This window comes from Micromys minutus (assembly GCF_963924665.1).
Source record: "Micromys minutus genome assembly, chromosome: 24".
Taxonomy (NCBI): domain Eukaryota; kingdom Metazoa; phylum Chordata; class Mammalia; order Rodentia; family Muridae; genus Micromys; species Micromys minutus.
The window spans coordinates 19,393,731-19,506,724 of NC_137959.1; the positions used below are offsets into that span (position 1 = coordinate 19,393,731).

Sequence of the window (112,994 nt, forward strand, 5' to 3'; positions counted from 1 at the left end):
CATGGCTGATGATCTGAGACAGGAGTCTAGGAAGGGAAGGGAAAGGCAGACGGAAAACGGAAGGCAAGTTGCCTTGCTGTTGAGTACTGGGGGTTAAGGAAGATTCATGCCACTGGTGCATCTTGGGAGATTACTTGTATCCAGCACTGTTTTGTTCACTGAGACTCCAGAATGTTTTGTTTTGTTTTTTTTAAAGTCTGTCTTCACACTAGGGATGATGGATCATGCTTTTAATCCCAGTGCTTGGTGGGGATAGACAGGCAGATCCTGAGTCTAGGCTACCCTGGTCTACAGAACAGGACAGCCAGGACTACATAGAGAAAACCCTTTCTCAAAAACAAAACAAAACAAACAAACAAACAAACAAACAACAACAACAAATTAAATTAAATTAAATTAACATGTTGCCTTCATGAAGGTTATGTTCCGGGAGAAAGATCAATAAATGTCCACAAACCAGCAGAGTGCGGATGTGTGACTGAGGGTGTGGGAACAGGGCAAGGAAGGAGGTGTGTGTATGTGTGCGCTTCTCATGGTGATGCCAGAAAACACTGGAGGAAAGGCCTGAAGGAGACTGAGGAGTGTGGAGAATTGAATGACGTCCCAGAGCAAAAAGGACCCAATCCCTCCTGCCCCAGCATTATTTGGCAAAGGGCTTTGAAAGCTATGGGATCTCAATTGAGAACACCCTGAGTTGTCCAAGTTGTCCCAGACCCAAATGGCAAATGTCTTCATGACAAACACCAGACTGATGAGACACCTGGTCTTCACTGGCCTTTCTGGTCTCCTGCCAGATGTAAAGAGAGTGCGGATACATAGACTCCACATTTCACTGTGGTTAAGGAAAAGAGAAACGTATTCCATTGTTCGGAGGGGAGTGTGAAGCAGGTGTGGGTCCAACGTTGCTAACAGGTTGATCAGTGCATTGTTCAGAGAAGAGTCTGTGTGCAGTATGTATGGGGAAGGCTTTCAGGCTGCCAAGTGCTTTAGCATTAGGAAGGTGTATGGCCCCAAACAAGCACGTCTTAGGTTACCAAACCATTCTTTATGCTTGCCTGCCTCAGAGTGCTGTGGAGAAAGCAGAACTTGTCAGCAATGAACTTGTCACTGAGAACAGTTCCCAGCGCAGTGTTAACTGCCTGGCCTGCTCCTCCTCACAGCTTAATTTATCTGTATCGTTCTTGGAGACTGCCCCCAGCTCCCGAATAAGGACATGGAGATTCAACTGTATTTGTTATAAGCTTTGGACACTATAGCTAGGCAGATTCTTAACTACTTTGACCCAACAATGCTGTCCCGGTCTACATCCTGCCACATGGCCTGTCAGCTGTCCATCCTAGTCTTGTCCTGGCCTTTGTCAACTCCTGTACCTCCCATTCCCACCAAGACCCTCTCTTTCAGCCTGGAAGTCCTGCCTTGACTCTCCAATCTAGCTATTAGCCATTCAGCTTTTTTTTTTTTTTTTGACCAGAGATGTTGGAGAATAATGTTTACAAAATATTAAGACAGGATATGCTTCATAATACTGGCGATACCAACATCTGGCCTGTAATCAGATCTCTGCCAGTACAGGAATCAGCATTCGAATAATACAAGGGTAATCTTTACACAGTGCACAAAAAACATCACTCCAACAGCTTAGAGTGAACCGTGAGATGGAAAATGTAAACCGAGGAAGGGTCGAGTGGACTGGGGAAAGGCCTTGGCATGTCTGTTTTATGGGCTGAACTTCTGAACCTGTAAGTTAGCTCCAATTAAATGTTGTCTTTATAAGAGTTTCTTTGGTCATGTTGTCTGTTCACAGCAGTAAAACCCTAACTACGACATACCCATATCTTTGTACTAGTTGGTTTTGTGTGTCAACTTGACACAAGCTGGAGTTATCAGAGAAAGGAGCCTCAGCTGAGAAAATGCCTCCATGAGATTCAGCTGTAAGGCATTTTCTCAACTAGTGATCAAGGGGGGAGGGCCCAGCCCATTGTGGGTGGTGCCATCCCTGGGCTGGTAGACCTGGGTTCTATAAGAAAGCAGGCTGAGCAAGCCAGGGGAAGCAAGCCAGTAAGTGACATCCCTCCATGGCCTCTGCATCAGCTCCTGCCTCCTGACCTGCTTGAGTTCCAGTCCTGACTTCCTTTGGTGATAAACAGCAATGTGGAAGTGTAAGCTGAATAAACTCTTTCCTCCCCAACTTGCTTCTTGGTCATAACGTTTTCTGCATGAATACAAACCCCTGACTAAGACACCCTCAAAATAAATAAGTAAATATCATTTTTTTTAAATTCCAAAATAGTACTCAGCAGTTGAAAGTGCTTACTGGCTTTTCAGGGGATCAGAGCTCAGCCCTCAGCATGCATGTTCATCGGCTTATAAGCACCTATAACTTCAGCTCCAGGAAATCCAGTACTGTCCTCTGGCCTCTGTAGGCAACTGCACTCATGTATACACACACACACACACACACACACACACACACACAGAGAGAGAGAGAGAGAGAGAGAGAGAGAGGAATACACACATATACACACCACAAATAAACAATATGTTTTTAATATCCTAAAATAATACCACAAGCTGGGGACCCAGTGCCTCTGGGGACATTCTGTATCCAAGTCTTAACAGTTAGTAGTCCTCTCATCCCATAATATTTTGAAAGCTTGAAACACATCCTTCAGATTTCTGGGTTGATATGTGGAGAGGAATTTGCCTCCGGATTCCAGATTCTCACCTATGCCTCCAGTAGATAATGAGATTTAAGCCTTTTCTGAGAGAATAACTTTTTCTTTGGTTGGTTGGTTTTGGTTTTGTGGCCTGGAACAAGTGATGATCCCCCGGCCTCAGTCTCCCAAGTGCTGGATTTACAGGCATGCATCATCTCGCCTAGTTGTGAGAAAAATATCTTTAAGTGAAAAATTTGGATTTGGTTCAATTTGGAGGTGATGGTGCACGGGATGAATGCATTTCCTGTGTGGATTTTGAAGAACCAGGAAGTGGACGTTAGTGACTTGAATAATGGCCCTTTTGCATCTGCCCCCGGAACTTGTGAATGAGGTCATAGACTGGGAGATATTCTTATAGATGCCATTTAGCATCTGAGATGGGCTCATCCTTGATTATCCAGGGGGATCCCAAATACAGCTTTTGTCCTTATGAGAATAGCATAAACCTAGTGGTGGTGGCAGCACATGCCTTTAATCCCAGCACTTGGGAGGCAAAGGCAGGCAGATCTCTGAGTTCAAGGGTAGCGTGGTCTACAGGGCAAGTTCCAGGACAGCCAGGGCTACACAGTGAAACCTCATTTTGAAAAACCAAACCAAGCAAGCAAGCAAACAAACGAAAGGACAGCCTACAGGAGAGCTGGGGATGTGTCTCAGGGGCAGGTAGAGGATGTGCCTAACACATTCAAAGGGAGGGATGCAAGAGAAAGGGATGGAGACGGGGACAGAAAAGGGAAAAAGTTAGTGAAGACAGAGGCAGCCATGAGGAGGGAAATAACACACAGAGCCTCCAGACTGTGGGAAATGCTGCTGTTTTCTCTCAGAGCCTTTGGAAGGAAAACCAAATGAAGTCTGGGGAAGCAAGCCCCAGAAAGGGAGACTCTAAAAGAGAAAGGCTTGGGTGTGGAAACAGTGGAAGCAGGCTAGACCGGAAGAGAAGCACAGAGTGTGAGCCTCGGAGGCACTGTGACTGACACTCAGAGGACTGGACGGTTCCATCACAGCCACCAGTCACATCAGCTGTCACTCGTGGTCTTATAGTCTTCTGCCTCCCTCCTGAACCAGCAACTTCTAGTGTCCTCTCCTCTCCCCTCCCCTCCTCTCTCTCCTCTCCCTCTTCCCCGCCCCCTCCCCCTCTTCCTCCTCTCCCTCCCCCTCCCTGTCCCTCTCCTTGTCTGTCTCTCTGTGTCTCTCTTCCTCTGTCTGTCTCTCCCTGTCTGTCTGTCTGTCTGTGTCATAGCATCTGACTTCGATAATCAAAAGAGCTTCTACAAAACCAACAGGAAAAAGAAACAAATTAGGTAAGCCAAAAAAGCGCAAGCATTAACAGATATGAGGAGAGGCTAGCTTCATTCTCAGGAAGACTTGTGCAGAAGTTATTCATAACAAAGCCATAGGCGGCCTGGGTGCTTGTCAACAAGCTCTGGGCTAATAGTCAACAATGAAAACTGGCAGACTAACCAGGAGGTGGTGGCTCTCCCTTTAATCCCAGCACTCAGAGGTAGAGGCAGGTAGATTTCTGAATTGAAATCAACCTGGAACCTGATCTACAGAACAAGCTTCAGAACAGCCAGGGTTACACAGTGGTCCTGTCTTGAAAAACCAAATAAAAAAAAAGAAAACCAGCAGACTATGAAACAACATGGGCAAACGGCACAGATACCGCTGCGAACAAACGGGCCGGATGCAAACACGACCCACTACATGATCCCACGTGTCATGTAGTGATGTTCACACAGCGTGCCATAAGTAGGAGCATTTGTATAATTGATCAAGAGATACAGACCACATTTACCATATGCAAAATTTACTCAGAAAGGGACAAAAAGGAACCAGAAAGAAGTGCTGAACTCAAGTTCTTGCTGTGCCGTGTTTAGAGGTGACACTTGCTTTGAAAAGAATACAAACGAAGTAACAGATGCTTGTTAAAGGGAGTCTCCGGGAACCTTTTGGCCGGTGTTTACACCCTTTCTTTCTACATTACTTGGTGCTGTAAGAAGACTCAATACGGGTGTAGCAAAGACAGTGAGATTCTCTCTGGCATGGAATTGCCAGAAGTTCTGGGGCTGCCCGGTGTACCCGGAAGGGGCACTGTCCTGTAGGGGACAGGGTCTTGATGACATCAGCCTTTCCTTCCAACCCTCTTCTCAGTCTCATCCTTTACATTTGACAGATACAGTTCTGTATCCTGTTTTCCCAACAGCCTTCTATCCACGCTCCTCCACCCATTTAAAAGTTCATGCTAAAGATATTAAACATCTCTACTGTAGGATGTGGTGCTCAGTGCTGTTTGTTTTATTTATTTATTTTTATGACTACAAAGATCACTGTAGAAAAACATAGAAACGCAGAGAAGTCCCTAGCAGCCCTGATGTCCTGATGTTTTGTGGGCCATCTGACTTTATCTATGCTTCCAGTTCGCACTGGCACACACACACACACGTTCGTGGGCATTTTTAGATTTATTTAATGTGTGTGTGCACTAAGTGAACATGTGGGTATGCACGAACACACACACAGACACACAGAGACACACACACACACACACACCACAGCATGCATATGGAAGCCAGTGGACAATTTGTGAGAGTTGGTTCTCTCCTTTCTCTGTGTGGTTCCTGAGACCCGAACTCGGAGCGTTGGATTCCACAGTAGACATCTATATCCACTGAGCCATCTTGCCTGCCCTTGTGTGCGATGCTGAGGTTGTAGAGGACACTGAATTGTGTTGTCATCTTATGATTTTTCTGGAACATTCATTTTCAGAGTTCCCAATTCTCTAATGAGGGCCACATCCTGTGTTCACTGTCATGGAGCAGGTATAGCCTGCACTTCCTGCATCCTTTGGGTAGCCTGGGATGAGAACACTGAAGGTGTAGGAGGTAGTGTGGCTAGAGGGCCTGGCAGAAGTACCCAGGGATCATAGAGAGCCACCCTGTTCCCTGGCCAGGGGCTGGCTGCCCCATCACCTCCTGTTATGGCCTGTTGCCAGAGCTCAGCTGGGAGGTGCCCGATGTCCCCTTGATGTCCCAACTCCTCATGGACTGTCCTGAACTACCCCCGGGGTGAGATGGAGTCTTGAATGTCCCTGAAGGCCGTGCTAAGAGCAGTGTCTGTGGCCAGCAATTGGGGAGTCTTACTTCAGGGAGAGAGGCACTTGGCCCCAGTTGCATCCTCAAGCCAGTCCTGGGCCTAAAGGAAGCCCCTGTGCACTGGGCCTCATTGTGTTTCAGGATTTCCCGTTTCCTGACCGCCTAACCTATTTATGGGCCACAATAGTTCCTTCCCTGGGGAGCTCTACTGTACTGAGCCTAACTGAGGGAGCCTCTGAATGGGTCCAGCGGGCCCAAGGAGGAGACAATAAGTGGGTTTTACTTATTTTACACATCACATTATAGAGCCAGCCAGGGTATGTGGAGTGTGATGGCTCTGTGACTCTGATTAGTGCATTTCACACCACGTGTGAAAGACAGACTCATGGATTCCCAACCCTTAGCTCAAGGCATCTTGACACAGGCATTCTACTTTGGCAACAGCTTCCTTCCTCTTCTCATCTGCTATCTACCTCCCTTACTCAACCCTTCCCCCTAGCTGTAGGTCCACTCACTTCCTCAGACATACCTGTCTTTTCCTGGCCCAGGACCTTTGCTTTTGACTTTCTAAGGACATGCCTAGGGGACATGGGAAACACCGCTGTTCCAAGAGGCAGAAATCACAGGAAGTGTGGCTTGTGCTCAAGGCAATAATCAAACAAACAAACAAACGTGACAGAACCAAGATTCCAATGTATTTATCCCAGAGCTGAAAAAAAAAATGAGTAAACAACTATCAACAGATGCAGGCCCTTGTTCCCGCAACACCTTCATCCCTCAAGATGCATTCTAAATGGGTGGATGATGGGGTGATGAGTGGATGGATGGTAGAAGGGTAGATAGGGAGACTCCCATATGGAGAACAGAAATCTGGAGAAAGAGTGTGGAGTGATATGGGCTGGGAAAGGTGACCTTGAAGAAGGTGCCCAGTTCTTGCTGCTCAGTGGCCTCTGTTGGTGGCCCTAGTGTAGTCTTCAGCTTAAGCAACAAAGGCCTAGGTCATTCAGACACCAGGCGAGTGCTATATAGGGGAGTAAGATGAAAGAGATGGAGACAGGCTGTGGACCACATCCCTTTGACCAAGCTTTGATGAGGGTGTTCATGTCTAAAGATGGGCTAGGGCGAAGAGAAATGTTCAGAAGTTTCAGTGTCTCCACAGAGAGGAGCCTTTCTGAGGAAGGCTGGAACTCACAGTGGTGACTTTTAAGGCTGGTAAGAAAGAGAGGAAGAAAAGGTGCCTGGCTAACAGTGCATATTGCCTGGACAAGGCAAGAAGGTGGAATTCCAGCTTTATCTATACGGATTTTGCAACTTTAAGCCATGTGCTGGGACCTCAGACTCCCTACACAAATGACAAAGGTCTGGCCATATGTCTATGGGGATGCTCTCACAGGTTCAGAGGAGCTACTCTCCAAGGGCCAGGAGCTGAGGGCTCAGAGTCCTAGAGGGAAGGGATTTGTGCTGTGTCTGTTTTCTCTTTGTGTGGTCTTGAACTGGAGAAGATACCCACAGCTTTGTCATACATCAATTAGACCTGGGGTCTAACCTCAGGATGGCCATGGACAGATGTGGGGCAGTGATGTTCTAGAGCCTCAGTCTCCTCCTCGGGGATAATAACAGCCTCTGCCTAGAGTAGAACACATCTCCAGGGACCCTGGGGCACTGCTAACCTTCCCTGACTTGCTTGGACATGAACACCAGCCTTTAAGAGACAGGCAAGTTCTGTCCTCATAGCACAGATGAGAAACCCAGCTCCGAGTTTGTGTGCATACTTACCAAGTCCCAGCCATTCAGGAGACCCAGCCATCTCTTTCTTCCAAGGGTGGCTGAGGCTGGGGAGTTGAAAAGCCCCCTGATCAATCTTACACGACCCTTCTCAAAAAAACTCACAGCTCTAAAGAATAACCTTTTCTGGCCCCAGATAACAAACACAGAGCCTCAGAAAGTGAGCTCAGTCCTCTTTTCTCCCCCAAACCTGCTTCTGTCTCAACCACAGCATTGATGGTCATGAGCAGGCTGGTTCCATTGCTCACGACCACCTGGGATCTGTCAGCTGCTTTCCATTGCTCACGACCACCTGGGATCTGTCAGCTGCAGAAGCACAAGTCTGTGTGCACATGAGGATATGTGCTCACAAGGATACTGATAGCAGCATTCACACACACACACACACACACACACACACACACACACACACACAGGGGTCTCATGATCACATCTCTATCTCGTTTGCACACATTGTATGACACATCGTATACATACATGTTTATGCACACATGGTCTTACACTCACATATGCTCAATCCTTCTGCACACTCCTGAGCATACTTGCATGCCTGCTCCAAACTGCTGACACCCAGGGCCCAGTGCTCAGGGTGGAGTGGTTGCTACAGGGAGACCGGGGTTTGTCCCCATGCTAACAGGAGAGAGAAGAAGAAATCAGAGTAGAGGTGAGGTACTGAGGAGTGTCTGGGTGGGCAGGAAGGGGCAGCAACTGTCTGTTGCCTAAAAACAATCAGATTTTCCCTGGAAATACCCAGGCAGCTCCTGCCCTCCACCCCTCTTCTCCTGTGGCTTTTTCCTGATTTTCCTGGAACAAAGGAAGTGGTAAGGACCCACCTGGGCACAGACACACACTGACCTCACCATTCAGATCAGTAGAAGAGCCCCTCCCCCTGCCTTGCTCACTAGCACAGCTCTGCCTGGAACCCACGGAAGCATGAAGGGTCAGAGTGGATAGTCCCCTGCCTGGAGGAGAGATGGGCTCCTTCTTTGGGAGGAGGGGACATTCCCTGCAGACCTTCTCTTGGAAAGAAGCTCCAACTTGTACCTAACTTTTGTGTGGCTCCTACCCCTGTCCTCCAAAGAGCCTAGCTTGTGTCTTCTCTGGCCCGAAGGGCAGGGTGGGTCAGGACAGGCTGGCTGGAAAATTCGGCCCCTGCCCAGACCCCACTGTGACTCCTGCTCAGACTTCCTGCCCCCACCCCCACCTCAGTTCCTCATTTCCTCCCTCTCCTCTCCATTTTCCCCCTTCTCCTCCCCCATCCCCTATCACCACGCCCTACCCCCACCCCCAAGTCTCTTGGGCTTTCTCCTTCCTTTCCTGTTTCTCTTGCTTTCTGGCTCTTTCCTTTCTTGTCCTCCCTCCCCAGTTCTCAGACCTTCCCAGCCACTCTTCTCCCCCAGGCTATATCCCAAGTCCCACCCCATTGCTCCCACTGCCCCTCCTGGCTCAGTTACCTCCTTCTACTTGTGGATGGCTATGGAGTCCTGATGTGGACAGACTTGCAACCCTTTCCACTTGCCTTTGCATGGCTCCATCTCTGCTACAGGTCCCTTCCTCCACTCCACCAGGACCCTGGCCTTTGCAGATATCCCACGCTTCTACCTAGGAGACTTTCAATTGGCCCCACCCAATGTATATGCTTCATAAAAGTGATGTTATCACATCCCTTCTGATTCATTGTTATTATTGTTATTGGACAGTTCCATATATCGATGTAATGAATTTTGGTCATTTTATCCATTCCCTGTCTCACCTCTGCCCTCTTCTACTGAGCCCCTTTTTCATAAGTCTCTTCTACTTTGATGTCTGTTTGTGCGTTCTGAGTGAGAGCCACTGAGTTTAATTAGGGTTGCCTGCATGAGCACTGACAGCGGTTATTTACTGGAGAATAGGTGTCTTATCAGTGGCTACATTACTAAAGCAAATGTCACCCCCCCCCCCCCGTCACCATTAACTGCCAATGGTTCCTCAGGAAGGGGTGGAGGGTCTCTCGAGCCCCTCCCTCATCCTTGATGAAATGTTTCCAGCTAGCAGGAAGAGATTCTCAGATTCAGCTATCACGGGACCTTTTCCCAAAGGGGGTTTTTATTATCACTTCACGACCAGATTGCCCAAGCCACTGGGCAGACCCCTCTCTTCCTATTTCCTGCTAAAAGGAGGTCTAAGCATCCCAGAATGCAGCAGCTGCAGTGAGGAACTTGACCGGGGTTGGGGTGAGAAATCTAGGCCGACCATTCAGAAAGGACAGCTTGCACTCTCAAAGAGGCCAGCCCTAGTGCTCTCCAGACAGCAAACTGAGGCCTTTAGACACTCTACACCTGACCCCTTTTCTCCAATACTGAGGTGCACTAGACAGGCACCCCACACCCTGATGCGAGGCTCTTTGCCTCTGGGATTCCCTGCAGTAGAAGGCTGTTGCTGATTGCTACCACCCCAGCAGCCACCCAACACCACAGGCCATAAATCACTGCTGTTGTCTGGTTTGGCTCGTCTGCACAGACTTTGAAAGAGAAGGACAGACTCTTGCTGCCCCCAAGCTGCTGCCCCCGCCAGTCCAGAAACTGATGCAGTCGAAGAGAAAGGGGGTCTTTATGCCCACAGGCAAGAGGGCACCATGCCCTCTGTCAGTCCCCAAACAATGACCTCTGGTGAAAGGGCCTTTTGTGTTGCTCCTGAGTTGACCAGGACAGACTTAGCACCCTCCCCACTTAGGAGGTGGTGGTCACCAGATCAGGGGCCCCACCCTGGGTTGGGGAGGGGGTGGAGTGGAGCAGTCACAAGCCACAGTTGGGGAAAAACCTTGGATCTAAGAACTCTAGAAAGAGGCCATCTGAGGCTGGAAATACGTAAGGACACAAATGGTAGCTGGAGGGGGTGGCTATGGAGTTCCTGCGTCCTGTCCCCGTGTCCACACAGCCTTTGCTTCCGCAGCTGCTTGAGACACTCTCTAATGGAACTGTCTGGAGGAGGCTAAGCCCGTTTCCTGAGTGATGGCTAGACTACCTTGCCTTCTCTCTACACCCTCTCCCACCCAGCACATACCACCTCAAAGATGCACAGAGCTGTCCCCTCCTCCCAGGATGCTGGTCTCTGAGACACCTGGCTACATGTCACCCCTGTGAAGAAGGAAGGGGTCTACAGGAACATCTTCTTCATGCCCTACTATGGTGACTGTCTATACATGCTTGCTACTACTGGTCTTCCAAGCCGGGATAGACGTTCAGCAAGGGAGTTTGCATTTCACTTGCTTCCTGGCACATTACATGGCTGACACACAGTAGGTTCATGTGACTATCAGTGAAAACAGAGAGCTGGTCATTTGTTTAGTCTCTTCCCCCTCTTCCCCAATAGGAGTCACAGTGAGGCTCCTTCATAGACGCAGGTTCTAGGAACCAGGGGATGTTTCCCTGGCTGTGTGGAGGATTGTTTGGAGACTCATTGCCCTCTCTGCATGCTCCCTGCTGTGGCCACCACCCCTACCCCCATCCCCACACATCCTGCCTGACTGGCCCTTTGGACATGCGTTTGAGTGTGGCTCTCATGCCTGGCTCTGAAGCTTAGTTTGACTGATGTGTCCCTTGCATCTGGATGAGAACCCCATGCCAAGTCTCCATGCCCCATGTTGGATAGGCATCCCTTGCCGAGTCCCTCCGGTCCTGCCACCCCAAAACCTCTCCTCTATAAGGCTTACTCCATAGAGCACTGTGCGTCAGGCAAGCTTCTTAATACTTCTAACCTCAGCACCCCACTAGTAACGAAGGGGAGTCACCTCTGCCCAGCAGCTGTATCTGAGGCTGGGACCTGAACCACAAACCATAGGTATAAACCAGACCCTCAGATCTCTGAAAAAGGACAGAAGGACCACAGAGTCTGTCTGCGTCCTCCAGTCTCCTGAGATGGAGTAAAGACGGAGAAGTAGATTGCCAGACAGGGCCCCAGAACTAGGCAGAGGGCAGGAAGTGGGAGGCAGGTCCTTCTTCTTAGGAGAAGGGTCTCTTCAGAGAAAGCAACCATCCAGGCAGAAAACAAGTAGAATTCATCTTTTATGAGCCTAAAAGAAGGATTTGTGTGTCAGTGCAGCTTCTGTATGGACAGCGCTGAGAATGGAAAAGACAGTTCCTTGTAAAAGCCAAACGCCATCTTCCTCAGCCCTGATGCAGCCATCAGATTCCTTATCTTGCCCATCCATCCCTCCACCCTTACCCCCTGGTGACAAGTTCCTCTAGAGCAGCAAGCTGGCCCCTCTCTGTGCAGACTGGCCACTTATCCTCAGAGCCAGGGGTGGGGTGGAGACCATGGCTTTGCTCCGCCTGAGGCCTTCACCTGCCCTGGAGACAGATGCTTAGGTGCAGCTGCTCTCTCGGAGCCGGCTGGAGCCTCAGGCTGGAGTGAGCTGAGTCTGGGGCCCCACACCAGGTGTCCCTCTAACCCCTTCTCCCACCACCCCCCACTCTCTAGGTGCCTTTACGAAGAGACGCTGTCCAGCCTCAGGCCTTGTGAAATGTTTCTTTCACCTAGAGCCCCTCTCCTCTCCCAGGTCAATGTTTTTTCTTCCTCATCTCTCAGTGAGGACAGCGCACATCCCACCCCCAAAGAGAACTTCCTTTTCCTGTCCACCCACTGGCCTCCTCTCCGGACTCTTTGTTATGGAGGCCACTCTGGAGAGCCATGGCTTGGCCTGCTCAGTGGCATGGCTGGTACACCAAGGCTCTCTGGCCACGCAGGGAGAGGTTTGTGGTGACGGTGAGCTCTTCACAGGCCCTGGGGGAACACCGCCTTCCTCCTCAGGCAGCTGAAGAGTGGACCTTTGGCCTCCAGTTTTCTGGGTCTGTTTCACAAGGTCCTGTGCCCTGTTTTTCTCTACTACCTTGTTCAGACTCCAGAGAGGGACCAGATGGCAGCATCCTGCTCACTACTCAGTCGAGAACTTCACCAGGGCCAGTCACATTCTGGGGAGCCACCATTTGTTCATTCATTCATTCACTTATTTACTCATTCATTCATTCATTCACTTATTTACTCATTCATTCATTTATTTACTCACTCATTCATTCACTCACTTATTCATTCATCCATCCATTCACTTATTCATTCACTCATCCTTCCATCCACTAATTTATTTATTTACTCATTCATTCATTCACTCACTCACTTATTCATTCATTTACTCATTCCTCCATCCATCCACTCACTTACTTATTTATTTATTCACTCATTTATTCATTTACTCACTCACTCACTTATCATTCATTCATCCACCCATCCATTCACTTATTTATTTACTCACTCATGCACTCATTTACTCACTCACTCATTCATTCACTCACTCACTCACTGATTCATTCACTCACTCACTCACTCACTCACTCATTCACTAATTTCCTCATCCCACTAGTTCATTGGCTCCCTCAGTACCAAGCAGTTCAGGAGCTGGCTCTGTCCCTTTCAGGGCACAGGGTACAATGTGTTCTTTTTGGTCCCTAATGCCTTTCTTGAGTCTACAGTCTTCCTCCTGGTAAGAATATCAGCATCCTTACGACAAAGTCCCTCCAGGTATTTCTATGAAAAATAGTCAAGGCTCACGAGCCATGCCAACCACCACATCCCAGTGCCAGTTGTGGTTACCATGACAACACACCATGAATGGCTCTAAGCTCTCCCACTCCCAGGAGGTGCATGTTGTACTCATGACTCCCATTTCTACAAGGGAAGGCTAAGTGAGGCAGCCTATGAGTTTTGAGGGAACGAAGTTGTAAGTTGGGATCCAAGTCCAAGATGGCCTGTGCTAAGCAAGTTTGTCTTCTGGCCCTGCTTCTTCCCTGACCCAACTCTTTCCTCCCCAGCCTGGGCCACCCTCTGCTGAACCGGCTCCGGTCCTGTTTGCCTGCCCCACTGCCAGCCCTTGACTTAGTCATTCGTGTTTCCTGGTGACAAGCCAGTGGCCCACTCAAAATAACTATTAGTCCCTTTCCCTGGGTCAGAGAACAGCTGCAAGGGATTAGGGGAAGGACCGGAACAAGAGAACCCCCACCCACAGCCCCACACCCACCGAGCTGCAGCAGGTGGCCGGGGCCTGTGGTAAGAAGGCTGCCATTTCCCTGAGTCCAGAACAGCCTTGTTTCCCAAATGAGACCTTCTCCCATTGATTGAGAGAAGAGAGAAGGCAGGAGACTCTGACTGTGATGGGTAGCCTCCCACCCCCAGCACCCAAGTCCGCCCACCTGTGGCTCCAACTAAGCCACTTCATGCCTGGTGTCGGCAGCTCAGACATCCAATGTCAAGGGATAGACTTTTCTACCAAACAAAAAGTTGTCTCCACACTCCTGACCTCTCCATACTCTTGCTGTTCCGTCTACCATTCTCAACAGCCTGGGTTGGCACCACCTAAGTCCTCAAAAGCCTTCTTCACAGAGCCTTTTTCCTTCCTGTAACCTTTGACCCAGCACACGTCATTGCAAGCCATGGTTTGTGAGGAATCAGATGACAGGTCTCTTTTTTCCAGGGCCAGCACCATCACTGCCTTCTCCCTCTGAGCCACAAGAACTCACAGACACCCTGAGCAGATACAAAGAAAGCGGTGGGGGCTGTGCAGACGTGCGTACAGCCGGGGGACCTAGCCCTCCTGCCTTGCTTTGGCCTTTCACTCTTATTTTCAGCTCTGAGGATAGGTTGGCATGAACTGGAAATGTATGGGAAATGCAGGATCTAGTTTTGAGCCCCTGATCTGTCCAATCAACTCACATTGTAACAGAATCCTTAGGTGTTTTATGTATATATGCATGGTGAATCTCACACCCGATCAGCTTACTAAAGACATGATTATGCAGTGGTGGACATTTTTCCGGTGGTGATAAAGCTCAATTTTGTTCAGTGTAAGCATGCCCAGTGGAAGGAATAGTATGGTCACTATAAGCCAGCGACTGGGCAGGCCACTCAGCATGCTGACAGCCATGCACTGCAACTAAGGGTTTTGCAAAAGTGCATGTATTCATTGATTCCCGTGTGCAAGAGCTGTCTGGACCCCACTCCTCAGGACAGCTGCTCCCTGGAAAATGTGACTGGAGCTTACAAGGCAGTTGAAGGTCTGCCCATGCAAAAGCAAACATTCCCAGCCCAAATGGTCAGTTGTATTGGCTGTTTCTCTACGATTAGTGATTTTATTCTATTTTTAAATGTAATTTATTGTATGTGTGTGTATGTATGTATTATGTATGTATGTATGTATGTGTGTATGTATTGAGACTGGGTCCCATTGTGTACTGGCCCTGAACTCGGAGATCCACCTGCCTTAGCCTCCTGAGTGCTGGGATTACTGTGCACCACCACATTCAGCTTATTTTGAAAAAAAAAAATTAAAGTTTCTCACATAACACAGGTTGACCTCAAATTTGCTGTGAAGATGACTTAGAATTCCTGGTCCTCTTGCCTCCACCTTCCCAATGTTGGCTGAAAATATAGGGGTGTGCCACTGTGGTGGCTGGTTGTCTATTTGACACAAGCTAGAGTCTTCAGAGAGGAGGGAAACCCCCCACCTCAGATTTTCAAGACAGAGTTTCTCTGTGTAGCTCTGGCTGTTCTGGAACTCACTCTGTAGACCAGTCTGACCTCAAACTCAGAGATCTGCCTGCCTCTGCCTCCCAAGTGTTGGGATTAAAGGCCCGTGCCACCACCGGCCAGGGCATTTTCTTAATTAGTGATTAATGGGGGAGGACCCAGCCTATTGTGAGTGGTGCCTTCCCGGAGCTGGTGATCCTGAGTTCTATTCAAAAGCAATCCACCCAAACCAAGGAAGCCAGCCAGTAAGCAGCACTCCTCCATGGCCTCTGCAACAGCTCCTGCCTCCAGGTTCCTGCCCTGTGTGAGTTCCTGACTCCCTTCACCAGTGAACAGTGACACGGAGGTGTGAATCGGGTAACCCTTTCCTCTCCAAGTTGCTTGTTCTTGTGGTGTTTCATCACAGCAATGGTAACCTTGACTAAGGTAACCACCATGTCTGCCTCAAGACCAGGGATTCTGAACTCAACTCAAAGCAGTACCTGAGAGCAGGTGAAACGGGTTAGTTCGCTTAGATATTAGTTATCCCCTAGCTTCAGGAGCCCTTGAAATTTCAATGATGTGATAGAACTGAAGATCTAATTTTTTAAGACCAACACAATTGTAATTTCAGTTACCATATAGAGTTCCTGGACTTGAGCTAGCCTTTGTCTTCTAGTGTAGTCTAGATGGTTGTCACCAGCCTGGCCCTTTGTCCCCAGGAGGGTCCACAAAGCCCCTGGTATCCTTGTTATGTATGATTTCACAAGAGGGGAGGGTGTCGGCATGGGGTCCCCTGGGGTAAGCTTCAGCTCCTGAGGAATATCTGGTGTCCCAGTACCTGGGCTTCAATAGTGGGTGCAGGGGGCACAGTCAGGTAAGTAAGGCACAGCTGGTACCACTTGGCCAGCCCATCCAGGGCTCAGCCGTCACACAAAGAACACTCCTGAGCACTTGGGAGGCAGGAGGATCTCTGTGAGTTAAAGTCTAGCCTGGACTACATAGAGAGTTCTAGGACAGCCAGAACTGCATAAAGAGAAACAGCCCCCCCCCCCACACACACCAATAATCCTTGGCCCTGGCTTATTAAAATATAGATTTATGGGACCCAGTTTGTTCGAATGAAGATTACCTGTCCTTATCTCAAGCAATACATATTTATACTCTCTCTTTACTTTCTGTCCCTCCTTCCCAGTTCCCTGAGTCTGTCCCCCTCCCCATCCCTCCCTCCTTCCCTCTCTCCTTTCCAGTTCCCCCAGTCTCTGTTCCTTCCTCTCTCCCCACGCTGGTCCAGCCTAGAGGGAGTGGGATGCTATGCTGCTTGTAGATGCAGAGAAAGAAGCAAAGTCTGCTCAGGAAGCAAAGGAGTGTAAAGATGCCACCCCTCCCCCAATTCCCTTCACATCCACTCCTAGATTACGTCCCTATGTTTTTTTTCAATGAGCTGGAGGCACAGGGCCTTGGGAATCAGCCAGCTCATGCCTCTCAGCTGTGATGGAGGCTCAAAATTATAAATCCATGAGGCACAGCACATCTGGATGGAGCATGAGCCTCGGAAAAAATCATGCCTGTTGGTATCCATGGTGTCTGAAGCTAAGCAAAACAGTGCAAGGGGTGGGATGTGGAACAGACCAACAGAATCCCTCATAAAATGTCCTACTGTTTCACTGTAAGACAGTTAAGCGTATGAGCAAAAGCCTCCATAGGTTCGCCATCACCGGAGTTTCCCCCATTCTTGCTTTCACACAGAGAAGCTGTGAGCATTCCTGACATCGGGGCAGAATAGCCACGGTAGGATCAGCAGTCACGGTAGTCACCCCAAAGAGTGTGAGCCCAGTGATCAGGAAGCTGCGGCAGGAGGATTGTGAGTTGAAGACCATTGTGCACTACATAGCAAGACTCCATCGCAAAAGACAGAAGGCTCAGTTCATAAATACAATAGCCTTCAGTTTCCAAGGCTCACTCCTTAGCCTCCTCTTGTTTTCTAAGTATTCACTTGAACCCAAAGCATCCTTTGAGCCAGGCTCATTTCTATTTGCCATTAGAAATTTTCCTGACCCTCAGGCCCTGAGCAGGGGAGAGTTGAAGTCCTTCCCTGAAAACTGATAGGCACCACGCTACACTGGGAGCAAAGCTGAGAGACCTCAGTAGACATTCCCTGGTAGGTGTGCAGAACAGCTCTGTCACCAAAGCCCCTGGCAAGTCCCCTTGGCTTCTTCTTGGGGGTGATTCTGTGGCAGTTCTGGGCTGTCAGTGCCCAGTATTCAAGGGAGAAAGCAGGTTCATGGAAATCTGATGGGGTAGCCTGCAGGTCCTACAGCCCAGGACATCCCAAACTGGTTAGGCTCACCACCTAGTCCTTTCTTAGCTGGACTGTGTGGCTGCCTCTGTATCTACCACCAACAAAGACTTGGGAAGCTCTAAGATTCAGGAAGCTCAGAAAGTAACAAAGTTCACAAGGTTCCTCCCATGCAAGAATAGAATGTTAACCTAGGCTCCAGCCCTAGCCCTTTCTACAGCCACATGTGCCCAGTGGAGAGGATACAGTGTCAGCCCAGAGCCTGTTAGAGATGTGATAGGGGAAACCGGTGACTCTCCCTTGGCCCAGGGCCAGGCTGGACAGTGCAAATTGACCCTGGAAAGCCCATGGGGGACAATGAAGAATGACAGTGGCCCCCACACCCAGTTAAGTTGCTGGATGGATTGTGGAGAATGACTGGATTCTAATGGACCAGTGACCCCCAGCTATGTTTCTATAACCAACATTGTTCTGACAAAACCATCACGCAATGGGATCTTTTCCTGCCAAATTGTATCCGGCTGATATCTTTATTGTTTATTTATCTTTGAGACAGTCTCACTGTGCAGTGCTGGCTGGTCTGGAACTCACTATGAAGACCAGACTACCCTTGAATTTGCAGAGATCCGCCTGCTTCTGGTGGCACACACTTGTAATCCCAGCACTGGAGAGACGGAGATAGGTAAATCCCTAGGACTCTCTGGCTGGCCAGTCTAACAAGTCCCGGGCTAGTGAGAGATGATGCCTTCTTTTAAAAAGGCAGGCGGTGCTTAAGGAACAACATGCGTGTACATATACATACATGTGTACACACATATGAACATGCATACATACAGGCATCCAAAGAAAGTACCCTGCATATGTGGAAAGAAGTACCACTGAAAACCATGAGATTGTGAGAATAAGCGTGGGGTTGAGTCAAAGTTCCTCCACTATTGGCTAGCTGTCATGGCCCTGGAAATGCTCTTCAGGATGTTAGAGATGGATTCTTCATTCCACATTACCAACCTGATAGGCAAGATGTAACTCTGGTACAACATCGGCACAACTGTTGGGTGCGCAAACATCGGCTGCTGAGTGAATCTTAAGGCCTGCTGCCCAGGAGGGAACTCACATCTGGTACTGTCAGTCTGGGCAAAAGCTGGGGAGAGCATAGGCCCCCCAGGAAGAAGCAACTACTGTTTTGTTAAATGGGTGGGACACACCCATCAAACTGCCTTGAGAATGTCTGTGTCTACTTCCACAAAGTTGGTGCTCTTGGCCTCTATCCTGGAAGGAAACTTTTTTTTTTTAGGAAAGAATGATTCTTGCTATGGGATAGTCATAAATAAATAAACAAATAAACATCTGCATCATCCTCTCCAAGGCCCAGGAAGCACTGTGTCAGATGCAGTAGAAAGAACCTAAGAGTCAGAGACGGGGAGTCGTGTGGCTACTTCTGTTGTGTGGAAGCACACGTCTCAAAGGAGGGAGGCTCGTAAGACTTAAGCTAACAAAATTTAGGGGGTGCAGGAAGCCCACCAAAGTCACAAGGTTGGAGAGAGCATTCGCCAGGGTTTTATGAGCAGTAATCAATTACTGAAGAGAAGAGACCTTCTGGAGTAGTCTGTACATAATGAAAGCCAGCTCCTGCAGGGCACCTTCTGGGAGGTGTCACCATGCCAGGTGGACCTTGCAATGCTACAGGCTGCCTGAGTCACCTGTGCTCCCACAACCTCTCACCCACACACCCATAAGTAACCCCAGTAAACCCAGTGGTTCAACAAGCTAAACCTCAGGGAATCATTTCTTCAAGCTGTTGTCAGTCTCCCATAGGATTAATAGATGTTCACATCTCCCTAGAGCAATTCCTACCACACAGCAATATGCCCTACTAAGTGGCCAGGGCTGGGTACAGCAACAGGCCCTGAAATATGGCTGACGGAAAGACATGGTACTTCATACTGTGGCTCCCTTCTGTCTATTCTAGATGCTGTGTAAGCAGGTAGGTATCTGAAGTGGATTTATGGTTCTGTTTGATCTTCTAGCAGGTGGCCTGGCCAGGACAGCTACATAGCCTTCATGAGCCTTTGGCGTCTGTATAGGTCTGTGGATTGGGGTAGCTCCAATTTTTGCCCTTCCAGAAGTACTCCTGGATACTTCATGGCTATGAATGCCATGTTGCAATGGGGGCTGGAGAGATGGCTCAGCAGTTAAGAGCACTGGCTGCTCTTCCAGAGGACCCAGGTTTGATTCCTAGCACTCATATGGTGGTCCACACCATCTGTAACTGCACTTCCAGGGGGATCTGATGCTCTAGATATCCACACAGGCAAGACACCTAAACAGAAAGCAAATACATTTAACATAGTATGCAGTGGCGGAAGACTGTGTTCAATATGCTACTTTGGGGTTCAGGGTTTGTCCCATTCTAGGTGAGCCTCAGAGCTGAGTGTGACCTTGGGCTTCCAACTCCAGAGGGCTGGGAGTATTAGGATTCACCATATGGCTTGATTTTTATGTGGTGCTGTGGATCAAATTCAAGGCTTTGTGCAAACTAGCCAGACTCTACCAAGTGAGCTGTTTATCCCTAGCCCCTGTTCACCATCTTAATGCCCCAGTTCTAAGCCTCCCAAACCCCAGGGAACAGGGATGGCAGCGGGGATCTGAGCAGGCTGCTGATACTGTCAGGTCAGGTGCAGAGTGGGCATCTGTCTTATGCGTCTGAACACAGGATGGGGACCAAGTCTGCACCATATTTCATTTGAATTCGCCATGGGATATACTCCCTCTATGATCATCTGTGAAACACAAACTTCTACACCTCAGCTTTCTACCCTCAGCCTTGGAGTTCAGGTAACATGGTAAAAGCTATCACCACTAAGACCAAATCAAGTCCTTGAGGCAGGGGGATGCCAACACAGGGCCAGGAGTACCACAGGATTTCCATTAGGTAACCTGGGTCCTCACACCTCTGCCATTATTAGAGTGGCTTCAATGTCTTCATAAGTAGGAGTACAGGTTATTTATTCTGTGACTCCTAAAGGTTTTGGCTAAATCCACTACAGTTCAGAACTAGTGCCAAGCCAGCTTTTAGACAAATGAAGCAGTCATTGAGCTAATGAAGGCCATGAGAGATCTGATGTCCAGAATGAGCCACTGGGGCAGCTGTGTGCCAATAGCAAACTGTCATTTATAAGGCAGCTTCTATTAAAACATGACTTCCTAAGGTGCTTCGGTGCAGTGCTGCCCTGCCTGCCCGAGTGACCCCAGACCAGACCTCTACCCCCAAGGTCTCCCCTTCCCCTAGCTTCTCAATTAGTAATCGCCTGTCATCTTCCTTCTGAATTGAACCAAAGTCAAGGGCCATGCTGTGGTTGAAGCTGCTGTTCCGCTGGCCTGGCTCCAAACTAGATAATATCCGTTTTCCTCAGCACCCCCCACTTCCTCTCAGATGGGTATGCAGAGTATCAGGGAAGTCAGCAGCTGCTGTCTGCCACCCTTCAGAGGCTAGTGAGGTAATCCCCAGTGCTGGCTGACAAGGGCCTCAGGGTGAAAGGGGCTCTGTGTGGAGGAGAGAGTCTCACTGTTTCTCTGTCTCCAGGAGCACTTCACTTGTATCCTGGCACCAAGAGCAGAAGAAAGCCAACCCCAGACTTCTTTGCTTCCACAAAAGCATCTTTCACTCCAACGCTGACTGAGACTGCAGCAAAGATTTCAGCACAGTGGCAGGCAGGAAGCCCTGTTGAGGTCACTGACCACCCCACTCCCACCTTATTTCAGGGATTTCTTCTGTAAAGAGAACAGGCACATGGCATCTTAAAAAAGAGAGAGCGATCGAGACTAAGAATGCTGGCTAGCTGAAATGTCACCTGTGATAAACACCCGAGGGTCACTGAAGTGATGAACTACCAGGGATTCTCGAGACAGAGTAATGGCTCTAGCTGGCTTGGTAGACCAAAAAGGAAGGTCATAGAATTAACAGGTGTGCCTGGACCTTTCAACTCTGGGTAGAAAAGGGACATAGTGACAGTCACATAAGATAGAAATGGAGTATCCCTCCCTCCCTGACCTCAGAGATACTTACTCAGAACATCTTGGAGGCTGAATATATTGGCAAAGGGTGTTCCTGACTTTTACATTTTTTGGAAAGTAGAAACTATAATGAGATTATTTTAGAATCTGCTCTCACCTCCAACCAAAATCAAAATGGCTCAGGGAATGACACCCAATCCAGAGGAATGGAGAACAGTGTCTGGCACTGTTCCTTTTAATGATTTGGACATTATATTATAGAAATATTACCTTCAAAATGGGTTAGCTTTAAAAAGTAGACAAATTGCCAGAAGCTAGCCTGCCCCCAAGGCAAGCAGCTGTTCCCATCCTCCAGAAAGCACGTCCACACTCTGATGTACAGAGTGCTCTGGTCTGAGACAGTGAGCTAGCTCAGCAGGTGACCAGGGAGAGCTCAGCCCAGCCTGACCAACTGAGTTCCACCCACTGAGCTCATGGTGGAAAAACCAACTCCCAAAAAAACAGTCCTGTAAGGGCCACATGAATGTTAAGTCATGCACACTTATGTGCAATATAATTAATGGAGGTGGGAGTCCATGTTCAAGACAAGGTTTCTTCTTACAGTTCTGGCACGCAATCTGTAGACCATGCTGGCCTTGAACTCAGAGACCTGGCTGTAACTTTAAAAAACATGGCACTTGCTGCCAAGCCTGACTACTTAAATCCCAGGACTCACAGTGAGGAAGAACTGACTCCTGAAAGTTGTCTTCTGACTTCCACCGTCCCATAAATAATAAACGCAATTTTTAAAAAATGTATTTTGTCAGGCCGGAGAGATGGCTCAGCGGTTAAGAGCACCAATTGCTCTTCCCAAAGTCCTGAGTTCAAATCCCAGCAACCACATGGTGGCTCACGACCATCTGTAATGAGATCTGGTGCCTTCTGGTGTGTCTGAAGACAGCTACAGTGTACTTATATATAATAAATAAATAAATCTTTTAAAAAATGTATTTTGTCAGGGTTGGTGGCCCATACCTTTAATCCCAGCACTGGGATGGCAGAGGCAAGCTAATCTGTGAGTCCCAGGCTAATCTGATCTATTGAGTTCCTGGCAGTCAGGGCTATGTAGGGAGACCTTTTCTCAAACAAACAAAGCCATCATCTCAGGGCCGTTCCACAGGGATCTGACAAGTCCTTAATCTGAGGACTAGCTCCAGAGGGAGAATCCAACTGAGAACCGCGGAGAGGGCTATAAGGACGCCTTCAAAGGTGTGTAAGAATAATTTAGGTTAAATGTTACTGTGTCAAACTGAACTTACAACCCACCCTCCTAGTAAGGCGACTCTCCCAGTGACATCCTGGCTACTTTCTATTAGCTCATCTGAAGGTGTTCTGTTCAGTGCACAGGCCTGTCCTGCGCTGACGGTTGTGCTGTCATAGCAAAAGGAACAAGCAACATAGTCATATAAAACAGTAGAGATAAATTTACAAACCAAGAATATAGCATTTTATTCATTTTCAGATGATGTGTATTACACAACATATACATATATTTAAATATATAAAAGAAAGAATATACGAAGAAATATTGGTCTGAATCTGCCTTGTAGGACGTCTTTAATTCTTCCATTTGTTGAGCGTGTCTCTCACATGCCAGGGCAGGCAGCACAGGAAACCCCAGCACGTGTGTGTCACTCAAGGCTCTGCTTTTCTCCACTGAACGTAGAATGCAAGGAACACAACTATGGCATGGTCACTGGTGTCCACGACAAGGACACAGTAGTCAGTGAGAGCCATAGCACAGTGGATTATTTAAATGTTTTTGCATGGTCTCCATGTAGTTTCCTTTTTAAACTAAGACTCACGTCCAGAGTCTGTCTCCCTTAGTTGCTGTCCGATTATTGCTGAAGGAGAAAAGTAGAAATGAACAATCAGTTGCAGCTATTAGATAACTGAAGGTCAGTCCCACCAGTCCTCTGCTTCTGATGACACCCGAGCGGACCCTGGACCATGGGGACACAAGCGTGGCTGGAGCAAGCACACACACAGCACGTCCACAGTTGCACGCTGCTTGCTCACTAGCCTTTAAGGCCGACAAAGGATCATACGGAGAGCATTCCTCCAAAAAGAACTGTGAACAAGAAACAGAAAGCCACTGAGGTGGCATCAGGAATGGAACAGTCCACAGCTCACCCCTGACTTGGCGCTGCCATGATGGAAGGACTAAGGCAATGGTGAACCTCCAGTGCCAACCAAGCCAGGCCAGCTTCTGGTCAGGATGTCATAGGCCATAGCTCCCCATGTCCACCCCTGACTTCCTTAAAGAAGAGGGTCTTACTTTGGCCTTGTTCTGAACTGGTAGATACAGTTTGAACTCTGCTGGCAGCTCATCTTCTGAGTAGAGTCTGTCTGAGAAGTAAACCCTTCGGATACGACAGTTTGCATGGATCTGTGGAGACAAGACTCACTTTGACAGGCTAAATATAACTGTTTCCTCTTCTGCTGATTCTCTCACAAGCCCTGGCATGGTACTCAAAAAACTTCATTTCTATCAGCAAACTGGCATTGCCATGGAGTGGATTCAAACAGTAGTGGGATTGAGGGGACGGGGAGATGGCTCATTGGTTAAGGTAACTTGCTCTTGCAGAGAGAAGACTCAATTTCAGTTCCCAGAATATACACAATGGCTTACAATTATCTGCCACTTCAGTTCTAGGGGATCTGACACCTATTCTGACTTCTTCAAGTACCAGGCACACATGTGGTATACATACATACATGCAAAATATTCATATACAAAATATTCTGTCATTCCCCCCCCCAAGGGCTGGAGAGTTGATTCAGTGCTCAGAGCACTTATTGGTCTTGTTAAGGATCCAGATTCAGTTCCAAGGATCCTCACAGTAGGTGAAAACCATCCCTAACTCCTGTAGATAGTTTCTCGGTATCCAATAGCCTTTTCTGGCTTTCTAGAGCACCAGACATGAATATGGTGCAAAGATGTACTTGTAGGCAGAACACTCACATATACAAATCTAAAAAAAAAAAATTTGAGGGAAAAAAAAAAGGATTTTGCTTGTAGACTTTACCTTATATTTGAGTAGACTCTGATTATTTTCTGGACCTTTCTTTTGAGACCAAAACTTCCTAAACAATACCTTGGGAACTTCGCCTAGAAGCCCCCACATTGTTCTGCTACATGGGCCATGAGCCAGCCAAAGTGTCCTAAAGCCCCCAGTACAGGACTCTGTGGAAGGTGCACTACCTGCACTCTCAGGGTCTCGATGTAGTTTGTGCCGTATGCCCGCCGGGTGAAATCAGACAAGTTGAACTGAATCTGGTTCCAGCCATCATCCAGCCGCATGGGCATGGTGCAGATGAAGGGCTTGACTCGAGTGGTACTCTGGTAGTTACTTGCTCGAAACCTCCGACGAACGTTTTTGTCATCTAGTACCTGCAACACCCAGAGGAGGGCCACGCTAGTTCCATGTTCTCAGGCTCAGAAAAGCTGTTAAGACAAGAACCTGAGCCTCCACAGCCTGATTCCCAATGCCAAACCCTAGGGAGAATAAACAGGCCAGAGACAGGTCACAACTGGTGACAGATGGCCCGGAAGCAGCAAGTTTATATTATTTGTTGTCAAGACAACAGCAGCTGCTATGACATATGACACAGCTTGCAGGCTCTCAGACTATAGAATGATTTCATATTTCTTTCCACCAAAAGCTCAAACATAATAAAACAGAAATAATCATTCAATATTAAATATTTCCTCCCCAGATTGACCTTTTAATATTTAAGCTTTGAACTTCCATAGCTATTGGCTTGATTTTCTGGATTCTATTTCTTTAAAAACCCCCACAATAAAACCTTGGTTTGGAACACTCTAACAAGAGCGGCGCTGAACTTTAGCAGAGGCAGCAAAGGGCACACACCAAAGGGGAACATGCAGCCTGAGGTCACGGTCTACACTCACCTGTACTTCAAAGGTAAAATACTTCTTCAAGTTTTTGATGATCATGACAAGGAAAGGCAGTTTAATCCCCAGTGTCTTCTTAGGGTCCGCAGGACACGTGATGTATGTGGTGCTGTCAGCAGAAACACCAGGGAATGGATTATTTGTCTTTTTTCCTTTGTGGTGTGTACAATACCAGAGTTTAATCCCTAGGACCCACATGGTAGGAGAAAACTCTGACCTCCAAACACAGATCATGGCTTGAGTACCATTCTGTGTTCCCCATATTCATATTCAAAATAAGTAAACTAGTTAAAATGTCAAGTGTGGTGATGTGCAGGACTGCTAGAGGCCAGGAGATCAAGGGCACCTTGGGCAATATATCTAAAAAAACAAAAACAAAAAACCTAAACTAGCTGGGTGTGGTAGCTCACATCTTTAATCCCCAACTTGGGAGGCAGAGGCAGGCAGATCTCTGGGAGACCACCGTGGTCTACAGGACTACATGGTGAGTTCAAGGACAGCTGGAGGTATATAGTGAGACCTATCTTGAGAAAAACCAAAACCAAAGAAACAAGCAAACAAAAAACCCAAACCCACTTAAACAACAGCTTGAGACCAATACTAAAGTATCTGAAAAACAAAGCTTGGGATGCTCTTCCAATAAGGAAGACTTGGGTTCTTGTCTACGGTAAATATAAAAGGATAGATCTGGTTCTTGCTCTCTCTTGCCCTCCTCTCTCTTGCTCTCCCCCACTTGCCTCTCTTCCCTTTCCCTTCCCCCTCTCTTTCCACATGCTCATGGCTGGCCCTTACTCCTCTCTCTCTCTCTCTGCCTCTACTACCCTCTTAACTCCCCCATGACCTGAATGAACTCTATTCTGTTATATATTTAAAAAAAGACAGATTAGAAAAAAACAAACAAGGAAGCAAACAAACAAACAAAACTGCAGTATTGAAAACCACAGTGGCCACAACTGGGTGATCAGAGCAAGCACTCCATACTCTGGCTCAATAGTAATGCTCAGCTAACTGTTTTCTATGCTGGGCATGGACCCAAGTGCTGTATTTACTCTGCACTAACCCTGCAGGAAAACATGCCCATTTTGCAGACAAGGAAACTAAAGCTGGAGATCAAGTAAGTTGCCTGGGGTGAGCTGTAAGTAGCATAGGGGATCCACAGACAGCCTGACTCTGCAGTCTGTTAATACTGAAGGGAACTGCCCTCCTGGTGGAGAATGTCTAACAGAGATGATAACCTACCTGACATTTGTCCCTTCAATCTCTAGCACCAGGGACTGGATGTCATTGTCAGTGATTCTTTTAATGTGGCCATTCCGTACCTAAAAGGTGAAAATCCATCAGTGTTGCAGACTTTCTGAAGGTTCAATGAATCCATACAATTGACACACAAGTTGGCAACATGTCAAAGCCTGTGTACCTGCCATTTGAAATAAATTCCTTCCTGATTCAGATTCAGCTAAATCTACTCTCATATTTCAGAAATATGCCACATCATTCTGTGTTTCTCAAAGAAACCAAAACTCCAAAGTTACTACACCATAGCTTCTTTGTCCATAAAGATTAATATACTACTGTCAGCTGGGCAAGATGGTGCTTGCCTTTGATCCCAGCACTCCAGACGCAGAGACAGGTGGATCACTGTGAGGTCGAGGCTGGTCTTGTCTATACAGTTGAGTTAACACACTAAGGCTATGTAGAAAGACCCTGTCTCAAACAAGGAAAGTAGCAAAGGAAGGAGAGTAGTATTCCCAAGCCTCATCTGCTGGTGTACACTTCAACTCTAACTACTAGTAAGCTAAAGTAGAAGACTGCTATGAGTTACAGGGTAGCCTGGGCTACACAGAGACCTTGTCTCAAAGAAAGTGTGTGTGTTCCTTGAGTTTACTCCTAGTTTATCCTTACTTTCTTTTATATAGTTTTATACTTTTCTCAAGTATAAGTTCATGTCTTTCCCATATCATGTATAGTCATTTTCAGCCAAGTGACTTCTCCATTTTTTGATTTACTTTCTTGATTTATATTCTCTAGACAGCACAATTTAGCACTTTCTACATATACAGATATACATAATACATAGAATATGAGGATCCCTCATTAAATATAAATTCCTTTTCTCAAACAAACATTTCTGAGCACTAAATCCAAAGCTGCTAATATGCACAAGAGACATAGGGCTGAATGTTTTAATATGGAAAAGATCAGTCAGGTATGGGAGAGGCTATAGGAGAAAGAAAACATGCCTTCTGGGTACTAAAAAACAAACAATGGCAGTGCTGAGCCAGGCACTGGTACTGCACACCTTTATTCCTAGCTCTCGGGAGGCAGAAGCAGGCAAACTTTGTGAGTTCGAGGCCAGTCTGATCTACAGAGAGAGTTCCAGGACAGCCAGGGCTACACAGAGAAACCCTTTCTCAAAAAAAAAAAAAAAAAAAAAAAAAAAGAGGGGAAAGGGGAGTAGAGTTGGCCACATAATCAATGACTCAACCTAGCAGACTAAAGCTCCTTGTTCTTGTCCATTAATCAGCCTAGTGATTACAATTTTATTTTCTATTAGATTTGCATATAGGGAGAGGGCGCTGTGGGTCTGACAATACTTTTTCAACAAAGACTATAAAAATACTGCCCTGTGCTTTACCATCAGTCTCTGTATGATTTATCAGTGAGTGCAATCTAAATCTACCCCCACTGTGTGTGGTGCTCCCAGGTGACATCTGTGAGGCTCGGCCAAGAATAGACTAAATGCCACCCATCCTTCAAATCCTCTCCAGCACTTAGTTGTGTGTAAGGCATAAGCTAAGTGTTCAAATATGTGCTGACTCTGGAATCTGTCACCCTAAGAGCTGGCACATCTCAATAGGTTCAAGGAGAGTTTTGAACATTCCTGGATAACATATCGACTGTAGACTATTATAGGAAGCAGGAGATCATGGGAGCGTCAGAAAGCACATGAAACTAGTGGCATGAAGAATGCTTCTTACAAAACACCCTTTGGTGCCATTTTCAGGCACAGAATGCTGGGTTAGATGGGCCTCTCATCTCTGCCAATGGGGAGCAGTTCTTGGGTTGTCAAGACACAAATGTCACATTGAAATGCTTCTCAAACAAAGCTGGCCATATTCAATGCCCTTCTGCTCTGAATTCTGGGCTACTTTCCAACAGAGATTAAGAGCACAAAGGCTCAAGTCTGTGTCGAACATGCCAGCACTGCCCACCTCCTTCCCCAATACTTCCAAGCAAAGTAGCAAGATTTCTTCTGTATTTCCTGTGGAAAATCAGGAAGAATCTGTCAAGAAGTTATTTCCAAATAGTGTGGTATAGCACACTGATAAGAGCTGGGAGTATTCCAACAAAGTACTATATTAATTTATAACATACACTAAAGTTATGCCCAACAACACACACATTCCTTCTAAAAATAGCAGCTACAAGGGCAGCGGGATCCAATGGACTAAGAAGGAATTAGGCTCTCAAATCTACTATTGCTAAAAAGCAACATGTTGCTATTTATCCAACATTGTTTCAAATCATGGCCTCAGTCCTAACACTTCCGAAAATCTCTGCATCCAGAGTCAACAAACTGTCTTCCCAGCTCAGAAAGCGCAGCCAAATCTCATTGGGAGAAGTGGCCTTCTGCCCCCTTTCTGAGTTTACAGCTTGCAAATCTTACCCACAAAGTCCTTACAAAGGGAACAATGGCTTCCAAAGCATGTAGAAGCCAACAGAGGGAGCTAGAACGCACTCTAGGCCCCTCCTCATCCAGAGACAAGCTAGCCTGATTTGTTAGTGAATTACCATTTCCCCCTTATAAGGCCCCTTTCAAAGGGCTGGAAATACAAATTCGCAGGAAAAATAGAGTGGGGTTCAGATAGTGATTGGGGATGTGAGCATTCAAGGACAGGAGACTTCCCAAAGCCTCTTCTCAAGGCTCTGAAAGAAAGGAGTGGATCTTGGGGCAGGGTTTCCACCCCATCCCCTCTAGAAATGACTACATTAAATCACACAGACTGAGCCCAGCTGTGATAGCACATGGGTGTAAACACGTTTTGAGGCTGTCGTGGTATATATAGCAAATACCAGGTTAGCCAGTGCTATATAGTAATCCTGTCTCCAACAAAAACAAAACAAAACAAATGCAGGCTGTCACTGGCTTTCAGGAAGTAACCCCATCCTCTGGGAAGCTTCTCAAAAACACATGTGGTAAGATGTATGTCCCCAGAAAATATCAACTTCCTTTCCTCAGCTCAGAGTTCATTAGGCAGGCCTGCCTTTGGATGAAGAAAAAATGCATTCTCTGGCATTTAGTGCTCAAGGTAAAAACCGGTTTCACTTTACTTCTTCCTCTAATTAGCTTATGACTTATCTATTATTATTTAATTAGTTCATGATCTATGCTAGCAGAGTATGGCTTATGAACTTTTTTTGCTTTACTATCCTTTCACTAATAATTAAAATTGTAGGCTGAAGAGATGGCTTAGCGATTAAGAGAACTTGCTGCTTTGGCAGAGGACCCAGGTCTCTACCACTCATTTGGGGCTCCTAATCATGTTACTACAGTTCTGGGGAGCTGATGTGCTCTTCCAACCTCTGTAGGAACCAACTCTTACTTGGTAAGCATAAATATAACCAGATGTACGCACAGGACTAAACTCCTCTCTCTCTCTCTCTCTCTCTCTCTCTCTCTCTCTCTCTCTCTCACACACACACACACACACACACACCCTTCAGTCTTTAGAGTCAGTGTGCTGGAGATGCACCTCTGGATGTCCACTATGTGCTTCCAGAGAAGTTTCATGAGAAAAGACCCACCCTAAATCTAGGTGGTATCAAACCATTTTCTGTTCTGACTCCATTATTCAATAAAAAGGAGAAAAGATGGGGGCTGGAGAGATGGCTCAGTGATTAAAAGCACTGGCCCAGCACCCACATGTCAGTTCACAACTGTGTGCAACTCTAGTTTCAGGGGATCTGACACCCTCACACAGATATACATGCAGGCAAAACACCAAATGGACATAACCAATGGACAATAGCACATAAAGAGACCAATGGACATAAAATAAAGATAAATAAAACGTTTTAAAAGTAAAAAAGTAAGGTACAATTAGTGTCAAAATTCTCCGCTGATCCTGGTCTCCACAGGTGTGGAGTCCCAGATGCCTGTCCCTGCTACAATGACCTTGGCCACACCTTTCTCCCTACTTCTACTCTCTCCTCCTCAGACTAAGCCAAAAACAATCTTTCTTACCTTAAGTTGTTCTGCCACAGCAATAAAAATAACAAAATTAATATCAGCATGCAAAGTAACAGGTTTAGCAGGCACAGTGGCTGGCTGCACTTAGGAGACAGTTTGGGGCTACCTTAGGCTTTCTAACTCCAGATCAGCCTGGGCCACATTGTTAAGATCGAAGTTTGGGTCCTCAGCACCCACATAAAAGGTGGGCAAGGCAATGTACTGCCTATAACCCCAGCACTGTGAGGTGGGGATGGTCAGACAGGCAGATCTGGGTTCAATAGCTAGCCAGCTTACGTCTCCCTCCAGCCTCCACAAGCAAGCACGTCAGCACATACACTCCACAGACATGCACTAACACACACTACTATCCTTAAGCACTCAAAAAAGGAAAAAATGAATGGAATTCATAGTGACATATGTAAATGACATTGTAATCTTATTCATCCCTGTGAACCCGTCATCCTAACATGAAGTATGTGGGGGTTTTTGAACCCGCTTTAGAGATGAGAATGACCCTCAGTATTACAGACACCAGAGGAGTAAACCTTAAGCTCATCTCACAGTCATTCTCCCAGGGTTTTCTTGGTTGCTGGGCAACTAATAAAGAACACTGATTTTTTCCCCCCTTCTCAGTGTAAGCCCCAGGGAGGAGGGTCAAGATGAGGGAAAAATAATACTACAGGGATAGGGAGGAAGCTGGCCAATCTCCACAATTCTACAGAGTGATTCAAAAATAACACATTAGCTGTACCATTCCCATTCTGCCTTCCTCCCCCCACTTTCGTTTTCTGGCTCCACTCACTCATTCTGCAGCTGAACCTTCAGCCATCTGGCATGTCCTCTTAATGACACATGTCCCAATTTACATTAAGCCGCTAAAGTTGTCCACTGCAGCAGGAAAGTATCTGCCTAGGGCCAGGGGCCTGGCTCCAAGTCAGCAAACAGGGAGAGGGAGCCCTCTGTGGGAAACTGTGGTCAAAGCTCAGGCTCAAGGGACCTTGGACTGCTCTCCATTTGCAGAACTCTTTAGAACTACTTACACAGACAACTCCAGACATATGCACATGATGCCTTTAGTTAACCTGGGTACCATAGTGTGTCTTTCTTTCTCTTCCTTCCTTTCTCTCTTGCACTTTCTCCCTCTTTTCTTTTGAGACCTGGTTCCTCTGTGTAACCCTGGTTGTCCTAGAACTCGCTCTGTAGACCACGATGGCTTCAAACTCACAGAGGTCCCTCTGCCTGCTGGGATTAAAGGCATGTACTAGCAGCACTTTGCTCCGTGTTGCTTGCAAGGGCACAAGTAAATGGAACTCATTGTTTTCATCCTGTTACAGTAAAACTTATTACTCATAAAATAAGACTGAATCTGGGAAAGTGAAAATTATTTTACTTTTTTTATCCAAATTTACTCAGTTCCATTCATGGAGGCCAGGTAGATTTAGCACACATCAACAAGGCTTATCAATTAAAAGTCGGGGTCTAGGGCCTGCAAAGTAGATAAACCTATTGCAGCCAAGTCTGATGTCCTGAGTTCAATGCTTGGACCCACATGGTAAAAGGAAAGAATTGACTCCTACAGCTTGTCCTTTGACTTCCATTGGCACAGCCAAGAACATGTGCACACACTTGCACGGACACTAAACAAAAATGAAGTGACTTTTTTTTTTTTAAACTCTGGAGAGAGACTTTATTCTTCCTTAAAATCAGAAACGGGGACCCAGTCATCTTGACTACTTAACGAAAACAAAAGACTGTGATAGTCACATTCCATATAGAAACATCAGCAGCTGGGAAGAATGAGAGGACAGGATTCACAAATCAGTCTGATGGGCTCCTAGTAACAACACAAGCCAGTTTCATGGACTCCAGTGCAGTAGCAGAGGACTGAAGCCCATGCAGTACGCAGGATGAGGAACAGTACCTCACTAAGTCACCCAGGTTAGTCACCCTAGGACTTGCTATATTCACCAGGCCAGACTCAAACTCACAGGGACTCTCTGCCCTTGTCTTCTGAGTGTTGGGATTAAAGCTATACCCACCCAGCCCTAAGATTCTTACTTACGATAGTCAGATCTGTTGGTTGCGCAAGTTAAGAAACATTAAAGAGCCTGTTGATTTTTTTCTAAGCTTTTGGTCTGAAAACCAAAGATCTGTCTCGGATCTTAACTAAGTCCCAGTGTGACAAGGAGGATGCAGAGGCTGGGAGCTGATAAACTGAGCCTGCAGGGTCAAGGCAAGCATCAGAGGTACTGCTTTCTCTGTACTGTGAGCCAAAGACCAAGGAAGATGTGGGTGGACTTGGGGTGAAGGCCAGGACCAACAAGTGGAGGTTTTAAGTTGCAGAGAGCTTCATAGCCGCCTTCAGGTAGCAGGAGTCTGTTTCTAAGGAGGGACCAGTGAGTGAGTCTGGACAACTAGTTAGGCAGATGCCAGCCATCTGCCAGGGCCTCAGCGCCTCAGTGCCACAATAGAGGTTTGGGAGAGAATCATCTTAATTTCAGAAGCCTAAGCAGATGCTATACCTCATCTTTCAAGATTGCTTTTCATAGAAACCAAAGAGGCACTGTCTCTACGCACAAATACTTAAGTCAGAATAGTAAATATATGTTATCAAAATAAACAGTCCTCACAGTCAGTGTGCAGTACCTATTGGCAAAGGGCCAGGCCACATGTAGGTAATACAGGCAGCCCCAACAACCTCTACCCTACGGCCAGACTCTGATCTTGTTACAGCTCTGCCTTATTTCCCAGGAAAAGGGCATTTCCCCCCTCGATTCTGTATCTTTATACAATGGATGTCACTCAGGTATTGCTCAATAAATCATTGATAAACATGACTAAACTATATTCCCACTTACGGAGAACTTTGTAACTTAGCTGAGGAAAGGTCTGAACATAGCAGAGCTGATGAGGATTAGACCCAAACTTCCCCTCTTGCCTCAACTGGAGAAAACCTCTCCTTAAACACTAGTCTGTCAAATCCAAACAAGAGTTGGAAACACGTAATTAATTTCTTTCTTTGCCAAAATGTCTGTTTAATTTGCTCCATGTAACTCTGTTCTAACAATGTTTCTTATGTGTTTATGTCATCAGGGTACCATTGGACCTTTAGAGGCGTTGTTAAGGGACACGGCGCACCATGGTTACTCTGCTTTCATATGCCATGTGTAAACATGTTGACTAGTCAAAAAGTCGGGCTTGAAAAAAAAAACACACCACAGATCAAAACCAGGGGGTAAATGACGGAAGCTTTGACATTTCTCTCCCATCTCAAAACAGCATGTTCTCCAGACCTGTTCTGACTTCAGACAGCTCAGTTCCCGAGTTCAAGTAGCACACATGCCTGCTCTCTGTGCCCTCTGGCTGTTCTCAATAGCAAGGCTGGTGAGCATCCTCCTCCTTACAGTGTCAAGTGGACTTACTCCGGGTCCTCTTTGCAGAGGTCTAACTTGAGAGCCCCTGAACAAACACTCAGGAGAATAGGGGGAAAGCTAAGGGTCGGCTTCCTATGTGGCACTCCTGACGTAACTCTAGCTATGGATCTGAAAGAGTTGGTCAGACTGCTCACGGACCAAAGGCCAGATCTTGTTGAGCTCTCAATTGTCTTGGCCAAATGACACATTACTTCCAACAGGCTTTTCTCAAAGCTGTCCTCAGAAAACACGACTGCCTAGCAGTGACAAGCAGAAGACAACCCAGGTACTCTGTCAACCACCGTGTGCCTCAAAGCCCTCCTCTGAATTAGGAAAGACACTACTGTTGTAGTTCTGCTACCAATAAACGTGACTTATTCCACCCATTCTATGTACATCTCTATTATTACCACCTCTCTCCATCTTCCCTGCCAAGGGAAGAACTAAAGATATTTATTCCCTAAACTAAATCACCTGGCTTCCTCAACAGAGTGCCTACTTTATATTTAAAAAAAAAAAAAAAAAGATCCAGCTGACTACCCCGAGAATCTTCATGAGAAGGGAAACGCCAAGGCATTTCAGCTAGCTCTTAACATCTCCAAAAGCGGACAGGGAAGGCCACCATCTCATGTGGCAAACGAAAATACCATCCTTTCTAGAGGACGGCTGGATAAAAAAATACGGAGGCTTGACACTGGGTCTGCATTTACGGCTCTCTAGAAGCCTCTAACAATCACCTTTTTGCAGTTTTCCCAACGGAGAAACGAGGAACAGTGCGGACTCTAAGTTACAGAGAGTTCGCAGCAAGTTCCAAAGGTTAGGCTGTCGGCGGTCAGTGAAATGGACGGAGCTAATGAATGAGACCAGAACATGTCTGGCTTGGCCGGTGCTCAGGATGCTGGGAGTGGGGGGAAAAGGCCCTCCGTCTAGAGGGCAGCACAATGCCTGGTATCAGCGAACACATGCATATCTTTCATCAAAGTACTATGCGTTTCAAGCCAGGCTGTGGGTACTCTGCACCCATTCTACTGACCGGGAACCGGAGGCTCAGTAGCCACACCAGTAAGTGGGAGGAGAGGCTGGTGAATTGGCCCCGCCCCACCGCTCACCTTTTTGTCCCAGATCTGCAGGGGCTTGCTGCCGATGCTGTAGAGGATGGAGAGGAAGCCGCTCTGGAACGTGTTCTTGAACATCTCGCCAGCCACGGCCCCACAGCTGCCCTAGGCCCGGGACTGGAAATCGGCACCGAGCGGCGAAAGAGAACGGGTGCCGCCGGTCCGAAGGAAGGACGCTGAGCCACTGACGGCGGGAAGCGGCGGCGCGACGCGGATCCGCAAGCCTCGGTAAACACCGAGCCAACCCAGCACCGAAACCACAGCAACTGCCGCCCGCGCTGCGAAGCCTGAGAGGAGGCGGAGCGCCGCCGCGGCCCGCCACGGATCCCTCCGCACGATTAGGCCCGCCTCCCGGAGGCGCTTCGCCCAGTCCTACCGCAGAAAGAGCGGCTTCCGGTTCCTTCTGCCCTTAGGCCCGCCTCTTCCTGCCCCTTCGGGAGCGGAACTCGGTTGCCAAGGGACTATTCCCGCCCCTCCCCACTGCAGCCCGGACATGGTTCAGAACAGCGGAAGGAGACTTTAAGTTTACCACACGTGTTTACAGTGCCTGCGTGGTGTCATGGGAACCGGGAGGCGTGTGGAGGGGTGGGGTCACGCCAGACACCTCCCCGAAGGGCGGGACGAGTGACGAAGGTGGCTTTGTGTCTACGACAGATAAACATTATCCCCGGTGTGTTGAGACTGACTTCAGTCCTAGCACCGGATTTAATCCCAGCAGACGCAGAAAGATCTCTGAATTTGAGGCCAGCCTGAACAGCCAGAACTCAGACACCCTGTCTCAAAAAACAAATGTGGGTTGGCTCAGGAGAACAGGAGACAAGAACGTGTAAACTAATGAACCAGTATTGAATGCACTATTTACATCAACACCTTTATTTATCAAGTCACGGTGAGTGAGATGCTGTGAAAGCAATACTCTGGAGGAAATTTATCTCTTTAAATGCATTGATTCGAAAGCAAAAAAAGCCTGAATATTAAGATATAAGCAAAAATTAATAAAAATGAAACACAATTGGACTAATCGAGTTGAACCAATAGCTTTTTTTTTTAAGTGTCAATACCTGGAATATTGTAGGAAAGGCATAGCTATATATGTCAAGTAGAAGGAAATGCCAAATGTGGAAGACTTCCGCCAGTTGCCTAGCATCTTCTTAAATGGTGTTCCATCTAGGCTTGTGTTCTGGCACATGAAAAGAGTTTGAAGCAAAGGCGATCGATGGTGATTTCAACACTGCATATACTCACCACTTGGCATCTTAGAGAAAGTAAATTATATCTAGAAATAATTCACCAGTACAAAGTCTGGAAATAGGAAACAGAATGACTAAAAGAAAATTAAGGTAATAACTGAGCCCCTTAGAAGGTCTGAGCCCTGTGTTTTTTTCTGATTAATGTAACATAGATTATCGAGGAGACTATAAAAAAATAACACTTCAATCATTCATAATATCACTGTTCAGAAATAATTGTATGCCTCTGTATATTGTCCCCATCCCTACCCGCTCTGTCCTTATCTGCCCTCATACCGTTACATACTAATGTGTGCAGATAGCCTCAGAAGCTGTATTTGTCCTAAAACAGACAAGGACTGAGCACAGTATCCAACACTGTGGTTACATAGATCCATCCTTTGGACCAGTGTGTGTGGAATCCATCACTGTCCTTCTAGCTGGGCATCTACATTTATTCCTCCCCTCCTCCAGGAATGACCATCTTTATACATCTTCCCCTTAAAAACCCGGATGAGTATGTTTGGCTTGCATGTCTGCTCCAGAGTTACTAGATCTGAATATATATGTTCTATTGGACCGAATGGCTTTTGCAAATCATGTAGCCATTTACATTCCCACAGACAGTGTGTATGTATAGTGACCATTCCTATTAGTCTACTTTCTAAAAACTACAGGTCTGAAATATGTACGTGTTGGTTTGGTTTATTTTTTTGTTTTCTGACTACTAATATGCTGGCTTATCTTTTTATAGGCCCTTAAAATTAATTTAAAGTCACTTAGTTCTATGTTTTTATATACTTGTATGGGTGCTTTTCCTGCATGGATTTCTGTGCACCTCCCATGTGTCTGGTGCCTGTAGAGGACAGAAGAGGGCCAGCTTCGAGTTAGAGTTGTGAGCTGCCTTTTGGGAGCTAGGAATCGAATCCTGGTTTTACTGGAAGAGCAGCCAGTGCTCGTAACCAGTGAGCCATTTCTCCCTCCCCTCTTCACAGGTATTTAAATTGCTTTTATTTTGGTCTGGCAAGAGGGTTTCCTTGGTAAAGACACCTGTCACAAAGGTCTGACTCACATGACAGGTGAGTAACTGCTGAAGTTGTTCTCTGAGCTTCCTGCACGTGCCTCTCTGTCTCTCTTACACACACACACACACACACACACACACACACACACACACACAGAGAGAGAGAGAGAGAGAGAGAGAGAGAGAGAGAGAGAGAGAGAGAGAGAGAAACTATTTTTTAATCGCTTGTTTGTGTTTTTATCCAAGTCTCCACTGAGGCTCTCTATCCTTTATAGATCTTTGAGACCTAGCATTCGCTGCAGAAGCATCTGTCACTGATGTGACATCGACTGCCTTGCTTTCCTCTTTAGGCTTCTGTCAGTGGCACATATGAAATCTCCTTTTCAAGACCACTTCTGTGTCTAATAAAGTTTCCATATATACATGTGTCTCTCTCTTTCTGAGCTCTTTCTTCTAATCTCCTGTTTAAAGTGCTTATACAAAATGCCCGATGCATGCCATTAATCCCAGCACTCTGGAGGCAGAGGCAGACAAGAGTTCTGAGTTTGAGGCCAGCTTGTTCGACGCAGTGAGTTCCAGGACAGCCAGGGCTACACTGAGAAACCCAAAGGGAAAGAGAAAGCAGTTTTTCTACCAATACAGCCCACATTCATATTAGTGTTGTGATGTGCCCTAATATGAAACATGGCAAACATTTTCAATTTTTCCAAATTCATGGATTCTTCTTTTTCCCACCCTTTATTCCCCCCGTCCCTGGTTTCACCCCCTATCACTAGATAGGAGATAAAGGATTGGGGGCAGAGAGGGGAGTGTTCCTGAATCTAATTTTTTTGTTTTTTCTTTAAGTACAGCTACTAGCAAGCCACACCAATCCCTGATTGATCACCAACCACCAACCCTGCTTCTTGGGGCCCTAGCGTTTGTATACCCTCTGAGAATCTCTGCAGCTAGCAAACCATGCCTCTGCTAGAGCAAGAGGAAATCATAGTCCGCTGCTGTGGTCAGTCTACTAAAGCAGCCCCACATCCCCACACCTGAGATTAAAAAGAAAGCACATTCTTGTAATACTCTGTTTTTTAAAGATACCAAAATTCCAGAATTGTCAATACACTAGTTTGTCTAATATTCATGGGGTTTTATTTTTCTGTCCAGATTTTACAATGAATTTATTGCTCAGTTTTGATTATGATTAGATTGTTATAATTTTAACAAAAGTATCTTGCTGAGCTTGAGGGTGCAGACCTTTTACATCAGCACTCTGGAGGCAGAGGTAGGCAGATCTCTGAGTTTGAGGCCAGCCTAGTCCTACGGAGTAAGTTCCAGGACAACCAGGACTACACAGACCCGTCTCCAAAGGGAAAAATAATAAAATAAAGTTTAAAACAGACAAAAAAATCCACTTACTCTCATACTTTCTATGGCTGCCATGACAAATGACACTGTCTTAGGATTTAACTGCTGTGAACAGACACCATAACCAAGGCAACTCTTTTTTTTTTTTTTTTTTTTTTAAGAATTACTTCTTTCATGCATGTGAGTGCACTGCTGCTGTCTTCAGACACACCAGAAGGCACTGGATCTCATTACAGATAGTTGTGAGCCACCATGTGGTTGCTGGGAATTGAACTCAGGACCTCTGGAAGAGCAGACAGTGCTCTTAACTGCTGAGCCATCTCTCCAGCTCAACAATAGATGTTTAACACTTCCAATTTATGAGTTTAAAGTTCGGTTTGTTGGTATTTGAGTGGTTTGGGGGACTTTGGTCAGGTTTTTCATTAGCTGCTGTGCTTGTGAAGTAAAACAGATTACATAGACTACGTCTGAAACGTCTAAGGTGATGTGATTAAGCATGTAAGCAATGTTTACAGCATTTAGTAGTTGTAGGGAGAAGAGAAAGCCCAGGATGAATGAAGTCCTGTGTGGACGTGCGCTGTTGACATAGACACCACCAAGTCAAGAACCCCAGAGCTTCAAACCCACGGAGGAATGGCAAAGCCGCCCTCTGGTCCAAGTGTAGATATCAACAGTGTGTGCAAAAACTGTCCATCATAGCTTTCTTCCCTAGATATTTACAGCCTGAACACTGCTCCTCCACAGAGACCATTTCTACCAACATTAGCTAACCCTGTGTCTTTGATTCAGCTGTATACCATAAGGCCACTTCCTTGTTTGTCTGCAATGACTCCAAGCACATCCCTTCTCAACTGTGTGTAATATGCATGCTGAGCTTCGAGGTGCTGTGGTTTCTCCTGCAGAGAGCCCGTCCATCCAATCCCAGCTCTCTGTCTCTGTCATTTCTTCATTTCCTCAACACCCCAGTCAGGTCCAAGTCCCTGGAGCCATGCGTGGCCATGGCAACCGATGAACTAATTAAAGGTTTATTTGCTGTCTGTTTCTCAGAACAGGATCTAACTATGTACCTGAGGCTGGCCTCAAACCCTAAATCTTGCATCAGCTAACTTCATTTGAGAACAATAGCTGTGTACCACCTTGCCCTATATCACCCATTAAGTTTTTGTTGTTGGTTTTTTGTTTGGTCTTTTTGTTGTTGTTTTTAAGACAGGGTTTCTCTACATAGAACAGACTGGCCTCAAATTCATAGAATTCCACCCGCCTCTGTCTCCTTAGTGCTGGGATTAAAGATATGTGCCACCACATCCGACACCCATAATGTTTTAAATTTATTGACCCATGAAAGCTTAAACAAAGGTGTTAGTGTCACCTGGTTTGTAGCTATAAGACAATTATAATTGATCATAATGGCAGTTATAATAGAGGGCTGAGGACATGACCCAGTTGGTAGAGTGCTTTCCACCCATGGATAAGGACTTGAGTTTGATCCCTAAAATTCACATTAAAAAAAAAAGTTGGGTTTTAGTGGGACACACATGTAATTCTAGTGGGGTGATGGAGATGGGAGGTTTACAGGCCTTGGGTTTGCAGGCCAGCCAGTTTAGCCAAATAAGGAAGCTGTAGGTTCAGTGAGAAAACCTGTGACAAAATTAAGGTGGAAATGGCTCAGTGGTTAAGAGCACTGACTGCTCTTCCAGAGGTCCTGAGTTCAATTCCCAGCACATGGTGGCTCACAACCATGTGTAATGGGATCTGATGCCCTCTTCTGGTGTTTCTGAAGACAGCTACAGTATACTCATATCCATAAAATAAATAAATCTTAAAAAAAAAAGGTGGAGAGTTCCCGAGGAAGACCCTGTACAGTGACCTCCACACTACACAGATGTGTACATACATGTGTGTGCATACCTATACACACAAACTGGGTTGGGTTTTAAATGTACAGATTTAATAACAAAGGCATAACTTAAAGCACCAATGACTTTAAGGTCTTGGTTATCAGCTAATGGCCAGGGAACAGGAGGTATTTAGGTCAACCCAGGCTTGGGAGCCACCAGGAGGTACTACACACTATCCTGCAGAGTGTAACCCCCCAACCTGACCGGCCCCCTTTCTCTGGCACAGCAGTGAGATGAACAGCCAGAACAAAACTATGGGAGTGTCCTGAACATTGAAAGCGTTCTGCTGGAGGTGAAGGACAGGGACCTGGGCCACAGCAGAGGCTCCTAGAGTGAAGGTCAAGCGGAACTCTGCTTGGTCTCTGCATGTGATGCTTTTTAAAAATACTTCTAAGTTTACTATCGGGAAGATGAACTTTTGATAACTTCACATTTATGCTACACTGCCCCCAAAAGGATGTCATAACACCTTAGAGTTATACTTTACTCAGACAACTGTGATCTGCTTTGCACTCTCCCTAAACAACATCATTCAGGATGCAGTCTTTTGAGTCTGGCTTCTTAGAAAAATGTATGCGAGATACATCTTTTGTTAACAGCCCTGGAAACTGCATTCTGGGAAGAGTGGTCTGTCCTCTCCACCTTCTGGCCCTCTGACCATGTCTGCCCCCAATCCCGACCCAAGTCCATCATGCATGCACAAGCTGAACTATACCCCTTTAAAAAGTAATTTTTATCCTACATACACCCCAGCTACAAATCTGGAGCAAATGGACTCATTTAGCAATTCTGAAAAACTAGAAACAGCCTAGAGTCTCTGAAGGAATTGCTTTAACTGTGTATGACACAGTAGACAGTGGGACACTGTGCAGCCATGGAAACAGATGAGGTAGATGTATACATGCTGACTCAGAGAAGTTTACTGTCAACTGGACACATTGTAGAAAGAGAATACCGTTTTTTTACACTTGCATCCATGAAAGTCATTGTAAAATTTAGATGATAATAAGGGTTTATAGAAACAAATGAAAAAAAAAAAAAAAAAAAACCAGATCAAACTGATGGCTTGGAGGGGCTTTAACTATTAACTCTTGATAACATTTGAACTTTTTTTTACTACAAGCAGTCAGAAAAGACATTCAGGACTTATGGAGATGCAAGGGTTCTCTGACAACCTGTGTGTGTTGTGGATGGGCTATGCCACTGGTTCTTGGGTTAGCAGGCTCCAGGTGCTCTTCTCAATACCAAAGTGAAAACTCCCCCTTCTCTTCCCTCCTCACCCTCCCCTACCCTTCCCTCTTCTTCCCTTCCCTTCTCCCTTCCCTCTTTTCCTTTCCTGCCACCCACAAAACCCAAGAGTATCTGGATAGGCCTGGGATCTCTGAAAGTAAGACTTCCACACTGTATGGAAGGAGAGCTAGGGCTAAAAAGCAGAAAAAGCCCAAGGACTAAGCAAGCCTTCCTAGTTCTGTATGAGCACTGCTGGATCGCCACACTTGTCTGTCCCGCAGACACCTCCCACTTCTGCACAGGGCCCTAACTGTACACAGTGTGTGGAGATAGCACATGAGCTACTGAAGCTGAACTTTCTAGAGCCTTGAACTGGAAAGGCTCCCTGGAGACAACTTGAGAACAGTAAGCCAGCCAGTGGTAGGGTTAGAAACCAAGGCAAGGTGCTTGTAGCCCATTGGCTTTTTGGTCTATGGTCATTGGTCTAGAGGGTACTTGCTGGTGTCCACTGTGGTAGGGTGTGTTAAGTTCTCACACCTGGTGAGCTGACTGGATCTGGTAGGGGCCCTATTTCCTTCCCACATAATCACTTTAATACTGTGAGTGTTCACACTCTGATTCACATGGCATTCAGAACAAGTGGCAGATGAGTACAGGGCAAGTGGACCTTGTGAGGAACAAGCTGACAGTTCAACCTTTTTGCTGTAAATTGGCTGTTTCCTGTTAACAGCTTCCACTGCAGACTCTGTATGTATGTATGTATGTATGACTGCTCTCCTCTATCTTTCCTGGGAGTACTAGGGCAGGATGAGAAGTGTCTTTGGACTTGATCCCCTCCCTCCCATTGGTTAGCAGATTCAACCTGCCCCCAGGACTGAGGCTTTCTTCAGAAGGGAGTAGGCTTAACTGAACAATACAAAACGTTGAGGTATGAGCAGAGAAACTGCAAAGGGTGGCTTATAGCATCCCCCTGAAGTCACTATGGGGGCATTTATCCCCCTCCAATACTGAGCTACTTCTCCTTTGCTGAGGGTGGACACACAATGGGGATTGCAGTCATAACACGGCCCAGCTTTCCCAGCCTATGCAGCAAGCCGATGTTCACTCCATGCCTGACAACATGCCATCCTGGTCCTGCTTCCCTCCAGTGAGAACTTGGCACCAATGCACTGGTGACTCAGTCCTCTCTGTCCACAGGTCTTGGTCAATGGCCCCTTCCACACTGAATACGCTCCATCCACTTCTTTTAAAACGTTTTATTCAATAATATATATACTTTTAAAATAATATGTAACTGCCCATCATGCCACACACTGTCCCCATTCCATCTGTGGAGTCTGTGGTCAGCTAGTCCTTGGGGTTTGCTGAAATAACAGGCTGCCATGGGATGGGTCAAGGGCACGGGGAGCAACAGTAACCAACAACCATTTTTGCATACCCTTCACATTTCCCATGCTTTCTGGGTCAGGAGGAAGTCAACAGGAAGCCAAAGGCATGTGAACCTTTTACATTCGGAAGTGAGGTCTGATTTACGGTGGTGGGCTGCCCTTCGGGTGGTCTAGTTCCTGTTCGCCAAGCCTGCCACCATTTTGTGTCTGCTCTCGGGACGTGATCTCGCTACACGCGTTAAGACGTTTTGATTTGGTTCTTGTTCTGCTTATGGAAAAGTGGGAGGAACCGCAACAGACCTGGGGAGAGGGGAAAGAGGGCATTAATCAATCTGAGCCAGTGAGGCAGGCCACCTGGGACAGGGTGCAAGCTTGTCTTCTCCACAGCACGAGCATGAGCCCAGGCCTTGAAGTATCCTCTTCCTGCTCTTTGGCCCCAACAGAGGCAGCCATCGGCCTGGCCTTCTGAAACTCTGGCCACATGTCACAAATCTATTCTGCCCTGTCCTTCAAGTGTAGGTGTTTAGGCAGATGCCTTGTGGCCATCCTGCAAGCCAGACAATAGTTCCAGCCCCACAGTTCCTCAGAATTTAGTTTAGGAATCAGATGACTTGGTATTTACTCAGGGAAAAGGACCACAACCATTGTAGGGCAGCAAGTGGGTTCAAATTTTCAACCCTGCTCTGCAAACAACTAATCTGTCTGGCATGACCTCCTTCCATACCTATCATGTTAAAGCAGGTGGTTGAGAGGCCAGTGACTAGAGTTTGACCACAATGTAGAAAGCACTTGGCATCTAGTAAGCTGTCTCAGTCACTTAGGGAAAGGGTTCTTTCTACTGCTTAAAGGCAACAAAGGGTTGCCCATGTCTATTAGGAAATTACATTGCCTCCAAGCTCTTTAGCTGTTGTCCAAGGGTCCAATCAAGGAGGATCAGTTAGAGAAAAACAAAAACAAAAACAAAAAAAACCCATACATACATGTAAGACTTGTACCAACAGCCAAGTGACAGCAGGCCCACGTTCACATGTGTGTTCCAAGTAGTGGTGGAGAGGGACTTTTACAAATGGCTGAGTCTTGGGCCCAAGGATAAAGGAACAAGCCAGCTCTAAGAAGCAGGGGTCTAGAAATCACACCTCAGCTACCACAGGTCTTCAAAGCTCCAAGTTTATGCCCCCCTCTTCCCCCATTAAATACAAGCTAAGATCCAAATCAACTGTGTATCTCCTAGTTGTGAAAGCCAGGAATTGCCAACATACATTTTATTTAGGAAAACATGATTTGACAAGGCACCACATCAGTCGTCCAGGGCTACGCCGAGGAACTGAGTTTGTAGTGTTCCTTTGGAAAAAGACCACAGGCAGTTTTGTTCCCCCCTGCAAACAGAAGGCTCCTTGGTTCTTGAAGATTATCCAAACTTGTCACTGGATATCAAGAGTCTGTCCCCAATTCATGATTTACAGCAAGAAGAGCCACCAAGTGGAAAAACTGTTAATTTATTGATTCAAAGTTTGTTTTTGTCTTTTTAAAAATCCCCAATACATGCAGTTCAGGGTCAAGTGTCACATTTGTAGTACATTGTTGGTTGACACAAAAGTTTGAGTCTGCTGTATAATCCAACCTTGCCAGGCTCTACAACCAAGACCACCCACACTGCAAAAGCAAACACTCTTTTCCACACGATGGGGCTTATTTTTTAAACACTTCAGTTTTAATTTATTGACCTTCTTGACAAACTCAGGCTCTTGTGTGCTCAAGAGACCTGCTTGCTTTTGCTTTCTGCAACCACCTCTCCCCAGCTCTTATCTAGTAACCTTGCAGGCAGGAGAGATTGCCCTTCCCTGTGGGTGTCTGGGAATCTGACCTGGTGTTAACAGAAACAGTTAACTGGGCTCCTATATTTATCTCGATGCGCATACAAACTTTATCCTTCCTGTCCCCCAAGTAGCTCTGCTAACATGCTCCTGGAGAACCTAGGTTGTTTCCCCCAGGACCTTGGCAACCTCTCAAGAGCCACTGGACCAAAGCAGGGGCAGTGTCCTCTCCAGGGCTTTGCAGCAGGAACTTAAGTGTCCCCTAGTTTTATCCTTAGAAGAATGAGCTCTTCAAGGCCCACCTTACAACATTTTTCTTACTGGATCTTTTCTTTCACCTGTCCCCAACAGCCACCTTCTCTAAGCTTTAGGAACCCCCAGCTCCTTTCTCTCAGTAGCTGGACTGAGAGTATCATCCTTTCCATCAGGGAACTCATGTGCTCCAAGCACAGACATGTTAGGGTAGGGTCCACGAGGCTTGGCTGGGCACTCTGCTCTTCCAGATCAAGCCACAGTAAGACATGCCCTCATTCCACAGGCAGTGGCTTCTACCCAGCCACCTACAAGAACAGGAGCAGGTCAGCTGACTGGAGTCTGAAAAGAACAAACTGTCACCAACATACTTATCATTCTCAGCATGGCTTTTAGTCCAGGCAACCTTGTGGCCACTCTCTGTGGGTGCCAAGGAGAGACTGATTTGAACTCAGCCCTGGAGCTGCTTGTTAGCACACCAGAGATGACAGTGCAACACTACCCTGTTCCCCATCAGTTTTCGTGATTTTTTTTGTTTTTTGCTTTTCATTAGGAAAATTAATTGTAAGTCCTTGTTATAGGCACTTTTAATCTGGAATAAAGTAATGAAACAAACAAGAATTACTGAGTTTAAAAAGAATATATTCACTGAAAAGAATACTGGGTGGGCAAATTTACTAGCGTAGTTTGAATATAAGACTAGACTCACACCCCTACTCACACACACTCTTTTAAAACCCAGGTTAAATCTCCAGGGGGAGGTGGACCAAGGTATCTGGCATATATACCAAGGTAGATTTTGAGGCAGGTAAAAGGGGAAGGCCAGCCTAAGCATCAAGTACAAGCCCAGAGGGAGCAAGCAATTCAAGCCCAAGGCAGGAGAGAGGTGAAATGCAGCCACAGCTGCATACATGCCCCACTGGGCTGTCACTCAAGGACCTCTCACCCAGAGCATGCCAAGGAGGGGTGGGGGGTGGGGTGTGGAGAAGGGGAATGTGGTCAACTCTTTTCCCAGATGTTTGGACTGTCTCTGGAGGACCCAGGGCAAAGAGGTGGGATTAATGCCCAGTTGAGACCCTCCAACAAGTTCTTGAACATCTTAGAGAGAAGCTTGGGTAATCAAGGAGAACTGAAAAGGAATCCCCTGACTACCAAGGATCCAGGCTGCCTGTGATGGCACATGGTAACACCCACGGTAATCCCCATTGCTTGAGGTTTGCTACTTGACACATTAACACAGATTATGTCTCGGCCATGTTATGTTTCCAATTCTCAGGAAGAACAAATATATACATGGAAACACAGACGGTACAACGCAAGGAGGCAGGGGCTCTATGAAAAACCTTAACTGAATGTATGTCCTGGTTTATAAAGGATCTTAAAAGAAGATTTTGAAAACTTTATTTATTTTGTGTGTGTGTTTACATGACACAGCACAGGTGTGGGAAGAGGACAACTCATGGGAGTAGGTTTTCCCCTACCACATCAGGTCATCAGTGTTGGCAACAAATGCCTTTACCTGCCATGTCACTGGCCCAAAATCTTATTTTAATCAAAAACTCAACTCTGTACTATCAATAGAAGAGTTACATTTGCTTTTTAAGTTCCCATAGACCAAACAACAAAATAAAATCTGCATTTAGAAATGGACCTGCTACCAATACCAATACAAGTTTATTGGAATTTGGAATGTAAACAGATGTTTCAAACAAACAATCTAACCTTATAAAAATGTATGGCATTATTAAATAGTTACTGAAGAAACCCTAAGTGTGATGTGGTAGATATCTCAAACATGTTAGGTCCCCAGACCTGAGGCGTGACTGTAGCCAAGGAGGGGACTAGCTGGCAAACCATGTCAGTGACCAATCCCACAAATGAAATCAGCCCTATTTAAAAAAAAACAAAACAAAAAACCCACAAAATTTAGCTTTTTGCTAACATGAAGGTTAGCACAGTGGATCTATAAAGCTTTGACACTTGCTCCAGGAGCCCCACTTCCTCCTAAAAGCCATGGCCATCCCTCTCCAGTCAGCTGCAGGAGTCACAGGACAGTCTTACCCACAAGCCAGTGCCTGCATGCAAGAGACTTCTTTGCTATCACATTCATGTATAACCTGTCAGAGCTGCAAATGTCCACCAACCTGACTGCAGCCAGATCTGTATGTCACAGGGTTAAAAAGGGAAGATGGTGTGTGCCTTTTTGCACCCATGAGGTCTTTCCTGAATAAACCCTAACAGAACATTTTCCTCCCTCTTCGACCTGCCTGAAGACTTACTTTCCAGCTGTTGCTATGGTTGTGAACAAAAACAGTCTTTGTTTTAAAGTGGTGCACTAAAGTACCATCCTCACAAAGATGTACTGAGAAGTGGTGAGGTTTTCCTTACAAGGCCAGGGGAAAAAAAGCTAAAAAAAAAAAAAAAAAGAAAGAAAGAAAGAAAGAAAGAAAGAAAGGAAGAAAAGGCAACAAGATTCAACAGTTAGGCAAATCAATAAAGGTGAGCCCCACATTATGCACACAGTATGGAACATCTAATGAACCTGGGACCTGTTCATGGCATCTCAAGATTTATAGTGCCATCTTCTGACACCAAAGAGGATGTGGTGAGAGCAACAGCAGTTTGCTTCCAATGAATACACATAGAAGAAAACTGCAGGAATGAGGTACATTTCCTGGAGAGCTCATGTCATAAAAAAATACATAACACATGAATTTGTAAAAGAGCTTAAAAAAAATACTGTCACTGTTTTAATCCTTTTTTTTTTTTTTAAATGAGGCTGGTGTGTCAGAACAGACTGCTGACTTTTGCTAAAACTTGTGCCTGAATTCTCACAGAAGAAAATCAGACCACAATGGAATAGATAGGAAGTCAGATATCAGAGCTTGTTGACCGAACAGGTTAATTCAACAGTGGTATCCTGTTAAACGCAGGTACGTGTACAACAACTCCGAGCTTCTCATCTCCCATGCATTCCAAAGGGAGAGTCCCCTCAGATCCTGAACTATGCGCTCTGCCACACTGCACAGCGCAGCTCCCTGCAGACTAGTACTGGGGAGTTTCTTGCTTTTGACAGACTTTAGGTCTTTACTCTTCTTTGCCTTTAGAAGGAATGATTAGAATTTCTTTTTATCACACTGTAGTTTCCTTCAAGTTTTTGTTTGTTTGGTTGGTTTTATTGGCAAGCATCAGTGCCGCATTACCGTCGATTCCCCAGGCTTCATCGTGCTGCGGTGAGACCACTGGAAAGCACGGTGTTTTCAGCACAAGGCTGGGACTGCTCCTTCACCACCGGGTCTGCAAGAGAGGAGCACAGGTTCCCCACATCAGCACAGCATTGAGGCTACAGGGAAAATGCCACAGCCAACTTGCCTTTCTTCTACATGCACCAAGACACAATTATGTGGGACCCAGGTCACACAAAAACCAGGCACCAAGCCAGGATCAAGAAATAGTTCCTTATTTTTTCCCCCACAAAGCAGGGTCTAGAACCTATAGTTTCACACATGCTAAGGCAATCAATCTACCACTACATCACTTCCTCAACTCCTAGTGAACATTTGATTTTGGGATGATTTTACAAGGTGCTCAGATTAGCTGTAACCTCTCCTCACTCTTCATCCCCTGATCCTCCAAGCTCAGCCAGGGTGGCCTCATGCCCACTAAGGAACTTTTTTCTAGGTAATTTTTCTACTTCCTTAGAATATAGACCCAACTGCTGAAAAGCACAGAAACCCTAACTTACCACTGTTCAAATTTATACCAATTTCTTCTTTGAGTACATCATCATACTCAGCCCCTAAATTCTTTAAAGCACATACAGTGATAAGCATGTTATGAAAAGATGAATAAAAGAGCCAATGGCAGTCTATCAACTTTAAGGAGCAGTGAAATACACAGTTTATTTAGGAAATAATCAAATATGAAACATTCATCAGGTTGTTTTATTATTTCTGAGACAAAATCTCACTATATACCTTAGATGGCCTCAAATGTGCAATCCTTACACATACTCATGCCTCATGAGTTTAAATTAGTATTGCTTTCATTTTATTGGCTTTTTTTTTTTTTTTTTTTTGAGTCAGGGTTTCTGTGTGTCGCCCTGGCTGGCCTTGAACTCAGTGATCCACCTGCCTCTGCCTTTTAAGTAATAGGATTAAAGGTATTCATCAGCACACCTAGCTATTTAAAGAAACAAACACAAAAAAAAAATCCCAAAACTCACAGTCTTATTATGTATCCCAGGCTGGTCTGAAAGATCTGACTACCTTCCAAGTAGCTGATTTAAAGGTGTGTGTCGGAAATTAGAAAGCAGACAACTGAATGTTGCCTGTCTAAGGCACAGAAGGCTGAAAGAGAAGACCCTTTACAATTTTTAACTCTTAAACTTCTGCAAGTTTGAAATCATAGCAGTATATTCTTCATATTTGTTAATATTATTAGGAATTAGTTAAACTCTAGATAGAGGTTAAAAAGGAAAAGAACAAACCAAAACCTTACAGGATAGAGTTCATCTTGCTTCAGAGTGAACTAAGAGTCTTCAAGTCACTACCCAACTTCATCCTTTCCTAGCCTCTTCCATGACTAGACTAAGCACATGGGTAAAGTGTATGTGAGATTTCAATGGGGAGAACTACTACACTCAAACCATAAGCAGGTCCAGAAGGAGCACACGTGCTCTGTGGGAGATGGTCAGAGTTCAGCTGTCACTTCTTCCTGCTCCCTTGTCTCAGAGCCCTCTTACTCACACAATTCTTCCTTTAGAAACACATTAGGATGATCTAACTAGTTTTCACTACCTTTTAAAACAAGGGGGGAAAAAAATTCCTAGCTACCTCAGTCTACAAGCTGAGAGTATGGGAGTAGGTAGACAGCCTGGCCCAAGAGGTACAACTACCCATGAATAAGTAAACACATTTGGAAACTAAGAAGAAAAAATCACCTAAAGTAGCCTCAGTGATCTAGAATAAATAAAATTTGAAGCCAAATACCTAGTATTCTGACTGACCTTGAAGATAAATAGTTTTGTCTTTTAATAACTCACAGGGCTGGAGAGATGGCTCAGTGATTAAAAGCACTGACTGTTCTTCCAGAGATCCTAAGTTCAATTCCCAGCAAGCATATATGGTGGCTCACAACCATCTGAAATGGTATCTGACATCTCTTCTTGTATGTATGAAGACAGCAACAATGTACTCTTATACATAAAACAAATAAATAATTCTTAAAAACAAAACAAGCAACTTACAGAAGTATGGGTGCTCCATGGCCTCTTTGGCGGTCAGTCTCTGTTGATGGTCGTACCTCAGGAGCTTGTCAAGAAGATCTAGGGCCTCAGGGCTGACAAGGTGTCTGTTCTCACTATGGATAAAGTTTTCCCAGCGCTTCCGTGAATGCCTAAGAAAAACAGTGAATTATTACTATTTTGAGACTCTTCTACTAGACCCAACATCAACAACCCCTTAGAAATAGCTGAAGCTCATTTTATTGCTACCCACTTCACACAGGCCAGCACTTCCATAACCTGTCACACTCAGTTATAACCATGATGCACTGACACAAAACTGCTCAATCGTTAGATAAACAGAATTTGTTTAAAACTTCTACATCTGAGTGAGAACTGATTCAATCTCTCTGGATTATTCTTATGGCCCAGTCCTTTCACCAATTATTAGTACAGCCTGGTGGTGACTAAGCAACCATGGGTAGGTAGGTAGATTGAGAGAGCTAGCTTTAGAAACAAATGGTTTCATACAACAATGTGTGAAGATCACTAGCCAAACATTTCCTTTTAGCATACTGCACTGAACCTGGGTATGGTGGTGCACATCTGCAATCCTAGCACTCAGGTTGAAGCCAGCTAGGACTATGCAGCAAGACCTTGTCAACCAAATGAACAAACAAATCTCTAAACCATACAGATCTACACTGTACCTGAAAATTCATTATGCCTGAATATTTATTATAAAACTTACGCCATAAAATAAGCTATTCATTTCTTATTTAAAGAAACACATTTTTCCAGGATTTGTCACCAAAATAAGTATATTTAGGGCTGGGGAGATGGTTCAATGGTTAAGAGCGCCGGGTGCTCTTCTAGAAATTCTGAGTTCAATTTCTGTCAACTACATGGTAACTCTTAACCATTTCTAACTCCAGTTTCAGCAGATCCCTATTCTGCTCTGCAGACACCAATACACACATGGTACATATACATGTGCACAGATAAAACATGCTTACATATAAATTAGAAAGAAGTACATGCTTTAATCACATAAACATTTTTCCCCTGTGACATTTTGATTTTGTCTTCCATTTATTTCCACAGGATTGCCAGGCTAGCTTCAAATTCAATGAATGATCCTCCTGCCTCAGCCTCCCAGGTGTTGGTTGTAATTAGACATATCCATGTCCACACATAGCTTATTTTCCATTTTCTACTGATAAGCAGGAATCCTAGCACTTAGAAGGCTAAGGCAGGTAGATCTCTGTAAGTTGAAGACCAGCTCTGGTCTACATAGCAAGAGAAACCTTGCTTCAACCAACCAACCTACCTACCTATCAACCAACATCAAGACTGATGTTAGAAAAGGGAAAGAAACTGGATTTTGTCTAACCTTCCAACTTCTTCCTTCCTCCCCATTCCCTGACCCTCTTCTCCTTTTTTTTACTTACTGTCCCAGGATATCATTGAAGTGTGGATCTAAGTCTATGTGGTACTTCTTCAGATACCCATACAGCTCGTCTGTTCCCAGAACCTTGGCAATTCGAACAAGCTGAAACACAAAACAAACTGACCAAACCACCAAGCACAGAGCTTCCTGTGAGCCTTAGAGAACACTGAGCCAGACCTGGGAATCAGGAGATTCCATGTTACTTAGATCTCTAGGAACTTGAAACCCAAGTCTATGATAAAGACTTAAGGACACAAATCTCACATAAATCCAAGTTTCTAAACTGCTTTTAAAGGCTTAATGTTAGATGATAATATCTGAGGACACTGTGATCTATGACTAGAATCTGATTTTGTTAGACAAAGAGGTGTGAGTTGTCATAGGGATAGGTTATCAAATTTACTCTTAAACAAAACATTACATAGACATATCTTACATTGGTAGAAATCTTTATAATTAATGCAAGTTGAAGTTGTAATTTTATGTTGACATATAATTTATAGATTGATACAGATTTAAGGTTTTCATTGATGTAAACTTATTATATTGATACAAGATTTAAAATTAATAGTTAATCTTTGATAGGAATTGTGCCTGTACAACTCTTCTAAGAATACAAAGCTTGGACCCAGTCCTTTTAATAACTGCCATTACAAGCTAGGATGATTAAGTAACACAAGTTAAGGGCCAGATAATAAACTCATGATTATATTATATTCTGATTTAATTATAATAAAGTGTTTTTAATTTACTCAGATAGAAATGAGTAAGAATTAAGGTGTAACAGTTCAAATATACTTTACATAGATAGTCTTTAAAGATGCCAAAAATCCACAGAATATGACATTTAAGGTCATTTCATTATTAAAGATCATTTGACTAGAAGCATGTCTTCTCCTGACAACACCCCTTTCTTGGTTCAAAGAAAAAGTTAAACATCAACAGAATTGTTCCAGTTGTTGTGAGATAGCCACTAAGCAAAAATTGCCTCAATTCACCTAGAGACAAAAATACTGTCCAGGAAAAGGACACAGTATGCAAAATAGTTAATTGATATCTCTGTCAGGACAGGTAAGTCCTTCAAAATTCTGCTTTACAAAGATAATTCTATGCGAGAAGGCTAAAGACTGATGCTCCAACATTTTGAGGAACGAGAAACTGTTCAGGTAGTCAGCTGTCTCTATAAGTTGGTCAAGTTTTGGAAGCTATGTTTTGTGCTTCCTATATTTTCAGATAACATTTAAGTCGTTCTTGGATTTCTGACGAGTTGTAGACCAGTTATAGTCTCATAGCAAACTCAAGCTGTTTAACATTAAGAAAGATGGTAATATATTTGAGAGCATGGTTTTCAGATGGTATACAAGCTAAAAACCAGGACATAATTCAGATATAAAATTATACGCCTTTTAAGTTAAGATAGATGGTAGAATGCTTTATCTCTGACATATATGACATATATCTTTGACATATATTATTGACATATATGACAGACTTGTGTTAAGTATATAAATTACATAATTGGACAAAAAAGGGGAAATGTTGTGGGTTGCCCTGGTGCTGTTTGTATTTTGATGTTAATTCTGCTTCCTCAAGAGGTACTGCCCCAACAAGGAGTGGATCACGTAACTCAGGTGATTTCATGTGAACCTCCTCCCCATTTTAAATGGTCAAATAAAGGATAGAGCCTGTGCTTGGGTGGTGGAAGGGAAAGGTGGGGCTGGAGGTTTTAGAGAGGGAAAGAGAGAAAGGAGAGAAAGACAGAGGAAGAGGAGGTGGAAGAAGATGGAACAGAACCACAAGGCCCGGAGAAGCTACAAGTGGCAAGAGATTGCATAGCTGGGGAATAGAGTGGTGTAGTGGTGAATCTGCCCAACCTAGGTATGCAGCTTATAAATATTGTAACTGAGTTGTGTGTTTGTTGCATGGGCTTATTGGGGTTGGAGATTTACTGTGACAAAGACCCATTATTTCTTAGACCCATTTTGAAGGTTCAGCACAGACAGCAAATTTCTGCACGCTTTGTGATCTTGTACAACAGATGCAATTCTGAACAACTCATCAGCTTACATGGTAGCCCATACACAGTGACTGACACTCATGGCTCGTATGTTATTTCTCTAGCATTTGTGACATAACAGTGACCAAATCTGCTCACCTGGTCATAGTTGTCCTGCCCATGGAAAAACGGCTCCTTTCGGAATATCATGCTTGCTAACATACAGCCCAAGCTCCACATATCCAAGCTGTAATCATACATCTGAAGGCAGTAAGGACGGTTGATTAGTTAAGGATGGTTAGAAACCCTTTGTAATGATCGAGTCTCTAGTACTCCTGACTTCTGAGGCCTAGGGCCTTATACACACCAGGCAAGCTTCATTCTCAGCCTTTCTGCGGTTATTTTGTAACTGAAAGTCATTTCTTTCCTTAATAAACAGGCAGTAAGAGGCTCAGCTGGTAGACTAAGTATCCAAGCTGCCAACCCTAACAACCTAATCCTTATGCCAATAACCAACATGGTGGAGCGAACAAACTCCTGCAAGCTGTCTTCTAACCCTCACATGTGGGATGTGGCATAAGTAAGCTTATGCACACATACAAAATAATGAAAAAAATTTAATGTAGCTGAGAAAAAACTTTATAGAGTAAAATAATAACTGGGTTTTGTATGTATCCAAATCACCTGCATAACAGACCAGTAAAATTCCTAAGAAAATAAAATAAAAGTAGTTCAGAGCAGCTTCACTGACACGTTCACCTGATAGTCCACAAGGAGCTCTGGTCCCTTGAAGTACCTCGAGGCCACTCGAACATTGTACTCCTGAGCAGGATGATAGAACTCTGCCAGACCCCAATCAATCAGTCGAAGCTGAGAAAGACAAGACAAAACAGACTGTGAAAGATGCACTTGGAGATGCCCATGCCTGTGGCTAGACCACAGCACATATCTACACTGGGTATTTGACCACATACAGTATATCTATGGAAGACTATACTTCAAAAACTGCAGATGAAATCATTTCTGAAGCAGAATACTTGGAATGGTTCCGAGTTTTTCCCTTTAAGTTACCCCTGGTCTTACTTACTCTCTCCAGATCATCAGAGCTCAACTTTGTTTCTGCCTCCATCCTATTTACATATGGAACACATTCCCCCATCACTCATAGCTCTTAACATGAGTTCCAGGCAATACTAAAGGACGTGCATGGCCCCTCCAGGCAGAAGCATTGCACACTGCTCTAATTTGTTATTAAAGTTAACACTGGCTGTGACAGTCAGAGTTAGAGGGAACCAAGTGTACTTCTTAGGGCTACTTGGACTGGAATGATCATGAAGAAGTAAAGTAGAAAGCACTGTTCTAGTTCCTTCCTAAGGTTCTTTGAACACTAAAACCAGTGAGTATAGTCATGGTCACCATGTACTTTCCTGGTAGAAACAAATACAGGAGACTAGAGAAGTCACAGTAATGCAGTCTACTGAAGGAATCAGCATGGTCTGCAGACAGCATGGTGTCTACAGATACCACAATGCTACTAGACAAGGTTTAGATCTTCCCTAAGCCTTCAGCAAAGGTTTGGTGCTACCTGGCTGGACTGGTACCTTTTTTTGTTGGTGATCTATCATGACATTGTGAGGTTTCACATCCCTGTGCATGATTCCCTTGCTGTGGCAGTAATCCAGAGCCTAGTAGGTAAGAAAGCACAGAGAAAAAGTAAGCAAACCCTTTACCGCCCCCAATCAAACATATTATTTGTGACACGTTAACTTGAACAGAGTCTCAAAAAGGGCAGCTTACTGCCTTTAAGAGAAAAACCTGCTCTCTGTGGACACTACAGCTGACAGCCAGTAGAAAGGGGGCTATCAATCGTCATGATGAAGGTTGCTTTAAAAAGGAGGGAATGAGAAGCCAGAGTGTGGGACTTGAGGAATAATATCCTAATATATCTTTTAACAAGGCAGACTTTAAGCATGTGGGTTTTCTAGATTAAGAAGCATTTACATTTTACTTAAATATAAAATCTGAGCCACTTAGCTTGTAAGAACCAAACAATTCTGAGAGAAAACTATTTCCTGTAACAGAATCAATATAAAATGCTTTTATGTGTTGAAAGCCTGTAACCACTGCTTTAGAATTGGAAAGACCTAATTCCCATGTCAAGTGACTTCCAGCCATTGCTGGATCTACTATCTGATTTAGAGATTATTTTTTCCCTGATGGACATTCCTAATGGCATGGTCCTTTGTCTCCTTTCTTTTACTGCATTTTTGACAGTGAATAATTTTATGAACTTATTAGTTTGTTGCACTGGGGTTGTTTCTACTTTTGGCTGTTGAGAACATGCTGCAATGAATAATCATGTGGAAGTCATTGGGGGGGGGGCAGCCATCCATTTATCTTGGGTAGATTTTTAGGGCAGAAGTGCCTTGCTGTATGAGAACTTTACACTTTCTAAGGAACTACCTGTTTTCTCAAGTCCAACACATGAAGGTTCTAGTTTCTCTACGTACTCGCCAACACCTGTCATTTCCTTTTTAAAATAATAGTTTTCAGGTGGGCTAAAGTAGTATCTTAATGTGTTTCTGACTTGTATTTCCTTAGTAGTGATGAAACAAATTATTTACAATGTGTTTATTGATCAGTCTATATGTTCCATTTGAAGAAATGTTGACTTAAACCTTTTATTTTTATATTTATTTAATATGCCTTTTTCCATTTTAATGTTACACAGCTCCATAGGTTAACTCTATATTCTTTCTGTACCCAGCCTGGCCTCAGACTCAATATCCTCCTGGCTCAGACACCTGAGTGTTGGGATTACAGGCATGCTCGCCACAACCAGCTTTTTTTACCCCTCCTCCCATATACACAGAGAAACATCTTTGTGAATCTCAAGTTAGAACCTTTGGCTTAAAAAGCACTGGAAAGCTTAAAAATACTGGGGGTTTACCCCATATTGAAAACATTAGCAGAACACCTGACACTTGCTTATTAGTGTCAGCTACTCCAGCTATAACTAAAAGTAGCTTTAGATACCAAATACCTCCTGGTTGGGAAACAGCAACAGACTAAGGACACCATCCCAGTCATCTTTATGCTGGAGGTATATTTACAGAGGATGATCAGCATGCCAAAATATGCTCCCCTGTCTATAACAACAACAAAGTTTGATGCTTTTAGTCTGAATTTGGAGAATGGGCAATACAAAACCCAGGGACACGGTGACATAATCTCCAAAGAAGAAAATACTTGAGGGAAGGAGCCTAAGAACACTTTCTGGACACCCATAATTTCTCTACCAGTCTTGTACATAATTTCTACAGCAAAGTTATCTTATCTATCTTATCTATAGTTATAGCTTGTCAACAGCTATGCAAGGCCACTAAGCACTTGGTATAGGACCAGTGTCATACAGATAACAGAATTCTTAGTTTTGCTTAATTTAAATAGCTGCCGAAGATCTAAGGACATCTAACTGGAGGCTTTACAATGTAATACCAAGGAAACTCAAGATTGATTTACTTAACCTATGTTCTATTTCGATTCTTTGTTTTGCTTTATGATAGATGTAGCAAGATTCCAATGTGCCTTCTTTCAACTGGTATTTGCTTATCCAGAATTTCATATTTCCCACCCAAATCTATCTCTGCAGTTGTCTTATTAAACTAGGGTCCATGAGGGCACACGGCCCTAAATCTGAATCAAACCACATAAAGGCTAGGGGAAGGAGTAGTCACTGAGCAGTCAGCCACAGCCTTCAGCCTCAGTTTCTTCTACATTTTTATCAAGGTTAAATAGTTTCTGTTTTCCAATAGAAAATGCTGATTTTCCCCCCATTTTACCTAGACTTTGTGTCAAAGACCTAATTTAGACAATACCTGGGTGTGAAAAATGGAACCAACAAAGGCTGAACATCCCCCACTCCAAAGCAGCAATTAAATTAGTTCTTGGCAGGGTGGCAGGGTCCACTAGCCAGATAGATCGTGGGTTACTAACATGCCTGTACATTCCCTGAGGGTACTTTAGTTTTAATATCTGCTACAGCTTCCTCTCACAGACATGAAAGATCTATTTTCAAATGTCCATTGGGATTCTTTGCCTCATTAGCAGGAAGAGATAGATCACTGCCATCACTGAACAGCAGCATAGCCACTGGCACGAGTGCAGATGTGCTAGGTTTTGTCTTCATCTAGCTCATGCTATCTAAAACATACAAGACTCGAAAACTGGCTTAAATGAGCCCTTGTGAGACGAGGACAATGAATCTCATAGTGCACACATGGGCTTTCTGGGAAGAGCACTAGGAAAGGGACTGCTTGATGTTTACAGCATAGCAAACTTCTTCCCACTGCACACTTCCACAGGAAACGTGGGCCAGGTCAAGCAGTCTATCCTTATTAACACAAAGCTCAACAGACACTAGTGAATCCCAAGCCCAGCATTTTGGTTCCAGTGACAAGCAGATAATGAAAGTACAATTCTAAGGAAAACATTCATTTCAGGGAACCAGATCTGCAAACTTCCACTCCCCAAGTCTAGCCTTACTTCAACCTGGTATTTTGTTTGAGCAATGTTTTTCAGTTCCCACACAATTCCCATCTTGGCAATTTTCTTAACTGAGGTTCACAAGCACTGAACTCACAAGTGCTCAGATTAAAGTTATGTGCCACCATGCCTGGTCAATTCTCTATTTATGATGCACTTCTAGGGGGAGTTCACAGTTGTTTTTAAGTTCTTAGTGATTCACTACCCTAAAAGATACACAAGGCTGGTTTACAGAGCTTTACTGTAGTGTTCATCAAGACAAACAAAAACATTCACCTGTTAATTGATAATGCTTCAATTTTTATAGTACTTGATATTTGTAAATCACTTAGAAGGTTCACCTAACTCTTGTCCCTTGCTCAAACTAGTCAGTGCTTGAGGTGAGGAAGAGATATTCTCATACAAGAAAGAGATGTTAAACAACAGTTTGTAAAGAAAAAAAAAAAAAGATGGCTGCAAATTCTGCCCATTATATACACATCCCTCTTCCTGACTTTTCCATCAAGAAACAGGAGCTGCCAGGTGGTGGCAATTGGCTTTGATCCCAGCACTCAGGAGGCGGAGGTGGAAGCGAAGGCCATCAGATCTCTGAGTTTGAGGATACCCTAGAACATGATCTACAGAGGGAGTTCTAGGAAAAAAAACCCTGCCTTGAAAAATAAAACCCCAACCATACCCCCCCCCCAAAACAAACCCCAACCAACTAACAAACACTTTGTACCCATTGAAGTTGAGGGCCAACTACAGGACTGACTTTGGTAGGTTGCACGCTGAGGTTCCCATTCTTACTGTTACTTGGAAGACAGGACCTCAACTATTCCCAACCCCAGTCCACATCACACATGTACATGACTTGAGTCCAACTCAGACTATCTTGTCTCAGTCATGTAGACTTGAGTCTAAAAAGAAAGAAAAATTACCAGGCCAACTCATGAAATTATTTGAGCAATGAAAAGTCATTTAAAAAAAGTCTTTAAGTCTGAGGTCACTTTTCATAGAAAAGACTAGGGTTAAACAAGAGCTACAGATAAGGGGTTGTAAGCTTTGTACAATGGCCCTGCACCCCTTGTTTAACCAATCTTCCAAGTTTTATTGAAAAATCTGTGAGGTCTCGCAACAGGATTCTCATTAGAACTTAAGTCTCACTAATTTCTCTATTAAAAAATATTCTGCTTGAATTCTCTCTCTATATTTTTTAAATCTTCTCAAAAGAACAAGTCTGGGGAAGAAAAGTACCATCAACAAATGCCACTTACTTTAAGAAGTTCATACATATAAAACCGGATATCAAAGTCAGTCAGGATCTGATAGAGTTGCTGAAACAGATTTCAGAAAGCAGAAAGTTAATTTAGACTGTATTCTGATATTCTAAACACTGGCCTTCCCCTGCAAACTTAGTGCTTAAGTTACAGACACCCAAAGTTCACTGCCTGGCCTAGAATGGCAAAGGTGAGGAGCCCAACACTTCCACCATCAACAGAGAAGGGAAAAAGGAAGGAGTTCTGTGAGAGGAAACATTTCAGTGAAGTGTTCTACAATTTCAATAACCACAGCCACACTGCTGTGAGGTGCAAATTGTTGAACTGTGCACTTATTTGACAGCACAACAAGCTGAGCTCACCCCCCCACCCCCCACATACCTGGAGAACTACTCCAGGGGACCAGGAGTAGTGTTAGGGGGAATAAAACATCTTGTAAAAAGAAACAGAAGAAAAGTGAGACATCTGGAGATGGTAAGAGATTTTTCAAAAAACCTATGCTCTATTCTCCACCAAACAATTTCAGGCTGAAAAAAAAGAATCCACAGGCAATACCTATTTTTTTTAAGGATTAATAAAACAAAGTATTTAAAAAATAAAAAGACAGCAGTGTTAAACATGACCATAATCAAGGTAACATACGCTTGGAAAGTTTCATTACTGATAATCCAGAGACCCACTTCACGAGAGCGTGAAATACATTTCCATTTCTTGGAGAAGAGCACTAGGATCAGTAAATCACCCCAAGCCCAGTCAGATACTATGCATCACCTTTGATAATCAAGTCCAAGTAAGTCTCCTCTCCTGTCAATCTAGGTAGCACTTTCTATAAATAAAGTTAGAACGGCTTTAAACTTTTACTCTATTAGAAGACACACATCAAGTTCCTTTTAGGGAGTACAGAATGGATATACACTGTGATTCTATAAAGAGGAAAATAACACCACTTATTGTCAAAAATGATGACGAAACTAATAAAAAGTAGAAAAGGCCACTTCCCCCACCCCTTTCGCCTTTAGGGAAGAGTAACTTGCCCATTCAGCTTAGTAGGAATATATAGCTCTATTGGCCCCAGACAACTGCTGTGTTGATAGGGGTTCAGCCCTGGGTGGCCCTTGAGAGTTGATCTGTGCTCAAGAACACTCACTCACCATTTCTGCCAGGAACTTCCAGCTTCCTAACTCCCCAGCCTTGTGATTCAAAGCAGGTTTCTTATCTAGTACTTGGTCAAAATTTGCAACCAGGATGTACAGGTCTAAGCTTTAGATACCAACCTGGGTGAGTCGGATCAATTGTACAGGCTGTGCTAAACTGAACCATGAAGTCAATAAATAGCCCATAAAATAGAAAAGACCAAATTCACAAACTCAGAGTGAGAGGATTTTTACTTGCAGAAAACCAATGGGTTATTTTACTTGAACCCCTAACCCTATAAAAGGCTTTCTTCTCATATCATGGACTATCTATATCAATCATAGTATAAAGAGCCTAAGGCATAAAAAAAGTCTTTGGGCTGTCAACAAAGTATTTCTGATTATTCGAACCAGCACCAATTTTACTGAATATGAAAAACATTGCCTACACAACAGTGCTTTGAATTATTTCATTACAAAGTCCTTAATGGCTAGCTACCACTCACCAGACTTCCCCCCCTCCAGGAGTTCTTGGTGGAAGAAGTTTAAGCTCCATCTGGGCCATGTAACCACCTATGCTTCGAATTAAGGCCTCTCCAGGGCAACCTGGCTTCCTTTAATAATGTTACTACATCCCCACCACAGACTCCAGGAACCACCTTCTTCTCTGAAGACACCATGTATCTGCCCCTCCACTGTCCTTTTCCAGTGTTCTTCCTGCAAACCATCCTATCAGCTTTCTACAGAGAAACAGGAGTCCTCTCCCCTCTTTGAATCCTAGGCCATGCCACGATCTCCCTCTAAAGCAGTGGTTCTCAATCTTCCTAATGCTGCAGTCTTAGTTTCTCATCATGTTGTGATGACCCAACCATAAAATTAGTTCACTGCTACTTAGTAACTGTCTTATGCTGTTATAAATTGTAACATAAATATATGATCCCCAACACCCAAATGGGTTGTAACACACAGGTTCAGAAACACTCTCTAAGGTGTTCACAGCACAGTGAGATTCTCAGTGGCCCTATAAGATACTAGCAGCAACCTGGAGTTCCAGAAGTAAATCCTCACAGTTGTGAACATAAAACTGTCTCCTGCCTAGAGCTCCACGTTCATGTTGCCCAAGTAACTGGCTAGGCACATATGAGAAGGGAAACAGGTGCCCTCAGCCGATGGTGGGCACTGCCATGGTGATTCGAGATCTCTGAACTCTTCCCCTTTCTCCCAAATACAATACAACATAGATCCATTGCATAGCTGTAACCCACATCCATTTCCTCTACCAAACCCTCAAGTCAAGTCCTCGCACAGCAGGACATACAGAAGGTCCACCTCATCCACGCTTGCTTTTATAATGCTTGCCAGTTAGTAGAACAAAACAGAACCTATCTTCCAAGAACTAGCAGAGTCCATGGGAAATTAGAAAGAAAACCTTTTTAAGAACCACTTTCCCTCCAGCTATGTGGAGAGTATTAACCAAATAACTGCAGAATGTTGGCAGGAGGTAAACATTTTACACATTTGCATAAAGAGACTTATCAAAAACAAACCAAGCCTATGTTTCCCGAAAGATTATGAGCTCACAAGTAAAGGCACTTGCTGCCAAACCCAATGACCTGAGTAAGATCCCTAGGACCCATAGAGACCAAAAAAAAAAAAAAAAAAAAAAAAAAAAATCCACACACACACTAGAACCCATGTGTATATGCATGCACGCACACTAAATGTAATAAAGTGAAAATGTAAGGAAAAAAACCATTTTCCCACTCCAAATCAGCTTCAAAGCCTCAAGCACACTCATGGCTCCTGAAATCAGTTCTACTACAGGTGTGATCTAAGAAGACATTTTATTTCTAAATCTACCCTGGCTTTTAAAATAAACCCCACAGCATCTGAGGAGACTGGAAGACACTGCAATTTAATAACCAGGCCTGAGGTCTCCTATGCAAAGTTACAGACACCCAAGATATGGTCACACTGGGCCTCACTTATTCCTATGCATGAATGCAGATGGTTGTGAGCCACAATGTGGTTGTTGGGAATTGAACTCAGGACCTCTGGAGGAGCATTCAGTGTTCTCAACCACTGAGCCAACTCTCCAGACCTTATAACATTCTTACTTAATGCACAGAAAACTGACATGTCTCAACAGATACCTTTTCCTTTAGACTTGTTCTGAGACAGGATCTTCCTATGTAGCACAAGGTGACCTTAAACTTGCTATGTAGCCTAGGTTGGCCTTGAATTTAGAACTCAAGTCTCTCAAGCACTGGGATATAGGTGTGTGCCACCATATCCAACTCTTGAGAACTTTCAAGTTGAGGTGTACCCTATCAAGTAGTCACTCTTAACTCTTAGAGATGACTGCCATTTTAAAATAAAGTTTTGTCTTTTTAAGGGCTATGTTTCTTTTACTACTTAACTTTGACATATAGGAAACAGTTGGTGGTTTTAAAGAAAGAATTAACCAAACTAGCGCACTTCTACCATGAAATCACCAGGAAAAAATGAGTTAAGATCACAAGAGAACTAACTGCCATAGTTAAAACATGACCCACATTAGAACCAGTGAACACCAACAGTTTCCAAAGAGCAAGCACTATACAAGCTGGGTATTTTAGGTACTTGGGACCCAATATGTTTCTACTGTCAGGTAATTTTCAGCTTTTAGAATTTTTGCATTAGCATAATGAAGTATCTTGGTTCTTAGATCCAAGCCTAACATAAAATTCATCCATGGTTTTGTTTTTGGGATAAATTTTATTCTATTTTATTTTTAAGCAGGGTTTTATGTAGTCCAGGTTAACCTCAAACTCCCCTTTGCTTCTGCCTTTTGAGTGCTGGGATTAGGGCTCCAGCCATAACATCTGGCCAAAATCCATTTGTGTTTCATAGACACAGACCACAAATCTAAGTTCATACCATTTCTTTTGAGACAGGGTCTTACTCTGTAGTCCTGGATGGCATCAAACACAGAGATCTACCTGTCTCAACTTCCCAAGTGGTAAGATTAATGGCATGTACCACCACATCAGCTTATTTAAGATTTTAAAGATTTTATTTATTTATTTTATGCATGTAAGTACACTGTCACTCTCATCAGACACACGAGAGGGCATCATCGGACGGATCCCATTACAGATGGTTGGGAGACACCATGTGGTTGCTGGGACTTGAACTCAGGACCTATGGAAGAGCAGTCAAAGTGTTCTTAACCGCTGAGCCATCTCTCCAGCCCCCCAAATTTTAAATAGTTAAAAACTTACATGATATGGTTCCCATTGTCTACTTTGTGGGGTGATGTTGTACTGTAGTAAACAGTCTACATTTGAGATCTTTAGACTAGGGATGCACAACCTGGACAGATCATATTCTCTGGACACAAGTATAATCAAATTAGGAATCAACAAAGATGTTTTTGAAATGCCCAGTTTATCTTGGACCATATGCTCTCAAACATATATCTCTAAAAGATATTTTGGGGGACAATAGTTACTGAGAATAGTTACATGATAGTAGACGGATTACAGTGTAAATAACTAAATATCTTGGATTCTGTGACTACACAAGAAAAGGCTCAGTTCCAGTAACAGCACATTCAAAAACCAGGTATAATAATGTCCAAGTAACTGTAAGATGACTCAGCAAAAAGATGAAGATAGCGATGGAATGGAACATCAAAACATCAAACCCTGTCTGGTCCACCTGGGCAATGGGCTAATAGTGGCCACTGTGTAAAAAGTCTGGGGAGAAAACCCATAATCCACAAGTTCACAATTTGCATTTTGAATTTAAAACCTGTCATCTAACATTAACAAACAAAAAGTCAGGAAGAGAGCCCCCTAGATTTATACACCGTGTGAACACATTTAGAGACTGCAGTGAGGAAAAACTACCCAAACTTACTTTACAGACATGAAATAATGTAGATATTGAGATGTCTCCATAATGAAAGGAAATGTACATATCAAAGCTGATTACCAATGAGCCAATAAAAAAAAAAATCTCTAAACTAGTTGTATAGACTGCATTGTTGCTTCTGTTTTGATGTTCAGTACTAGGGATGGAGCCCAGGGCCCTGTGCAAGCTAGGGAAGTGCTAAGTGAGCACCCATCACTGAACAACTACATAAGCCATGTCACTGATGCCTCACCCTGACATTCAGCCAGGACAAATACTCTTTAGATAGTACTCGAAAGCCAGTTATTAATACACCTCACAGTCAAAGGGAAATGATGAAAAGGAAAACCAAGCCTTCTCATTAACACACACACAAGACAAAATAAAAAAATCCTTCTTAATGACATAAAGATGAACAGATTGCCACTGGTAACCTGCCATTTCATCTAGAAGATAAACCATCTAAGAGCCAGCATTCACTCACCCATCTAAAACACACAATAGTTAAATGTTCTTTTAGGCTGACCAAAATAGCATGGCTCAGTGTTCAAAGGGGATTCCTACCCCTCTGCTTCACCTGAAGGTTCTCTAAAGTTACAGTCCTGGGAGGAATGGACTCCAGAACTGGGAGCAAAACAATAGTTTGAAGCCAAGAAAGCACGTTCATGGACCCTATAAACTTAAAAAGCTGAAAGTTCAGGCAAACAGTGAAGAGCCCATAAGCACACAGTTTCAAACTGAGAAACACAGAAAGGTCCAGAAATGGACAGACCCAGTTATGTCTGAAAGAGAGTAAACAGCAAGCTGAAAAGCAGCAGCTGTAAGCTAGCCCACCAACATCACCGAAATCTGCCTAAGACCCTATAGCACTCAAATGGAGATCAGTGAGACCCAACAGCCAAGGTATCCTCAAGACAGGAGGTGACTGCTGTTCAGATCATTACTCCAAAACAGGAGCAGCAACTATCAGAGACAATGAAACGTTGAAGAAAAATAGATAAATAGCATGGGGAGAAGATACAACTATCTCTCTGAGAAAGCAGATATTACATAAAGTGCAAGAGAATTCTATTTTTAAAAGTTCAGAGACTGAAATGGACTTCTAAAATACAAAATCTAACATCTGAATTATATTCTAGACAGCGAGAACAAAACGGGGGGGGGGGGGGGGGAATCAAAGATATGGAAAGCCATGAGCTTTCAGATGGATAAAGCTCAGCAAGAATCCAGAACAAAGGATGAAAGGTGCCCACGGGAAGGCACATGTTTGAACGTTCTGAAGACTGGGAATGAAGAGAAATTCCTAAACACTTCCAGAAAAAGGAAAGAGAAATCTTTAAATCAAACAGGAATGGCACCAGTGCTGACACTGGAACAAACTCTTCAAGACTGAAGAGATCAGGAATTCAACACAGAATTATAGTGAAGTGAGGAGGATAAAAGATGTTCTCAAATATGCAACTTTCAAAAATGACTGATCCCTGTAATTTCTTTAAAAGCACATCCTTCAAAAGGATATTCTTTAAAAGACTATCCATGTCTTTAGAACACCTCCTTTAAAGGTCCAAATCCCAGAGAAAGGCTTTCCAGGACATTAGAATTTGTTAACTTCCCACAGAACCTGGCAGATACCTTTGAGAAACACAAAATGCTGCTCACTGATTTTACCTGTTAGGAAGTTATAATAAAAACATTTGTTACATACAGAAAAGGTATAAAATTTACTACTTCATTTTGAGTAAATGTATCTCTTTAGTTTTCTTTAGATATCCTTAGAGATTAGCTAAGAAAATTACATGTGCAAATAAGGTTCTTCCATTTCATCTGCAACACAAATGCTGGATACCAGCATCTGACAAAATGGTTTTATCTCTAGCCTCTCCCTCAACAATTCATAAGTGTCTGATTCCTTGCCAGAGAGCTGTAATCACCTACAAGTCCTCTCGGACTCCTGGAAATCAACATCACTATTTTGTTTTTATATCGTTTTCAAACTGTGTTCTAAAAAGGGTTTTTTTGTTGTTGTTTTGTATGTCTCAACACCAGAAACATCATTAGTAGGCTCATGTTTTTAGGCTCCACGAATAAATACAACAAAACAAATTCATGAACCAAGTTTAAAGCTGCACATGGCTGCTTATTTATAACCCCAATGCTCAGGAAACTGAGGTAGAAAGGTCATGATGAATTCTAGGCAGGCCTGGGATAGTGTCTCAAAAAATCATCCAATGTTTAAAACATTCTCTGAAAAGAATGCTTAGCTGAGCACAGTGACATACACTGAGTACATCTCAGTACTCTGTAGGCTGAGGCAGGAGGATCTCTAAGTTTGGCTGGTCAACAGAGCAAGTTCTAGGATGGTCAGGGATACAAAAACTATGGATATAAACAAACTCTACCATTTAAAATCGGATATCGGATCAAAAATAAGACAATGTAAGTATCCCAAGACAAGGCTTTTTAACAACAGAAACTCAGTAGTTTTGCTAGCAACTGTAGTGTATATGAACATATTTATTGTATATGAACACATGAATATATTTTGCTTCGATCCAATGACTCCTTTGACAGAAGTTCTCTTTCCACTTATCTTTTTCTTTCAGCAATGGCAGATGTCATGAAAACCAAAGTTACCACCCACTAAAACCATGCTGTATAAAACAAGTGAGCTACAGATGAGGCATTACATCTCATGTTACATAGAGGACTCCATAGTGCAGCCAACTCCTTAAGGAAGAAAGTCAAAGGGCAATGAAAAACTCGTCTAGATTCAAGAACCCCAACCAAGGCCTGCAATATTTGGGATCCAAGTTGTCATCTGACTCACCAACAGCATCCATGACTGCTTTGATTCAGAGTTCAAATGGTACCCAAGCCACTCCCTCCTACCCCCATTAACCCCATGCCAGAAAGAAGCATACACACCTTAAAATCTGTATTATTGATATATTCAAATACCAAAGCTGGTGTCTTTGACTGAAAAAGAGAACAGTGATTTTTTTTAGATACTCAGACAGTAATAAATGCAATTTGCAGGGTCCCACCCTCAAGCCTCACAGAAGAAAAGGCGATTCCCAAATCAGAGACAGCCTAGGTTTTCTTGTTATTGTGTGTCCATCTCCAAAGAGACCAGAAGAAGGCAGTGGAGTCCCTGGGGCTGAAGTACTAGGCAGCTGTGAGCCGACCGAGCTAAGGTCCTCTGTAAGAACACCAAGTACTCATATGCTGATCAATCTCCTAACTTTTTTTTTTTTTTTTAATTTTGAAGTATTTACGATGTCTGCATTGCTTCAAAATAACTGGGAAAAGTGGGAGAGGGGCAGGGTTATAGGTTGGCATGAGGGTGAATACTGCTCAAGTTCAGTCATGTTCAGTGGGCACAATATATACTATTTACCTCTGTATGTGTAAAGTTTTAAAAAGGAACATTATTCCCCAAATGATTCAGCAGCAGCCCTGAGCAACTCATTACGTTTATTAAGATTTACTCTCAGCAATATCCCAAGTCTGTAGTAAGAGCTGCACACTTTGATCTTGGGTTAGAAAGCAAGATGCATCTGACAATTTTTATACATTTGCAGAATCTTAAAAGATCCTCTGGGCTCAGAGGTCCACAAGTGTAATCAAACTTTTAAAAGCAGTACAGGTGGAGAGATGGCTCAGTGGTTAAGGGCAGTTGCTGTGAAAGCAAGAGGACTTAAGTCTAAATCCCCCCACACTATGCAAAAGCTGGTTATTATAATCTCTGGTATGCTGAGATACGAAGATCCCAGACGCTCACCAGGCACCCAGCCTAACTGAAAAGACTTCTGGCTTCCAAACACATGCATCCCCATACACATATGCATAAGGTACATAGTACATAACACAAACTCTTGACACAAAACCATAGTCTTTAATGAAACTAGTAAAGTGGTCAGTTTAGTCCTTCCTTGTAGAAATCTATAGCTTCAAATGTCAGGTGAAATCATGCTAAGTGGCAGAAATAATGTTTAAAAACTGGAAGAAAAGCAGGGGTTTTAGGGTTATAAAAATTAAAATTTATCTCAAAAATCTTTACTACTGAGAAATTTAGCTCAAGGTTCCTAGGGAATGGGCCATGGCACACACACAGGCCTTTACTTGGGCAATGCAAAATTCAAACGCAACAAGAACAAATGATTCTAACATTTTTATCAAGAACCTGACCTTTCTACAGACTCAGAGAAGCCTAATACTCTCAAATTCAGGGGCTAAGGCATCCCTTCCCATTTCCACGTATATCAATTAAAAAGGAATTTAATTCAAATGCGTATAAGTATGTTTTTGCTGTGTGCAGGTGAGTACAGCTATCCACAGAAGCCAAGTGTCTGATCCCTCTAGAGCTGGAGTTACAGGTGGCTCTTAGCTATCTGACACTGGTGCTGGGAATAAAACTCAGGTTCTCTGGAAAATAACATGTGCTTTTAACCACTTTCAAGTCTTACTTCAATTTTTTGCTTAACTCATATATTACACACACATGTTAACAAGTTACAAATACTACGTCAGGTATCAAGTAAGTTCAGTTAACTGAAAGGGGGATGGAGGAAGGAACATGGGAGAGAAGAGAAAGAGGGGGAAGGAGGTGCTTACAAACCATATATTGACTCATATTTGTCTACTACGTGCAAGGCCCTTAGGTTTAGTCCCTAGGACCATCTCTTGAAGTCTTGGTTTTGTGTGTGTGTGAGAGTGAGAGACAGACAGACAGTCTAACTCAGATTGGCTTTAAATTCCCTAGGTAGTTGAGAATGACCTTGAATTTCTGACCATTCATTTGGCTTCCATTTTCTATGTGCTAGAATTATAGGCATACATCACTTTGCCTAATTTATGCAGTTTTAGAGATCAAGCTCAAGGCTATAACTATAACTATAACTCAGCTATACCCCCAGCTATACCCCTAAATTTACATTTTCTAAATATGGTGTGTGTGTTCTTTAAGTGAGGAATATCCATTTTTATTTCAAAACACACACACACACACACACACACACACACACACACACACACACACACAGTGAATTTACATTCTCAAGTGGACAAACCCATTTTAACCTGAACATTAAGTAGTTCTGGGCTAGTCATCAATCTGAACTAAGCAGGATAGATATATTATTTAATGACAATCAGTTACAAGCTTATATGTAACAACCCATTCTCAGGCTTGATCAGGTTCCAAAAGAAAAATATTTTCTCATCCTATTATCACTGTGCAGGAGGGCAAGTTATGTAATTTGTCGATTTTTGTTTCCTTACAGTAGTGTCAACAATGGCAATACAAACCCTTGGATCACCACGGGGATTACATGGTGTGATGCAACGAAGTACTCAGCACAGCACCTGCCTACATTAGAGGATGAGGATGTCCTCAGCAAAAGAAGCAAAGACCTGCTTCTTGAATAAGCTTATGTGAAGCTCTCCTAGAGAACAGGGAGATAATCAGACAGAGCAGGTGGACAACAGCAAGAGGACACAGTGGCATGAAGGTGATCTCAAAGATCAAAGCCTAGACAATCAAATACTACCATGCTCCTCCTTAGGGGAGAAACTGTGAATAGCATCCTAAGATAGGTCAAACTTGAGACTATTTTATGATTTCTAAAAAAAATTATTATTGTGTATATGTATATATACATATGTATGATGGCACACGTGCCATGGCACATATGTGGAGTCAGAGGACAGCTCTGTGGAGCAGGCTCTCTTTCTACCCTGATATGGGATCAAACTCTAGTCACCAAGCCTGTGTGACAAGTGCCTGTACCCACTGAGCCATCTTGCCCCAAATGAAGCAATTTAGTTGTAAATATTTATTTATTTATTTATTTATTTGTACATATACAATGTGAGGTGCTTGTGGTTGATGCAGAACTAAAGACTAGCAATATGTAATAGTTTTCAAAGAACTAGTGATCTGAGACATGCTTAATTCTCTACACTAGAATCAACATAGATATTTCTAAGATCAGGCCCCTAGAGTGAGGTAAGATAATGCAAACTGGCAGTGAGAAGCATTCAAAAACACAACAAAAGCAGGGCTTCAGGGTATTTAGCAAACCTTTGTGGGCTAAACCAAAGAAACAGGGAACAAGTCTGGTGTGTATATATTTAGATTCCATTTAATGGTGATTGCTGGCTTACCACTGGATGTGACTGTTGTACGGTTTTTATACCCCCTCAGCAGTATTACCAGTGCCATCAGCCCATTATGCAGCACCATACAAGGTCCTGGGTGTTAAACAACCCACCCCAAATCCACTAGCACATGCCCCAGCCACCAGGCACCTACCACAGGGTCCTTTACAGTGTCAATCAGCTTAATGATATTTGTTCCACCACGAAGGTTCTCCAGAATCTTAACCTCTCGTTTTATCTTCTTTTTCTTCACTGGCTTAAATACACAAGAGTAATCAGAAGTGAGACTCCTTTTGAAGTTAACATAATAAATACAACTTTAATCAATGTTAAGGTAACACCGTGGATTGTTTGCTGTGTACTGTGTTGTGTTAAAAAATATACTTAAATTAGGAGAGAAAGTGAGCTTACCCATAGTAATCTTTTAAGTTAAACATTTTAGTTTTAGAATATATAAGTAGTTACATCTAGGGCTTTTAGCAAACTTTAACATTCATGTAGTATTTTAAAAATAAATGTATGTTTACTGGATTAATGCCAAATGTGTCATAGCTCTGAACATCTGTAGCCCATGGACAAATGGAAAAACTGAAATAAAATGGCCAGACACCCGCTCTTCCATGAGCTACATGTAATTGTGTCTTAGGGGAAAGAACCAGTTCACTGACATCAAGTTACAAACTTGTTTCCAAGCTGCTGGCTCCCATTTCCTACTGCCACTCCCACTTCCTTCATAGCTAGAATCAAATCAGCTCAGAGCCAGTAACTCTCCCAGTAGATCTCATTCCTAGAGAGAGAAAGCTGTTGGATCAGCAAAGGAGAAAGCTGATCTCATCTAGCACTGACTGCTGACTGCTAAGGCACATCTACAAGATGGAAAATTAAAGTTCTTAGAAACACAATATGTGTATCATTTCCTGTCTGAAGTTAATAAAAGCAGTTTGAAAAGGCAAGTATATCATGATCAATAGTTTATAACTCACTTATGACAGTATCATAAGTGCACACCAGTGAGTGTGCAGCACATGTAACTCTCTGACTTTCACCTACTGACTGAGGAGGAGGTCCACTGACCCCCACGAAGCCTCTAAGTAGGAGGGTCAGCAGCAGAGGAGCTATTCACCCTAGGTCACAGCTGACAGAAGCAAGACTCAGGCCTAGCAACCTGACTGCCCAGCAGCAAACTCTTCTTCTCTGGGCTTTTCAAGGAAGAGACCGAGCTAAGGAAATGGATGACTATTGTTAAAGCACTGTTATTATAATAGCAAGGTAAAGAGAGGCCCAGGACTTCCACAATGATAAAACATGGGCTGGGAAGGTGACAAAATGGTTCAGTAAGTGCTTGCTATCAAGTCTTGATGACTTGAATTCAATCCCCAGAACCCACAAGGTCAGAAAGACCCACTCTCACAATTTGCCCTCTGACTTCCAAATGTTCAGCACACATACATACGACACACTCACACACATGCTATATCTACACATATACATACATATATGCATATAATTTTTTAGAGCTCAGAGATGACAACGCAGGTTGGTCACTGAAACATGCCTATGAGCATGAGCAGGGAAGGTGGGCTAGCTGGAGAAGTGGCTCAGCAGACAAGAGCTGTTTAAGCATGAGGACCTACGCTCAGACCCCTCAGTGCCTAGGAAATAAGCCAGGCATGACTGTAGCTTGTTGGTTGGCCAGCCTAGCAGAATAACAGTGAGCTCTAGGTTTAATGATACTGTCTTAAGGAAGTAAAGTGGAGAAAGGATAGACCAGGACAGCATTGTCCTCTGGTCTTCTCCAGGATAGCTGGACACCACATACAAAAGGCAGGAGGAGAAAGACTGAAGAGAGAGAACAGTATCACCTGCAACAGTGTCCACCTGGGGAGCAAACACAGCTGTGTGCTTATAAGCCAGCTGCCACGACACTTCCCCACTGTGCCAAGGTTCCCAGCAGAGATCTGACTACCGTGCTCTTCCCATCTCTTCTTACTTTTTCGGTCTCTGTAATCACAGGCCTCAATGTTTGGGAGAAACCAAGCGCCATAAAACCCAATTTAAAACAGCCAGGGAAGGAAACATAAATGGCAAGTAGCTTATAAGTCTAAGATATGCCAACATCATGAACTAGTTCAGATCTAAAAAAGAAAACAAATGAATCTAACTCACGAGCTGTGATTTTCCTCACAGTGAAGAGAGAAGAACTAGCAAATGAAAATAAAACCAGACTAGGTATCAGTACTGAGTTAATGTTAATTCTTATTTTTTAACGTGATGCTATAGAACTACGTGAGAAACTACCATTTTAAGAAAAATACTAAAACACTTAGGGATGATTGTGATTTACTCTTCAAATAGATCATAAAAAACATGTTAAACATACTATATTTATGTACACACATCTGAAAACATATACTTGTCTACATAAATGTGGGGTGTGTGTGTGTGTGTGTGTGTGTGTATGGTCTATTTACGGGAGAAAAACTGAGAAGGATGAAGCCAACGTTCAACCAAAAAAGCCCTCCTGCTTCTGACAGCACCCACTCACAAGGACAGACAGCACACAAACTGCTTTGATGCCACTGCTACCTTCTCCAGCCTTCACAGGAGTGCAGCTCCTCAAACCCAGAATGACTGAACTGTTTTCACCATGTCTAAAGAGAACTTAGAGTGCAGCTAAAGCACACTCGGATGCTCTAAACCTACCCAGACCAGACTGGGAACAGCTGGGAAACTCTGAAATGGTCCACAGAACCCACAACAGCTGGAGTACTCAAATGCTGCCAGATACCAAGACGATTCAAAAAAAAGAAAGTGACCCAAAGCCCAGGACAGACCCCTCCAAAGCACAAGGCAGGAAGCAGCTCCATCTGCCTCTCTGTACTGCTCTGAGCCTAAGGAAGATTCCAGAAACTAACTACAAAAGAGCTTGAAGAGTAAAAGAGATCCTTTAATTCTACAAATGGAACGAGTGAAGACAAGAAGATTTATCAGAGAGCATTGCCGACATGTTTAAAAGCTTTACAAGTTTTACCGAAATATAGATGCTTTGACTCTCTTGTATAAAGCACAGTCCCACTGGCTACCAGTTAGAAATCACCAAGCATGCTACCACTACCAGGGCTCTAGGACATTTATCTAATTCAGATGGTATCTGTTTCAAAGACTCAAACAGCATTAGTCTAGCTGTTTTCCAAACTGATTTTCTTTCAAAGTAGATAAAACAGCAAAAAAGTTAACTTGCCACCCTGCTGCCACAGCCCTGGAGCACTGGGATCAGAAGCATTACTACCACGTATGCTGAGAACATATTTTAAACAAAGAAAAACAAGTTTAACTACAAAAACTTGTTTAACATTTAAAATGTTTTAAAGGTACACTCAAAAAATGAAAATAGGGCAAAGTGTCTGTTCAGAGAGTTTTCCGCACATGCAGGGCAGTGCTGGACATCTGGAAGACCCTTGCTCAAAGTAGCCCAGATCTAAAAAAAAAAAAAAAAAAAAAAAAACAACAAAATATAAGCTGGTGACACGCTGTAGAAAAGTCAACAAACCCCATCACCTTCTTACTCAGCCCAGAGCTTCACTCCTTTAGTGCCAGTGCTATGTACCTTCATGACAGGATTAACTGCAATTCAGCCTGTCAACTCTTGCTTATCAATGAAATGTGAATCAGGACCTCAATTCATTAAAGAAGGTATCAAAGGCAAAGCCCTTTTAAAATTTATTTCCAAGTTCAACTAGATTGATAAATTCCAGACAGAGATAATATAGCCTCTAACTTTCAAACTTTGATTCTACCATCAAACCAATGACTGCTGAACAAGGTGTGCACCCATCCCTTGATGAAGAATTATAATCAACAATGGGTGCCAGGAATGAAGGAAGACAGAGGAGGGAACAGGCTTAGCCAGGCTGACATGGACACCCTCATTTGCATACATCTTTGAAAACCACTACATTTGACCTACATAAAATATTAGCTAGCAACTTTTCCTCTAATCTTTCAAGTCTCACCATTCTAATTACACTACCAATTCCTTGAGGGGAATTAGTCTCAAAACTAAAGAAGAAAAAAAAAAAAGTACAAAGGCAAAGAATAAAATCCCAATGACAACAACATTCCATTAAGGAAACTAAAAAAGAAGAAAGTTAGCTAGTGTGATGGCATATACTTGTAATCTTAGCAGTTGGGGGACTGGTACAAGAGAAGTTCAAGGCCAGCCTGGGTTAACTGGTAAGACCTTGTCTCAAAAAAGAAAACAACATTAAAACACAAAACATGTTGATGAGCAAGCATACAAAGAAGAATCCTCACATACTGCTGTTGACATTACAAAATGGATCAGCTACTGTGAAAACTTCTTCAAAAGAAGAAAGTAGTCAGGAATGGTGGCACAGGCCTATAATTCCAGCACTCAGAAGGCTGAGGCAAATCCTCAGTTCAAGGCCAGCCTAGGCAACTTAGAGATGCCATCTCTATATAAATAGGGAGATAAATTACCATATAAACCACCAATTGCACTTCTGAATATATACCCAAAAGCAGCAAGGCATAGGCTCAAAGAGGCATTTGCACACCATGTTCAAAGCAGCTCAGGTCAGTGACCTGTGGCAGCTCAGTGCTGGCCACTGATGAACAGATAGATAAAAGTCCATTACTTATCCTCTAAAAGGAAGGAAATTAAATTTTTTTTAGTTTTCTTTGAAACAGGGTCTTATACTGAAGCCTAGGTTTGCCTTGAACTTAAGGTAATTCCCTCGATCTCAGTTTCTGAAGTGTTGGAATTACAGGCCATGTCTAGCAAAAACTAAACCGAATCATATATATCTATATCTATCTATATATATATATATATGGGCAGCATGTTACATCAAATACACCAGTCATAAGCCAGATTTATGATTTCATTTATGAGATACTGAATAGCCAAACAACAAATAGTGGTTGCTAGGAGCTGGGAAGATAGAAGATTGGAGAAGCATTATTTAATAGGTATAGTTTTAGTTTTACAAGATAAAAAGAGCTATGCAGATAAATGGTTGTAATGGTCCTAACAGCATTATGAATTTATTTAATCCCACAAACTGCACGCTTAGAAATGGTTATGATGGTTAAATTTTATGCTATATTCAATATATAGAATAAGGCGGAGGGTTGCAAAGCATGGAGCAGAGCCTTTTAATCTCACCAAGTTAATGTTACAACCCGTTGGCTATTGGCTTTGCTTTTAAAATTGTTCAATTAGTTCAACTGCAACACTGTTATTACTGTATCATATTGCTCTCCCAGCACCAAGCTTATTAAGCACATTTAATCTTCTGAGGTAAATTAATTCTCTTCCTACAGTTTATCCAAAGCATCAAAGAGCTAAGTATTGGACCTGACATCTAAATTTCAGGCAGTTTACTCTTTGGGCATACTCTGGAAAGAAAAACACTACAGATTATGATAATATCAGCTACATACCCTTCTACCTTTATATCACATAATCCCATTTTACAGATGAGAGAAAAAAAGAGCCAAAGGATATAAACGAGCAACTCAAGTCCTCTGCCCTGTTTTTCACATGGCTAACAGTCTACTCAGATTATGAAATGGTAGGTTGTAAATGCCACAAGAAGCCTTGAGCCAAACACAATGTAAACTTTTCACACACAATTCACTCTTAGATTATCTCTAATGTATTAAAGGGATTAAACTATATACTGAGAAATCTGGCAAGTAATTGTTGTGAGACTTAGAGAAACTATATAGTCAAAAAGAAGAGTCAAATGACCCTTTCACAGGGGTCACCTAAGACCATAAGAAAACAGATATATTTACATTATGATTCATCACAGTAGCAAAATTATAGTTATAAAGTAGCAATAAAAATAATTTTATGGCTGGAGGTTACAGCAGGAGGAACTGTATTGAAAAGGTCACATCACTAGGAAGGTTGAGAACCATTGTTCTAAAGAAACTGGTGCAAGATCAGCAAGATGTCTCAGCAGGTAAAAGCACGGGCTGCCAGTGACCTGAGTTCAATCCTGGGACCACAGTATGGAAGGAGAGAAACAACACCTGCAAATCATCCTGTGATTCCACACATGAACCATGTATCTTCCCCTCCCCACAAAGCAAGCAAGCAAGCAAGAGATTTTAAAAAGTAAAAACCAAACACAATAAGACCACCACCAAGGCCTAAAATTGAGAGCAGACAAAGCAACAAGCATGTTTCTGTACTTACACAAATTCAGTCATCAAACCCAACTTCCAAACCATTCTCTTTAGAAGAGTAAATTCAGAGACAATTCCCTTTTACTTCCAGTGAATGCCTTTCTACTCTTCCATAACAATCCAGAATTACCAAGAAGTCAATCATCTAACGTCTCCATTTCCTCTGAGACAGATTCCTATTCACAGTACCCGCACTCATTCTACGTTCCTAAGGAAATCAGTCTGGTGTGCTTCTAAAGGATTCTAAGCAAGTACATTTTGTGATTCTACTTAACTTTCTATGTATGTCCCTATAATGTCAATGTTACAAATAACTCTGACCAGTTTACACACAATTTCTAACACTTTGTATTACTAATACTCTTTTAATAATCACTCATAAACTATGAAACATTCGCTAAAAGTAGAATTCACAAAAAAGTGAAACTTTTATTAACATGCCTCTGTATAAAGATGTATTGGTATGTATGCTTAAATGAAGACACCTATCCTTAGACAGAGTGGGTCCAGAGAGGGAGCATTTCATCTTAAGAAGACACAATCATTTGGATATAACAAAGGCCACCAGCCAAGCACTAAATCATGAATAAAGAGCTGTAAATCAATGCCAATCTTCCTCTTAAGAACCTAAAATTTTATTTTCCTTTGCTGTGAGATGGAAGGGTAAGGACTAGATGCAGGACCTCAAGCTTGCTAGCGGTTGCTCTACCAGTGAACAGCCACCCTAGTCTTACCTATACATTAAACAAAACAAACAGAACGACAAATAAGTTAGACATGTTTAAGACAAATTTTAATACCACCAGTGCCTTAATCAAGAATTTTGAGATATGGACAGCCAAGATGTTTATAATATGAAATAATGCTGCTAACAGGATCCTTATATGAGAGTTTCTAAGCCGCTGCAGCACTGGTTCAAAACACTTTGATTGTTTTTTAAAAAATAGTATTACTCTTGACATGAACTCAAGAAGCAGCAGTTTAACTGAAAGCTCTCAAGGAGCCCAGGAAGAGCTGCGATCCATGCACACAAGCCTGTTCACTAATGCTTTTGTTTTACTTCTGGGTATACCTTTCTGTGAACTACAAAAGAACTAAAGAATCAACTGTTTATAATCAAGATGAAACTTTTGACATTGAAGTAGCCTTCTACCTTGTTGCATAAATAAACTCTTTAAAAAAAATCATTTCCCTTTCTTGTTAATAAAATTTCCAAATCTTCCCCAAAAGAATAAACGACATGACTTCTCTATTCATTAGAAACTTTTAAGATTAACCTCAGACCTGCACAGTTCACTTTTTCACAGATACATTAAAAAAAATCTTTAGTAAGAGTATTACCTTATTTAAAAAAAAAAAAAAAAAAAAAAAAAAAAAAAAAAAACTCGCAACGTTCCCTAGCAGCTTTTTAAATTTATAAAGTCCACTAATAGGCTCATATACCTCAATGAATGAAATATTGAGAGATATTACATGCAAGGTAAATGAAATAAAAGCCCTCTATGATCACTATACAATGAACTGTGACAGAATGACAAAGACTAATATGAAGTGTCTCTGAGGCCTGTGCCTTGTGTTTCGGTCAGCACGTGGACACTAGTCCCTTAGGAAAAGCCAACCTTTCTGGACTGCCCCAAACTGAGCAGCTGGCACTTCCAATGGCTTGATTTCCTCTGACAAAATATCACAATAGTAGATATTAGTCACAACTTCAATTTATTTGAGTAATAAGCATGACTTTGGATAAAGTCTCTGTTCTTTTTGAAAAATAATACTTTGAATTCATTATACAAACAAAACCACAATATCAATTAGTGGTTTCTTACTCTATCCTTCAAATATAAATAAAACCTACACAGAAATGCTGCAGGTCTTTGACCAAGGAGTTCTGACTGCCCTATGAGAAAAACCAAATACCTCATGAACTAGTACAAACCCTCCGGCCCAGTGCTGAAGTGAACATTCAGAGGCATGGAGAAATAGGAAAGAAGAGTTCTGGTGAAGGGCCATTTCAACAGTGCAATGTCAGGTACATTTCTTTGTGCCCAGGTCTGCTAATTTGAAGCAGTTTCCATACTGGATGTGGTAAATATATGCAAAGACTCTTTAGAGCAGAGGAAAAACTATCAAGCAACTAACCTCTGAATTTCTTCACAAGAACAATCGAAAGATAGTAATACTATGCTTCCCTAAACACACTGGGACTCATAAACACCTGAGTACTGTTCTCTTCAAAACATACCACAGGAAACTGCGCTTAGTCCAAAAATGCTATTGCACAGACATTTAGACATTTCCCTGAAACTGCTTTAGACTCGGCAAATTCAATTCTCCAAATGTGTAGCAACACAACATGGATATTCCTAACTATACTTACTTTGCTTATTCCTTAAAATGAAAATGTCTGAAGTAACTGCTATTCAAAACATGTTTGTGAAAAAAAATAATGAAAATTGTATGGTTTCCTCCAGCAAGTTCCCTGAAGGAAACATTTCTCTGCTTAAAACACAGTCATCCCATAACTACAAACCTCCTATGTACAACTCATACTTATTGGGGCCAAGCTCCCTACCTTCTACATCATTCCTTACTTCTCACCCCAGTGTCTTGGGCAGCAGCGATAGCATCATCTGCCTCTGCAGCAATTCTGCTCCTTTATCTCTAGGCCAGGATGGTAAGCAGCAGCCATTTCTTTCTTTCTTTTTTTTTTTTGATGATTTACACAATGCTAAAAATCTACACTACAATTAAACGAGGACTACCGTAAGGCACAGGCTTTTCAGTCCCAGTTTTGTTCAGGGAACCTCCACTGGGCACCGTGAAAACCAGGTGAAGTACTACCACTCTCCAGTGTTGTCTTTCACTAGTGACACACATACATGTTAAGTGGACTGACAACATGAAAGACTGCCCAGACCATAAGGTGCCAGGCGTATGCATTAAATGCTCTGACAACCATGAAGAACTGCTCGGGTCCTAAGGATCACTTTCTCAACCTAATCTTCAATCACCTGTACAGAAACTTGGCATGATCTTCATGCTCATTAAGATCATGTCTTCGTTTCGTGATAACAAAAGCCTTATCATTATCAAAGCAAGAGGGCTAGCCTTGCCACGAGATAGTTGTGTCCCAGTTCTTATTTGAGGGGCTAGAATGTACTCTTCTGTTGCCCCAAATCTCTTTTAGTGGCTGGCTTGCTGTAGCCAGCCCACCTGGAACTTTCCTGCTAAATGAAAATATCAATGGGGGAGTTGTCCTGCATCTTTGGCTTTAAACATCTCTGAGAAGTTTTGTTTTGTTTTTTTTTTTTTGGGGGGGGGTGTGGGGGGACAACTTCTGGAGAAGTTGAGAGCAGAGAGTTAAGGAGCACAACTTGGGAACCCTACACTGACAGATTCTCCACGCAAATGCTTTTCTTTCTTGTGAACACCTCTTTATTCCACAGCAGATACAACGCCTCTCATAAGTTTGTTTGAGAAGTTCAGAATTTACACTTTAACTGTTCCTGACCTATCGAATTCAGAGTCAAGACCAGCATGCACATTTTCTGTCAAGTTCACAGGGGAAAAGAATGTGGTAGGAGTGCATCAGAAGATCTATAAGAGCTTGATTCGATTATTCTGGGATGGCTGGTGCTTTTGCCCTGGGTGGGGGGGGGGGGGGAGGTTACATGCCACTGTAGGACACTCACCTTGAGAATTTTTACAACCACCCTCTCATTGTTGGTGATGTTAATGGCCTCAAAGACTTCACTATACTTGCCCCGACCAAGTTTTCGAACCAGCTGGTAATCATCTTGATTACTGTGAAAGGCAAGAGATATACATAAATGCCAAGCTTTGGGATTAAGCAAGCCTATGGTCACTATACATCCATCACCCAACTCCAACTAATCAAGCATTTCAAAATATTCCTAACATCACACCTCAACGCCTTCTCTAAATGAAAGCCACACAGAAGCTTGGCTCCCTTCATTCTGCAGAGTTCCTAACCTAACTGACTCTAAACAAGGGGACGAAGGGGCAGTCTTATGAGCCCTGTTAAGGGTACTGAGAAAAGCATCCCCCCTGGTGGTACTGGGGTGCCCGCCTGCTGGGGACTCCACAGCACCTGCTTCCCATTTCACCCCCTCCAGGGGGCCCAGGTTCAAAATGAGCCTACCTCCCAGCCTCATTTCAGAAAGTAAAAAGGTAGAGATTTTAACAGCTTAAGAGGACAGCCTTGGACTTCCCATCCCATAGGAAGCTCAAAGTGTGAGGAGGAAGGGCCGCCCCCACCCCTGACCCCACGCTTCTCCCCACCGGCTGCTGAGCCGGGGACCAGGGCCGTGGGGGGACAGGAGAGGCCAGGAACACGTGCGGCCGGGGCCCGGCCTCCCTGCCAGCCCCGAGGCCGAGGGGCTGGCCGGGTGCGGTTCGCGCGGGGGGCGGCCGGCGGCGGCTTTACCCCCAGCTCGGGACGTGGGCTTCGTAGTCCCAGTACTCGCGGCTCCTCAGGCTGTTCACCTCGGCGTAGACCCGGGCCCGACTGCCCGCGGCCGGGCCGGGCATGGCGGGCGGGACCGGGGGGCGCCGCGGGGCGCCGAGGGCGGCGGCGGCGCGGCGCGGGGCGCGGGGCGGCAGGCGCGGGAAGCGGCGGACTGCCGGCCGCCCGAGCAGGAGGAGGAGCGCGGCGACGGCCGGCGTCCGCGCCAGGCCCGGCCCGCGGGGGCGGGCGGACGGACGCTGGGGCCGGGGGCGCCGGCCGAACCGGCCCGGGGCCTTCAGCAGCCGGCGGGACGGCGGGGCTCGTGCTCCGCGGCGTCCTCCGCTCGGCTCGCGACCCCCTGAGGCGGTGGTGGCCGCAGCGGCAGCAGCAGCCACCGGCCGGGAGAGGGGCAGCGGCGGCGGCGGCAGCGAAGAGGGAGGAGGAGGAGGCGGAGGAAACCCGGAAAAGGGGCCGCGCTCGCTAGGAGCGGCCGCCGCCCAGCCCAGGCCCGCCCCGGCCCACAGCGCCCCCTACAGTGCAGGGGGACCGTGGCCGGTGCCCGCCCCCTCAGCGACCTCGGCACCCGTCAAGCAAAGTGGTCCTCTGTCTGCCTGCCCACCAGCAGCCACCCCGCAGGAGCCTTTGCCCTGGACTAGCGCCGCTTTTGGCATAGCCCCTTAGTCCAGTCTCCTCGTGTCCACCCAACACGACCTCCCATACTGGCCCTGAGTTGACTTGTTTTAAACCTAAGAACCCTCACCTCAAACTGTCCCCCTTCCTCACTCCTCTTCCCCCTCTAGACTCCACCCCGCCATACACAGATCCCCCTCCTCCAATCCCAAGAGACGGAGAACCTCCCTGGAGAACCAGTCTAATCCTAGACCCACCCTCTACTCCCAATTCCCTGTCCACATTCCTCCCTGAGAGCTCACTGAGTCATCTTTTGGGCCACTTGGTTAAACCAGAGTAGTTTCCCCATAAAGTTACTGTTTCTTTCCCCCTTTGTATTGAACCAGTAATTGTGGGACGGGCTTTAAGACTGTAAATAGCCATCTTTGTGTTTGAGAGGAGGGAGAGCTGGGAAGTGAGTTCTGCCTCGAAGGAGAGAGGCTAGGGGTTGGGTATGAGCATACAAACCTTGGACAGTCTTCTGTCTTTGATCTCCTGGGGTCCCTGACTATCTTGTTTTCCTGTCTCTATTCTTTATCAACAAGCCCAGGTTTCTCTGACTCTTAGCCTTCCTCCACTGTTTTCTAGATGAGACCATGTTCCCTCTTTCTTCATATACCTAACTATTCAGGTTCAAGTCCCAATTTCCATATCTTACAAGTGATGGAGATTTGAGCCAATGACCCGATGTCTCTGTGCTTCAGATTTTGTAACATCAACCCAACACCTACTTCACAGAGCTGTGCAGAGACTTAAACCATGTAAATTGGGACTGGTCAATGTTAAAATACTACATGGTCATTATTAAACTATCACCTTTCCCTCCCTGCCTATCTTTCAGTTTCTTCATCTCTCTGAGCTTGGCCGGGGGGTACCTCTGCCACCTCATAAATGACTGGCTGTTTTTTTGTTTTTTTTTTTTAAAGTCTCATCTTAAAGGGCACTTTTTCTGAAGTTCCAACTCCATGTTCTCCATGTTCTTCTCTCAATTCATCATGTCCGTCCTAAAACTGAGCTTGACATGAACTCTCTCTTAGTTTATCAGCTGTCCCCTTCCTGTGAAAACAACGTGACTGGGGCTGGGTGTCACCACCCGGTCACTCAGTGTTTGCCGTACCTGGAGGCCTTCAGTCAACAGGGTGCTACTGCCCCACAGATACCATGCTGGTTACCAAGAGGACCCTGAAGGTTATTGTGTATGCACGAACCAACTGACCCTCTGTGTGCCGCACAGAGAAAGGACACACCATTCATAACACTATTCCTGTCATAAAAGCTCAACCTGTATCCAGCCAGACACAGCCAAACGGAGGGGCAGTTCTGCAAAACATTTAATCCACACTGCTGACATATAAGTCTCACAGCAAAAAGAAAACCGGAGGTGCTGTTCTAGGTTAAAGGAGATTGAGAGCCACCCCTGCGGCTGCATACTGCAATCCTAGCTGAGGATTAGACGGTGGGTTCAAAGCCAGCCTGAGCTACAAAATAAGATCTTGTTTTGTTTCTTTACTTTTTTTGTGGGGGAATGCAGTCAGGTATGATGGTGCCTTTTGGTAACCCTGGTACTTGGGAGGTTAAGACAGGCAGACCAGCATGAATTTGACACTGGTCTGTCTGGACTATGGAGCGAGACCTGTCCAAAATCAGAAATAAAACGGAACATACACATTATATTGCTCAGAAGCCTAGAAAGACAGACACATCATTTTTTTAGTGCCCATATTATTCAAAATCAGCAAAGAATATCCAAAATAAATAAGTGGGTCATGCCAGGTGGGGTAGTGCAATGACTGTTATCCTAGCAGTTGGGAAGCTAAGGCAGGAGTGTAGCTTAGGTTCTGTAATGTGTTTTAGGTCAGAGTGGGTTATGTAGACCCTATTTCAAAAACAAGCCAACAAAAAAAGCAAAAGCAAGGCTGTGTGTGTGTGTGTGTATGTGTGTGTGTGTGTGTGTGTGTGTGTGTGTGTGTGAGACGGGTAAGAATACAGCTAATAGGACTTTCACGGGTAATTTTAATATGAGGTGTATATTACCTAATTCTAATGTTTTAATGTTAACTTGAAGCACATGAACTTTATACTGGGGTTAAACAAAAAAAAGCCCTTTGATTTTAAGAATTTCAAGTGTTGAAGGATGAGCTATTTTAATTTCCACTATGCATTCTCACGAGGTTCGGTAGAAAACCAACAACCAACAACAGCAACAATAACAACAAAAACCATTGGTTCCCAAGGACATGACCATCCATGGAAAGAAGGAACCACTGGCTGACAATGAATGGAATAAGCCCAGTGTCTGTGCGTGCTGACTCTAACACAGTAACGCCTGAAGGGACAGATGGGGTGAGAGGCAGGAGAACCAAGAGTTTGAAGCCTACCTCCGTTTCGTAGCAAGACCTTGTCATAAAACAAAACGCCCACAAGTTTGCAATTTTGTGCAAACTCAAACACCTTCAAAAACAAGAACTTCAGGCTAGAAAGAGAGATAACCTAGGGGTTAAGATCACTGGTTGCTCTTCCAGAGGGCCCAGGTTCAATTCCCAGCACCCAAAGGACAGCCCACAACTGCCTGTTATTGCTAGTTCCAGGGAAACACATGCGGTCAAAACACCAGTGCATATAAAATAAAATAATTAAAATTTAAAAACAGAGTGAAGATAAAACATTTAGAGGACGATTGGACTTTGACCTTGATTTCAAGCATGCCAGTCCCACTTGGTTTTTTATTCAACATTTTTTTAAATTTTATTTTTTGTTTTTCCATCAAAATTTTCTATTAACTTGTCCAGCCCAGCAAGTCACAATCCTAACCCTTAGACAGGCTTTCTTAGTTCTGGAAAGCTCCTGACACTGTGCAGAAATTGTAGCTAGTTTGAGCATGTACACTTTTTCCCCCTCTGCATGTATCAGATTTGGAAAGGAGACTATGGTCTGTAGAGATTCTAAGCCACTGCCATTAATCTGAGGACTATGTCCAAGCCATGGCAGAGCCCCATTCTTTGCCTCCTCCACCCTGGCCCACCTCTGGCCCCACCCACACTCCCTGTTCTTGCCTCTCATCCTTCACCACCTAAACCCACACCCATGTCTCAACCTGATCCCACACCTGTGGCTGCTTGGGGATTCTCCCACACATGGCTCTGGCGCAACATACTCCGGATTTGGCTGAAACTTCATTGGCTCAGCCCTGAAACCTATAGCCAGCCAAAAGGGAGGTGTTTTTGTGGCTTGTTGCAAAGTAGGATGGGTACCTCACAGTGTTGACAAAGACCCACAGTTTTTGTTTTACTTTTTTTTTCCCTTTTCTTTTCTTTATATGGCCAGCTTGGCACCAGTTGACATGAGGTGATACCCTGGCAGTTTAGCTGAAGGAATCTGGCTTGGGTTTATGAAAGACCAAGCAGGTAGTTCTGCACAAGTAGGTGGAAGGGCAGGGAGAGCCCAGTATTGACTTTACTGTGTGTGTTATTTACAAGTGAGTGTGATCAGAATCATAGAAAAGAAGATGTAAGAAGATAGCTCGAGTCAGATCTTCCAGTACTTCTCCACCAATGTCTCTTCTAGATGCCCATTCTATCCAAACACCAAAACTTTTCCCAAAGAAAACCAAATACATTTTGAAGATCTTAAGGCACTTTTTGTCAATTTTTTTTTTCCTGGTGCTAGGGACCAAATCTGGAGTTTCTATTCACCAGTCTTGATAAGGTCTATTTTCAAAACATTTGAGAGGTTTTTAAAGGCCTTTTTACCTTGCATTGTTTCTTTTTAAAAATCTCCCTTAAGGGACTGGAGAGATGGTTCAGAGGTTAAGAGCACGGACTGCTCTTTCAGAGGTCCTGAGTTCAATTCCCAGCAACCACATGTTGGCTCACAACCATCTGCAATAGGATCTGGTGTGTCTGAAGACAGCTACAGTGTACTCATATACATTAAATAAATAAATCTTTAAAAATAAAGCATTAAAAACCTCCATTAAGAGTTGGATGCGAGTTCCCTACCTGTAATTCTTCATAGTCTTGAGGCTGAGGCAAGATACTTGAGCTGAGGAGTTCAAGATCAGCATATGCATATAAAAGACCTCATTTCAAAAACAAAACTAGAGAAAACAAAAACCTAGCCTAAAAATATAAAGATTATGAATGACAGTAATGATAGTTTCTGTATCCTACATAGTTGAATTAAAAACAAAAAACAAAAAACTCCCGTAGAGCCCCCAAAGCCAAACCCTCAAAGCTAAAAGCATTGTTTCTACTTTAATTAAGTAGACTATATGATGTATGAACTACATCTCAATGAAGCTTAAAAAAAAAAAAAAAAAACTATAGTTCAGCCAGGTGTGGTGGGAGAGGCTTTAATCCCAATGCTCGGGAAGCAGAAGCAGGGAATCTCTTTCGTTTCTAGGACACTGAAAACTACATTAGTAAGACTGTATATCAAAAAAAGGAAGAAAGGAAAGACATAATTATGGTTTAGGGTTGCAAATAATACCATGTCTTTTCTTTCACGTGAAGAGACTAAAATATGCACGTTTGTGTGCTTAAGTATGTGTTTATAGAGATCCAAGAGCTAGAAGGGAAATCAGAAGTGGGGAGAAAAGATTTCCTTTTTCATTTTTATTTATTGTGTATAACCGGATAGGGTGGGGGCACGTGACTTGGTGTTTGTATCGGAGGTCAAAAGACACCTTTCAGGAGCCAGTTCTTTTCTACTGTGTGTGTTTAGGGGTCAAACTCAGATGGCGAGGCGTGTGGGTAAGTGCCCATTCCTACTGAGCACCTCCACAGCCTGAGATAAGATCCTAAGGGCAGAGGGAAGCAGACAGAGTAACAGAATCCGTGTACTGGGAAGTCACAAAGGAAGACTGAAGGAAGAAAGGGGACCAGCTGGAGGGAACACTCGAGAAGCATGGGGGAGGGAAACACAATGAGAACCAGGTATGTCCGAGGATGCCATGATGAAACCCAATGCTCCTGTATCCTAACCTAAAGACATAAATCTTTACAGAGGCTGGAGAGATGACTTGGTGGTTAAGAGCACTGGCTGTCTTTTCAGAGGACCTAGGTTTGATTCTCAGCATCCACATGGTGGCTCACAACTGTCTATTGCTCCAATTCCAGGAGATCTATATAATCTCCATGAAGACATACACACACACACACACACACACACACACACACACACACGAACATACATACACATACATACACAGACACACACAGACACATACATCCGCACACATACAGATACATACACACACATACATACATAGACACATACACACACACACATACACACAGACACATACACACACATACACAGACACATACATACACACACAGACACATACACACACACAGCATTAAAAATCAAGGGATGGAGAACAGTTCATCCAGTCAAAGTGCCTGCCATGCAAGTGTGAAGGCCTGAACTCAAATCCCCAGTATCCAGACGTCTGTTAGTGCCGGCGTCCCAGGGCTGTAGGGATGGGTAGGATGGGTGTAGAAGGAACCCTGGGGCTTTCTGGCTGCCAGCTTAGTTCCAGTGAGAAACCGCCTCGAGATACGAAGGTGTGATAGAGCAGTACTCTCGACAGTCTCCGATCTCTGGTGCCCACGTGCCACACACATATCACACAAAAACATGAATGAAAATAAAAACCCATGGCTTGGAGCTTTGCTGCGAGGACTTCCTTTTTTGCAGATGAAGAAACCGAGACCGACACGTCAAAGATAAGTCAAGGCCGTCAGCATCTGAGCTCACAAAGTTACTTTCCTAACAGCCCCTTTCAGCTTCAGTCAGCATCCTCCCAAAGAAACTCATCATGAAACTCATCATTTTTAAGCCCAAGAGTATAAAACAACTTATATGCTCCAAGCTAAGGGATCGGATCGAAGAATCAGGGTGCCTTCCTACAGTGAGACATTAGACACTGTTAAAAAAGATGCTTGCAAGGAATTTTTAGTGATGGGTTTTATGATAAAAGTGTTTCCTATTTATTTATTTACTTATTTATTTATTTATTTATTTATTTATTTATTTATTTATTTAATCTGAGTACAGTGTCGTGTCTTCAGACACACCAGAAGAGGGCATCGAATCCCATTACAGATGGTTGTGAGCCACCATGTAGTTGCTGGGAATTGAACTCAGGACCTTTGGAAGAGCAGTCAGTGCTCTCAACTGTTGAGCCATCTCTCTAGCCCCCACTAAAAGATTTTTTATTGTTATTTTAAAAAGGTGCACATTAATCATGGTTTAAAAAATAAAAGAATGGCGAATGGCAGGGGACAATGACGGGCTCAGTTGCCACTCAAACCTTTCGACTCCTCGACTTTAGCCCCCAGAACCCAGGTAAAAGTGAAAAGAGAGAACCAGCTTTACCAAGTTGTCCTCTGACCACGACACTAATGTACGTACCCCCCACACAAATAATAATAAAGTAATAATTCAATAATGAAACAAACCAGGTGTGGTGACCCAGGCCTAACAATTTTTAAATATCTTGTGTGGTTTTTGTTTTTGTTTTCTTGAGACAGGATTTTTTTCTGCATAACCCTGGCTGCCCAGGAACTCGCTCTGTAGATCAGGTTAGACTTGAACTCGGATATCTGCCCTCCTTAAATTAAATGTAAAAAGAAAAGCGATCATACCCACTTTCTGCTTCTGTTAGTAGGTCAACTTACACAGGAAAGGGGATATTGCAAGTTGGTTGGAGTGAAGACTTTGGGACCGAGAGACTGTTCTGTGTCACCGAGGTGTGCTCTGTGCCATCATGATCCCCTTACCAGGGGAGAAGAAAAGAGGACAGTCAGAGGAGCAGTCACCAGAAGAGTGGGATGTGGGCTTAGAAGATGGAGAAGACCCTGCATCCAATTGGCATATGGCCTTTTGAAGTTGGGAAAGCCAAGAAATCGAGTTCTCCTCTAAAGTCTCCAAAGTAAGAGCAGCTCTGTGAGTACCTTGGTTACCAAGGAGACCATTTCAAATCGAGCTGTGGTATGCTGTCTGTGGTCATTTGTTACAGCAGTTAGAAGAAACTCTGCCCAAAAACTTGAATCGGTTTCTGAGTCCCTTCTGACTAGTCTGGTCAGGAGCTCCTCTCTCTGCTCTTGTCCAGTTCACTTGGAGCAAAAATCCTGTCAAGGGCTGGAGAGATGGCTCAGTGGTTAAGAGCACTGACTGCTCTTCTAGAGGTCCTGAGTTCAATCCCAGCAACCACATGGTGGCTCAGAACATCTGTAATGTGATCTGATGCCCTCTTCTGGTGTGTCTGAAGATAGTTACCGTGTACTTATATATAATAAATAAATAAATATTTAAAAAAAAATCCTGTCAAGCCGATGGTGGGTAGGGCAGGAGGAGTCGCTTTCTCCATGAGTGTAATGCTGGTAAGCTACCCGTGGTCAGTAAATAACCCCACACCCATGCAAACAACTGTCACTGAACTTGGTCACAAACAAAAAGGACAGGAAAGTACCAGGGGGGCTTCTTGAAAAGAAGAAAGGAGAAGGCGATGAACACAGGTGAGAGGGTAAGGGGGTGAAAATGACCCCAACGCTTCTAAAACATGTATGAAACCATAGAAGGAAAAAACGTCCTGCTGAGTCAGGGTAGCATAGCTTCCTAGTGAGGCGTCTTTCTGTTCTTGACATCAAATGCACCTGTCTTTAGCATTAATGTCGGCGAGCCAGTCAGTTTAGCTAGAAACTCCTTATTCTAGATAGTTCCTTCCAAGTCTACCGATTCCCCATTCAAGTGGTTACAAATCTCCATTTGCCCTGTTGCTTCAGTTGAGCTGGAGCCCTCCTCCGCTCTGACACACTCTGGTAGATAGATGATGGTCCCTCTGCTCATCGAACTGAACAAAGTTTCACTAAGTCTCCTCCATCCTCACCAACTGACATGAATAAGTTGTTCGGTAAAATGAAACCCATTACTTTGCATGCTAATGTAAACCACCGGTGTTTCCTTTACTGGGAGCAGACATCTTCCAAAGCGTTCAGGAGTCAGTCACATAAAAAAGCAAAAACTATTCTTTGGACCGATTTTAATCTCACAGTTTGGTGAATGTTCTTCCAGTACTTTCTCTCTCAGTAAGAATATACGACACAGCCTGAGCTCTTTCGTTTTGCTTGGCTTCTCTTCAGAGCAGGATGCCCAGGCAGACACCCACGTTTATGGGTGAGATTGCAGATAGGTAACAAATGCATAGGGAATGAACCAGAAAGAAATACAGCCAATACCTTTCGGTCTTGGGATAATGTTTATGTTTATAAACATCTTCAAGGTATATGGAGTTGTCCTCACCATCACTTAGACGACTTGACAGGTTGTGGGGACTTTTCACCAGGTAAAAGAAGGAACAAGGTAAAAAAAAGGGGGGGGGGTTGAGTTCTTAATTTAATACGAGGAGCCCACAAGTAGTGTTGAGTTCTTACCTAAGGGCACCTCTGGGGCTCCAGACATGTGGATAAACATGTTAGAGTCCAACCGGCTGCCCTGGATCCCTTCATATACTCCTTAAGGACATCCCTTTTTGATTCTTTTTTGCCCTCATCACCCTGAGAGAGTGACTCAGTGCTCTTCGTCCAGAGAGGTATGTGGGGGAGGGGCAGAATATGGCATGACACAGTCAAAGAAAGGCACAAAAATGGAAAATTTCTGTTAGTCTGTCAATAAGCGCCTTCTTCATTCTGCCCATCTGGCTGAGTTGGGGATGGGAGCTCACAAAGTAAACTGAACTCTCCTTAATACCCTTAAAGAAATGTGGATAAAATCATTCAGATCAAAGTGTAAGTAAAATGTTGAATATCCATTAATCTAAACTCTGAAACCTTAACTTCTTCAAAATCTCCCCTCCTCCCTCTCTCTCTGTCTCTCTCTCTGTCTCTCTGTCTCTGTCTCTGTCTCTGTCTCTCTGTCTCTCTGTCTCTCTCTCTCTCTTTCTCTCTCTCTCTCTTTGTGTGTGTATGTGTGAAGGGAAGATGTTGATATCAGGTGTTGCTCTTCAATTACTCTTTAGCTCATATTCTGAGAGTCTCTCAGTAAATTTGGAACTCATCACTTTAGCTAGGCTTGCTGGCTAGCCAGCTTCAGGGATCCTTCTAGCTCTACCTCTTCAGGACCGGGCTTATAAGTAAGACACTACCCCCTGGATTTTATCTATCTATTTTATCTATCTATCTATCTATCTATCTATCTATCTATCTATCTATCTACCCATCCATCCATCCATCCATCCATCCATCCATCTATCTATCTATCTATGTGGTGTGTGTGTGAAGTACATGCCTTTTAATGTGCATATATACACAAGTACATGAAGGGGCAGGTACTTATGACTGTGTGTGGAAGTGAGAGATCAAGGTTGAGTGTCTCTCCTCAGTTGCTCTCCATTGCTATTTTAGAAGACCTCCCCTGAACCTGACACTCATCAATTTGACCAGGCTGGCTGACCAATGAACTTCAGTGATCTGCCTTCCTCCGCTCCCCCAGTGCTGGGGTTACAGGTACGTGCCTTCATTCCTGACTTTTATGTGGGTTCTAGGAATCAAAACTCAGCTTTTCATGCTTGTATGGCAAGCATTTTACTGGTTAAGCCATCTCTCCAGCCTCAAATCCAAACCCCTTTGAGTTTCAGAATGTTACTAGTGAAAAATTCCACACGCCTTTATATTTTGGGTGAGCAAGTTCACCAAAACCACTATATAGACTCGCCCCTAGTTTGTGTGCATATGTGTGAGATGGAAGTGAGTTTTGTGTTTTAGGTCCCAGTTCCCAAGATATTTCATTATGCATATGAGGATATTCCCAAGTCTAACAAAATCTAAAGTATTTCTAGCCTTAAACATTGTACAGAATCTTCAACTTGTCGAAGTTCTTCTTAACTGGTTCAGGATGAAGGCAGCTGACAGATGCACCCTCAGTCCAGGGTTTCCAGTGAGGAAATGTGAAGAGAGATTTTCAGTCTTTCCCAGAGCGGCTTCCAGTGTGCTTGGCTGGGCAGGGTATTCGGAGTGAAGTGGGCTGAACTCTACGGGAGCAATGCCCACAGTGCCTTATAAAGCCCCCAGCCTTTCCCTGCCAGTTAGTTGATCTTCGAAGCATGTCTTAGCCCTGACAGATTGCTAGGGATTATCACCAGCTTCTTGCTCATCAAGTCCATTATGGCGTTCAGCTGGCTTTCTCGGCAGAAGTCAGTTCACGGCCACCCTTTTGCTTGAAGTCGCCTGTCCCATAACAGTGGTGCTGCCCATGGCTGTGCCTCAATTTAACCCTACATCGCCTTTGTTCCACAGACTCAATGTAGGGACCCTCTTAGCAGCACACATGCAAGCCACAGCCTCTGGCTAGAACTCAGCAGGTCTGTGAATTCCACCAAGAGTTTACATCAGTTTTTTTTTTTAAAGGTTTATTATGTATACCTCATTCCATCTGCATGTATGCCTGCAGGCCAGAAGAGGGCACCAGATCTCATTACAGATGGTCGTGAGCCACCATGTGGTTGCTGGGAATTGAACTCAGGACCTATGGAAGGGAAAGTCAGTGCTCTTAACCTCTGAACCATCTCTCCAGTCCTAAAGTTTACATCATTATTCTGTAGCCTCAATGGAAATTTTCCCTTCATTCTGGATGTAGGAAAAATGAGGAAGGAGGGAAGGAATGAATGAAAAAAAAAAAACAATCAATCAACAAAATCACAGTCATTTTAGCAACACCTGTGACCTTGATAGGATACTTGCTTGTCACATTGCAGATGGTGTGGCTGGGGAGTAAGGTTGTTCTCCTGAGAGGCCAGCTGCTCTAGTTAGTATTCAGAAGAACTCGGAGGATTTGTCCTAAGGTCGAACTTCCTCCTGCATTCCAACCCTTTAGCCTGCGATCAGACTACCTCTTACCTCTCCCGATAGACACTAGCCGCTGCACCCCTAAGATGTATAAACTAACGCCTGGTACAAATCACACCGTGCGGCTTTGCTTTAGGGAGTGCACTGTGCGCATGCTTTGGGATCTACACAACTGACTGGAACACCATCCCACGAAAGCCCAGACAGTGGGGACGGCTCTATGGCCCAGGGAACCTGCCCTCTGGGCTGCCCATCAAAGCAGTGTTAGCCAAAGTTTCCAGGGATCCACCCTCAACTCCAGAAAGCACAATCCAAGTGGGGAGTGGGGGAAACAACTTCAAATGACACACACACTCAGGTGATGACCAGCCCTTCACTGAATAAGTGGAGGGCACATAGATGGCATTGGGCAGAAGATGGAACCATTGCAACCACATAGATGATGATGTCAACGCTGGAACCAATTAGGCCACGAAGGACCCTGGACTAATTCTCCTGCCAAGTGGAAGCATTGTGTCAATCTGCAACCTCCTCTACATGCGTCATGACTGTCTGATCCTAATTGTAATGTCATCTGCTCCAGTCAGGTCCCCTACAACACAGGGCTCTCCTTCAGGGGCCCCTACAGCTTTACAGCCAAGCTTCCTTTAGCTGAAGGCCGGCCGTGGAACATTCCGTGTGAAGTAGCTGGCAGGCCTCTCTTCATGACTTGGCTCAGGTATCCTGGGCGAGAACAACACAAACCTTATCATCCGTTCTTTTAAAAAGATGTCAAATTGCGGTGTGCTTGTTGATATGATGTGTCCGTGCGTGTGCCCGAGAGTGTGTGCCCATGCCACAGTGCACGTGAGGAGGTCATAGGATAACTGTCTGACACAGGTCTTCTGTTCTTCTGTGGGCTCCAGGATTGAGCCCAGGTCATTTTAGGCTTGCACAGCAAGTGCATCCACCCACCGAGCCACATTGCTAACTCCATGAATTTAAAACAAAATTTCAAGACAGACAGGGCTTCTCTACTAAGACCAGACTGGCCGCATGTGCTTGTCTCTGCCTCCTGAGTGCTGGGATTAAAAGTGTATGCCACCAGTGCCTGGCAATGGGTTATTTTTATGTACAAATTGTCCATTATTTTGCTGCTGAGACCTCCTTCCAACTGGGTTCTAAGCATCTTTTATTTATTGGTTTGTTTGTTTGTTTGTTTAGAGATAAAAATTCACTTGGTAGCCAAGGTTGGCTTGAACACCCGGCTTCCTGGGATTACAGGCGTACATCACTATCCCCAGCAATAACTTAGTTATCAAAGATGCTCTAGGCTCTTGACATACTTTGCCTGCCCCAGCTCTGCAGTCGACTACTGCTTCAAGGTGTCCTTATTCCTCTATGTAGAAAATAGTTTTTAGAAGTCATGATAAGGGCATGAAGTGTGTTCTTCTCCTCCTCCCCATTACTACACTTATCTCCATTGAAATCTTTGAAGAAGGTTTAAAGTGTCCATCTCAAGGTAAAAGCACAGCACACGTTCTAGGTTAGGGTTAGGGTCATTCTAGTTTTGGCTCTTCTATGCTCAATCTGGCAATGCTGGAGGAGGGCTGTTACAAAAAGCCCCTATGAGGATATGAAGGAAGAGCATTTACCAGGAGAGTGTTTCGGCAGGACTTGGCTTCATCTGCAGTGGCCTGGGCGGAAGTGCCAGCCATGTGGGAGGAAGAGCAGGAATCGATCACACAGCCCTGTAACAGGGAATGGTGGAGGCAGACATTTATGGACCATTGTAAAGATTCTGAACAGAGGAGGGGCATGGATCTGAAAGGTCCTGTTTGAGCTGTGAGCGTTGAAAGCCAAGAGACCACCCATAAACAAGGTAAAAGGGGAGGCTGGTGCACAGGTGTGAGAAGGCACAGGTCTGGGTGTCTGTGTGGGAGGCGGTTAACTGGATGGGACCCGCACTGGCTCGGAGAGGCAGGTAGGGTGGTATCTGTGAGATGAATGCCACTGAAAACCTAGGGACAAGCACATGTGGCTATGTGGGGCTTGCTGCCACTCTCTGTCTACTAGTGAAGGATGTAAACTGCTTTGTGGCCACCGACCTGATCTGGTTCTTTGCTGAGTCCTGGAATGTGACTCCTGGGACAGAGCTATCAGATTTCAACTGGAGCTCTCTGGTATTCCTCCCTACCCTCCTCAATGAGTCAAAACTCCCACTCTTCTGAGCCCTCTCCCTGCAGGGTGTGGGCCAGCATCTGATAAGCTAATAAATAACATTGTATCGACATCTCTAAGATGCAGGCACGTCCCTGGAGGATTTACTTTTTTTTTTTTTTTTTTTTAAGGTGGCAATTTATTTACATGCTAGTGATGAACACGATAGTGATAAAGGAGGTCACTTCATTCTGGGCAGCTCTCAAATGCCACTGTCTTACTTAAGCTGTGATGAAATGCTATGATGAAAAGCAAGTTAAGGAGGACAATGTTAATTTGGCTCACACTTCTACATAGTAGTCCATTACTGAAGGGAGTCAGGGCAGAAACTCAAGCAGGGCTGGAGGCAGGAGCTGATGCAGAGGCCGTGGAGGGATGTTGCTTATTGACTTGCTCCACATAGTTTGCTCAGCCTGCTTTCTAATAGAACCCAGGACCACCAGTGCATGGATGGCACCTCCCATAAAGGGCTGGACCCTCCCCTAGCGACCACTAAGAAAATGCCCAACATGCCTGTCCACAGCCCCATCTTATATTTGTCAACTGAGGCTCTTTCTTCTCCAAGTACTCTAGCTCGTGTCAAGTTGACATAAAGCTAGCTGAGCATGGTGGCCCATATCTGTAATTCCAGGACTTGTGAGGAAGAGGTAGGAGGTTGAAAAGTTCACAGTCAGCTTTGGTAGACAGTGTGAGGCCAATTTGGGCAACGCAAGATCCTATCTCGAAAAACAAAACCCCAAACACCGAAGGAAGAAAACCGACTCTCCGGCTCCCAGCCGCCATCAGCGACCCGCTCAGGGTGGGACTTCCTGACCTCCTCACTCTATGCTGGGGTTTTGTGCTGGTCTTGTGCATGTGGTCAGAGCTGCTGTCAACTCAGATGTGCAACTACTCTGTGGTGTCCAGAATACACGGTTTCACTACAAACTCCCACGGCTCTGGCTCTCACAGCCTATCTGCTCTCCCCTCCGGGCCCCCGACAGGCTACAAACGAACGCTGAGATGCCACCACACGCATGCGCATATCGCCATGAGCTAAATGGAGCCTTCGATGGCTTGTTTTTTAACTAGAGGTCTCATGAATTTAGAGAAAATAGCAGTGCTAGGGATAGAGGAGGAATTGGAAGGGAGAGAACGGGGTGCGAGTCTGATCCAAATATACTCCCTGCAGGTAGAAACTTCTCAATCAAAAGTAAACTTGAAAAATTGGGGGGAAAATGAAATGTGAATTTCTAAATAACCCCCATAGTTTCCTCAACCAGAAAAACATGTCAGATTCATGGGTGTTATTTGACAGTTTCTAAAATAAATTAAAAAAAAAAAAAAAAAAAAAAAAGCAAATGCTTGGCATTAAGAAATACTAATCCCTGTCTCCAGTGAGTAAAAGCTAAGAGGTCTACACGGAGTTTCAGCAGCAGTTTTGTTAATAGCCCCATAGGTGGAGGCAGCCTATGTATTTACTAAGTACATTTCTGCATGTCTGTCTGGTGCAATATTACTTGGTAATAAGAATAGTGAATTACTGATACATGGTGCAGCATGAATGAACTATGAAAACATTAAGCCAAGTGAAAGAAACCAGTCACAAAAGACCCACACATTGTTTGACTTTATTTATAGAAATCTCTAGAATAGGCACATCCATAGAGACGGAATGTGGATTCCTGGTTGCTAAGGGGTGGGAGGAAATGACAGTGACTGTAATCAGTATAGGGCTTCTTTTTAGGGTGACAGGAATGCACAACTGTGTGAGTCTGTCAAAACCCAGCGAGTTAAGTACTTTAAATGGCTATATGGTATATGAATCATACCTCAGCAAAATAGGTTAAATTTCTTTTTAATGCAAGGAAGGAAGGGGGTTCCTGGGAGGAAGGGAGGCAGCGCGTAGATGAGGAAGCATCGGGGGAGGGGGAGAGGAATAAATGAAAGAGGAAAAGGAGAAAGGTGAGAGCAGGCAGGAAGCCTGGTCCTAGCAGTGACTAAGGGAAACTAAATGTCTCGGAGGACTAGCCTCACCTTCCTGGAGTGGGTCTAGCGTCATCTTCCTGGAGTGTGGATAGAGAGCAGGAAGAAAACAGACAAGAAAGATCTCAGATGCTTTTTCTGTTTCCCTTAGGGAGAAACTAAGCTGGTACAATGTGGATTCCAAGAGAGAGGGAGGGTGGGAAGGAGGGAGGAAGGGAGAGAATGGGATTGGAGAGAGGGCTTATCAGGTGTTAAGATCACCTGTTGCTCTTTGACAGGATTGGGGTTTAGATTCGAGCACACACACACACACACACACACACACACACACACACACACACACACACCTGTGACTCCAGCTCTAGAGGATGTGGCGCCCTCTTCTGGCCTCAAGGATCACCTGCACTCACATGGCATACGTACGCTCACACATACATGCATACAAATAAAAATAATAGATACATCTTTTAAAAACAAATGAAGAACACTTGAAAATTACCCAAATTGGAGAAACAAAGGAGCAGCATGCACCTGCTTAGTGCTTGCTATATAGCCCTGTCCAACAGAATGCTTGGTGTGGTTTTAGTTTTTAGAGCCATACCTCTGTTGGACTTGAAGTACATTCCTCCCTGGAGGCCAGAGTCGATAAAGTTTTATGTTAACTGACAGAATTTCAGCAGTAAGACAAATAGTTTCTGTCTGCTAAAAAAGGGTAACCCCAGCAGACCTGTTGACATGCATCTATAACAGGGAAAATGAGTTAGTGAGATTGTGTGAGGCCAGCCCTGGCTACATTGTGAGGCCCTGTCACACACACACACACACACATAAAAGATACCCCAATGGTCTTATTGTCCTGTGGCCATTAACCAATTTTGTCCCAAACATGACAAACTGCTTTTTGGCATGCCTTTTTCTGATGGGCCATGCAACTTTTCTCTAAGAGGAAAGTGGTCCTTTGCACCATCTAACTAACATCTCCCTGTTGACAAGCACATCTTGGGAGCACACTCATTTTAGTAAGAATTAAAGTTTTAAATATTTCCCAGGTAATATTTTGACAAGAAACAGCAGTCATTTTCTGTCTGACAAAAACAATATTGGGGCTGGAGAGATGGCTCAGTGGTTAGGAGCATTTGCTCTTGAAGAGGACCTGGATTCGATTCCCAGCACCCGCATGGTGACTCATAAACATCTGTAACTCCATTTCTAGGAGATCCAACAGTTTCTTCTGACCTCTACAGGAGCCAGGCATGCACACAGAACACAGACACACATGCAAGCAAGTCATTCATACTCACGGGGAAAAAAAAGTAAATCTCAAAACATTTTTCTTGAACTGATACTGAGGCTGGGAATGTGGCCTAGCGGTTAAGAGCACTGGCTGCTTTTCCAGAGGACCCACATGGGAGGACCTAATTCCCAGCATCCACATGGCAGCTCACAGCTGTCTGTAACTCAAGCTCTAGGAGATCTGATGCTCTCCTACAGATATACAGGCAGGCAAAAACAGTAATGCACATAAAATTAAAAAAAAAAACAAATTATTAAAAAAGAAAACAAAACCCGATACTGAAAATGATGCTCTAGAATAGAAGATATCTGAACTTGTACTAGAAGAGTCTCCCTTTGCTTTGCACGGGAGAGGAATCGCCAAAAATTCTGGGTACTTAACCCCGGGAGATATTACATTACCATAAGTAAAAGGGAGGTGAAAGGACAGCAGCAGCAGGAACACACACACACACACACACACACACACACACACACTGAGAGAGAGAGAGAGAGAGAGAGAGACAGAGAGAGAGAGAGAGAGCTGTCATGCACCACACATACAACAACATCATCAACAGACACAAAGAGAAGGATTATATGCATAGGGAAAAAGGAAAAACAGGAGTCTCCTATTCTTGACTCTCATCTAACACTTTCCCTACCAGATTTTCGGGGCTTCTCCCCCGTCCCCACACACCAAGTATCCCTCCAAGATTTGCTAAAAAGCCACTAACCCGGCAATTTATTATCTAGCTCAGTTCTAACACAGAGAGCTCTGCCTGGAGACAGAGTTAGATCCTACAGGTTGAGGGTCCAGCTCCCACTCCGGATACCAGTCTCATGCACAGACTGTCATCTGTGCTTCCGGCCAACTGTGTGCCTTAACTGGGGTTCCTTCAACCCTCCTGGGGCTCAAACACTTTGTCAGACCTCAGGGACTGTTTATTAGGAAAGAGATAAGAGGGTACAGAGCCAAGGAAGAGTATAGAGCTACTGGCTGCTCTTCTGTACCTTCTATGAGCTCAGCTGTCCCAAAGCAACCAGAATGCAGTGCTTGGGTGTTTATAGACATTTCCAAGGTAAGCATGACCAAGTCACTGGCCGGCAGAGAGTGGCTCACTTGAGCTTTAACTTCTCTCTTCTCCTTCTTACTACTCTAGAGACTCCAAGGTCTTCAGAAGCTACAAGCAGGGACAGAAACCAAATGTGTGTCCCATGGTTTGAATGTCCTTACCAAAAAAATTGATCAGAATTTAATCCTTCAAATGTCAACCATGCCAAAGCCAAGAAACCCTGCTTTATAAAAAAAAAAAAAACAATGCTACAAAGGAAAAGGAAGAGCCTGGAGTGTCCACACCATGGTTAGAATTATGGAAAACCAGGTAGAGGTAACAGAAGCCGTGAACCCTCCCAAAGTCCACCCGATCCATCTGCCCAGTACCTTCCCCCTAGGGGGAAGGATAAGGAATGATAAAGGTGGGTTTGTTACTGTTATCTTCTTTCTTTTGGACTATAATTCCTGTCCCCAACTTAGAATATTACACGGCCATAGTAATGAATATGGAGGACCTATAAATACGGACATTGGTGATGTCTTGTATCTATGAAGCGAAAAAGCAAATTGCCAAACCATATGCACGGCACAATCCATCTTTATAGATGTAAAATTACACAAAGGGGTATGAACACTTGCTTATGTGCATAACGAGGTAATGCTACCGCAATTATATTGGAGAGACGTGGAAAGCGAGGCACTTTTTTCCCCAGTTAGAGTAACAGGCTAAGAAAATCCTGTCCCATCTCAAAGGCCAATAAAAAAATGCACAGTAAACAATCCTCAGAGGTCAAACCCATGAAAAGCCAGCAAAGGGGGGGGGGGGAAGGGTTGCGGCAGGTGAGGGGTGCTACAGGTGAGTTTTTAGGAGGTGGGAAACAGCTGAACTGACCGAGTTGTAACTGCCTCGGAGTTGCCCCGACAGCAGCCTGCTCTGCTAGGCTATGCCAAGTGGGTGGAAGCCAACACTCACAGGCCACACGCCTCCCAGGTCAGATACAAATGTAGCCAATTGTATTCCTAGGAGATGATACCTTATTGCTCTTTGCACGGCTTGAATGTGTCAGTGCATAGGCCTTATGTGAAGAGGAAGTGGCTAACGCTCCTGCAGGGGCATGACTTCCATAGGTAGGAAATTGACTTTATTTGGCTTCCCTCCCACTGTGCTGATGCCTGCCGAGAAATGGTTATTATTGATGGACTATCGGCAATATCTTACCTGGAAAGTCGCCCTTTAAAATGTGGATCTGCTGTGTACTCTTGGTTTGCATACACTTGCATGGTAAACGTTCCCCCAAGGCAGGAAGGTTCATGAATGACAGCTCCCACATGCTAGGAATTGGGTCAGATGATGCATCAGAGCTGGAATGGGGCTCCTCCACGTCTTTTTCATGTGCTACCACACAATGTGACTGGGGCCCTCCTCCTGCTGAGAGATGGAGTCTGTGTTCCCATTCCTCCCAATGGAGGATCATTTGATTCCTGACAATTACCAAGGCACTTCCCAGGCTGAAGCTCTTATCCCTGGAAGCTTACATTTCCATGTCAGCAGTCAACATCCCCGAGACCAGCAGATATCAAAGTAGCCTTGCGGGAGAACACAGGAAGAAGTGCAGGACTATATGCATGCACAGAGGGAGAGGTCTGGCTAGCTCTCTCATCTAGGTGGCTGAAGTACACAGGAGATTCCAAGCCAGAGCTCCTAGCTGAGTCCTCCCCCAGGTCTCCCACCCCCAGAAACAGATTGTAAGATGAATGCTGTTGTTTTTATTACTTTAGGATGGTATTTCTCACATCTATCACAAGCTATCCTTGCAGTAACCTCCCAGGAGCCCTTTCAAATGTAGCATGGCCAACAACAACTACTCTGGACCCTGGTACAGGTTTGTTTTATAAACCAGGGAAACTCGCAATCTAAAGACACAGGCCAGGGCCAAACCAGAAGGATGATTCTAAAACTGGAGGGAATGTGCAAAAGTCCATGTGAGTCTCATCTTTCTGGTCACTTGGCTCCAAGGACTCTGCCACACAGGCACATGTCACCCACAGCAGGAAACTGGACAGGTACCATTAGAGAAACTCAGGAAACTAACGTGTAGATGCTATGTACCAGGCTAAGTCTTTTACTTAACAGCAAGAGAGAGCCTTTCAATAAAATGTTGAGAGCTGGAAAGATGGTTCAGTTGGCAAAGTCACCTGCTGCAAAGCCTGATGACCTGAGTTCAAGTCCCAGGATCCACACTGTGGGAGGAGTTCACAGATTCTGGCCCGTGTGTGGGCACTCACCCAATACTCAATGAATGTAAAATTAATGTGATTTAAGGTTTTGTTAATGCCAAGATTGCGGTGTAACTCAATGGTTGAACATTTGTAGCACACACTGGGCCCTGGGCCTGATCCTCAGCACCACAGAATATAAAGGCAGGTAATCCCAGAAAATACTGGCGGAGGACTGGTCGGGGAGGTGAGGCTGGGAAGGAAGGAAGAAAGCCAATTATCAGGTGTGTTATTAAGCCATTGCACAGTGTGAACAAACAGAGCTTGATCATCCTGGGGCCTCCAGGACAGTGTGCGGAAAGAACATGCCTCAAAAGTGTTCCATCCAGTAAGCAAGGGTCCATCAATTGCTTCCAAGTGAGTGGGGGCATCACTTCTCGTAGCTTTTGTAGCACTCAAAACGAGCATGAGACCTGGGAGAAAATAAGCCTTAGGAGGAGCCATAGACATTTACAGCAAAGAGCTCTTTTATATAATACTTCAGAAAGATAATTTGGAAATAACTTTAAAATATAATTTTGAAATTAGGGATTCTAAACCAAGCATAAACTCAATCCATCAGATTGAAAGAGCAGATAAAAACATTCTTACATTCCCCTGCACCCTTTCTTGGAAACTACCACAGCTTTGATCCACCAAAAGCAAGTGGGCACCCCAAAAAAGGATGACTCGGGAGCCAGGGAATGTGGTAGAGACATGCAGAGTGTGGTGGGACAGAAAGGCACACTGAGCAGCGGTGGGCAGGGTGGGGAGACCTTCAGGAGGTTCTAGATGGATGTGGTTGGCAGTGTAGACAACGGCTCTCAGAGAGGTTTTACAGTTCTGTTGGAGAGGAAAGGAGGGAGGGAGGTAGGGAGGGAGAAAGGAAGGAGAAAAAAAAGAGGTGTGAAAAATTTCCCAGTGGGAAATGCAGAACAGGGAAAATTATGCGTCCACTGTAATTGCTTGCCCTGGGAGTAGCGGTTCTTACTCTTGGCTAAATATCAGAAGCACTTGGAAAACACCAAAAAGTCCCAAGGACTGGTCCTCACTCTCAGTCTGTTGTGTGAGATTTGACCCCAACCTGGGTGGTTTAGCGTGCAGTTGAGGTCTAGAGCCGTATCTTGGCAAGGAAAGTACTTCACAGATTACAATAAAAATGGACTAGGAACTTGTCATTCGACTCCATGGGGAGAAGGGAGGGAGGAGGCATGTGGTCCCGTGTGGCAGTCAGCCATGTCTAGGGTCAAGAGATCAATGCATCTCAAGGAAGCATCTTATTCAGAGATATAGATGGCAGATGGCAGGAGAGTCAGATGCAAGAGTGACCTCTCCTCAGAGAATCAGAACTCACAGATGGAGATTGTGTGTGTAGGCAGGAGATGAAGACATTACTGGTTTTGTCTAGAAATAGTATTTGACTTACTAATAACATGACTGTGCATGAATTTGACCCAAAAAATGATCTTGATAAAGACCGAAAGAAACAGCTAGGAGGCTTAGAGAGATGGCTCAGCAGCTACACTCTGAGGCCACTTACACAGAGGACCTGGGTTTGATTCGCAGCACCCACAACCATCAGTTACTCCAATCCTAGGGGATCTGAGGCCCTCTTCTGGCCTCCTTGAGTGCCTGTCATGCATGTGGTACACAGACATACAGACAGACAAGATACTCCAACACAGAGAAGAAATAAAATGTAAAAAAAGAAAAAAGAAAAGAAATAAAACAACTCAAGTAAAAAGAAAAAGATAAATAGGTCGTGCTGTATTTCTCTCCAAGAACACAGCACCTTAGACAGGGACCCTGACTTGTTTGATGTGTGTGTGTGTGTGTGTGTGTGTGTGTGTGTGTGTACTGTAAATCAAATCCTGGGCCTTGTGCATGCTAGGCACACACTGGCACATATTCCCAGTTCCTTTCTGTTTCTTGGAAAATTAAAAATTAATTTAAAAATGACTATGTATAGATAAAATCTAGACGATTCCACACTAAGCCATTAGTAACAGTTTCCTTTGAATGTAGGCTTGGCCAGAGAGGAAGGTGAAGGTTTCTGTTTTTACTCTAGCCATCCTATAATATTTTTTTTTCCTTTATAGAGACCTCAGTGATAGTTTTGACTAGGAAGGGGTCTGAGAGTTTAGACAGTTCTATTTCCTGCTTCTGACTTGGGAGGAGGGCAAAGGCGAGGGTTCTGGGTTGTCAGAGGCAAGGGCAGGCCCCATCTCCGGGGGATCTGGTAAAACCAGCTGCAAGTAGAATTCTGGAAAGGGCATGTTGACAGGGTGACTCACTGTTGGAGAGGGTGGGGATAGCTCTCTCCTTCCCTTCCCCCTCCCATTCCCGCTCAGCTTAGCCACCAGGCAGCTGGAGCGTGCACAGAAGTCTGTCTCTACAATCCTAAAGAAGGCATCTTTTCCAAGCCCAGAGAAACAAGGGACCATTTTGACTTAGGCCACTCATGTGGGTTTCTTGGAGCCACCCAGGCAAGCAGAGCCAGATTCGTTGATCTACTACATATGAGGGTAACTGGGGAAGAGTCATGAACTCCAGGACCTTTGGGCTTGTGTGCGTGCAAGTTGGGAGGAGGCCAGGGTTTTAATCACCAGTGAAGCTTCTTTGATTACCTTCATATTTCAAGAACTCTGACTCTAGGCATTTTCTGTGTGACCCTCAGGGACCACTTGCGAAGCTTCAGAAATACATAAAAATTATCCCTCAAGTTTTAGACTATTTGTTTTTGTTTGCTTGTTTGTTTTCAGATACCATCATACTCTAGCTCAAGATGTCTGGGAGCTCACTCTATAGTTCATACTCATTTTAGGTCTAGGACAATCATACTGCTTCTACCTCCCAAGAGCTGGGATTACAGGCATGAACTACCACACCTGATTTTATCTGACAGACAAGCTAATGGCTGTATAAAGTGGGGGTTTCAGCACCATATGTATAAAGTGACATGACCCTTCCAAGGTACGGTTGAGGGGACTTTTTTTAAAAAATTATAAATATAAAGGGGAGCACAGCTAAATGCACCTGGAAGCATCTAGAAGAAAAAGTAGATTAAACATGAACAGCAGAATGGACCAGGCTTAAGGAGATGGGGAAGACCAAGAGATGTAGGGTGGGGCACAAAAGAGAGAAAAAGGACCAGGAGCGAGCCAAGAAAGCACACAGCCAAAATGGCCGGGTTATATAGGAATGAGAAGTGGGGGAAGCCCGTGAGCTGAAGATAGGTTTGGGTGAGAAGAGCTAAGAGTCAAGATGCAGGCATGTGCTTTGGTATGCTAATGAGCACTACAGTCTGTCATTTGTCCTGGGTTTGTTTTGAACCTGAGAGTGGCTGAGTCCAGGGTCTTACCAGCCCAACCTATTCTCTTTCTCCCTCTCCCTTTCCTTCTCCCTCTCTCTGTATTTGAGACAGAGTCTCACCATGTAGTCCAGGCTGGCTTCCAACTCAAGATCCTCCTGCCTCAGCCTCTTCAGTGCTGTGATTACAGGCAAGCACCACCTTGCCCAGCAAACTCTACCTTTTTGCCAGCTCTGGGGCTAACCTTGAGAAAGAGTCAGAGAGACATGCATGCAGTGTCTCAGGTTAGTCTTCTTATGGGCCTCCATTGAAAGTGGTCTGCTCTCCTCCATGGTTACGCTGATGATCCAAGTGGCTCCTGAACCCTGGTTTGCTTCATACATACTTATCTGCTTTGTTGATCTTTGTTGTTCTGGGCATCAAATTGGAGCATTGTGTACCCCAGCCAAGCTCTCTGCCACAGAGCTTCATTCCTACCTTAGTTTTTTGAAAAATGGTCTAACTCCGTAACCTAGGCTGGCCTTGAACTAATGACCCTCTTATTTCTGCCTTCCAAGCGCTGGCCTGTGCTACCATGCTTGGCTTGTTATTTGTTTATTTGTTTATTTATTTATTTATTTATTTATTTGGAGTCTAGGGCTAAAGAACTAGATGGTGCAACCCCTAAAAGTGGTTGCTACTCTTGCAGATAACCAGTGTGTTTGGGTTCTGTGCTGCCTACACCCTCACTGGCAGCTCAGAACCACTGGATATTCTAGTTACAGGGATTTTCCAGTGCCCTCCTCTGCCTTCCACAGGTACACATACATGCACACTTGTGTAAACAGACACAAACACACACACAATTAACATAAATAATGAATATTACATTAGAATCTCAGGGCCTGTTGGAACTCCTTTTATATTGAGGGATGTCCTCGAACCCCTGACCCTCTTGCCTCTAGTTCTGGCTGGCTAGGATCACAGTCCACACCACTAACCCATTTATCACTGTGTTTTAAACAATGAGCCAGGCACTTCTTGGCTCCCTTTGCCTCTCTCATTCAGTATCTGCTCTTTCAGCATCTGATTTGTGCTATTCCTTGAGGAACGAGAAATGGCAGAGGACAAGGAAGGGCTCCCAATGTCCTGTAGGTCAGGGTGGAACAGTGGTTGCTCTTGGTCTTTATTGAGTACTGTCAGTTTTAATTATCACTGAGTGATGTAGAAAGTAACCAGTGGAGGATGGGGTTCTTTTGTAGACATCCGGAAACAAACCAGAACCACAGCAAGAAGGAGTGGGTACTTGGGGTAACCCCCATATCTTGAGGCTTCAATACACAATGAATAGGGAACTCTGTGTGTCCATAACTCTTTCTTATGTTTTTTGTTTTGTTTTGGTTTTGCTTTTTGTTTTTTACTTTCCCCCTTAATCAGGGTCTCACTATTCGGAGCCCTGTTTGGCTTTGAACTTGCTGTCCTCTGACCTCTAGCCCTAGATACCCTAGAGCACAGGGACTGTAATGGGCGCCAGTACTCACACCTGCCTGACAGCCAGAAGTTTGTCTGTAATGGGGGAAGGCAGGCAATGGTCAGCTAGTGGGGGACAGAGAGCAGGAGGGGCGTTTACAAGGCGTGTGAGTGCGTGGGCCTTTGTTAGTTGCTCTGTCCTTCCGGTTCCCTCCATTGTATACACTCTGCACAAAAGGAACCAGAACTTCAGAAATAGCAGCTGAGCACAGACTTGGGTAAAGGAAACAGGCAGATGAACATCTGGCTTGCCAGGAGGCGAGCAGGGACACAAAAGATGATGAAGATGTGCCAAAAGGACACAGACACCAACTCAAAGGGGCTTCTGCTGGCCAAATCTGGGGTGATTCAAATGCCAACTAATTTAACAGTAGCAAGGAATTCCAGTTTACGCAATAAAATAAGAACCTACCAGTTGGGTTGGAGAGATGGCTCAGTGGTTAAGAGCCTTCGCTGCTCTTCCAGGGGATCTAGATGGAATGCCTGACAGCACTCACATGACAGTTAAAAACCTTCCAGAACTCCAGGTCCAGAGAGTGTCTGACACTCTTCTCTGGCATCTTGGGGCACTAAGCATGCACACACAGCCAAAACAACCATAGACCTAAACTAAAAATACGTAAAAAAATTAAAAAAGGACTTGTCAGTCCATCCTGATATAAAGAAAGTAGAACTTAAAGAAACATAAAGGGATTGATGTGATTAGAAAATCCACCGTTCGGCAGCTGTTACAGTAACAAGCATTTGGCCAAGAACCATAAGGTGCACTAGCACTGGTGGGTGGAGGATGGTGAGAAACAGGATATTTAAATAGACTCACAGCATCTTCCTACAAAATACTCGTTAACCACAAAGGGACAAACAGCAGCTGCAGCAGAGAAACCTGGCAGATGCCATCCTAACCAAGGGACTGGCCCATGTTCAAATTCTCAGGTAGATAGCACAGCTTGCCCTCAAGTTGACACTCCAGTACTCTGTCTGATATTGCTGTCCAACGTGAGGACCTGAATTGAATCACAAGTACACACCAGAGAAGCTCAAACCAAGGAATACTATTCACGAATAACTGGTGTTTACACTTTAAGAATGTCAGCCAGGCAGTGGTGGCACATTAGCCCTTGAGATGCAAAGGCATCTCTGTGAGTTCAAGACCAGCTTGGTATATATAACAAGTTCCGGGCCAGCCAAGGCTACATAAAGAAGTCCTGTCTTGAAAAAGAAAGAGAAAGAAAGAAAAAAGAAGGAAGGAAGGAAGGAAGAAGGAAGGAAATAAAGAAAAAGAATATCAAGGCTGGGCTCCAGTACTGGAAGAGGCAGAGACAGGTGGATCTTTGTGTTGGAAGACAGCCTGTTATACACAATGAGTTCTAAGACTGTGTATTGAGGTATTGAGACTTGAAATTAACACACACACACACACACACACACACGCACATGCACACACACACACAGACACACACACACACAAGAGACCAGACCAACTCCATCTTGGGTTCACACTCTATCTTAGAGAACCTGACCTAAGGTTGAACTCGAGTCAACCAACAAGCCTGCACCTAGCACTAGTTTCCAGGTTACTCCCCAACTAGCAACAATCAGTAGAAAAGCAGAAGTTAAGTTTGTGGTTTGGCTCTCACCACTGGCCAATTATCTTAAAGGGCAACAAATTCCACAATAGCCCCCAATCAGATGTTTACTAGGCTAGAACCCCCACTTGCTTGCTTGCCTCTATAAATGCTTGCTTGAAACTGGGCTCGGGTCTTCAGCCTCCCATCCTGCTGTGGCAGGGACAGCAGTGTAGCCCAAGCTAGAGCTTGAATAAAGACCCTAATACTCTCGAGTCAGAATCAGCTCTTTAGTAATCTTTTGGGGTTCTTGAAACAGTCACAACAGCACATGCACACAAGAGGGAAAAGAAATAAAGAATGCCAAGGTTGGGGCTGGAGAGATAGTTCTGAGGTTAAAAACACTGGCTGTTTTTGCAGAGGACCTGGGGTTTGGTCCCCAGCATCCACAGGACAGCTCACAATTATCTATAACTGCACTTCCAGGCGATCTACTGCCCTCTTCTGGCCTCCATGGGCACCAGGAATGCACACATAGCACATACATGCAAACGCAACACTCACAGGCATAACATAAATAAGCCTTTTAAACAATGAATGTCGAAGTCACAGAAGACGAAGATTAAGGCACCGTTTGAGAACAAAGAACTGGGAAAACATCAGTGGTTCCTTTATTTATCTCACTTTGTAGGGCACTAGCAGAACAGCAGCCCTTTTCTCTTGGTCATTATACATTGTTAAATTTTATTATTTATTCCTCTAGGAGGTGCTGGGAATCAAACCCAGATCCTCTGCAAGAGCAGCAAGTATTAACCACTGAGCCATCTCTGCAGACCCCAGCTACATTTTCTCAAGAAGAAACTATTGATTCTAGTTTGTAGTTTACTAAAATGCCCTTGTTTCTAGGACAGGCACGCTGAAGTATTTATAGGCAAAGAGGTGCCACAAATTATTCTTAAGTGTTTCAGAGAAATTAAAAACTTAGAGAATGATAATGCCGATGCAAATGGTTAATATTCAGGAGTTTTGGGGAATCTGGGTAAAGGGTGTGTGTCAAATCTTTTACACACTGCTATAACAGAAAATACTGCTAGATCAAGGGTTTAAGAGTACAGCCCTAAAAAGAGACCCATAATTGCAAAAAAGAAAGGAAGAGGAAGGAAGAAAGAAACAAAGAAGGGAAAAAGACCTGTAATACTGAGATTTCAATGTGGTCACCAATGGGACACACCTGAGGGTGGTGTCTAGGCACATTAATAATGTTACAATTTTATCAGATAAAATATGGTAATTGTTTGCTTGTTTCAATGTTTGTGTGTGTGTGAATGCTCACATAGGTGTGTGTGTGTGATGCTTGTGTGCATGCAGGAACATGCATGTCATACTGTACCCAAGGAGGTGGGAGGACACACAACCTTAAGTGTTGGTCTCTGCTTTATATCTTGCTCGAGGCACACTCAAGGCCACCTGGCCCACTGGCTTCTAGCAAATTCTCTCGTCTTCACCTCCCATCTTGTCAGGGTCACTGGAATCACAGCCATTGTGAAGGCTGCATGCATCCAGCTTTTGGATTGTAGGGATTCAAACTTAGATCTTCATGCACACACAGCAAGCACCCACTGAGCCATCTACCAGTCCCAGTTGGACTTTTGTTTGTCTGTTTTGTTTTCGGGACAGGGTTTCTCTGTGCAGTCCTGGCTGTTCCAGAACTCACAACCTAGACCAGGCTGGTGTTGAACTCAAGAGATCCTCTTGCCTCTGCCTCCCGAGAGCTGGGATTAATTGTGTGCACTCCCGTGCTCAGCTTACTTGTTTGTTGTTACTTATCTTAAATAAGTACATCTGGAGAGCAGTGTGACATACACCGAAGCCCAGTATATTACTGTGTGTGCAAGCTTCCCATCGCTTCAACCTCACTCTTTGTCTAATTCTCTCCAGATTCTGGTCCAGGGGGGTCTCATTCAATTTCATTTCACAGCAAAGGAGATTGAGGAAAGCCACATGCTTACAAAAGGCAGGCTCTAGCTTCCAACCCAAGTCTTTTACATTTGGAACCCAGTGTGTGCAAAGCCTTTACGGCTCTGAGCATTGCTGCTACTGATAACATTGGCTGAGTACCTGCTGGAGCCTCGACTCATCCACAGAGAATGGACCACAGCAACATGCTGAGTGAGTGAGACCTCAAGCAACCCCTCCCTCCCCAACACAACACATCTTCTCTGCTACCATCAGTGTGTTGGTGTGGTGAATAAGACTTGTCCTTTTGCCTAGAGATCTCCCCACTTTCCCTGGAGGTCCCAGCCAGGATCAGCTAGGTGCCAATTGGAACCTTTCTACAGCATCTAAGGAGGACACACTATGGCCAATGGCAGGCAGACATGGAGAATGGAGAAGAGGCCTTGCCTGGCCTAACTTGAGTTTTCAAAACATGCTACGACCTAGCATAGCAGTTCTCCTCCTGAGACAACACTTAGCAGAAACACACACTCAAATTTCCACTGCAGTCCTCACTACAACAGCCCCAAACTAGAAGCCACCCATGGTGGAATGGATAGTCACAAGGAAATGCTAAGCTGCACCAACAGCAGGAATGAGTGACATATGATCACCCACACAGGGGCGGGTGACACTTACTAATATGCTGAGTAAAAGAAGTCAGATGTGGACGTTATGACTCGATGGATCAAGGTTAGAGGAGGAGGACATGTCAGTGGCTGGCTTCGGGATGCAGTGGTTACTCTTGTGGGTGGTACTGATGCTTAAGGGAGTCTCTGGAAAGCTGCGGTCTATAGCCCACTAGCACCAAGAAATAGCATCCTATTTCTTCATTCAGATGCTGGTTGCATAAATCCCTTCTGCTTTTCAGGTTATGTGGAATGGCACAGGTATGGCTTGTGCACATTTTCTTGTACAGAAATTAGTGAAAAAGGAATACCCCAAGAGAGAGACTGATTCCTGCTTCCTCCAACTCCATCCAGTGAGTGTCCCCAGAACAACGGGTGAAGGGGGAGTCTGGACTTGGGTTCATGGCCAAAAACAAGGGGAAGAAATGAAGGGCTGTGTTCTGTCTGGGTGCTGAGCCCTGTGCTGAGCTCTAAGGGAATGGAGTCATGAGGTTTACAATACACACAAGATGTGCAGCCCTAGAGGACAGTAGCGTGATCAAAGTCGATGAATCGTGCACCCAGGGAGTGGTGGGGGCAGGGTCAGAACACAGACCACTCTGATGCCGGAGCCCAGGCTCGAGGCACTTCTGTTCCTGTCTGATACAGATGGAATAGGTGACACAGTCTCTAATCCCCTCTGTTCTGCCACCATCGGTGCAATGCCTTGGCAAATGAGACTTACCCCTGGCCTTTAACCACATGCTTCTGAGGCTGACTTTTATGATGGGACCTACACTCTCAGTGAATATGTGCACAGGCTTGTGCTTCCCGGGAACGCTCTGTCTCTTGGCTGGGACAAAGCAACTTCTAGATACCAAAGATGTCTGGCTATTTCCAGTGTCTCCCAGTGCTTCTGAATGGCTTCAAAGGCTTTGGAGATCAGGCCTAGGCCAGTCCATGTGACTCTGAGAAGAGGGGAGTCAGGTTCACCTCAGACCCAGGGGTAAGCATCACAACAGTTCACACTGAAGGACTGGAAGGGAAAGTTTAACTATTAAGAAGGACTTCTGTTTGTTCTTCTAAAGAGCATAGACTGCCCTTCCTTTAACTACGCAGTGTTTTCTCCTCTCTTAGTCTTTTACAACCCTTGCTTTCTGGGTCATCACTCTTCTCTTGACCTTTGTCTGGGATCAAAGATCGTGGTCAAACTTGGGTGAGGAGCCTGGCTCGTCACATCTCAGCTCAGACTTCATTAGCTCTCAGAAACCTTCCTGATGCCTTGAAATCGGGGTACCCTGTATTTCCCCTCTTGCCACGCTGGACTGCAGCTGCTCACTCAGACTGGAAGCCCAGACACTATTAGTCTTGCTATTTAATGCTGCAGTCCCAAGGATGAAGACAAGTGTACTGGGTGAGATATGCTTCACCCGGCTGGTCCTGTTTGCAAAAGTCCCAAACATTCACTTCACTGAGACTGAGCACATTCCCCTTAGGGAAGGAAGAAGCCAGGGAGTTCCAATTCATAGTTAAAGCTTGGATAGACCAGACAGTGCGGTTCAAAACAGACTCCTGCAGAAATGCAGGCAGGGACCAGCATCCACTCAGAAATACCAGAGGCCAGGCCAATGGGAGGGGTCCCAGGGAAACAGAGGCAGTAGAAGGCAGACTGGCCTCTGAACGTGGCGTCACGGCTTGAGGCAGCTGTCTGGATTGACACGGGTGCATTCTTCTTGCTTCCCAGGGTACAAATGCCTAAGACTCCCTTGATCTCAGACTTGCTGGTATCTGGAGCTAGGTCACTCTTGTTTGTGGGTCTTCTCTTGTTCATTTTTGTGCAACAGCATGTGTTGAATAGTTTCTCTCCCCAAACTCAGGATTGCCTGGAACTTCCAATATGACCCTTAGGTAGGACAAGGGTTTTCACAGGTGTAATTAGAGCAGAGTCTAGGGATGAAATCATTATAGATTTAGAGTTGGCTACATTAAGCGTAATGTTCTGTAATGTTGGCTTTGATTAAAAATAAAATGAAGGGCTGATGAGATGG

At 44.3% G+C, this 112,994-nt stretch overlaps 2 protein-coding genes across 3 annotated transcripts; both read right to left on the reverse strand.

Annotated features, from left to right (window-relative positions):
- Positions 1 to 23,014: 23,014 nt before the first annotated feature.
- On the reverse strand, positions 23,015 to 35,411 carry CFAP20 (cilia and flagella associated protein 20). The gene is made up of 6 exons (XM_080936897.1): positions 35,151 to 35,411; positions 26,635 to 26,714; positions 25,393 to 25,504; positions 24,682 to 24,870; positions 23,755 to 23,865; positions 23,015 to 23,320 (listed from the first exon to the last, which is right to left on the reverse strand). The coding sequence occupies exons 1-6, from the start codon at positions 35,232 to 35,234 to the stop codon at positions 23,315 to 23,317; spliced, it is 582 nt and encodes a 193-aa protein (XP_080793023.1). The 5' UTR covers positions 35,235 to 35,411; the 3' UTR covers positions 23,015 to 23,314.
- Positions 35,412 to 43,150: 7,739 nt separating this feature from the next.
- Positions 43,151 to 82,098, reverse strand: CSNK2A2 (casein kinase 2 alpha 2). Of its 2 annotated transcripts, XM_080936827.1 has the most exons (12): positions 81,674 to 82,098; positions 80,919 to 81,030; positions 71,162 to 71,263; positions 67,774 to 67,824; positions 59,816 to 59,875; positions 55,616 to 55,699; positions 54,774 to 54,884; positions 54,174 to 54,275; positions 52,020 to 52,120; positions 50,593 to 50,741; positions 48,548 to 48,641; positions 43,151 to 43,578 (listed from the first exon to the last, which is right to left on the reverse strand). In XM_080936827.1, exons 1-11 carry the CDS (start codon positions 81,775 to 81,777, stop codon positions 48,565 to 48,567), a joined length of 1,053 nt encoding a protein of 350 aa, XP_080792953.1. In that variant the 5' UTR covers positions 81,778 to 82,098; the 3' UTR covers positions 43,151 to 43,578; positions 48,548 to 48,564. The 2 variants fall into 2 exon arrangements, with proteins under 2 accessions (XP_080792953.1, XP_080792954.1); XM_080936828.1 differs by lacking the exon at positions 67,774 to 67,824.
- Between the last annotated feature and the right edge of the window lie 30,896 nt (positions 82,099 to 112,994).

Excerpts from the sequence above, each read along its gene's own strand:
- CFAP20 (XM_080936897.1), bottom strand. The coding sequence starts at position 35,234 with ATGTTCAAGAACACGTTCCAGAGCGGCTTCCTCTCCATCCTCTACAGC. Across the intron at positions 26,715-35,150 it reads TGCAGATCTGGGACAAAAAG|GTACGGAATGGCCACATTAA; the intron begins GTGAGCGGTGGG and ends TTCACCTTTTAG. Across the intron at positions 23,866-24,681 it reads TCGAGACCCTGAGAGTGCAG|ATCCATGCAAACTGTCGTAT; the intron begins GTAGTGCACCTT and ends TTGTCTCCACAG.
- CSNK2A2 (XM_080936827.1), bottom strand. The coding sequence starts at position 81,777 with ATGCCCGGCCCGGCCGCGGGCAGTCGGGCCCGGGTCTACGCCGAGGTG. Across the intron at positions 81,031-81,673 it reads GCCCACGTCCCGAGCTGGGG|TAATCAAGATGATTACCAGC; the intron begins GTAAAGCCGCCG and ends TGCCTTTCACAG. Across the intron at positions 67,825-71,161 it reads ACACTGTAAAGGACCCTGTG|TCAAAGACACCAGCTTTGGT; the intron begins GTAGGTGCCTGG and ends TCTCTTTTTCAG.